A 122,428-nucleotide genomic window follows, 5' to 3' on the forward strand; every position below is an offset into this window, starting at 1 on the left:
TGGAGAGCAGGCATGTGATCAGCTGTGCCTCGTTCAGGCCCCTGCTGTCTGGGACCACCAGGCGGGTGGAATTAGGTTTGAGCCCACTCTGATCTCCATGGTGTGAAGGGTTAGCAAGAGGCAGGCAAAGGGGACTGACTCCTTGCCAAGACTGTACCCACGAGTAAATTCCCCAAAAGGGGCAGCTTTCAGACACAAGGGAGACGCCGGAAACCCAGTCCCACACATGTGCAGTCTGGCTGTTTGGTTTAAAAGTCATTTTGTTGTTCACCACTCAGCTCCTGCTGGCAGAGAGCGTGGATGGGGAAGCCTGGGCCTTTGGGTCAGTGAGATTGTCTGAAATCCTGGTGTTCAATCAGCATCACACTCGGTGTCCTGGCTCCACCTCGTCCCCTTCTGCTGAGTTCCAGGCTCCAGGGCTAAGCAGCACATCCTTGGCACTTGGTGAAGGCACGCTGCATGCAGAAGGCGAACAACACCCACCTTTCTCCCGGAACATTTAGACTCTGGGGGAGACGGCGCTTAGGCTGACCCTTTGGTACACCGCCTTCTTTCCATCCGCATAATGGGAATGAGACCCCTCGCTCATCGGCCACCGTGATGGTGTGGGGGGCCCACGCCATGTGCTCGGAACGTAATTGGAAAAGGCACGAGGGACAGTGAAGGTGTTATTACTATTATTATTGACCATAAAATACTCGACAAATGATTGCAGATCTGCAGGCGAGGAGGAGTCTTCCTTCCTGGGGAGAGATTTGAGGGCTGGTTTAAGATTCTTTTGGAGCCACAAGCCCCAGCAGAGGGAGCAGGCTCTGTGGAAGCCTTGAGGAGCAGAGCTGTTGGGGCTGGGAAGTCTTTGATTACCTACATCTGTTTTTATGGAAACTTCTGGGAGCCGTGGAGGGGAGAGGGAAGTATAAACAGCGCGGCGTCAGTGGCCTCCTCGCCAGATTGTTGATGGGGAATCGCCCGCGAAGGCCTGGCCTTCGATCTGCGGCAGGAGTTATTAAATGATACGAGCGCAGAGAGCCGGATGGAGCCGCAGGAGACGAATCAGGGCTTTATGCCCCTCGGTTCTGTGCAGCAAAAGAAAATAACCCCGTTAAGTGTGAATTAATTGGCTCCGGTAATTGGCGCGTGGCGCTGCCTCTGGCCTCCTGGTGGGCTGCGGGGGATCCGGGGCCCGTCCACGGCGGCGGAAGCCATAAGGCCCGCGAGCAGGGTGGGAGTCCACGCAGGTCCATGCCGCTGATGAACTGCTTCGGCCGCCCCGCGCCCAGGCTGCTTGGAGGGGCGCTCACTTCTGGCGGGCGTGCAGGTGAGTCCGCAGCCGCACCAGACCTGCCCGCCTGGCACTGGCCTTCTTGCCCCTCAGTTGGGGGCTTCCATCTTTGTTTTCACTGGCATCTGGTTGCTGCAAGAGGCTGGGTCCTAGGCAGGGCTGCAGGACGGACACACACACACACACCCACACACACACCCCACACTGTTCAGCTCCAGAGAGGCGATCTCGGGAGAGCTGATGGAGTCTGCCCAGTGTAGTCCTGATCTTCTAGTCATGGCTATTACACACAGTTGTCCATGTTGCGCACTGCACTCCCTTTGCTATGCCATGTGCCCTGGGACTGTACTCGCTCAGGGAGGCACCTTTCCCAAAGGGCACCATGCCAGCTATCAGAGACGCGCTTCTGGCCCTGACCATACTCCCCACCTAGCAGCCACACCCCGTTATAGCCCCTGCCCGGCACACACCACACTCCTTTCTGTGGTGTTCTTTGCCTCTCTGCACACCAGAGCAGTGTCCACCCTTTGAAGCCCCTACAAGCAGCACCTCCCTCCCAGCTTTTTCTGTTGTGTTTTCCTGTTGCTCCCTGCCTCCTTCTGGAAAGAGTACCTCCTCCCCTGCCCCCACCCCTGCTCACACACTTGCTCTTTAAGGGAACTGCTCCTCCCTCACTCCAGTCCCATGGGTCTGGCAGAGGCCACAACCACCTTCCCTGCCTGCACCTGATCCCTGCCTCAGCTGATTGGCCCCAGGTGGGCACACGACCAGAGCCAGAGCTCTTCCCCAGGCTGTTCTGAACCCTGCAGCTGGAAGGAGAGATTTGGTCCTTTTGTGAGTGGTAAGGATATAACAGCCTCCAGGGACCTTGCTTCCTTCCCTTGTGGAGAAGGCTGCCCTTGGAGAATTAAGGAAATGCAAAGACAGGCAGTCCTGGTCCCTCAGGCTGTGCCCTGGCCCAGAAATCTCTTCCTGCTGAGGGCCTGTCACTGGACACCTAAGGGGTTGCATTGCCCTCTCAGGCCTGGAACTCATGCCTATGTGAGGATGGTGGGCCTCCCAGGATCCTGAGAGGGGTGTGCTGGGAACGTGCGTCGAAGGTGTAGCAAAGCCCGTGCTCTCCCACCCAGACAGCCTGCTGTGCTCCAGCTCCCCTTCCTTCCCCTTCGGATGGGCACAGACAAAACACACCATTGAAAAGAGTGCATGGAATGTTCTAGAGAATTCCCAGGGCTGTTGGCAGCCCTTCTCACCCATGTATCCAAGGGCCCGGCTGGAGCACGCATGTGGGCAGGGCCTCTGGGCTGTGGACCTGTGAGGATTGTCCACGGGGTTGTGGCTCTGTGCCCCACACTTCCAACAAAGGGACCCCTTGGGGTCAGTGGGACCTCAGCCTCTCTGTTCTCTGATCTGTTTTCCAGGAGGGAGTGGCAGGAGCAGTGCTCTGGGCCCCGTGGACGTTGGCGATGTCCGTGCCGTAGGTGTCCAGGTAATGACCAAAAAGCCTGAGGTGCTGAGGCTCAGACCGCTAGAACTGGACCAAGGCGGGGTCAAGTGATGGTTCTGCCACTTGCGCCTCTAAGAGCTCGTGCAAGTCACTTACCCCTCGCAGCCTCAGGGTCCCTCTGACAACTGGGCTCAGTCAGGACAAAGCAAGCTAATGTGGGAGAAAGCCAGCCCCTGGTGCATGCTGTCATCTCCTTCAGGAGGCAGGCGCTGTTCTTGCGGCTCTTGGCCCATTCCCGACCAGGTGCACCCTCCACTTGCCCAACAAAATGCCTCGAGCCAGAGAGGTGGCAGCCTGAGGTACTGGCCAGACAGCCCCTCCCACGGGAAGTCCTCTGGGCACCCGCCCTTCACCTAGGAGCCACAGGAGGACAAGGGGACATCTGCCCTCCCTGCTTCTGCACTGGGAGGCAGCCCCCCAGCGACACCCCGCCCCCGCCCCGTGCAGGCAGAATTAGATGCAGCCTGCGGAAATTATAGGCTGAGCAATATGTTGAAAAGTGTCCAATTGTGTCTACAATGTAGCAGATGTCTGCATTGCCTCCCACAGAAGTAGTGTCAGAACTTTGCTCTGTGGCACCCGGAGCCTGTGAGGAGTCCCATGTGTTTAAAAAGCCAGCAAACCAGAGGGCTTCCCACCAGACACGCAGACACCCGCTCTCCCACTGCAGGGTCTTGGCACCTCAGAGCCTAAAGGGCTCTCTCCCCCAGCTGACCATCCTCCAACAGATTCTCGCAGCTCTTAGAATAAAATCCAACTCCTTTCCAGGGTTCCGGCTGCCTCTCCCTCCTGCTCCCCTGGACTCCCATACTCCAGCCACTCCAAACTTTTGCCTTCCAGAACCTACCACCCTAATCTCTACCAAAGGCCCTTTGCATTTGCTGTTTCCTGGCAGGAGAGCTTGTCCCCCAGGCATTGGCATGAATGTCTCTTTCTCCCTGTAAGAGCCCTTCCTGACCTTACCGCAGTCACTCTGTTGCCTGCCCTGCTTTGTTTTCACGAGCTCCCTTTTTTCCACCTTTATTTGTCCCATGCTTTATTTGTGTGTTGGCCACCTGTATCCTTGCAGCCAGACGTGGCCTCTGTGACAGCAGGGGGGCTGAGTGTGCCCTCAGACCCACAGCTCAGTAGCTGTCCCCTGAGTGGAGGGGGACCAAGCCTCAGCCACTCCCACTCTCAGACGGGGACATGTCTCTCGAACCTCTGATGGGGCAGCCTGTACCCTCTGCAGATTCTTTCCTGTACCGCCTGCTTGCTGACTCTTGGTAGAGCCCATGACATTGTTTTGCAGCTCTGATCTGAGCTGCTAAGATCAGCCGATCTCTGTCCCTACTACCAGCTGGCCCTGCAGGCTGCTCTCCTCTACCCTGAAAGAGACCCACAGCCCCGCAGAGACACAGACGCAAGGTAGGGCACCTTGGCCTTCACTAGGGGCGGAAGTTGTTTCTGCCCTGCTGTTCCTGGGTAATGTCCATTTGAGAAACCTCTTCCCACTTTTGGTCTAAGTGGTTCAGGTGGGGCTTTTCCCGTGGCCCTCCCTAGTTGCAAGGTGAGCCTGTGGGATAGTCCTTGCTAGTCAGAGATTTCCTTTCCCCTGGATGTAAGGTCAGCCCTGGAATGGCCATATGATGCAAGCTAAGACCAAGGAGGGCTTTTATTACACTATCAGTATGTAATTGCCATTGTCATACGTGTTGCTCTGGAGAAGGGTGGAGTTTTGATGACAGCCCTAAGGGGAGATCTGAGTGGCTGGGTGCAGGGGTATGGGGGTATGTAAGGGAAGGCTTCCTGTGGAGGTGAGCTTTGACCTGATACCTGAAGGATATGTAGGAATTGCCTAGGAGAAGTGGCAAGGGAGTGAAGAGAATCCAGACAACAGTGAGAACAGTGTGTGCAAAGGCCCTGTGGCAAGTGTGAGCATGTTCTAGAAACTAAAGGTGGGTATGGCTGGGGTGTGGAGCACAGGAGGTGAGAATAAGGAAAGGCTGAGGGTTCGGTGAGTCCAGACTCTGCAGAGCCTTGTAAGCTGGTCTCTGGAAAGGCCCTGAAGTTTAAAGTGCATGTGTTTGGAGGGGAGAGTCTGGGAGCTGTGTCTTGCTGGCTACTGTGTGTCTATAGCTGCTGTGTGAAGATTCTTCTAAACTTCAGCCCTCAAAGGGGTGGACCAAGTCTGTGGTGGCCCTGAGCGTTCTTCTAGATGCCCTGACTACCCTCTGAGACCACCGACCAAAAGGTTCCTCCTTTCCTCTTTGGCTCTACCCCATCCTGTAGTCTTTCAGTCCCCTCCCCTCATCCAGCCAGCAGAATCAAAGGTGCCAGCCGGCTGGGCTCTCCATTGAGGGCCTGGGAGCAGGGCCCGGGCAGAGCCGGGACAGCACTCCTTCCCACTGCACACACCTTCACCAGGCACACCCCACCCCAAACACACCTCTGGGGTGTGGCTTCCACGTCCATCGAATGGGGAAGTAATCCCACCCGGCCATCCTTACTCAGGCCTGGGAGGCCCAGGGGAACAACAAGGCTGAAAGGTATGTGTAGGTGCATTAAACTTCTCCTAAAGTAAGAGAAGGAGATGGGGAGGGGGAGATGTAGGGAATGGCAGTACTGAGGTTGTACTAACCAGGGGGCAAGCCTGGGCTGCCCCAAGGAGGAGGGCCCACAGGGTGCAGGCTGTGAGGGGGCAGGCCTGAGGGCTATCCCTGTGGGGCACCCTTTGGAAGCCTGAGCAGAGAGGCCACCCTTGTGAGCACGTTACTGAACCAGGGTCGCGTTGTTCTCATCCTTGATTCTGCGTTCTCATCTCATTTAGCCACTCGCTGGGGTCCTTGGGCTGAGAACTGCTTAGACTCTTTGGGAACAAGGGGATTTCATGTGGGAAAAGACAAGAAAGGCTCCAGCCCGTTCCCGCGGTGGTGGAGGGAGACATATGGTCTCTTCCTGACACATTCCGGGTATGAATTTCCTGGGACTGCTGTAACCAATTACCACAAACATGGTGGCCCGAGGACAACAGATCTGTTCTGTCATACTTGTGGAGGTTATCAGCCCGAAATCAAGGGGTCAGTGGGGCCACACTCCCTCTGAAGGCTCTTCGGGGGAAATCCTTCTTGCCTCTTCCAGCTTCTGTGGGCTCCCCCAAACCCTTGGCTCTCCTCGGCTTGTAGCTGCATTGTTTCAATTTCTGCCTCCACCTTCTTCCCCACGTGTGTCTCTGTGTCTCTCTCCCGTCTCCCCCTCCTTCTAGGGACACCAGTCATTGGATTTAGGACCCACCCTACTCCGGCATGACCTTGGCTTAACTTCATTACATCTGCAAAGACTCTACTTCCAAATAAGGTCGCATGCACAGATATTGGGGTAAGGACTTCAGCACATCTTTTTTTGGGGGGAACACAATTCAACCCACAATATCCCCCATCCAGAAGTCATCTGGGGAGAAGTGGGCTCAGCCTCAGTGTTGACTGAGTGGAGCCATTATTGCCCTTGAAACAGTTAAGCAGAATCTCCCAGAACTGGAGAAGCACTACCTGTGAGGCAGCATCCGCACCTTCTGATGCATGTGAGGAGGAGTCGTCTCCCAAGCATGCGAGCAGGTGCCAAAGTTGGGCACTGAGGCACGAACCCACGGACAGGGTGGCTCCAGGTAGACACACTCTGGGCCCCCAAGTGCAGGGTCAGAAGGAGCAGGCCCACGCCTCCTGACTGGAGAGCAGGAGGAGAACAGGGTGCAGGATTCAGTGTAAGTGTGAATCTGTTGCCTAGACACGTGTGCATGTGGGCACATGGAAATAGGGCTGGGATAGACATCCCCAAAGATGTCAGGATGATGGGGAGGGAGAGCAGGGCCTTTAGCCTTATCTGTGACATTGTTATTGTTTTGCCGGGAGACTATCTTTATAAATAATTTAAAAGAACAGCCATAACCTCCACTAGCCATAGGTGACTTCCAGATCAGGCCACGTCCTTCTTTTCTCCCTTGTACCCTGGGAGTCTGGAAATAGCCCTGAGGTCCAGGTCTTGGGCCCCAGATGCACGGAGGAGGGGTGTGGTGAGAAGGATTGGAAAGAGGGCCCAGCCAGCCATGGCACATATACATATCTGCCCTTGAGGCTGGGCCGCCATGTTCCTCACCTGAGCCATGTTCTAGCCCCTGACAGGGGCAGAAAGTGCAAGACCTATAGCTTGGTTTGGGAAAAGGGGGTCTACCACTCCTGGTTTCTGAGCTCACACAGCCTGGAAATAGCCTTCTAGGCCACTGCTCCGGAACATTCTAATCGTCCTCTATGGTGAGTGGGATGGCCAGCCTAGAAGGGACTTGGCCTGTTCTGGGCGACTGCCCTGAGGAAGTGCCCAGCCTGATCCCGAGGGAAGATCTGGAGACTATCAAACATGTCAGCGCAAAGTTCTGAGGACTTTGACACTTTTCCTCGCAAGCTACAGAAGATAAGAGAGTATGGATATCTGAATCCAGAATGCCTCGTCTTCAGACTTCACCTGGCTGATGTCTAGTTTAATCTAGTCGTATAAAAAACTGGGAAGGGAGCCCCTCTGACACTCGTGTAACTAGAACTCCCAATTAACCAGCCCTTCTGCATATCCACACCACAGTGAAAACATCCTTGTGGCCCCACGGATCTGCAGGCTCATGGAGCATCTGCTGAATTATCAACAAGACATTTAAAAAGTTCCATGTACATTCAATATGCTATTACTTACATAACTGCTTGGTTGGTTTGTTTTTGAAAATGGTCATGCGATCCAGAACCCCTAGTGGCTGTATTAACAAGGCAGCCGTGAGGGGCTCAGAGCTGCAGCTCGTTCTGGGAAACGCGTACAGAAAGGTGGTCATCGACCAGTGCTCTGGTATTACCAACACTCCAGGATTACAGGTCATGACTGTTTACTTGAAGGGACTTTAGGTTCCTATTTGACAAATGAAAACACACACTGATTATGCTGCAGTGAGCTAAGTGATCCAACCTCGGATAAGAATCGAGAGATGGCCTGAAACAGGCCCAGTCCCAACATCCAGTTAGAACGAAGAGGGGCTTGGGTGTGTGTAAGGGGTGTGTGTGTGTGTGTGTGTGTGTGTGTGCGCGCACGCATGTGCATGTGTGCCTTTGTATGTGTGGAAGGGCCAGTGGAAATCTGGGGTATCAGTGTGTGTGTAAGGGAGTGGTTGCTAGGGTTTGGTGCATGTATATGTGGTCTCTGTATCACTCAGCTCGGGCCACCATGACAAAATATACAGACTGAGTGGCTTAGACAACAGACATTTATTTCTCACAGTTCTGGCGGCTGGAAACTCGAGATCAGGCACGTGTTCTCTCTGGGTACGCACATCCATGGTGTCTCTCTATGTGACCTAATCTCATTTTATAAGGACACCAGTCAGATTGGATTAGGGCCCCCTAATGGCCTCAGTTTAACTTAATTACCTCTTCATTAAAGGCCCTGTCTCCAAAGGCAGTCGCATTCTGAGATACTGGGGGTAAGGTTTCAACATATGATTTTTTTGCAGGGGGGGGGGCGGGGCACAGTTCAGCTCATAGCACCTAGTTGTGTGCGTGTGTGGGGTTGGCGTGTGGGTGTGCATGGAGGTGGTCAGTGGGTGGCCTTCACCCCTCCTGCCCCCCACCCCGCCCCCATGCTACCTCTGGTTACAGGAGCTGCTCTGGAGAATCAGGGCAGGTGCTTTGATTATCAGCAGACAACACCCTATCGTCCCAACTGGGACATACATTGTATTATTTTCTGTAAATTTAAAATTTTGTGTAATGTGACTCTGGTGCCCATCCCACCTGCCTGTGAGAGACTTTCTTCCTTTTGGGTCTCTCCATCCTTCAGTATCACGCAAAGTGCTCAGTATCTTTACATGAACATTTGGGGGTACCTCCAGTCTTGGGGTTGCTCTGGTTACCTCGAGATGCCCCCTGCTGGCCTTGGGAGTCTCCACTGCTCCCCTGGGCATGGCGTTTTTAGAGCTCAGAGCCTCCAGGCCGAGGCCCAACTGCACCCTCTCCTCGATGAGGTCCTGACAGGTGCTGAGGTAGAAGCCAGTGGCTCTGGAATCTGAGCCCCTCTAACTTGGCCAGGCCTGGGAACATCCACCATCCCCTCCCTGCTCTTGGTTCTCTCCTCCATCGCCCCGGGATACCCAGGAACTCCTATACTGCTGTGCACAGGGCTGTGGCCAGGGAATGAGCAGCTGTGGGGGAAGCAGGGAGTGGTGGGGACTGGTGCCCACTGGACAGGCAGCTCTGCGGAGGCCCCTCAACAACCAAGTGCGACTGTGGTGGTGTGGATTCAGCAGGGGCCAACGCTATCAGAGCCTTTCATTTTCTCAGAGAAGCAGGGAATGTTTCATTTTTAATGTAATTTCTCCCAATTTTTGAACACCGGCAACTTGTGTGCTAATCAGATGTATCCCCTGGGAGAAGAGCCCCTGGGAGAAGAATTCGAGCACCAGGCCTGGGCACTGAAGGGGGTTTTTGGTGGTGGAAGGGCACAGGTGGCTTCTGAAAGGAGTTATGCAGAGCACAGGGAATAAGGGACTGAGACCCCAGCCTCGCTCTAAGGAACTTCCCTCCTATACCCAGGAGGGATCTCAGGTGGGAGAGGGGAGGTGGCTGGCTGGAGAGCACACTGGGGCTTGGTGACAGCTGGGACTGAACGTGTCACCTGATTCTCCCACCAGCCACCCAGTTCACCAGCAGCGGCTGTGTGAAGGTGAGGACAGGGGTCACTTTGGGGCCCTGAACGCAGATACCCTGTTGTATTTTCAGAGCAATAGCCTGGTGGATGGGAGACAGGGCTGGTGGAGGTGGGATGAGCCTGCCCTTCCTGGGCCCCATAGGGTCACCCCGGGACTGGGACACATCACACTCCCCCATCTGCTGCACCACTTGGGGCTGGAGGTGGAGCAGGCCCAGTGGATTCAGTACCCCAGAGGCGGCAGGAGGGCCCTGAAGAGGCAATGCTTGATGTTGTTGTCATCCCAGCATGGCTCCGGGTGTGGCTGCCACTGAGCACAGTGGGCACTGGGCTGTGTCCTCTCCCTCACCACACCTCAGCCTCCGAGCTTTTGTGCAGAGCACATCCCAGCCCCAGATCTTGCACTTGCCAGGTCACCCTTCCTCCAGACTGTCACAAGACTGGTCCCGTCTCCACATTGTGGAGGCATCACTCCCCAGACCATCCTTCCCTTGTCTCCCTCTCTTCCCTGTTATATCACTTGTTGTGTTATCTGCATAGGACATACTGCTCTGCAAATGTATCTTGTTTGTTGTGACCTTCCTGCCCCTGGAATATCAGCTCAGTGAATTCAGGGGTCTTGGACTATTTGTTTCACTGCTCTGTCCCCAGTGCCTAGAATAGTGTCCTGTACCTTGCAAGTACTCACTAATTATGTTTTCAGTGAATGATGTATAGTGGATTGATGGATTGGTGATGGATGGAGGGATGGAAAGGGACGGATGGATGGATAGGGATGGATGGAGGGATGGAAAGGGACGGATGGATGGATAGGGATGGATGGAGGGATGGATAGGGATGGATGGTGAACGGATAGATGGATGGTTGAATGGATAGATGGGGATGGATGAACAGATGGAAAGAGAGAGAGAGGGGAGGAGAGAAGGATGGGGTTGGTCCCGGGCAGTGGGGAGGTCAGCTATGTTGAGATAGCAGCCATGGCAGACTGGTTCAGGGGCCCCAGGCTTGGGCCTGTGGTGGATAGTAGGTGCTGTTGCTCAGAAGTAGTGCTCTGGCCCTGGTTGCTTTCCTAGGGCAGAGGAGGCAGCCAAATTTGGTGCCTGGGGCTTGGTCCAGTGCTACTTCTATCTCACTGGGCGACTTCAGGAAAGCCTCTGCTCCTCTGGGCTCGAGGACTTCCTTCATCATCCAGGAGTTACAGTCCCCAGGCTACCTTCCTCATAGGGTAGGGGAGGCTCAAAAAAGCTTCCATTTGCAGCTGCTCTGACAAGCTCAAAGACTGTCTTCCCAGAGGCACATGTGTCCAAGGAGGCAAGAATGAGTTTGTTCATGGTGGAATCATTTATGACAAACCATTGGAAATACCCTAAATGGTCAGCTACTCAAAGTGGGACCACACCCCCCCCCCCAACTTATTGTTGGGTACTGGGCGGCACTAACGTTCTGGCCAGCCCCTATGGTGCCTGTGTGGACCCCAGAAAGGAGCCTCCTCTGAGCAGGTGAGTTACAAAGAGTTGCCCCTGCCTCTGGGCTGACAGAGCCACATCTGGCCAGAGAGCAAGGCTGATTTCAGCCCCCAGCCTCAGGACAGCAGCAACAGGAAGACCTCCAAGGCACCAGTTGCAGGGGAAAAGGCAAGTTGAGGAACAGTATGGTGCCATTTATAGGGAAAAAGCCCCAGAAAAATCTGTCTCTCTCTTCCATCTCTCTCTCTCTCTCCCTGTCTCTCTACCTATGTCTCTGTCATCTATATCTACCTATATGTATAGCATCATTCGTATCTATCTACCTATGTATCTACCTGTATCTATTGGTCAATCATCTATATCTATGTATGTACATACATATGTATGTATGCATATATCTATGTGAACACATATAGGATAAAAGTCTAGTCGTGACTCCCCAAACTGGGAAACAGTGGAGAGGTCCTGGGTGCAATGGGGTCAAAGGGATCATAGTCTTACTGTAGTGTTTTCATTTGTTATGAGGAAGCCACATTCAGGCATCAAGGGGGTGCTTAAACAATAGGAGAACATCCTGGGCCCTCCTCAGCCCAGGTACCTGCTGGAATCAGAAGAGAAAGCCACGTCTATGCTCTGTGGTATTCAAATGGCACCACAAGCGTCACTCCTTCCCCGCCAGTTGTCAGGAGAATTCTTCAGAGACCCATGAGGATGGGGGCGCTTTGTAGCCATGCGCTGACGGTGCTTTTATGAAGTTGGTTTAGAAGCTGTAACAAATTTGCTGGTAATGGTGTTTTGGTGAATGAGGCTGTTTTTAAAAACACTTAGCAAAGTTGCTAAAAATCACATTCATTCTGGGTAATTGAAACCCTAATGTGTTGCTGGCGTGGCAGTCATGGCATTTCCTGGGCACGTCACTGCAGGGGAGGGGGCCTCTGGTGCCTGCTGCCTACCCCACACCAAGGCCCTTTGGACTGGAGTGTGACAGCAGCTGTGATCCAGTGAGCTTCTGGCACTCCTCCCGCCCCTCCTGTTCCTCTGCTGACCTGGACACATGGAAGGCCAGGCCAGGCCCAGGTCCACTGTGGTCCACTCTGACCCTCCCTCCCTCTTTCTCTCCCTGTGCTTTCATTTATGCAATAGTATACAAGTGTACCCTAGGAAATACAGTGAAGAACCCATAAGTTTTAAACCCATAGGGTTAAAGTTCTTTTTGACTAGCACCAAACTCCCAAGAGGCTACCTCTGTGATCAGTTTAACCTGTGTCTTTTTAGAGCAGGGTTTTTCAACATTGGCACTGCTCACATTTGGGGCTGGATGATTCTGTGTTATGGGAACTGTCCTGAGCTTTGTCAGATGTTTAGCCTCATAGCTGGCCTCCGCCTGCTGGGTGCCAGTCCCACCTCCTGCTGGTCGTGACAACCCAAAATACTCCAGACATTGCTACATGTCAGGGTGGGGTGGATATCACTTCCTGCTCTGAACCTCACCAGTTCTGCATCCAATTCCCAGCATGTGTTGGGGAGGCCCTGCCTCAACCAGCAAGCGATGTTCCAGCACCGGCCGGGAGCCCTGCCATTCAACTCAGTTCTCACAGTACCTCCTGGGATGCCAGTGTCAGATGTCACAGATCACGGGCTCAGTCCTACAAAGCTGGCCCCTGTCCCCCCACTTCAGACACCGATCACAAGCCCAGTTGTCTCCTGTGCTTCTGATCCACTGGCTACACATTGGAGGTTCCCACAACCTCCTCCTTGGCTTTGATCAGTTTGCTTGAGTGGTTCACAGAACTTGGAGAAGCATTTTATGTACTAGATCACTGATTTATTGTAACAGGATAGAATTCAGGAACAGCCAGATGGAAGAGACGCACAGGAAGAGGTACAGGGAAGGGGCTCAGAGTTCTCAAGTCTCTCCCCATGTGCCACACCCCCCAAATCTCCAGGGGCTCTCCTAACCCCATTCTTTGGGTTCTTATGGAGGCTTCATTACATCGCTCTGACCTATTAAGTCACTGGCCATTGGGACTGATTCAACCTCCAGTCTCTCTCCCCTCCCTGGAGGTTCGGCCGGTGGGGGGGGCTGAAAGTTGCCACCCTCAAAATACAAGATTGGCTCCCTTGGTAACTGGCTCCCATTCTAGAGGTCACCAAGGGGCTTTCCCAAGGTCACCCGATTAACACAACAAAAGACACCTTTAAAGCTCACACCACTTAGGAAATTCCAAGGGTTTTGGGAGCTCTGTGTGGAAAACCCAGACAGAGACAGAATATATATGTCTTATTATAAATCGCAGTATCACAGAAACACTGCGCAGCTGGTTGGTAATAATACTTTGTGGGGTGGTTTTGTTAAAACAAAACCCAAACCAAAATACAGTCCCGTAATATGCTTTTGTGTCATTCTTTATTCTCTAAGATTTCTCCAGAGTAGATCGGAAGAATGAGACTGCTGTATCGTAGAGCGTGTTTGTTTACCATGTTTACATACACCACAGAGTGCATCAGAGAGGCCCCAACTTCTACTCCCACCCTTGATATATGAGGGTATTTCCCACCACCCTCTCCAACACTTGGTGTTACCATACTTTTACCTTCTTGTCAATTTCGGGGGTGAAACATGGTGTCCCCTTACTCCACCCTCCTTTCCATTCACCGGTATTTGCACATTTGTCTGTGTACTCAGCACTAGTTAAGCCCCTCACGTATGTCAGGCTCTCTTCTGGGTTCTGGGGCCACGGTGTCAGGGATATAGAAGCAGCTCCTGTCCAATAGGAGGTGGGCATAGAGGCCAGGCTCAAGGTCAGGGCCTGCTGCCCAGAGGCAGCAAGGGTGGAGAGGAGAGAGTGTCCAGGCAGAGGGAGCAGAGGGCCAGGGCTGGTGGGCAGTGGAGCCTGTGACCAGCTGAGCAGGGTGACCACTTGTGGCCAGAGCCAGGGTCCTGTGGACCTGGCCACGGGAGCCCCTGAAGAGTCTGAGCCAAGGGGATCAGGCCCTCACAGAACCAGAGGAGCATGAATCTAGCATCTGGGCTGCTGGCCATGCCCATCTGAGTTTCCTGAGGCTGCCCTAACAAAGCGGCTGAAGATAACAGAAATGTATTCTCTCTCAGTTCTGGAGACCAGAAGTCCAAAAGCAAGGTGTCAGCAGGCCTGTGCTCCTTCTGTGCCTTGTCCAGGCCCTGGTGGCTCCCAGCTGGTGGCCGCATAACTCCAGTCTCCGTGTCTGGTCTGTCTCCATCCATGTCTTCCCTCTTGTCTTGTAAGCACACTTATCATTGATTTAAGGCCTGTCAGGGTAACCCAGGGTGAGCTCATCTGGAGAGCCTTAACATATCTGCCAAGACCCTTTTAACAAACAACGTCACATTTACAGCTTCCAGGACATGGCCTAGGTTTCTGGGGACCCACCAGTCACCCCACTACAGTGGCCATCTGGCCTTGCTGTGTGCCTGAAGCAGAGCAGAATGAGGCCGAGAGCACAGAGAAGCAGCAGGCCTAGTCCTTACCCCCATTTCCCTCACCCCAGGCCGGCCACCCCTGGGGAGGCAGGGCGGGAGCCCCTGCCCTGTCTGCCTTCACCTCCCTTGAAGCTTCAACTGCCTGTTTCCAGGTTGGAATCTGGCTTCGGGTTGCCAGAGTTTCTGAATGCGATTATCAAGACAACAAACACTCTGGATCTTTAAGTGAAAACTCTGGTTTTTATACATGGCCTCAAAACTTTTTTAAAACACCAGATAAACGATCATGGGCCAGCTCTGTCTCCATGGCCAGTTTGCCCTCTCTGTTCTAGATGGACCATTACACGGCAGTCCTTGCCCACTCGCTCCGGTCGGGCTCACCCCACACCGGGCCACGTTGAGAACTTTCTCCTCATCTCAGTTAGACCTCAACTCCTGTGGGAAGTTCTTATTCTCCTCTGAGACTAAGCAGTGAATGCTTAGAGGCGAGGTCACCTGTCCAAGGTCAGATTGGGTGGAGCTGGAATTTGAACTCTGGCTGCTTGCTTCCTGAGCTGGTGGGTTTAAGAGCAAACATCACAAGGCAGTTGAGAATTCCTTAGAACTTCCTTGCTGGATTATGGGCTCCGTCTGCAACCCTGATCCATTTCCTGGAGGCATTTTGATCTTGGCGGTCTGGTCACCGTATCTGAACCTCAGTTCTCTCATCTGCCATGTGGAGCTAATGCTCCCCACCCTGATTACCTCATAGGACTCCTTGGGGGCGCCCGGCGAAACCGGGCCTGAGAAAGCACCTTGAGAAACAACCAGCGCTGTGCACAGGGAGGGAGGCACCATTAACTATAGGGTAATTCTGTTCCCGAGGCTCCTGTTGCTAATCCAGACCTCTGAGGGCCACAGCGCTGATCTTTTCTCATCCTCCTTGGCTAATTTTCCCAAACATCAGGCAGCTAGGCGAAAAGCTGCATTTTCAGATGTAAATTTTTCTCTGAACCACGGAAGCTTTAAAACCACCAGATGAAGTATAGAAAGTACTTGACAATTTCTTGAAGCATCTCTCGTTCTCTGGGTTGGAATATCACGCATGAGTATATGTGTGTGTTGTGTGTTTTTTTTAATCCCGCTATCATGAGCAGCAGGTAGCAAAATGTTGATCTTTAATGTGTTAGTAAAACAGCATACATTTGAATATTGGCTTTTTCTGCCATCTGTACCAGTTGACACTGTTTCTCATACCAGCTTATTACATTTCTTGTACAAACATAACTTTTGGGTGTCTCTGTTGATTTATGCTATAGTTGCTCTGGTATTTGTGTTAAAATAGCATTTTAAAACTTATAAAATATTGCTATTTATTCCGTCCTTGATTCTTTGCCATTTGACAAGCGCTGGAACAGCGTGCGCTTCCCGAGGACTACATTTTCGGCTGTGGTTGTGTTGGAGGGGCAGCGGGCTGGGGGCAGGCAAGCCCACAGCTACACAGGTTCAGGGTCCAGCTGGGCCCTCCTATGGTGCTGAGCTCACAAACGCCCCTAGGCAGATTCTCCAGGGTTATTTTCAACTCCAAATGAGACAAAAACACCAAAGGGGGGGGTGGTGAGGGGAGGGAGTCTTCATAAAGCTGGATTTGCTCAGTTTGAAGAACTTTTTATTCCTTAATTCTGTCCTCTTTCCCTTCCTCATGTCAAAATGTCCTTTCTTAGGTGAATTGAAGAAGATTTTGGATGACAGCTTTTGGGTTGTTGTTGTTGTTGTTTTTTTTCCCTCTCCAATAGCTTTCCTTGGCAAAATCATGAGTTCTCTAGTTGGTTTGGGGGAGTAGCTTTAGCTATCTGCCAAGTCGACAGCTCTGGGGCCCACTTGTGCAAAGCTGGGTGGGGGCTGAGCCCTCTGCCAGATTCTATCGCCGTAGAGGCGGTGGATGGGGCTGAGGCTGGGGCTGGGCTGGGCTGGGTGTCCTCACCTTCCAGGGGGGAGGCTCTGTCGCAGCGGAGGGAGCCTGCAGCCGGCTGGCGCATAGATGAGGCATTCTGCCACTCTAAAAAAAAAATCTGTGCAAACTGCCACAGATGGAGGAAGAGCCAGTATCCAAATTGGAGGCTGTTTCGCTAACACGTTAAAGATTAACGTGTTTTTACTGGCTGCCGCATGCTATAGCAAGATGAGTTTTCTTTTTAAAAAGGAAGGAGAAGAAAAAGAAATAGGAAGAAAAGAAGAAGCAGGAGGAGCAGCAGCCTGTTTAGAACCAGTGCTGGGGTGGGGTTGCGGGGCAGCCCCTCCTGCCTTCTTCGGTGCCCTCCACCCGAGGGAGCCCAAGGGTTCCGAACACAGCCCCCATCTCCAGCTTGAACGCCCTTGCCCCTTTGTGCAGAGATATTCAGCCCACCTCCGTGCCCCTTATATAGGCTGTGCATCCTTCCTTCTGGCTGGCAGATTCCAGTTCCCTTTTGTTAAGGCTCAAGTTTTGAAGGCATGTTGAACCCAGTTTGAGGTGGTATAATGATATACCACCCAAGTATAATGATGACAACTAAAGTTTCTTGCGGTCTTGACATCCGTGCTCAGCACTCCCCTATGATGTCCTGCGGGATACCCGTGAGAGGCACTCCAATTGCCCTCATTTTATACAAGGGGAAATTGAGGCATAGACAGGTTAAGTGACTTGCCTAGGGCCACACAGCTGAAAAGTGAGGTTTGAGTCCAGGCAGAGGGGTCCAGAGTCAGTCTCTGACTCTTGCAGCAAAGGTTAGCTGCTCCCTCCTACCTCTCGCTCCTGGCCAACCAGACCCCCTCTTCCCTGGGCTTCACACCCAGTTCACATTCTTATCCCAGAGGCAGAAGGGTGCAACTCTTATTTCTTCCTTAATTCCCAGCCTGGCCTTAAGGACAGAGCAGAGGTTCTGTGGGTCTTCATGGGTTGAAGTGGGGCTTAATTTTAACTTTTGCAACAAGGGACACAAGGTGGGGAACTGGTCAGGGAGATCTAACATGTAATAGGTGTAATGGTAGAAAGCCTGATAAACAGAACTGACAGCTCCCATCAGGCCAGTGTGTGTGTGTGCGTGTGTGTGTGCGCGTGTGTGCGTGTGGATGGAGGCTGTCCGGAGGCCTGGGGTCCAGTCCTAGTTGTTTTCTTCTTACAGATGCTTTGGGCTGACTCCCCAGCATAAGGACGCTCCTGAGCCATCTCCTGATAGGTGCCCTCCGTAGGAGCCTCTGGGCCTGGCACCTTCCCATGATCAGTGGTAGTAATTCAGCTGACTTTACCCTGGGGCAGAAGGGTCCAGGAAAACTGGGATCCGGGGCTTGCAACGGCAAAGAAGTGCCTTCCGGTGGGGAGAGGAAGGTGGGGTGGCGAGGTGGGGGACATCCCCTTACTCATCGTCACCCTGGGGATGCCACTGAGGAGTAAGGCCCTTGACAAGCTCATCTCTGTGGGTTAGGGCCATCCATTACAGGGACAGTGGTGGCTCATCACACAGGCCAGGCTAGGACGGGGGGAACACTAATGGTTGCTCCTTAGTCTAGTGAAACAGAGTCAGGATCAGCCCTCAAAGATTCAAGAACACTGGTATTTGTGAAAGCTCTCTCCACCCAACCCCCAGGGGCAGCCCGGGTGGGAAGATTTCTGGCAGGCGGCCCCAAGACAGGCAGCAAGAATGCTATGGAAACTGGCTAATCTGGCTAAGCCAGGCCCTTGCCACTCCCTCTGTGCATGGCCTTGTACAAGCTGCAGCCTTGGTTTCTTTATCTCTTTAATGGGCACACTGGTGATCCCAGAGATTACTGCTTCGTGTGTCTGGACTCAGATTCCACTGAACACTTCTCCCTAGAGTGGTCCTGGCAGTGCCCAAGGATGGTTTGAAAAGGAGACACTCCAGCTATGGACACAAGAGGGTCATAGGAGGTAAGGACTCAGCAGGAGGAGCCTGGAAGCCCACTGTGCAGTTGCCCTAGAGCCTGGGCTCTCCAAGTGCCCCACTATCTCCTTCACATACCCCATGATGAACATCATTGGTGGTTTTTTATGAACACTGGCCTCTTGTCCTAGACTATAATCATCCCCTGCACCCAGAAGGTTTCCTGCACACAGCCGGGGTTGAATAAGTGTTTGCTGAATGAGCAATGGCTCTCAAGAGTCATGCCAACTGAGCCCCTGCACACAGGATCCCTGGGACCCCCATGCAGTCCACACCTCACTTGTCCCCAGGTCCCTGACCAAAAGGAGTCTGGGAACAAATACTTCCTGGGCCTGACCAGGAGCAAGAGAACAAGCAGAGGTTACATACCATGTGCCTGAGTGTTTGGTTTAGACCACGCTTAGAATATACCATCATAAAGACCTGGAAAGCCAGGTTCCATTGCTGAAATCTCATACTCTTTGGAGCTCTGTGCTGGATCATGGCAGCTGGGGGACCCACTCTGGCCCTACCTCCCACCCACACTCCTCCTCTCCCTACCCTGTGATCTGTGTTGTGCTTGTCCCACTATGCACAGAAACACCGCAGCCCGCACTGTCCCAGTGCTGACTCTCTTTCCCACAAACACTGCCCCTCAGCCGTCCCCCGGGGGCCTAGGGCAGACCTTCTCAATCTGGACGCTATCGACACTTTGCGCCCAATAATTCTCTGCTGTGGGGCCATCCGGTGCATTGCACAATGTAAACAGCCTACACCCTCAGCCTTTACCCACCAGATGCCAGGAGCACCCCTCCTCCAGTTCTGAAAACCAAAATGTCTCTAGACATTGCTAAATGTCCCCCAGGGAACAAAGTCACTCCCAGCATCCCCTTAAGAACTACTGGCCTAGAGGTACACAGTCCTGAGTTCTGCTCAGGCCCCAGAAATAGGCCTAGGGCTGTTTGGGCAGGGCATTCCAGGTTGCTAGGCACCCAGAGTGTGGTCAGGAAGGGGGCCCAGTCTTGGTGTGGGTGCATTCCCTTGGCCAGGTGGAATTCTCACCTGGTGTGGAGGGACTGGCCAGATGTAGGCTGTCTAAGGGCCGTGCCATCTGCTTGCACACCCCCAGTGACATGGGGCCCACGGAGGCAGCTGGTTCTCTCGTGCCCAGCTCTGACTGGTTCAACATGCCTTCAAAATAAAGCCGAAACCCTTCCCCTTTCCCCCAGCCCCCAGCAGCCAGCCCTGATCCTGGAGGATAAGTGGCTCTCTCCTCCCTGACTGCCTGTAGTCTTTGGGGCTCTGTGGCCCCTAGGTGACCCCTCGAGTAGGCTCCTTGTCCTCACTGAAGGCCCTGATTCCTTCAGTGTGCAGCCAGGGTGTTGTGTGGCCACTCCAGGTGCCCAGAATAAGTCTTGGCAGTGCATGGGTGAATGATGCTTATTTGAATAGTTCCAAGCGCCTTACATTATGTACTTAGAAAAAATAGCACATCAGGCCTAGGATGTCACTGGTGTCTTAAGGAAGGGTGGGAGTTTAGGGGCGCCTGGGTGGCTCAATCAGTTAAGCATTCAACTCTTGATTTTGGCTCAGGTCATGATCTCAGCATTGTGGGACTGGGCCCCACATCAGGCTCTGCACTGCTTGGGATTCTCTCTCTCTCTCTCTCTCTCTGCTTCTCCCCCACCCCCAATAAATAAATAAACATTTTTTAAAGAAAGGAAGGATGGGAACTTAGAAGCATTGCCTTCCTACTGGCCAAAGATAGCACAATTTGAGTATCAGGAATGATGGTTGCAGTGGATAGAAATGAATGAACAATGCTTAAATCTGTGACTTTATAATGACACTTAAAACAAAGGGAAACTTAACAGGTCCCCTTTGGAGAGGACGAGTGTGCATTAGGTTTGCCTTGAGTGTCCTAGTTTATGCCTGTTGCCCTTTCACTCAAAGAACTGTCCTACTTTTCATGATACGTTCACAGTGAATTATATCCTCACCCGTGCCTCTGCAGGATGCAGGCTAACTAAATTGTTATTTTGAAAACTGGTAAATAAAGCAAATGAATGCAGCATTATCCTACCTTTATTCTCCAAACTAGACCTCAGGGGGACCAAATAATTTTTGATGTAACAGGAGCAAGTCCAGCTTCACAGAGCAGATAAGCTCACGAGGAGAGAGCCCAGTGGTGAGGACACATCAGGGGGCTGGCCCCACATGGGGGTTGCTGGGGTTGAACAAGAGACCCTTGCTGAGACGGCAGATGCCAACCACGTTGTCAGAGACATGAGCTCAGGGCCTCCTAGTACCCATCACCCTATGCTGGAGCTTATAGCTGTGTTCACTCTTGAATGTAAGATCCCATGAACAGGCATAAAAAGGACAGATGTAAAGCCCAACATCTGGGCCCCATCCAGTGTATGATGCAGAGGGGGAACTTGCTCAATAAGGAGTTATGTGTAAAACTGAGTGCTGGGTATTCAGCCACAGGCAGCCAATGTGGGTCTACAGAACAAGAACTGACAAGAGAGCCAGTGCTCAATTTGGTTGCATGAACAGAAGCACGGTGTCTGAGACAAGGGAGGTGAAAGCTTTCTTCCTGCTAGGCTCCCCAAAGCACAGCTGAAGTCCTGGCCCTGTCTATGGAAGGATGCACAAAAGGTATCAAGGTTCTGATAGTGTTCAAATGACTTCAGGGACAAGGACTGAGGAAGCTAGAAGCCCACCCTGTCCACTGCCCAGAGGGGAGCAGAGTAAGTCAGACATGAGAAGTTTCTTTGCTGTTAGCTGAAACAGCCTGGGGCCCCTCATAGGGGGCACTCTGGCCTTGCTGCCAGGGACTGGGGGGAGGGGTGGGGAAGAGAAGGGAAGTGGGTGGGGAGGGACTGCATCCCTCCAGGCCTCCTTGGTGATATGAGTCTCTCTGAATTCATTTTCTAGGGCTGACATGATGAAGTGCCACAGGCTGGGTGACTTACACAACAGAAATTTATTTGCTCACACTTCGGCAGGAGAAAAGTCCAAGACTGGGTGTTGGCAGCCTTGGTTTCTACTGAGGTCTCTCTCCTTGGCGTGGAGATGACTAGTGTCTTCATACAGTCATCCCCTTGTCTGTGTCTGTGTCCTGATCTCTTCTCGTAAGGATGCTGGTCATACTGCATTCTGGCCCCGCAATGACCCCATTTATATGTAATTAGCTCTTACAAGACTCTATCCCCCAATACAGTCACGTTTTGAGGTCCTGGGGGCTAGGACTCCAGCACATGAATTTTGGAGAGGGTGCAACTCAGCCCATAGCACTCCCTAAGCTGGTCCAGGGTATGGACTTGTCCAGAGAGGGTGGTCCCTGCCACCAGGAACGCCCAGCCTGTGCGGTTAGTGTTCTTGTACAACCTCAGCCCGCTCTCAGCCATGTTACCCCATGCAGCTGCTCCCTCAACGTGTCCTTGTCAGTTGGAGGGACTGGGTCCTCTCCTAGTGAATCTGCAGTGCTCGTGTTTCTGTCCGCAGAGCACCAGGCAGCATCCTTGACTCCACCCTCTTCCCCACTCCCAGTCAGCCTCTGTGTCTGTGACGATGCCTTCTCTGTCCCATCAGGATCTGTCCTGGGCCCCTGACAGGCACTGCTCACTGCCAGCCCCGCCCTCTCTGCTGTTCAGTCCAGCACTGGGCACCCGGACTCGGGCTTGTGCCGGGCATTGTCTTCTCCCATGACTGTCTCCTCCTCTGCCTGCCAGCCCAGGATGCCCTGCTTCCAGGACCCCTGTGAACCAGGACCCCCTGTCAGGACCACAGCCCCAGGTCCACCTGGGGTGGGTGAGGGCCGGGTATCGGATCCCCAGGACAAAGGCCCCCACAGTCCCCACCAGTGACTGAGGGAGTCCCCACACTGAGCACTGTGGAAGGAGGGCTCTGCTTTGATGCAACATTTGTTGGCTTTTTAATTTTTTTTTTTTTTTTTTTTTTTTAGTGTTCAAGCTGTCAAAAAAGTATGTTTGCCGAGTCTGCATGTTTGTTTTGGATTGTTGTTCCCTAGAACAACATGGAAGGGGGTGGAAGTGCCTGTTCTGCACAAGCAGGAGGGTGGGCAGGGACGACTGCCCTGGCTGTGTTCCTGGAGGCAAGCACCTGGGCTTGAGGGACCGGGCAGCCCAAAGCTCGCTCCCCAGCCCTGCTGTCTGGGCCTCACGACCAGGGTGTGATGCGTGGGGGCAGAGTGGAGCCTGGCAGTGTCCCCCTGAAACCCACCGAGCCTCCCGCAGGCAGAGCTGGGTCTTGGTGGTGGCGCCTCCCCACTGCTCTTGCTTTCTGGCTGTTCTGCTTGCACCTACTCCCCTACTCTCTGTGGCAGCTGGGCTTAAGTGACACCTTGTGTCATCGGTTGTGAAACAGACCATTGCCGATACCAGATTTGAGAGAATAAAAGAAAGAAAACCAAGTGCACGTTGATCCTAAGATGCACTGTGATTCCAGCATGTTTGAGGGTGGGAGAAAGAAATCTGGTAACCATCTCTTTGCTCAACACACACTGGCTGCCGAGGGTCTTGTGGCCTCACCCACCCCCAGAAGCCCAGGAGGGGAACGAGAGGCAGACAGATAGTCCCAAACTGGGGAAACGGCCAGACCTGCAGAGGCCACAGCCCCCAGGCCCTGTGCCCATGCTGGAGGGGACTGAGCTGCTGGGAGGAGGGCAGGCCTTCTGGGATAGTGGCTCCACGCTGGGTCCTTCAGCTCCTGTGAGGTGCGGCAGCCCCGGGGTCCATGAGGTCTCTGCCTTCCGTTCCTGATCCTTTTGAATGGGAGGGGATTTTAACGTCGGGTCCCTGCAGCAGGACAGCTACGCTAGTGGGTGTGAGGATGGCCAGGCAAACAGAGGAAAGCCAGGACATGTGGGAAACATGGTGACAGGGTGGAGCTCTTGCCCCAGGCCTGCCTGAAGCCAGTACTTCCCCCTGCACTTTTTATTAACAGGAGCTAATATGTTTCTTTTATTGCTTTAATGTCAGTTTCACTTGGGCTTTCTAACTTGTAACAGAAAGCAATCCCACCCATGTACTGGAGTTGGATTCCCTTCTACCTTCCAGATGCCCTTCCTGAGTTTTACTGCAATCTTCTGCCTCAGTTTCCCCATCTGCGAAATGGGGATGACGGCAGTGCGTCTGCCATAAGGTTGTTGTGGTAATTTCATGAGTTAATACTTGGGAAGGGTCTGGAAGAGTGCCAGGGCATAGTAATTGCTGCATAAATGGGTGTGATTACTGCTGCTGGTATGATCCTTTCAGTGCCTCCAGGCTGCCTGTGACTCAGCCCCAGACAGCCTACGTCTGCCGACGTCTGCCGCGGGCCACACCTCCGGAACCACAATATAGAGAAACCTCTGAACTAGTGCTGGTTTAAATTTCCAATAATTTATCAAGAATCGAGAGCCAGATTTCCTCTGGGAAATATTGGTTCTTAGGTTTACAAAGTGTCTTGGTTGTAAATACCCATAAAAATGACACTTCGTTGGGCCATATTTATTCCTAAGCTGGTCAAAAGATATTAGCACATCTGACTGTGTAAATCTGCCAGCCCCTGAATTCCTGCATGGCTCTCAGCATGCCCTCCAATCAGGGCACGAGAGAGCAGGATGTCCCAGCCAGGGCTGAGGACCCTGTGTAATGCGGGCGGGGGGGGGGGGGGGGGGCGGGGAGGGGGGGAACTTGCCTGGTGGCTGAGTCACGCAGGCAGAAATAGGGCAAGCTATGGCCTGGTCAGGGCAGACCTTTGCATGGAGTGGTCCCTGGGGCCAGGAGAGCCACAGTGAGAGGCCAGCTGGGTCTGACTGCCTGAGGGGGACTGGAATCGGCTGGAAGGAGCCAGGCTTCTGATTGTGGCTGAGAATGAGCTCATGCGAACAGTTATAGGAGCACCTTTTGAGAAGCAGCCCGGAAGGTCCTAGTGTTCTGACCGTGACTGCCTTTCATTCCCCCACATGTTTTACCTCTAGAGACACTCTTTCTGTCTCTCAGATGCTGCCTCCATGGACAGTGCCCCTCCAGGCCTTTGCCTAGGCTGTGCCCAGTGCCTAGAATGCCCCCCTCTATCCTGACTGTATTTACAGGTGGGATTCAACCCACGCCCTCCTCTCTGATCTGCTGTAGCAATAATGACACCACCCAGCGATTTCTTCTTTCTTGTACACAAGAACAAACACAGTCTCCTCCGAGGCAGAGCCTGGGCTGGAAATCTCTTGGCCCTCTGAGCACCTAGGACAGAGCTGGCACACAGCCTGTCACCTGGTCAGCGTGTCCCTGATGGTGAAAACCAACACGACAGTAATTGTCACTATTTTCTGCCTGCCCCACATTGAACTGTTGCTGGCTACGGGGTGGTTATACTCATTTTGGAGATGCAGAAACTGAGGCTCAGAGAGACTAAGTGGCCAGCTAGCGACTAGCAGAGCTGGGACTGAAATGTGGGCCACAGTCCCGTCCAGCCTGGTATCTTCCTCTGTGGCTGTGTGCAAAGGGAAAAAACAGAGGAAATCGTTCCCGAAGTGACTCAGGTAATTCAGAGAGGGAGGGCTGCTGTTCAGGAAAACGGGGTTCGGCTGCTAACTTCAATCCTCTGTTTGAGTGTAGACATGGCTCCTGACATTGTGGCCAATTTCTAGATATTGATTTCTGCCTTGGGAAATACTGCGTTGTATGAAATGCAGAAATCTTACAGGCATCTGTAAGCAGCAACTGACACAGGTGAATGTACACAGTTGGCATTCAATAAAGACTTGTACATGGTATCGATTAGCGAATGACACCAAGGCCCACTGCTCCACGTGGCCTGCGTGAAAACAATTCTCAGCCTCGTATAAAGTGCCCTATAAGGGCATCCGTCTCTGGGAGGCAGCAGAGTTTTTAAGTGCAAGAAAGAGATCAAAACAAGAACGGTGTTAGGGGCAGCGTTTGGGTGGCCTGGGGAGAGGGCAGGGCTACTTGGACACGAGGTTTCATAGATAAGGAGCCCAGGGGGAGCCATCGAAAGAGCCTGGCCCTGCCCATTTCTGTGAAAGCCTCACCTTCCCAGGTAAGCACTGCCCACTCTCGTTTGCTAGATTGCTGATAAATCATGAGTTCTTCCTCACACATAGACACTCTCTGCGTTTTTATTCCAAACATTTAACTTGCAGAGTTGACAGAAAGGCTATAGATTTCCCCCCAAATATCCATTTGCCTTGCCATTTATCTACTTCGATCTGAAATACAGAACATGATGGGTGCCCTAGGTAAATCAAGCATTTCCTGTCTTCCGAAATGGGTTTGCAAACGCTTATTTCATGCCATTACCATTTTTCTGTTTCTAACAGTAAATCAAAAAAGTATCGCCCATTCATCCACTTTAAAAGTAATGCCTTTCTTATGCGTGATTACACATACCCAGTGGAGATCTGTGTGTGTGCACTGTAAATCTACTCCTTTAAAAGGTTTCCCCTAAGTACACTAGTGACATAAATTGGTGTAGAGCAAATTTATTTATTTAATGGGTTTATTCTTTTAACTGGTCTGATAACCATTACTGTTCACTGTTTGGTTTGGGGGGAGGAGGGAGTTCTTATTAATGTATCTGATTTATTTCCATGGCAGATATTTATGGAAAAGGGCTCCCCTGGAAATGAGGGTGAGTGTAATTTATTGGTTTAGGAGGGTTATTCTTAACTGGCCCTCAGGCAACCCACATGGTGTTCATAGAAATCAGGAGAGTCTCTTAAAGTAATTGAAGAAGGAGATGCTGCAGACCACTGGGAGAGAATTTCGGAAGGCTGTTTTCGGACAAAAGTTTTCCTAAATGCTAAAATAAAGGAGCACAAGTCAAAAAACCTGAGATGATTAAAAAAAAAAAAAAAAAAAAAGGAAGGAAGAAAAGAAGAGGAGAGAGAAAAACAGAGAGAGAGAGAGAGAAAAGAGAAGTGTCTCAATAATAACATCCCCAAAATGTTTTGGCAAATTGAAGAGAAAAGAGAATCTGCTAATCAGGCCCATGTAAACTTGCTCGCTTTTGTAAATCTTGTTTGTAGCTCCTGATGGTGTTGGAGTGAAAGCAGACAGGCCCAGCTGGTGGAGGCGAGGGAGAGAAAAGCTGAATTTTTAGCAGATCAGGTTTATTTTTAGGCATTTAAGAGTATCTTTAGCTTCCCAATAAATGAGTCCATCAGAAGGCCGTATATGAAATAATCAAAATGTAAAAGTATGGAACAAAAATCTGAGGGCCCCCTGACTACGATGTGTACTGCAGGACCTCTCCGGCCCGGCAGGGATGAGGACAGCCAGCTTCCTGTCCCCTAGCCAGGCTGCCCAACCTTGCCTGCAGGTGGCTGCAGGGGCTCACGGGCCCTAGGCATGCTGTCCTCTAACACCTGCTCTTTCTGCGTCCTTGCTCAAGGGCCAGTGAACCTGGACGGAAGGCCAGAGAACAGGGACCTTCTAGGAACTGAGAGCCTGGTTCGTGGGGGACGGGGCTGAGAGCTGCATGAGTGACCGTGGTCTAGAGCTTGCCTGGGAGGGAGCGGACAAGGCTGGGCCATCAGGAATGAGCCTTTCTGGATAGGGAAGAGGGGCGAGTCTCAGAGAATCTTTGGAATCCGAAAAGAATCTGAGGTCCTGAGGTCCTGCCCAGCAGAGGCCCTGAGGCTGATGATCAGAGGTAACCCATTTGCTGGGCCCACATATTGAGTCAGCCCATCTGTTCACGCAGAACTGGGAGGCATATCAGAGCCTCCATTTATTCTGGAACCTCCTAGGAACACAGCACGGTGCCAGACGCTGGGCAAAGCAAGCTGGCCTGGTCCTCACAGCTTTTTATCTGGTAACACTGACAATCCTTTATACGAGAAATCAATATGTAAGCACATGATGGGCCCTGTGCTGGCTTTGGCAGCAACACCTTTTTTAAACCATGCTTCGCTCCTGCCCCCAAAGCGGGCTCCATGTCTGGGGTAGACGAACAGCCCGACGGTGGCAAGGTGGGAACGTCTGTGACACAAGCCGGCCTCTGTCAAGTGCTGGGGAGGCCAGAACACTTCTTGGCAACATTCATCCAAACTTTTCTCTGTGACCTTGGGGCCGGGCACATGGTAGGTGTTTTTGTGACAGGCAGACCCAGTGAGGCGGGCAGGGCGCCGGGTGCCGAGGGTCATCCCTGCCCCACAGATGTGCAAAAAGGGACATGCTGAGAGCTATGTGGGTCCTCCTGCAGAGAGGCCTCGGCCCAGCCGTCCAGCCTCACCCCGGGGACCACAGCCACTGCTGGTGAGGCCAGGCTCCATGTTGCTTCCAGGTGGCCCCGGAGGAGACGTGGTGCCCTCGTCCATGCAGTTTGGGCCCTGGGTGTGCACTGCTGCTGAGCGAGTTACGTTCCGTAAACGTGTGCATCAAAACACCAGATGGGTTACAATTACCAGTAATAAAAAGGGAGACATTGTTAGGGTCCCCGTTCCTTCCCAGGGCCTGACCAGAAACTGCTTTCAAGCCTGCCGGCAAGCCCGGGATGGTCAAATTCTTTCCTAAAGTCAGAGACTTAACGAGATTCCCAGGGTCCTGCCCTGTCCTGCTGAGGATTTAAAGGGGATGTTCTGGGTAAGAAGTAACAAACTACCAACTGGATGACTCTGCAGTGGTTTATTGTTTGTTTGCTTTAAATTATCTACTTTCTTGTATGAGCAACAATGTTGAAAATGAGTGGTATTTGCTCTTTGGACAGTCTCAGAGGCGCCCTGCCCAGCCTCTGCCTCTGGTTCCCCACGGGTGACAGGTCTGGGCGCCCTGTCTGCTCCAGGAGCCCTCGTCAGGGGATCAGCAGAGGACCAGAGAGCCCTGCAAGAGAGACCCAATGGAGGTCCCAGGCCACCCCAGAATGCCCCAGAAGCTCCTCCATGCTCTGTGCCTCTGCTCTGGCTGTTCCCTCTGCCCAGCCCTCTTCCCCAGTCCTTGCGTGTCTCCTTGTCACAGATGTCACCTCTTCAGGGAGGTCTTGGACCGCCTGCTCCAAAGTGCCCTGCTTTCCAACCTCTCACCTTCTTTATTTTTCCTGTGCCTGTGCTGTTATCTGAATTGTCCTCTTTGTCATCCACCTCTGTCAATGAGAACGTGGGCTCTGTGACAGCAGTGACCTCTCTCTGTGTCTACTGCTCAGATCAATGGTGAGAACAGGGCCCGACGCCCACAGCAGGAGCCCTGGTAGGTGTCTGCAGAATGAAGAAGAATGAAGGAAAGACTTGCTGCAGACATCAGCCTTGCTGGGCACATGGCTGAGACAGGGAGCTGGGGCTCCTGGCCGCAGGACCCTGGACAGTTATGCAGCTGACTGCCCATACCGTGTCCTCACCCCTGCAGATGCTGATCTAGTTCACTGAGGTATAAGTGTCGGCTGGAGGGTGAGTTTTAAAACTTAGTGTTTTCATTGTGCTTGGCTTCATTCTCCAGTTTTCTGGGTCTCAGAGGCCAGGCCAGAGCTGTGCAGATCTCTCTCCTGCTCCGAGTCTTGGTGGTGGCTGCCAGCCCCTGCTTTCCTGGCCGGCCGCTGCTCGTCTTTCTTCTCTATCCCTTCCCCTAAGGGAGCGTGTTCCCTGCCCGGCATGGCTCGTTCGAGCACCCCAGTTTTCCTTTCTATCTTTCTCCACTTTCAGCCCCTGCCTTTTGTGTGCAGCCCACCCCCGGCCACAGCGGAGGCTTGGAGGGGGCAGGGGTCCCATCCACGAGAGGGGAGGACCCCATGATTTGAGCCGCAGCTGAGGCACCACGAGAACAGCTTCAGGGCAGAAGTGAGGCCCTGGATCGGGCTGGTCCTGCAACAAGCCTCCGCCATGGGCTGGCTTTTCGATTATCCTGGACGGGAAGTTTCCTTCCACGCTGACAGACGCGTGCCTCCCCACAGCCTGTGTTCTGTGCAGACATCTTTACCCGTGGACACAGAGCTCGGGTGGTCTTTGGCCATTCCTCAGGGAAGAGGAGCCCCTCCTCCACAGAAGTGTGGAGTCATTCAGTGCCCGCGAATTCTGGTGGCCTCGGTCACCCACTTTGGCCGATGGCCTTGATCACATACCCTCGGGGCTTCGCCACACTGTGTGCATGACAGTAACGATGTCCCTGAGAACCATGTGGGCAGCCAAGGAAAGAGGGTCCAGGGACCCCATGACAACAGAAGGGTGTGTGTGGGCCGGTGTGAGGAGGAGTTGGGGCCCACTGAGCCCTCTGGCCCGGGAGCCTTCCCCTGCTGCACCCCACTGCATTTGTCAGCCGGGTTATCAAAGTGGCCCCGGGGGAGGCAAGTGTGACAGAGATGCCAACAATTAGGTTTGTAAGCTCCCTGTGTCAATTTGCTCTGAAAGCAGTGAGTACATCTTTGTCAGGGTAGGCCTCATCTTCACACTCCGAAGCTGTGGAGGGTAAGCATTTTAAGCCGCAAATATCGTTATTCATAATAGGTTGGCAAATATTTTCAGATTAAGCTAAGTGCCAAACTCTGGAATTATGACAGTGAATCCTTCAGCTTTCCGTGATCATTCTTCTTGCCCTGGTCTTAGGCTGGGAGGCCCCCAGAGCAGGCGCTGTCCTTAGGGGCTGTGCAGTCTGACCTCCCCACCCCCGTAGCAGGAATCTCCTCACCCTCTTCCTCCCCTGGACGGCGTCTGTGTGTGCTCTCGGACACCTCTCGGGAAGGGCCATTCATACCTTCAAAGGCAGAATGCATTCCACAGCTGGCCTGTTCTAACTCTCAGAAGATGCTTCGGGTTACGTAACCCAACCTACAGATCTTGTGTTTAACTATACCGATGGCATGCGTCTGTGTGTCACCAAAACCCCTCCTCACGTGTTTGCCAGGATTCAGAAGAGAAGAAAGGGTGACCCCTGCTCATGAGAAGCTCATCTCCATTGTTGTGGAAGTAGACAGAGCACACACGGCTCTTGGGTCAGACAAAAGCGGGGAACAGAAGGGCTGAGAGAGTTCAGGGGAAAGAAGCGGGGACGCTGAGGCTGGCCACGAAGGATGGACACAGCATGGATCTGCAGAGTCGGGGGGATGGGGGGTGGCTTGCAACCGCAGGACCCTCCCCACAGAGGAGGACAGCCAGGGCAGAGTGTGCTTGCGCGGCAACATAGGTTGTGGGGAGACGGTTGGGGTAAACGTATTGAACTAAGAGCCCGTGAAGGCAAGGCCTTACCACAGTAATCCACTGCTGCTCTCTTCTGGGGGTGCCTCTGCGCAGCTCCCCACCGTCCCGCTGCCTTCCACCTCTTGGGCCTCTCCCTGACCAGACCTCCGATGTGGGGCATGCTCCAGGGCAGGAGCCTCCACAACAGAACGCCACCCCGACCTGCTACCCTCCATGGACCCCAGCCCAGAGCAGACTCTGTCTTCCCTAGGGCTCCAGCTGAGACCTGGGAGACATTCCTGATGCCCCTTCTCTTCTGTCCCCGCATGCAAACACTGTCATCAAGTGGGTCCATCGGTACAGCATGTGTCCCATACCCTGTCTGCCCCCCTCCCCACCTGGCTGTCACTCTGCTCCATCGTTCGTGGAGTTGGAACCCCAGTTAGCTTCCTGTCTTAGCTCAGGCTGCCATACAAACAGGCCACAGAGTGGCCGGCTTAAGCAACAGGCATGTATTTTCTCACGGTTCTGGAGGCTGGAAGCTGCAGACGAGGGTGCTAGCATGGTCGGGCTCTGCTGAGAGCTCTCTTCCTGGTTCACACTCTGCCTTCTCCCTGTCCTCAGACGGCAGAGGGAGGCAGAGGGAGGCAGAGGGAGGGCCAGCACAGTGGCGTTTCTTCTGATAAGGGCACTAATCCCATCATGAGGGGCCCAACCTTGTGACCTCATCGAATCCCAATCACCTCCCAAGGGCCCCACCTCCTAATACCATCACATTGGGCATTAGGGCTTCCACATATGAATTGGGGTGAGAGGAGGTACAGACAATCATTCAGGTCCTGACACCTCCCCCCAACCTCCTTTACTCCCCCAGTCCCTGCTCCTCACATGGGGCCCTGTTTCAAAGTCAATCTGATCAACTTTCTTGCAGGCCCCAACCTGCCCCCACAACCCGCCTAGTGGCCTGCTGTAGCATCTAGAACAAAGCCCCATGACCTAGTGGGCTCAGAAGGCCCTGCAGGCCCAGCCTGCCCCCTGCCCCACCCCAGCTGCTCCCGTCTCCCCTTTACCCTCAGGACGTGGAGGCACAGAGTGTTTAAGGGACTTGCCATAGTCATGCAGCTGCAGTAACAGAAATGCTGAAAACATGAATGTTGGGGCCCTGATTTTTCCTGCCCTCCCTTGTTCCCCGGTCCCTAACTCCCAAGCCATGACAGCCAGCCCTTGACCCCATTACTCACGCATGGCCTCTGCAGGCTTACTGCCCTGCCTGCCCAGCCAGCTTCTACTTCTTCTGGGCACTTCCCCTACCTCTTTCCCCACCATCGAAAGCTCTCTCCTGTGTCCACTTCCTTTAGGACCATATGACACAGGCACCTAATCAAATAAATAAACACTCTGGGCTAATGGGCTGTTAGGAGCGAGTGGGTGACTGGGCTACCCCACCAGGTCACTCTTGTCTTTAACTGGGACTGTGGGGTTACTTGGTCTTAGTGAAGGACTAGAACAATGGTGGGGTTTGGGGTAATTCATCAGACCCAACTGAGTGGTGGTATGTGATCAAAGGGTATTCCGCTGGCAAATCCTTGTAGTCTAAAGTCGATCTTGGTTACTTAAAGCAAAATAATGAAAGGAGACCTTCTTTGCCCTTAAATGAAAGTATATACTAGGAAAGATGGTCTAATGAGAGAGCTGGGCTTTGTCTCAATACACCCAAGTCCCCAGTGAGGCTCTGAGAGGCAGGGCCGAGCAGCAGAGCAGCCCCTCTGGCGGGACACCTTGAAGTCTAGACCTGGAGGGAATTGACTGCGTTGCAGGCAGGCACCTGTCGGGAGGGAACGGGTGGGGAAAACCAGGCAGGTGGGGGTAAAACTGGCCTAGTTAATGACTCAGCGCAGCAACTAGCTGTGTGACTGTGGGATGTCGTCTCCCCATCTCAGCTTCATTTTCACCTCTGACAAAGAGTGAGGGGTGGCTGCCGGAGGAGACTTCCTGTCCATGCTCAAGGACTCCCGAAGAGCGACCCCCAAGATCTTACAAACTAGCTAAGTAAGCCTGCCCTTGAGGGTGTTCTGTAACAGGTGCACAGTGGAACAGGAACCGCAGGGCTCTGGGTGAAAGGACTTTTCAGCCACTTGTTTGGCAGCACAGCATAAAAATGAAAGGGGAGGCCAGTTGGGAGGGGCATGGCTAGCCCTGGGGCACAGAGGAGGGCAGCCCCAGAGCCCATGTGGCTCTGTGAAGTCTGCAGTCACCTTAGCTCTCATGCCCAGGACTATTTCCAGTATCAGTGATGCCCATGGATGTGCATCAGAAGCAGTTAAACGTCCTGTTACCTGGAAGTCTCCTTGCTCGAAAAGCAAGGATGAAGGTCTGGCTTCTCAGGCAAGTCTGTGTCCAGAAGAAAGGATACTGGCCACACAGAGGAGAGGATCCTGGTTTGTGAGATGGTTATTTTCTTGCTACCCAAGGGGAACTTAACCCTGTGCAAATAAACCCTGGGCTCACATGTGGGGTGCTGAGTATGAGGGGGTTAGTCACATGGAATGACTGGGGTGCCTGCAGGAGGAGGAGCAAGCACCCCAATCCCACCTAGGTGCTGAGCTCAGAACCTGCAGGCGCAGCAGAGGAAGCCAGCCGGGGAGGAGCCAAGAGGACACAGCCATGGGTGCAATCTTGGGTCAAAAGGTGGAGGACACCAGAGTGTCCTGAGCACAGAAGCTGGCAGGGACTGCCATGGAGTGGGTGTGGGAAGAAAGATGGGGGCCTGTGACTACCTCAGTTCCCCGCAGTCCTCTCAGAGTGACGACCTCAGCAGGTGGCTAGGCTCCAGGAAAAGGAACATGGAGGATGGGGAGGGGCAGGGGGCCTGGGATGGAGGTATAGATAAGAAGGCAGCCATTGGTGGGGCTGAAGGGACCCTGGATTGCCCCTCAGAGGGGGTCTGTAGGTCCCCCTACAATGGGCCAAGGTGATGCCAACATACTATCCCCTAGAAAGAACCCCCAGCAGGTGGGAAAGGGAAGTTCAGCATCAAGTGGCTGAAGGCCGTACTTGGTAAAATGCAGTAATTTTACTTCTTACATCAGTGAAACGCAGTGCCACAGAGAAGTGCCCACAGACATAAAGCTCACAGCCCAGAGCTGGCAAAATCACAGTAAATGGTGGCCATGATTACTGTCTCCAATTTCAAGTACTGATTCAACTTAAAAAGAAATATTCCATTTTCTTAAGACTTATTTTTTTTTTAAGTTTACTTATTTTGAGACAGAGAGAGTGCACATGTGCAGGCACACACAAACAAGGGAGGGGCAGAGAGAGGGGAAGAGAGAGAATCCCAAGCAGGCTCCATGCTGTCAGCACAGAGCCAGACACGGGGCTCAGACTCACAAGCAGTAGATCATGACCTGAGCCGAGATCAAGAGTCAGACGCTCAACCGACTGAGCCACCCAGGCGCCCTGAGACTTATTTGTTTAGAGCAGTTCTAGGTTTACGACAAAAGTGAATGAAGGTGCAGAGATTTCCCATTTACCCCACCCCCACCCCCCCATCCCAACACTTGCACAGCCTCCCTCCTTATCAACACCCCCCACCAGAGTGGTGCATTTGATACTAGTAATGAACCTGCACTGACACATCATCATAGTTTCTGGCTCACTCTGGGTGCTGCACACTCAATAGGTTCTGACAAGCGTATAAGGACCTGCCTCTATTATTATGGTGTCTCACAAGGCATGTCTACTGTCCTCAAAATCCCCTGTGCTCCATGTAGTAATCCCTCCTTTACCTCCCTTTTAAAAATCACTTTTTGAAAGACCCCAACCTTCACTTAACACTCATGTTTTTTAAATGTTTAATTACTTGAGAGAGAGAGAAGAGAGAGAGGGAGAGAGAAAATGAGTGGGGGAGGGGCAGAGAGAGAGAGAGAGAGAGAGAGAAAGAGAGAGGGAGAGAGAGAATCACAAGCAGAATCACGTGGGGCTCAAACTCATGACCTGTGAGATCATAACCGGAGCCGAGATCAAGAGTAGGACGCTTAACCAACTGAGACACCCAGGTGCTCCTTAACATGCATTGTTTTGACTGTTAAGGATTGAGGAACTACCAGGAACCAGGTAGGAGGATTTTGAGTACATGGTTAGAACCATTTAATCAGAGAAGCTGCTGGTCTTTCACAAATGTCTCTCTCTCCCTCTGTCTCTCCTCCAGCAGACCTCACAGGGTCCCTGATTGCATAGAACTAGGAAACCTGGTGAATGGCAAGCTTCCTAGAAATTCCTCAGAAGAAAAGTCTCTGCTGCTCCACAACCCCGTGGCTCAGGCAGCTTAGAGAGCATGCAGGGGCCTCCTTAGCCCCGTAGCCACAGTGACACAGTGCAAGGGAAGCAGAGTCCACATACACACAAATCACTCAAACTTCGTTTTCTTGCCGACACCAGAATTTCTCTCTGCCCAGCGTGGCAGCATCTTGGTCTGACTCTAGCATGTTTTAAACTTCCATCAATAAAACGGAGATGGGATGCAAATCGTCTATGAAGTGGGGTTGAAAATCCTGACAGAGACCAAGGATTTCATGAAATTGATGAAAATAGTGTTGGAGAGTTTCTGGGATCATGTGGAAAGCCCTGCGCCTCTGGCCAAGTTAGATCAGATAAGGATCAAAAGAAAGAAAATCGACAAAAATGTTGACGTGATAGGAGTTCAAAGGAGGATGATTCGAATATCAAATACTTGGAGCCTCACATGGTTTTAGAAGAATGATATTTTTGTGATCACCCTGTGGAAGTTGTAAGTAAAGGATGCCAGAGCATGTCATGTACTTTTGGCAGAAAACCACTCTCCCCCTAAAAATAAGACAGTCATAAATAATATAAAAGTTATAAATGAAATGTTATGAAATAAATAAAATAAAATAAAATATAAAAGCTATAAATAAAAAAATAGTCGATCCATCCTTTGTCCTAAGATTTAGAGCATAGCGGTCATATTAACCTAGAATTTAGTTTAGTAAAATATTGAAAACAAACTTCTTGCCAATAGTTGATAGGTTCAATTTTGTAGACAATAACCAAATCATATTTGTACCCATTTTAAGTGGATTCTGTTTGGGGCTTTTTGTTCTAAGAGCACAAAGATGTCCTAAGGAGTCAAATGTATTGTTTGTTTTAGTTTTTGATTTTAATGAAACTGATAATTCATGACTGATAAGATTGGTAATTATAATTATTAATGTATTTATTTCTAACTTTTATTTTGAGATGATCTCAAACTTACATAAAAGTTGCAGAAATAGAAAGAAGATTCCTGTATATCTATCCCTCAGATTCTCCAAATGTTTCATGTTACTATACTTTGTCTTATCATTTTCTTAATTGACAGGTAGAAATATAGATGTATAATTTCTTTCCTGAAACACTTGGGAATAAGTTGCAGATGCACTTCCCTTTTTTTCTTAAGTATTTCTGTGTATATTTTCTAAAAACAAAAGCATTGTTTTATATAACCACAGTTGAATTATCAAAATCAGGAAATAACCACTGATATAATAGTGTTGTCTAATCTACAGATATTGTTCAAATTTCACCATAAGTTGCTCTTTTGACCCTGTGAGAACCTACTTCACACAGGCAACTTGGCTGATGTCTTGGGAGAAGTTCCAAGGAGATCGAAATCCATTCATGTATTCTCCCATCCAACCAACCAACCAACCAACATTTACTGACCCCTTGCCATGTGCCAGGGACTATGCAGGGGCTGGAAACCAGAAAGAAATCCTACATAGATGCTTAGAAATGACTTTATTAAACTAAGAATCTAAATGTCATGAATAAGATAGCACCTCAGTACCCTCTGTCACAATACAGCCTGAAAAGTACAATTGTGCTCCGTTATAACATTAGGCCAAATGGACCTGGTAAACAGCAAGTGGCAAGCATTGGATGTCCTAGCAAGAAAACACTTGCATGCCAAGGGTAGAAAGGGAACCCTAGAAATATTCAGGGGATGCCATGTTGATGAGGTTTTTAGAGGTCTCACTGGCCTGGGACATGGCAGGATTGTTGTATCATCTCCTACTAAGAAAGAAGCACAGTACTTGGTTTACCCCTGGGACTCTAGGAACAGCACACTTGGTAATATTTCTCCAGATTCATTACTCAGATGACTTGGAAGACTACCAGTTTTGAGGGAGTCCAGAGCAAGAGAGGGGTCTACAGCAATCTGCTCTTCTGCTCAGGTTGTATGACTGGAGGAACCAATGGTGATAGACTCAGTATCCTCTATGATGGAGAAGGGTTCCATGTTGAGTCTCTGGCAAGCCCCAGTGGGAGAGTCACAGTGTAGACCTTCAGCATTCTGGAGTAAGGCCATTCCTTCTGCTGCAGAGAACTACTCATACTTTAAGAACCAGCTCCTGTTGTGCAACTGGGTCTGGTAGAGACTTAGTGCCTACTAATCAGAGAGCAGTGACTGTGCTGTTGGACTAACCATAATGAGTTGGGCATTGTCAGACTCAACAAGTCATTGATTGGAAGGGCACAATAGTGATCCATCATGCAATGAATATTGTGTATTCAGGATCAGGTCCACTCAAGGAAGTCCAATAGAAACATGTAAATTATGTGAACAGGTGGCTTAGACCCTTAGATCATCTGTCTCTGATGCAATGACACTTCTCCTTTAGCTCACACTTAGAGCCAGTTATGGTCTGAATGCTTGTGTTCCCCCCAAGTTCATATATTGAATTCCTAACACTAAACGTGGTGGTATTAGTAATGGGGACTTTGGGAGGCCATGAGGATACAGCCCTCATAAGTGGGACTAGTCCTCTTATAAAAGAGACCCCAGAGAGCTCCCTAGCCCTTTCTACCACATAAGGACACAGGGAGAAGTTGGCACTCTGCAACCCAGAAGAAGACGGTCACAGGACACCGAACCTGCTGGTGCCATGATCTTGGACTTCCCAGACTCCAGAACTGTGAGAAATAGATGTTTATTGTTTATAAGCTACCTGGTTCCTTATGTTCTGTTATAGCAGCCCAAAAGGACTAAGATATGACCTTCTGGGCTTATGGTGGGGTGGTAAGAAGCCTTACGAATGACATATATAGTCGATTAACACATAATTTGTATGTTATATATAGTATATACTATGTTCTTACAATAAAGTAAGAACATATGTGCCTATGTCCCCCTGACTCAGGAGGAGAAAACTTGGATCTGGCTTACAGACAGACTGGTTCAACATGTGGATGTTAAGTAAAAAACTATTGCCCTCAGGCTGGGACAAGGATAGCCCTCACTTTGTGTGAAAAATGTATTGATAGTGAAGAAAAATGTTAACTATAATATTTAAAGGGTCAAAATTAATGTAAAAAAATCCATGATGAGTAAAATACCAAAAACCTTTTTTTTTTTTTTTTTTTTGAGAGACAGAGGGAGAGAAACAGCACATACGCTTGAGCGAGCACAGGAGGAACAGAGGGAGAGGGCGAGAGAGAAAATCTTAAGCAAGATCCATACCCAGGGCAGAGCCCAATGAGGGGCTCGATCTCACGACTATAAGATCATGACCTGAGCTGAAACTGAGAGTGGGACACTTAACTGACTGAGCCACCTAGGCGCCTCCCAAAATACCAAAATTTGAAATAAACAGAGGATCAGTAACAGTACTGTCCTGGGCTATATTGGAGCTTGAGGCAAAAGGAAAAATCAGTGATACTAATCTATGGAAATGGGCACCAGTGTACCAATCTTTGGCCTTATTTTAAGGCTCCACCCATCCCAGAAAGCATCTTGTGCAGAGGAAGCACTCAGCATCTAGGAAGATAAGGTGATTCACTCTATGGATCCATTATCAGCCAACCCACTGTTTGGACAATAAATAATTTCATGAATGGCATGGCCACGGTGGCAAAGATCAGGCTATATGTGGGCCTAACATCATGTGTTTCCTTTTAGTAAGGGTGATCTGGCTACTGCCACTGCTGACTCTTACCTGCCCGCAACATAAACCAATACTGGGTGCTCAGTATGACACGATTTGTTAAGGAGACCAGGACACTGGTGAGAAGTTAATTATGTCAGATTCTTTCTGCCCTAGGGGAGACAGTGATTAGTCCTTGCCAGAGTCAACACTTATTCTAGATATGGATTTCCTTCCCTGCCATAGTGTCTTCACCAGCATAACCATCCAAGGACTTACAGATGCCTGGTTTATTGGCATGGGATTCAAACATTGCCTCAAGCCTAGGGATCTGTTTTACAGTAAAGGGAGTAGACAATGGACTCATGACCAAAAGATTCATCCAGAAACAGTTGGCCTAATAGAAAGTCAGAATGGCCTATTGCAAGGCTGTGAAGGGGAAAACCTGGGACAGCACCCTGTGTAGGTGGGGTGCTATCCTTTAGCATATGTGCTAAACTCCATGTTGGTCCTATGTTCCCAATAGCTGAAATCCATGAGTCGGGAACCAAGGGGTGGGGTTAGAGTGGCTTCTCTTACCATCACTCTCAGTGACTGACTTGAGAAATCTGTGCTTCTTGTCCCCACAACCTTGGGTTGTGCTCTGGCAAATAAGCAGTCTTGGTTCTTGGTGAGGGAAGAGGGAGTGGAGGGCAGTCTCTCCCACTAGGGGACATTGCAAATGTCACTGAATTTAAAGCATAACTACCACCTGGTCACCCTGGGTTTCTCATGTAAGTGGGCCAGAGGCAAAAACAAAAGGGGTGGGCAGGCAGAAGCTAGGACAACTAGATTTCCACATGTAAAATACTGAAGAGGGACACTCTACGTCACACCATTCATAAAAATCAACTCAAAATGGATCAATGACCTGCATGTAAGAGCTAAAACCATAAACATCTCAAAAGAAAACATAGGGGTAAATCTTCATGACCTTGGATATGGCAATGGGTTCTTAGATTATGACACCAAAGCCATGAGCAGCACAAGGAAAAATAAATCGGACTTCATCAAAATTTAAAACGTGTGCATCAAAGGACATTCTCAAGAAAGTGAAAAAATAATCTAGGGAATGGAAAAGATATTTGCAAATCATACGTCTAATAAGAGTTTAATATCCAGAATATAGTGGGCTCTTGAACAATGCAGGACTTGGGGCGCTGACCTCCACACAGTGGAAAATCCATGTATAATTTGTGACTCCCCCAGAACTTAACTACTAGTAGCCTACTGTTGACGGGAAGCCTTACCAATGACATATACAGTCAATTAACACATAAATTGTATGTTATATATATTATATACTATGTTCTTACAAAAAAGTAGGCTAGAGAAAAGAAAACAATATTAAGAAAGTTATAAGGAAGAGAAACTACATTCATAGTACTGTCCTGTATTTATCAAAAACAAAAAAATCCACAAGGAAGTGGACCCACACAGTTCAAAAGTGTGTTTTCTTTGCTTTTTTTTTCAAGTTTATTTATTTTCAGGGAAAGCGTGTATACATGAGTGGGGGGAGGGGCAGAGAGAGGGAGAGTGAGGATCCCAAGCAGGCTCTGCACTGTCAGTGCAGAGCCCAACACAGGGCTTGACCTCACAAACAGTGAGATCATGACCTGAGCCAAAACCAAGACTCTGGCGCTTAATGGACTGAGCTTCCCAGGAAGCCCCAAAACTGTGTTCTCAAGGGTCAACTGTATATAAAGAACCCCTACAACTCAACAGAAAGACAACTCAGTTGAAAAATAGGCAAAGAACTTAATAGATATGTCTCTAAATGAGACCTACAAACGCCCAAAAAGCACACGAAAGTTGTCCAACACCACCAGTCATGAAAGAAATGCAAACCATAACAAGATACTGCTTGACCCCCATTGGAAACGCTACTAGAAAAGAAAAGAACAAGTGTTGGTGAGGATGTGGAGACTTTAGACCCCTTGTGGTGGGAATGTAGAATGACACAGTGGCTGTGGGAAACAGCAGTATGGTGGTTCCTCAAAAAATTAAAATTAGAGTCACCAGCGATTCCATTCCCAGGTATATATCCAAAAGAACTGAAAACAGGGACTCAAACAAATACTTGGAAGCCAATGTTCTCTGCAGCACAATTCACAATAGCCAAAAGGTGGGAACAACAGAAGGGTCCCTCAACAGATACATGAATAAACAAAATGTAGGGCAGACATACAATGGGATATTATTCAACCATAAAAGGGAATGAAATTCTAATACATGCTACCACATAGATGAACCTTGAAAGCACTATGCTGAGTAAAGTAAGCCAGGAAGTAGATTAGGCTACCAGGGGCTGGGAGAGGGGGAATAAGGAATTATTGCTTAATGGGTACAGAGTTTCTGTTTGGGCGATAAAAAAAAAGTTCTGGAAATAGAGAGTAGTGATGGTTGTACAATATTGTGAACATAATTAATACCACTGAATTGTATATTTAAAAATAAGTTTGGGGGGCACCTGGGTGGCTCGGTTCAGCATCTGACTCTTGATTATGGCTCAGGTCATGATACCAGGGTTGTGGGATCCAGCCCCGTGTAGGGCTTCTCGCTGGGAGTGGAACCTGCTTAAGAGTCTCTTTCTCCTTCTGTCCCTGTTGTGCATGTGCACTCTCTCTCTCAAAAAAAGCAAATGTTCTGCTGTATTTACTACCACAACAATAAAAGGTAGTGATTATGATGGATGGGAAGTCAAGTCCTGATTATTATGAAGGACAGAGGTGTTGCTTCACAGTGAGGGAGGGCCAGGTATGTCTCATCTCAGGGGATTCACATAGGCACCTCTTGGTGAATGTGTGTCCCGTAGTAAAGATAAATGGGCAATTGTAGCAACCATGGGCTAAAAAGAGCAACTAAGGACCTAGGATGCTCCGGGGTTGAGGTCTGGTCACCTCGCCTGGCATATAATTTAGACAAGTTCAAGTGCTGGCCAAGAGAGTGGAAATCTAGAATGGTTGGTATTAGTATGCGAGATGATGAATATCAACTGTGGCTCCAGGGCCATCTACAGGAGGGATTTCGGCTGGTCTCTGCCTTGAGGATGTGGCGACAGATTGGATTTAATGCGTGTGTGAGTGGACCTGAGGGGGACAAAGGTGGACAGTATCAGACATGCCTTATGCACTGCCTGTCCCATATCCCCTTGGCCTCAAGTCTGCAGCCAGCTGTGGTTGTGGTGAACGATTTCACGCAAGCCTCAGCTCACCTTGCCCTGATCGCACCTTGCCTTAAGTGCGTTTTTTGCTTGTGGCCCCAGGGTTTCTCTAATGCCGTGGCATGGGATGGCAGAAAGAGCCCTTTCAGCATGCACCATACACGATACACATGCAGCCTGGAAGTGCAGGAGATTAACATTCATGGGAACCCTGGGCAGGGGATGGAGTTTGGGAGGTGGGGGGAGGCAGAGAATTCTGGGAGGCCTTTTGCATGCTGCTCAGAAGTCTGCACAGGGCTGAGCCCTGGCCGCCTACAGCAATGACCCGCCAGCCTTGATAATGCATCCTTGCATCCACTTTCTCTCCTCCCCTTTTGCCACTTTCTCCCCTTCCTTTTCCCCATTCCTGGGATAGCTTCTCAAAGAAGCCATCCTTGTTTCAGGACTTTTCTCAGGCTCTGCTTTTAGGGAAGGACCTAGGTTAAGACAGTGTCTCCCAATTCCAACTTCCCCTGGAAAAGCACTAAAGTAGACAAGTGGAATTTCTGTCTGTGTCAGGCTAAAAAGGATATGAACACAAAGTACTTAAGATGCTTGTTTATCACACAGACCTGGGTTCTGTAGCCTGCAGCCAGTCAGGAAATTCTATGTAATCACAAGGTGTACAAATTTATCAAAATGGGCATATAGAGAGTAACTCCATCGTAGCAAAATGGTGAAGATATAAGTCGTTGTTGCTGTCACAGTTCCCACAAGTGAAAGGCTTCGTCCGTTGGATTAAAGTCCGGAGCTTCTTGAGCGGTCTGCAGCGCCAGTGGTTTCTGGATTTCCTGATCTCTAGCTCCCCCTCGTGGTATCTTCAATTCATGTTCTGAGCTTAGCTGTGAAGCCTAAAATTTGGCTTCCACAAAAACTATGATTAGTGGAAATTTGTTGCAGGAGAGACTTCTTTTATTGCTGTTTCTCCAAGGAGTTTGTTCTTCCAGCAAATAACTGTTGAGTGTCCATGTGGTCTGTAGAGCACGAGATATCAGTTGAAAATGTACCACCTTTCCACAGATGAACAGTGAAGGAGGGTGTTAAACCCGTGTCCAAACAGGTGTGTGCAGGGGAGACAGATGCCACTGTTTGCTTCAATCCCAAATCAGAATTCATCATCCAACCTGGCTCCAGAACAGATATGGGGAGCATATGCTCTCTTTATAGTTTGCCCACAATCTATTTTAGTGCATCAGTGCAGGGTGATGTGAACTGTCCTAAATGTCTTATAAAATAAAAAGACAACTTTGCCTTAATCGAGGCTTAGCAGCTTTAAATTTAGTTGGGTTAAGACTTTAGCACACTCCAGTGGGGCTGATTCTCATACACTTTGGGTAATTCGTATGCATGAGAAGACATTATCATTTTTGGTGCAGTTCTGAAAGGAAGTATTAAGGGCGAGAATTTGATTTTAAGTGATGGGAAGAAAAAAAAGGTGTGAATTTAGCTCCAGACTCTGCAGAGGATGAAAGATGTTATATTTCTGTTTGAGACATTGCAAATCATTCCAGAATGCCCTCTGAACTTCTCGCTCAGTCCACCTGTCCACAAAATGGCTGGGATTCATTCAATTGTGCTACCTCTCTGATAAACAGTCTTTTGATAATAGACAATCTTAAAAAAAAAAAAAACCCTAAAATCACTGCATGGACAGCAAATTGTTCTGCAAAGTGATGGTGTTTATATAATACACCAAAAGACCTTTTTAAAAAGTACTCAAGATTTGTCAATTTTCTCAAGATGATATTTTCTTTGTTTTAATAAGATCAGCGGTCTTGTGGGCATGTATGTATATTTATGTATAGCTAGAATTAAAAAATTGCCATTTAAAAACCCATAAAAATTGACTAGGATACTTGTGACTTCTAAGAGGAAGGGGGTGTTGCATATTTCATTATGGGAATACAATAAACTGTTACGTATAACAGCTGTCCTTCACTTAGAAGAAAGGTAGGCAGCAATACTAAAAATGTGACCATGTGAAAGGCAAGGTGTTAGTTTGGAGCTTTAGACCCCCAACTGCTGATACATGGCATGGATCTACATGGCTATGGACAGGGTAGTCCAGGAAGAGAGTGGGAACACACTGAGGCCGGTCCATCGGGAAGAGGGCAGCAAGATGGGGAGAGCCTGGCTGGGCCCCAGAAACTTTCAAGAACCGGGGTGTCTCGGTATTCTCTCTCAGGCTATTTGATGGCTGATGCTGTCACATCTATCCCTCTCTGGTTACTATAAACCTTAAAGTCTGGGACACCAACATTTTGTGTTGGAGACACTTTGAGAAGGTCCTGGGAAGATCTGAAGTTCCCATTCATTCAGGCCAGGCAGGCTGAGTAGAGAGAGTCTTCTGAAGCAGAAGCTGAGACAGAGGGCTGAAAGAGGAACCAGAAAGACACAGGCTCCTGGGGCTCCCCCTCTGTTTTCCCCACCTCTCTCTGGCAATCTTTAGGATTCTGTGTTGACATTCCACTGTAAGTGGACTGACAACTTCAATAACTTTTGTTTATTAACATGAATAATGACTTCCATTAAACCTGAAATACTTGGAGACACCAACAAGGCTGATAACTATGAAATAATAATTATTTTAAAAATTTTCTTTAATGTTTATTTTTGAGAGAGTGAGACAGAGTGTGAGTGAGGGAGGGGCAGAGACACAAAATCCGAAGCAGGCTCCAGGCTCTGAACTGTCAGCACAGAGCCTGATGCAGGGCTTGAACTCACGGACTGCGAGACCATGACTTGAGCTTAACTGACTGAGCCACCCAGGCGCCCCTAAACAATAATTATTAGTGACAATCACTAGTGATGCCAAGTACATACTAGTCATCTTTTAGGTGGCGAAGAAACAGGGGTAAATAAGGCATAGTAAGTTCCTCTCCTGTGGATCTCACATTCCAGAAGGGAGAGTGTCGGGCAAATGAGGGGTGCCCCATGCTCTCAAGAGTCTATCTTATCCAGGCTGGTTTTTTTTTTTTCCAACGTTTTTTAATTTATTTTTGGGACAGAGAGAGACATAGCATGAACGGGGGAGGGGCAGAGAGAGAGGGAGACACAGAATCGGAAACAGGCTCCAGGCTCCGAGCCATCAGCCCAGAGCCTGACGCGGGGCTCGAACTCACGGACCACGAGATCGTGACCTGGCTGAAGTCGGACGCTTAACCGACTGCGCCACCCAGGCGCCCCCCTCCAGGCTGTTTTTCTACTGAAAGGTTTGGCTTGCAGTCACCTCATTCCAAAGCATGGGTCATTGCAGATTTCTGATTCCCGACCAAGGTGGACAGACTCCTCTAGCTCAGGCCTTGGTGTCCTTCCTGGATCCCCTGACAGCACTACCTACAGTCCCCTCTATAGCATCGCAACACTAAGTGCCATCCATTTGTCTCCTTGTGTCTTCCCTCTCCAGGACCTCAGGGACCCATGATGAAGAATCGCATCTCTCTTGACTACTGCTCTATTCCCCCATCTGGAAAGGGGGCTGGCACCGACAGAGCGCTGAGTCCATGTTGGCAGATGGTTGGTTTGGCTGCGACATGGGATACCATTAACAGTAACTGGCCACTGAATTTGCATTGACTAGAAAGAACATAAGAAATGGTGGCTTTAGCCATGTAGTACTCTCCTCCGGACCTTAAAAAAAAACCTGCCAAATAATATTAATGGTAACCATTTGTGATAACCGGTCTCCAAGACAGTTCTCAATGACCCTCATGTATTGTAGTCACACCTTTGCGGAGCTCCCTGCCGTGCTGACAAATGCTGGGCTGCACCCACGCACAGGAAATTGAGGAAGTGACGGTGTGTAACTTTCAAAGCTAGATCATAAAGATAGGTGGCTCCTGCTTCGTGTCTTGGATCATTTGCTCTGGAAGAAGTCCACTGCTTAGCGGTGAGGATGCTCAGGCAGCCCTGTGGAGCAGCCGAGGTGTCAAGGAACTGAGGCCCCCTTGCCGAGAGCCATGTAAATGTGTTCTGGTGGAAGCCCATCCTCCAGCCCCAGTCAAGCCTTCAAATGACTGCAGTCTCAGGACAGAGCCTAGGCTAGAACTGCCCAGCTAAAGCATGTCCAAATTCTTGACCCACAGAAACCGTGAGATGTATTAGACCTTCACTGTTGTCTGAGGCCACTAAGTTTTGAAGTAACCTGTTATGCAGCAATAATCACAGACAAGGCGAAGTTGGAGCTGTTCCTTAATCCAACTGCTGACATTTCCTTGGTCTGATACACATTTTAGAAAAGGAGCTTCGGAAAATGTTACATTGTTAAAAGTTGCAACCTTAGGGGTGTGCTCACTTTGCAAATGCAACTTGAGAGATGCCCCTTAACCTCTAGCTCCTTGCCAGGACATTGCTACCCCTGAGCCCCTCCTACATAGATTCTGGAGCTTTCACTGCAAGAAAAGCAGGCTAACAAAGTGAGAGCCTTGACCGTCTAGTTTATTCCCACAACCAAGGTGGACAGCAAGAGTTGGCTATCTGGCTCAGAGGAAGCGAAGCTGGGATCTGGCTGGGAGGAGACCTTTCCTTTGCACACAGTGCGTCCTGCTCGGGGCTGAATTACCTCAATAATAAAGGAAAGGAAGACTTCATGCTATGTAAATAAACCCCAAATTCGCCATTATTCATTTTTATTGAAATGGCATGCAAATTACTTAAACTTAGCAGAAAGCAGCCCGGTGAAAACAAGGGGCATCGGGGGCCGGTCACATTCGTTGCAAATCCACACACGACGTTCCACTAGCCCTTAATTACTTGCCCGTGCACACCAGCGGGGCTGCGCCCTTTGTCTCGCTCGCTTTGCTGGCGGTGCTAGCGACTGGGACTCCCTCCCCCGCCCGGAGCAGATGGGCCCAGGGCCTTTGTTTTCCGGGTGAAGCAACGCGGCCGCCCCGCAAGCCTGGCCTCCGGGGCTGCCTGAGCAGGGGTCCCCGCAAGCCTGGCCCCCGGGACTGCCGAGCCGGGGTCCCCGCTGAGGTCTCTGCGCTCTCTGCGCTCCCTGCGCCGTGGCCTTCCCCTGATTGTCTGCCGCATTATTGGAAGCCTCTTTGCTCCCATTGTGTGGGCGCTGTAATCTCTGAGGTTCCTGGAGTTATTTTGAGGAGCTTACTTGAGAGCAATCCCTTGGCTCGCTCAGATCACTCTCCACGCTGCGGGCTCTGGCAGAGCGGCCACCATGCGCGGGCCTCTGATCCCCAGGACTGGCCTGGTGTGCCGCAGGCCCTGCTGCCCACCGACCTGGGCTGGCTCCTGCCTGGGGCTCCGCTAGCAAAGCTGATGGTGACTGAAAAAGAAAATCCTGCAGTGAGGATTTCGACCAAGGAAGGGGCAGCAAGTACTTAAGCCCAGACACCTGCTGGAAGCTGGGAGGTGGCCGAAGGAGGGGGCCCCTGGTAGAAAGGGCTATTGGGGGGTAGTGGGTGTCCTCTCCGCATCACTGAATTCCTGACCCACGGAAATTGCCAGAGATGATACAGGTTTATCTCCCCCGACCTTCACCCAGAAGTCCCCGTTATCAGGGCCTGAGTACTGAGGTGAACAGAACATCATTAACTGCGCTCCTCCTCCCTCACCCCCCTCCAGTGGATAAGCATCCATGGGATCAGAGGGTATCTGCTTTCATAGCAGAGAAGCCGCTTGCGGAAAGGAATGTATGCCAATGGGATCCCTTTTTCCACTGGTTTCCATCCTGAAGTCAGGCACATGCTCCCCCAAGGCAACTGAAATTTTGCAGTGGATGGCCAGCTGTGGGTTAGGAATGGGGATAGGGAGAAGCTGAGACCCCAGGTAGTGCCAATGCTGCTGTGAATTCCAAGGCACCCCTCTTTTGGGAGCTCCAGCTATGGGATTATTTTCGTGTTGGAGAATTCCAGGGCCATTCTCCTCTCTTACTTTCTCCATATTCATAACTTCTCTGTTTTACCCCCCTCAGCCTCTCCCTGCCTTCCAAGGCACTCAGCACCTTCCACAGCAGTAGCCTCCATCCTGTCCCTGCCATGAGAACAGAGGCCTAGAGGCCAGGAAGTTTGGGGTTTTGTGCTGATTCTGTGACTAACAGTGTAACCATGGAGAGTCCTTTCCCCTCTCTATTTCTTGGGGAGCCTAAGAAATCATCTGGAGACCAGGGCGCCTAGAAGATTTGAACTCTCTCTAAAGGCTGTGACTGGGGGGCCTCCACTTTTCCCAGGGCCCAGGAGATGTCCCCCACATCAGTAGTTCTGGACTCTAAGCTGAGAGTGTGTTTCACCAGGGACGTGTGGAAATGGTGGCTAGTCTCAGAGCTGGTTCTCACAGGGCTGGAGTGCTGTGGGTAGGTATTTGGGAACTTTTCATGGTCCTTAAATCCTTTCATTGTGGAGAGGTCCACTGGGCTTAAAGTTAGATTTAATGTCCAAGATTTGAGGACCATCCTTTTCCTGGAGGCTGTGACTTCCTGGCAGCTAAGATCATTGTGGTGGAATCAATGAACATGCTTCCAGATCCCGGCCTGGCCTCCAAACAGCTGGGGGTCTGAGGCCAGTGAAGTAACCAGGAAAAAGTCCTGCCTCCCCCTCCCCTCCGCTCTTCTCCCCTCTGGGCTGCCATCCGAAATAGGATATTACTTAACTGAACTGTGCTTGAAGCTTCAAGGTCTCTATTGTATTCTAACATTATTTACTCCTTCTCAAAATATTGTTTATTGGGTTCATTTAATTCAAGGGCTCTAGGTATTTCTTCAGCAGTAATAAAAAAAAATCAGTGCTAGGCACTGAATGGTGTGCCTACCCCCACCCCCGCCCCCAATTCATGTTGAAGCCTGAAACCCCAGTGTGACTGTCTTCGGGGAGGAGCCTATAAGGAGGTAATTAAGGTTCAGTGAGGTCTTAAGGGTGGAGCCCTGATGTGATAGGATTAGTGTTCTCATAAGAAGAGACACCAGAGACTTGGATCCCCGCTCCCTACCACAAACACAAAGAAGAGGCCATCGCCAAGGTGGAAGGCCTGCAAACCAAAAGATCTCTGAATGAAACCTGCCTTCCCAGCACCCTGATCTTGGGCTCACAGGCTCCAGAACTGTGGGGCATGTCGTGTAAATCCCCCAGTCTTTGGTAACTTGTTACGGCAGTCTGAGCAGACTAAAGCATGTGTGGATACGACAATGTATCTGACATGTTGAAGAAACTCTGTGTACCAGAAACTGACAACAGACACACAAACGCCAGGGGTCACTTAGTCACAGTCTGTACTGCAGCAAAACAACCTCCCCAAACCCTCCAAACCATCCACATTCTGCCACGGAACAAAAGCCCAAACACATCAACGTTTAAAACAAAACCCAAAAAACAACAAAAGCAGCATTAAAGTAAAAACTACTTGGGAGAAAGAATTTCCATCCTATGAGCAATTTGAAATAAAAACTTCAGACTCATAATAGTGACTCTACCATCATTTTCTGTAATAAAACATCTATTATAACAGATATGGCAATACAATAAAAGTCCTCTTGTTCCGGAAACTGTATTATAACTGAAACAGGATAATTATAGAAATACTTGCATGAGAATTGCATGTTCAACAGAACCATTGAAAATCACTCTTCTCACACTGAAAATAAGTCTTCCAGGTACAGAGAACTCTTCAGTGAGATCTGAAATAGAAGGCAAGGTGGCCTTTTTTTTTTTTTTTTCAAATCTTTTATAGCAGCATAACCTTCCAAAGCCCCCTCAGGGCCATCTGTAACATGTCTCCAAGGGCCCACCTGGCTCTGAGTTCCATACTTTATTTGGAAAACTAAAATCTAATGGTAGATTTTGAAGTAGGGCATCTCTCTATTCTTTCCACAGACAGATTTTAGGGTGAATCTCAGTTCTATCAAGTTCATTTTGTAAATTCTAACTTAGAATTTCTAGCTTCTAGAGCAGCGGACCCCTGGAACATTCTGCAGAGATCCAATCGTTTTTTGAAGGCATTGCTGGCACTGCGGCTCTCCCAGCCTTGTGGTTGACACGGGGGCTCTTGGCTCTGTTCCTCCTGAAGTCCTCACAGCAGCCCTTCGGTGTTGAGAGCAAGGATTCTTCTCATTTAGTAGCTGAGGAACCTGGGAACTGTCTGGATGGGAGCAGGGGCAGGGGATTTGTCTGGAAACTGCATTTGCACCGTAAGCACGCTGTTTTTCCTTAGCTTGCCTATTTATTTGATGTGGCTTTGGGGAAACTGACAAAAATTACAGAGGAGTAGGAGGCCAGAGGGCCTGTGAGCCATCCCTTGTCACCTGACTGCTGACTTCTGATGCTCCCTCCCCATAACTTGGCACTTGCAGGGCTGGAAACTGGAGGAAATTCACAGAACCATGATGGTGGCTGAGGGACCAAGGGAGTGTGCAGGGAGGAAATAACAACAACAACAACAACAACAATAACAACAATAAACATACTCAGCACCATGGCAAATAAGTAGACAGGTGCTGAGTGATGACTGAAGGGACATGATAGCCATCTACAGATATCTGAAGGATGTAAACACCAAGGAAGAAGATGAATTAATTATTTAGAGGCACAGTGATGAAGCTCCAGACCAGCTCCGTTACCAGCCCCCAAACCACCTTGCCCACAACAGTCCTTTCAGAATTAAGCTCCCCCAAGACCAAAGACAGGCAGCTTGATGGTCCCTCTGCACACAACAACTGTGATACAAGGCATGGGCCGAGCCTCCTACTTTCATTGTGCCAGCATGTACCATGTGTGTACTCAGATGCTTATCATCACGGCTGCCATTTGTTGAATACCTGGTGTTTTGCGTTGAATTGTGTCACCCCGAAGACTTTGTAGTCCTACCCCCGAAACTTGTAAATGTGACCTTATTTGAAAATAGAGTCTTTGAAGATGTCATCAAGTTCAGATGAGATCTTTAGGGTGGGCCTTTAATCCAATATGAAGAGGGAAGTTGGGACACAGGCACAGACACACAGGGAGAATGCCACGTGATGACAGATGCAGGGCACAGCTGCAAACCCACGAATGCCGAGGGCTGACAGCCACACCAGAAGCTGGGAAGAGGCCAGGAGTGATGTCCCCCACAGACTTCAGAGGGAGCTTGGACCTGCCCATACGTTGGACTGCTCTCCGAAACGGAGCCAATAAATTTCTGTTTTAAGACACCCACTTTGTGGTGCTTTGTTATAGGGCCCTACCTGCTACAGCAGTGTGATGAATATTTCCCATATGAAAGGAATGGCTTGCATCTTAGGGAGAAGGCTGGGGGCAAGGGATACCCCCTCCATCCCAAGGGCCAAGGAAGGAAGGGTGTCCTAGGCCCACCATATGGGGTTGGAATCCCTCCTGACCCAAAACCCTGGCTCTATGGTTGCAAGTCTGGATCAAGATCCCTGGGAATCCCTAAGCACAAGACTATGGAGCCTCCTTAGAGGTAATCTAAAATAGAAAGAAGGATCAGTTGGTGGAGCATGTGACTCTTGATCTCGGGGTTGAGTTCAAGCTCCATGTTGGGTGTAGAGATCACTTAAAAAACATAAGAAATAAAAATTAAAAATGAATAAAAAACAAAACACTGTAAGATTTTAGTGTTCAAAATGACATCAAGTTTACTCATATGCTTTGATTAAGAGGTTGCAGGGGTTTGTGTGTGTGTGACCTGTATATGGAATTGTCCAGCTCTGGGTCTGGGTTTTTTTTATCCTGAAAAAGCCATAAAAGGTAGGAGCTAGCTAACTCGAACTCTAGAAAAGTTGGGGTGGGGGGAAAGGTGCTGACTTCAGGGGGCCCCATGGCCTTCAGGCTGCACTCCTTCACATCCATCCCTTGCCCTCTACCCCATTTTAGATGGACCTTGCACCTTGCACCTTCCTCAAGCCCAGAGAGTCCTCCTGGGGATCGTGTCTCCCTTTGGCCCCTGATTCAGGATCTCTGACTCTCTGGCTTAGGGACATTTCTCCCTCCCCTCAGTGGTCATGGAGACAGCCCAGCAACCTTGGGGAGCCAAAGATGCTAAGTTAACATTTGGTGAATGTGTGGATCATAGTCTGAAGCTGGCTTTATGAATGCAGACCAGCATGCTTTGGGATTCTTGCACCCTTCTGGAAAATGGTGGATTGTGAAGGCATGGGGTGGAATCAGATTTCCTGCCTCTCTGGGCACATGAGGCTCACATTTGGGACTCTGGAGATGTTTTTCGCGAGAATAATCTTGATCCCTATACATTTCCTCCTTTACTCTTCAGTAGTATCCTATGGGACAGGGACTATCATTGTTGTCATTTCCCAAATGAGGAAACTGAGGCATAGAGAAGTTGAATGACTTTCCCAAGGTCACCCAGCCAGATCTTAGGACTGTAAGCATTATGAGAGCACTATCTGTATGCTGGGCCAGGGCACAGTCACCATGATGGCGACCCTGCTGTGCACCTCCTTCACAGGACCGACTCTACAGGAGGCCCAGCTGACACTATGAGACTGTGGAATCATCTGTTACATTTATGGGCTTATGTGTATGCACCCACTCATACCAGAATGAAGGTGCCAGGTTGCTGATAGGTGCAATGTTTGCGAGACTTCTCACAGTTCACCTTCTCTTCTCAAGAGGGTCCTGACCTTGAAGTTTCTTTCCCTTCCAGCATCTTTCCTGCCTACCAGTACTCCCCTTACCACCTCTGGGGAAGGAGTCAGCAGCCCAATTCTTTAATGAGCCACCAGAGGGTGCTGCCTGCAGAGAAACTAGAGAATCTCCCCCAGGTAGGGGCCTGGAGATGATTGAGCTATTCTTAGCCTCAGTTAACTTTCATTGTTGAATGTCACCCAAACTCAACAAAAGCTCCTACTCAGAAATGGATGGATTTCACTGTGGCCAGGGAACCCTGGTTAGTGCTCAAGGCCCTTTCTCACAGGAGGACAGAAGGGAAACGGAAGTAACAAAAATGATGATAGTTATAGAGTATAAAGTTTCAATTCTGCAAGATAAATACATGCTAGGAATCCATGCAGCATACTGCCTACAGCTGATAATACTGTATCATACACTAAATGTATACTAAAGAGGGTAAATCTCAGGTTAAGTGTTCTCAACTCTCTCTCTCTCTCTCTCTCTCTCTCTCTCTTTCACACACACACACACACACACGATAATAGTAATAATAAAGAGAGTGGGAAAAAACTTCTGAAGTGATTGATATGTTTATGGTATAGATTGTGATGATGGTCTCACAGGTATATGCTTATCCCCCAACTCGCTGGCTTATATACCTTAATACGTACAGCTTTTTTAAGTCAGCAAATATATATACCTTTTTTTTTAAACATCTTATTGGGGCATGTATATACTATAGTATATATGTCTGTTTAAATATATGGTATATATATATGCATATGGGTTTATATCTGTGTGTGTACATACATGGTATTTATATGTGTATATATGCGTGTATATATGTGGTATATACATATGTGTGTACTTTCCCACTCAAAAGAGGAAAAAGAAGAAAAGGAAACAAGATGACTGGTGGTGTAAAAGAGGCCCATCCTCCGGGTGTCTACAGTACCCTGGAAAGCCAGGCTAAGTGCTGGGTTCAGCAAGGTCTTCGAGCCAGGTGGACCCAGGTTAGAGTCTGAACCCTGACACACCCTACCTGGGTGGCCTTGGGCAGACCCACCTCTCCATGCCTGGCTTCTCCTATCTGTAATATGGCAGTGGCAACCATGCCTCGGTGACAGGACTACTGCCAGGATTAAGTGGTATAGTCCACGGAAAGCCACCAGAGCCTTTTTCAGATTTGAAATGGTTCAAGGCCAGCCCTTGTGAGCGCGTGTGTAGGAGCACGGGGGTGGGGGAGGGGGTGGGGGGACTCTCCTCCATACTCTCTCGAAAGTATCCCCTGCACCCCCTCCCCACCTCTGCCCCCTCCCAACAGTCTCCCCAACCTCAGCTTTGTCCTGGAAGCTGGAGTCCCCTTCCCTTGGAACCCTGGGAGTAAATCGAGCGCTTAGCCTTTCAACCCCCCAGACCCAGAGGCGTCTGGTGCCAGCACCGGCTTCCAGCTTATGTTGGACTTTGGCCCATACATTCACCGAACATTAATTTAGTACCTTTGGCTTCCCGTGGTTGCTGGGCTTCCCGTGGTTCCCATGATCGCTGAGGGGAGGGAGGATAGTCCCTAGGCCTGAGGGTCAGAGATCCTGAATCAAAGGTCAAAGGGAAAGAGGATCCCAGGAGGCCTTTCCGGGCTTGAGGGAGTTGCAAGGTGCCAAGCGCATCTAAAACGTGTGCGGGCTGGGGTAGAGGACAGGGGATGGACGCGCTGGAGCGCAGCTTGGGGACCACGGTGACTTCAGCCTGCACGGCCCAGCCTGTCGGAGGCCTGGGCCCGGAGGAGGAGGAGGGGCGCCGCCTGCGCCCTCGGGCTCCGCGGCGAGCCTGGGCCCGGCCGGCTGCGGGAGCGCGGCGCTACGCGGCGCCGGGGTGAGTGGCGGCCGGAAGGCCCCCCTTGCGGGCGAGCCGGAAGGCGGGAGGGCGGAGCCCGGGCCGCCGCGGGTGCCGGGGGACGCTCGGCGGCGCGGGACTCGGGTCGCGCGGGTCTGGGGCTCCCGGCGGCGACGCGGGCGGCGGGCCGCCTCCCAGCGGGGGGAAGGGCCTCCGTGCGCCGGCGTCGCGCGGGGTGAGGCCGGGCGCCCAGGAGGTGGGGCCGGGAGGCCTGCGGGCTGCCGGGCCTAGCCTGTCACGTTGCTAGGGTATTCATTTTCCATATGAAGACACTGAGGCACGGAGAGGCTGACGTCACATCAGAAGTAAGCAGTAGCAGCCGAGCTGGGTTTAGAACCCGGGCTGCCAGACTTGGGGGTGGGGGCTCGTACGCAGCGGTGCGCCACGCAGTGACCCGGGTTTGTGTGTTTGTGTGACCTCCTCAGTTACCCACGTGTATGTGTCCTCCTCAGTAACCCGGTGGGTGGGTATCACCCTCCTCAGTGTCCCAGGTGCGTGGGCGGGGGGGCGGGGGGGGGGGGCAGGATGGAGTCCTAGTTAGGATACCGGGTGAGTCAGCACCCCTGGACTCGCCCTATGGGGAATGTTTAGAGATGACCCGAATGGATGTCAATGATTTAGGAGGGGCGAATTAGTTTGGTGAGGACAGGTGGCTTCTTTAGCCTTGAAAAAAGGAAACAGACTTTGAGAGGCTGCACAGCGGCCTGTTCATGGGCCAGGTAGGTAGGTAGGTAGGTAGGTAAGGTCACTCTGCCCGGGCCTGTGACAGAGAGAAGGCAGTACCTGCTTTGCTTTGGCCTCCTTGGTACAAGAAGATAGGCCAGGGCGGCTTGCTCTCTTGATGTTTTTTTTTCTTTTTTTTTTTTTTTTTAAGTTTATTTATTTATTTTGAAAGAGAAAGAGCATGAGCGGTGGAGGGGAAGAGGGAAAGGGCGCGTCAGAGAATCCCAAGCAGGCTCCGCACTGACAGTGTGAAGCCCCACTGGGGGCTGGAACTCAGGAACCGCCAGATCATGACCCGAGCCGAAGTCAAGAGCTGGACGCTTGCCCACAGAGCCACCCAGGCGCCCTGCTCTTTCGATTTTTTACAAGAAATCTGAAATCAGATGTATGTGAAATCAGATCTCTTAATACTGGCAACCAGCTGAGTTTTTAAAAAGTCTATGGGCGGGGCGCCTGGGTGGCTCAGTCAGTTAAGCAGCCGACTTCGGCTCAGGTCTGGATCTCGCGGTCCGTGAGTTCGAGCCCCGCGTCGGGCTCTGTGCTGACAGCTCAGAGCCTGGAGCCTGTTTCGGATTCTGTGTCTCCCTCTCTCTGACCCTCCCCCGTTCATGCTCTGTCTTTCTCTGTCTCAAAAATAAATAAACGTTAAAAAAAAAAATTTAAAAAAAAAGTCTATGAGCTAATCTGACAATGCTGCTGGGATCCAGGAGTAACCCTGGCCCCAGGGCATACAGAGGTGGGAAGACCAGGTTTACAGGAGCCAGTGCACACAGTGGAAGTTGATGACTTCCAACAGACGAGTAGAAAGTACTGAAGATTGCAGGTGAGCAAGATCTCTGTCTGAGTCCTTAGGGGCTTGCTTTTCTAATTTTTTGTTTTTTGTTTTTTAAACAGGGTGCATGGAGGTCTGTGTTAGCGCTGAAGCCCCCCTCTCTCTCCTGTCTCACAATCTGGTCCGTCTCAAAAAGCCGCGCTGCAGTCTCAGGGATGGGCTCATCTCCCTCTTTCCCAGAACCTTGCTGTAATCAGCAGACCAGCCTGGTGCGTGGAGAAAACCAGGGCTGCAAGTTGGCATTTGCCTTCCCTGTGGCTGGCAGATGGGCTTTCTGTGACCAGAACCTGTTTTGTGGACAAATCTGATTCTGAAATAGGTGTGATATGGGAGGGGAGGCCCCATTCCCACTCTCTGAGGTCTGTCCCCATCAGAGTACTCTTCCTCCCTCCTCCCTCCTTCCTCGCTTCCCTGTTGCTTACAGACAAAGGCAAGCTTGGAGTGGGAGAAGGAGCAGGACTGCTTCCTCCCTCAATCTGGCAAGCCTGGAGAAGTCAGGAGGCTGAGCTTTTTAGCAAGGAGTCAGGAGATGGGGTTACAAACCTTTCTTCCACAAGAGTCTATTGATGCTCTAGCTTCTAAAATGATTCCTGCAAGGAAATTAAGCCAGCTTTCTCTTGGATTGAGGCAGCCACAGTGCCACTGCTTTCTGTGGTGTAGAGCTATTGAGCCCAGCCAGAGTTGGGCCACTTCTTCCCCTGCCCTCCCACACACCGTGACACCTGCTGGTCCTCCAGTTCTGCAGAGCCCTGGGCCTGTGCCTTGTGCTGGTCTGCCTGGGCAAAGTGGAGGTTGAGAACAGCACTTGCACAACGATGCCTTATGAGCCCCTGTGGGTTTATGTAAAGTCAATCAGAGCAGGTCGGAAGCTAGGGTTTTTTTGATGGACAATAGAGCGTGATGTGGCTGTTTCCTGCCTCGTTTACATGTGTTTTCTTGCTGTGCAGAAACGGTTTCGAGAGTGCAGATCATAATGCTGCAGAAAACCTGTTTTAGGAGTGGTGTCTGGGCAGAGTGCACTGGCCAGGAGGCCAGCCTTGCAGACCACCCTTGGGGTCTTCATGTGCCCGGAAATGGGAAGCTCACTGCAGCTTCCAGAGGGGCTTTCCTAGGACGGGAGCTTTGTCTCCCTTTCCCTAGCATAATTGACTGATAAAAAGCTAGATATAAACCAGATATAAAGTATACAATGATTAGACGTTCTACAGGAGGGTTTTTAGCTTTTTGAAAGGCTTGACCATGAAATTAAATGCCTTTGGTTATCAATATTTGAAATAAATGAGCATTTGAAATAAAACTCATTTTGTTTTCATAGCTTCACAGGACCATGGCTACTGGGTGAATCAAGTCCCACCCTCCATCCCCTCATGTTGTAGTGACTTCTGCTGTGTGCAGTCCCTTAGCTCTTGTAATGCTATTTTACTCTTGTGACACTTGTGAGTGGACAAGTCTTGACCCGCAAGTGGGCTGCCTTCCAGGGAGGAGAAGGCAGCATGTACTCTGCGAGAGGCTGCCAGTAGTGAGCAAAGGTGCCTGGAAGCCGGGAGGTGCCTTGATGGGTCCAGGACACACGCAGCCAAAGCAGGAACAGGCATCCTGACTTCTCCTCCAGTCCCTCGAGCGGCCCTTCAGGGCCTGCCCCTCATTGCCTCTATACCCCACTTGGTCAAACAGACGCATTCGGGGGATGCTTGTTTGCAGTTTCTGAACTTGAGGACTAAGTAAGAGATGTCAGATGTCCCGGGTCACGCTCTCTTAGGGTCTTGCTGTCCAAAGTGGGGTTAGAAGACCAGCTGGAGGCTTGTTCGAAATGCACAATCTCAGCCCACTCCTACTGGCTGTACTTAGCAAGGTCGTCAGTGGTTCCTGTGCACTGTGGAGAATCACTGATCTCAAGAATATTGCAGGGACCAGAGCACAGGAGACTTCTTACCTCTCTGGGGACTGCACAGAAGTTCTGAAACCTGACTGTGGTGATCCAGCAGGCCCACACACTTCGTTCTAAGGGCTCAAATTGCTCTCCCAGGATTGGGAGGGTAATTTTACATTAGAGGCTGGTTCTGGATTATCCTTGGGTCAAAAAGAAGATGTAACCAAAAGATATTGAGCAACAGGGTCTGCCCCAAACTTTGCAAGTTCCTTTAGCAACATTCCTTTAGCAAATGTGTCAGCCCTGAGTGAAAACGGGAGCGATGGAAAGGAAGTGCCCACTGAGTCTTGCGTTCAGCTGAAGCAGGAAGGAGAAGCACCAGCTCGGGCCGCTTTGATTTTAGCCCCCAGCCCAGGCAGGTGGCCCATCAGTGTAGTGGCTCTCCATTCACGCCCACCCTGGGTCAGAGCCCACCCTGCCCTTGCCCTGCCTGCCTGCCAGTTTCCCCCAGTATGGCAAACGATTTCCTGACCTCAGAGAAGTTTTCTAAGGTCATTGTTCCAAAGGCCCATCTGTCTCTGTCCAAACATATGCAACCCCCTGGAATTCTTTGGTTTATTTTATTCTCCGATTGTTTCATATTACCATGTCATCCTGTCTCTGTCTTTGATACCCCACATGCAGAACTGGTTTGGGTTTAGGAGTGGTGTGTGTCAGTAACAGAATGTCCATTTATTTATTTTTTACATTATATTTATTTATAAGAGAGAAAGAGAGAGAGAGGCACAGCACAAGTGGGGGAGGGGCAGAGAGAGAGGGAGACACAGAATGGGAAGCAGGCTCCAGGCTCTGAGCTGTCAGCACAGAGCCTGATGCGGGGCTCGAACTCACAAACCGTGAGATCATAACCTGAGCCCAAGTCAGACGCTTAACCAACTGAGCCACCCAGGCGCCCCCAGAATGTCCATTTAGAGCCATCATGTCTCAGGGCCTGCAGTATTCCAGACTCACACTGGCCACTTTGCATCCATTCTACTTATACCTTTCAAGAATCCAGCTTGTAGGTGGTTTGTCTCCATATTACAGGTGAGGAATGTGACGGTCTGCTCAGGGTCATGCAGCGGGCAAGTGCGGGCACAAGTCCGTGTGGTCTCACAGCCCAACACTTTCCCCTTTACTGGCTTGGCGTGAGCTCAGTTGCACTGTCACACAAAAGAGGACTCGAGGCCAGGACTTTCTGCACCCTGCCAGGCTTTGCACACTGGGGATGCCTGAGCCAGCAGGACGGTCGCTGATGCAAGAGAGGTCAGTCTTGCCTCACTTGTGGTGAACCGGTAGAGCCTGCAGTTGGGGTTGCTCCTTAATCTGTCCTAAGTCAGAAGTTAAGCAGAGAGAAAAGAAGACCTTTCACCCATTCTGCTGATTCTGTTTGCTTGTTAACTAAATGCTACCCTGCTTTGTCTGTGACAACTTTTCACGTGACGGAGTGCTGTCGGTCGTGCGTATGGTGGAGCTACTGTTCTCTACTGAAAAATGAGGACTCTTCCTCAAAACTCTAGGGAGAGTAACATTTGGGTGGAAATACACTGACACCCATTGAAAGTCTCCCTCTGAAATGCTTCCTTTGAGGCTTGCCGAGATGCCCGTCGTGGTAGGAGACATCATGAAGCTGCTCTGCTCCATTTCCGAGGAGAGGAAAATGAAGGCGGCCGTCAAGCACTCTGGGAGGGGCGCCCTGGTCACAGGGGCCGTGGCCTTCGTCGGGGGCCTGGTTGGAGGCCCACCCGGACTAGCTGTTGGTAAGCGTGAATCCCTTGCAGGGGCGGCCAGCCTGGTGGGTGTTGTGAAAAAGGCCTTTGAGACCACGGAGACCTCATAAAGGTCTCTGTCCCGTGTGAGATGTTCAGTCAAGTTGCTTCTGTGAAATGATCTCTGTGTACATAATGTATCCTATTGAAAACGCAGCTTCTGAGTGTGAATGTCTCAGAAGTGCAGGGCGTTCTTGGAAATGGCATGTGTCATGCAGACCTGGGGGATGCCTCTCCCCGCAGGGGTGTGTCCTAGAGTCCAAAGATATCGGAGTGTCCTGGGTCCCTTGGATAGTCTCCTAACCCCGTCACCATTGCATATCACTGCAGAAGGGAACCAGGGAGGAGGCTGGGATTTGCTGAGCACCTGCTAGGAGCACATGCTGTCTGGCCATTTTACATAAGCCCATTCAGAGAGACTGCCCCATTCTGAAAGCAAACAATCTAATGCAGAAACAGCAATAAACTATGCTAGAGTGGCCATCCCTGCCCCTTTCTTTTGCCACCTGCTTCTATTTGAGAGCCAGTTTCTGGCAATGAATGGAGGTTTGGCTGATTTTCCCATCATTCCTTGGAGATAGGATGAGGTTGCTTCCTTTGGCTTAGGAATAGGAAGGAAGAATTCCTGTGTGGCCTGAACTGTGGGCTAGGGTGGCATTAGTGAGCTGGCTGCTGTGTGGGCCTGACTTGAGGAGGGGCTGGATTATGCCTCCCTTGAGGTGCCTCAGATGGACCCTGAAACATAGGAGCATTGGCTAAAGACATGGTCTGCTGCATTGGGCTCAGTGAATCCTTAACTGAATGCCTGCCTTGTGCTGGGGAGGCTGTGCTGGGGACATCGGAGAGCTCAGAGTCTGGTGGAAATCCTGTCTGTACACGAGTATAGGCTGGAGAGGTGACTGTGTGTCTGCCAGGTTGGCTTCTGTTTCCCAGCTCCCCAGCATGGCTTCCTGCTCTGTTCTGCCTTTCTATAGCAGGATGGGCATATCCGAGGACATTTCATGAAGCTGAGATCACACTGGGGAGTAAATCAGCATGTGGGTGGCCCCAGACCTTCCACATGTACATTTCCCTTTCCAAACTGTGAATTAGTGAGTCCTGACTTCAGCTTCTCACCATCCAACAAGCAGCCAGTGAGGGCGGAGACCAGGCCATTGCCTCTTTCCTCAGCGACATTCTGTATCTTTGTCCCACCCCATCTAGTGCACTCAGGGGCGGTCTTGATAGGATCGTTTATCATATAGCTGTTCTCAGATGCCATTGTGGGAGCATATATTTTATTCGGATTATGTAAAAGCTGGTGGAGAACAGGATGTCTGCAAAGAGAACCCGGGGGATTCGCTACTTGCAGCCCCTGCTCGTGGGCGGGAGTATCATTTTACCCAGAAAACAAAGGAATTTTCTCTTCTCCAAAGAGTTAGTAATTTGCTGGTCGATATTCCTGGCGACTTTTTGCATTAAGTGCTGCTCTAAATCAAATATTGATGTTCTCATAAAGGTTTAGTGCAGATGTGTGCAACTCTTGTCGACTCTAAGCACTTCACGGGTGTCATGGGGAAAAGTTCAGTAAAACTTGTAAATTACTGATTTTCCCTCCCCAGAATCCTCCCTGCCTTAGGAGCAGAAGGGGAGCCTGTCCAGGGGCAGTGCTGAGGCTCCAGGACTCTATGTTGGCCTGGTCTCTGTCTCAGGGGAGGGTGTGCTTCTTGAGAGGGTGCAGGTTTACGGCGTGTGTGTAGGGTCCAGCCTACATACGGGTCCTCCCTGGCCCGGGGCTGTATTCTTTCAGATAAACCTCTTATTTGGGAGCCGTAGTAGATGTACAGAGAAGTTGGCAGGACCATGCAGAGAATTCCTGTATATCCCTCACCCGGTTTGTGTTCCCCTAACATTAACGTCTTGTATTACAATGGTACGTTTGTCAAAACTAAGAAGCCAACACTGATACCTGACTATTAGCTATTCTCCAGACTTTATTTGGATTTTGGCAGTTTTTGCATTAATGAACTTTTCCTGTCCCCAAATCCAGCTCAAGATATCACACTGCATTTAATCCTCATGTCTCCTTAGCCTCCCCTGGTCTGTGACGGTTTATCAGACTTTGCTTGTCTTTCACAGCCTGGGTAGCTTTGAGGAATATTGGTCAGGTATTTGTAGAATGCCTCTCCGTTTGGGTCTGCCTGATGAGTTTCTCGTGATTAGCCTGGGGTTATGGACCATGGAAGGAGGTGGTGTGCCTATTTCATAGTGCCATTTCAGGGACACGTGACACCCACAGGGCCTCCCTGGTGACACCCACCTTGCTCACCTGGTTAAGGTGGTATTTGCCAGGTTTCTCCACTGTGAAGTTACCGTTTCCCATTTCCATGCTCTGCTCTACTCGTTGGAAGAGAGTTGTCATGTCCAGCTAGCTGGGCTGCATATTTTAAATACCTGATCATTGATATTTGAAAATCATGGGACCTTTTGAAGATACAAATCTAGCATTCTGTGCAGTACCAATGGGTTGGCAAGGGGTGGCCACGGCCCATTTAGACAGGGAAACAGCTCCCTGTCACCCACAGGCTCACCCAGCCTTCCTCATTCCTCTCAGCCCCCTGCCTGGCCCCTGAAGGCACTAGGGTTTGAGACCTCTGCCCCAGGGTGCCTTTCTGTAACAAGCCTGCATCCCACTTGATTAGACAGGACTTTCCGTTGACATAAGGGCATCAAGTCCCCAAATCGTGCGCCTTAAATTTGATCATAAATTTACATTTAAAAACACTGATTATGCCCTTTTGGGGCTGCTGAAAAAGAAATAGTTGAGTAAGTTAAATCTGATATTTATCATCATACAGCTCTGGAGGGGTTGCATTAAAAATAGTTGTTTCAAGAGTAAAGGTCTCCTTATCTGTCCCCAGGGTCCTTTAAGCACATGATTTCACTAGAAATTTCCAAAGTGCAGGGGCAAAGAGCATATTAGACACTCAATGGAGAAAACTCTGCCTCACCACTGAGATAATTCTCCTTGAAAATGCACTTGATCCCAGCTCTCTCCTTTCAGATGAGGGAGATTTTTGTGGGAAGCATGGGAGCCTTTGGCCCCTGGAAAAGATTGTAGTTAGCACAGCTATGAGGTGGGAGACGCTTCGTGCAGAGCTTAAGGAAGGGCATGCTTGGGTGTCAATTATACGGACCCAAATGGACTAAAGACCACATAAACCTCTGCCCCCCGCACTGTGGGGTAGAGCGGGCACAGAGCCGAGCCCGTTCTGGCCCTCCCTGAATGTGCCTACTCGTCATGGTGGTGGACGTGCTCTCTGCAAGAACCTGAGACCGTCATTTACGATTACGGCCCAACTAATTAAGCCTTCCCTTGTTTTCTAGGGGGGGCCGTCGGGGGTCTATTAGGTGCATGGATGACAAGCGGACAGTTTAAGCCAATTCCTCAGATCCTAATGGAGCTGCCACCCGCTGAGCAGCAAAAGCTCTTTAATCAAGCCACCGCCATCGTCAGGCACCTGGAGTGGATGGACGCCGTGCAGCTGACCACGCTGGTCATGGGCAGTGAGGCCCTGCAGCAGCAGCTGCTGGCGATGCTGGTGAACTATGTCACCAAGGAGCTCCAGGCCGAAGTTCAGTACGATGACTAGGTCGTTCCTCCTGGGACGCAGGGGTCTCGTGTACGTGATTCAGACCCACAGAAGGGGACAGGGGGTTTGGGAAAGCCCCACATCATCAGTGTGTTACCTTGCGTGGAATGAAAGCTGCTGGAGAGGTTACTGCGGCGCGGTATCATGCTCTGGAGATTATTTATGAAGATGTCGTGTTTTGGGGTCGCGCGCACTAATATGCACTGACCACCCTGTGGCTGGAAGGCTGGTGAAGAGCGACATCAGTGACAGCTTTCCGGGTCCACTGTTACTCACAAGGCAGTGTGGCGGAAGGCCCTTGTGTTCCACCTCCCCACCTGTGAAGGAGTCCTGTCCTAAGCACCTGTTAGAGGACGCCTGTCCTAAGCACCTGTTACGGGACCTGTTCCTCCCCTGGGGCCCTGGGTCTCAGGACCTGGGAGCTGGCCCATGAGGGAATCACATTTCCCTCATGTGCCCCTTCCCTGGCCAGTGACTTCCAAGTGTCCCTTCCACGGAGGGGCGGTCGGCATGTTGAGTGAAGCCACAACATCAAGGCCCCCAGCCCTTCTCCCACGTGGCATACCTGGGCTCTCACCGTCCCAGGGGCTTACTCTCCCCATCTGAAAAGTCATGGTAGTTCTTGAGGTTTGCTTTTCAAATTAAGTACTTTCAGTAAAAAGTGTTGCTCTTTCTGAATTGATAGAATCTAGGAAATGCGTCCACCCTAAATTCTCCCTTAATACTATATTCACTTTGTTTTCGGAACCGTAACTTGACTAGGTGTTATCAAATTGCAATAAATGTTTTCTGAACAGGCCTCTTCTCACATATTTTGTGTAAAGCATTTCTAACACCTGGAGTGCAAGGGAATGCTGGATTTGTGGCTCTAAAGGATGACAGAAGCCTCCCAAGTCCAGTGCTTGAGACCCAGTTTTCCAGGTTTCCTGCTTCAGCCTCCCTGTGCTGCCATGTGTGCACCCTGCCCTGAGCCTCCCCTACTCCCCTGGCACCTGCAGAATGCCTCTTAGGTCTCCAGGCCCTGGGCAGGACAGCAACTTGGGGCTCTCTCTGATGGGAAACGGCACGGGCCTCCCTGGGGGTACGGAGGAGGCCCTCCTAAGGAGAACCAGTGTTCCAGCTCTTCCATTGGTGTAAAGGAAACTTCAGGGTGAATTAGAACCCATGCTGATTAAGGAAGGATTGAGCCTTTATCTCACAGAAAAGGTGCTCTTTAGCTGGCCTCAGCTAACACAAGTTAGGTGCCCTGGCACAGGCCACACCCCTGGAACTGATTAAGCCACTGGTCATTGATGTGCTGTTTGAGTTAATGGGGTGCAGGTAGGGGGCCATTTGGATGGCTCTTCTAACTCATAGAGGGTGATTGGGAAGTTTGGGGAAGCCTCACCCATGCATTACTTCTGTGTTGGGTGGGCCTGACTCTCCCAGGCCCAGGGGACACAGGGGTCCTAGGTAAGAAGCCCTAGTGAAGCCCACTGAAGTGCCCCTCTGGCCTGCCTGCCTTGATTCCTTGGAAAAACACTGGCCCAAGTGTTGGGTGACCAATTATGGGTCAGATGGAGCAGGCCTTGCTGAATGAATTCACCCTTGACTAGCCGGGTCCTGGAGTGACCCATACTGGACTTTGGGCCCAAGAGGGCAGACCAGACCTTGAGTCCTGTCTTCCATAGGAAGTAAAAGCACTTTCCCTTCAGAATTTCCTTTCGGCTCCTATGGTTTTAGTATTCTTATTTCTGTGTCTTCTATGAAAAAATCTTCATTTATTTATTTTTCAATAGGTAACACCAGCCTGGTACAAAACTTAGAAGATGTCAGACAGTACAAATGTAAAAGCAAGCCTTCCTCTTGCAGGGACCCCTGTTCCAGTCCTCTCCCCAGAGTATTCCTTAACTCTGTTTAAACAGTCTTTTAAAACCATTCATTTCCTTTTATTTGTTAGTGTTTGCTGATGAAAGCTTAGAAAAATCCAGAAAAGGATGATGTTTTACCGCCTAGATTATCACTCTTTGTTTTTTAATGTTTGTTTATTTTGAGAGAGAGAGAGAGAGAGAGAGAGAGAGAGAGAGAGAATCCCAAGCAGGCTCTGAGGTGTCAGCACAGAGCCTGATACCGGGCTCAATCGCAGGAACCCATGAGATCATGACCTGAGCTAAAATTAAGAGTCAGATGCTCATGGGGCGCCTGGGTGGCCAGTTAGTTAAGCGTTCAACTTCAGCTCAGGTCATGATCTCACAGCCTGTGAGTTTGAGCCTCGTGTTGGGCTCTGTGCTGATGGCTCAGAGCCTGGAGCTTCTTCAGATTCTGTGTCTCGCTCTCTATCTGACCCTCCCCTGCTCACGCTCTGACTCTCTCTCCTGCAAAAATAAATAAACATTAAAAAAAAATTCAGACACTCAACTGACTGAGCCACCCAGGCACCCCTCAGAATATCACCCTTAACAAATTTGGTGTGTTTCATGCAAACCTTTTAATGCTATCTGTGCATATTTCCACCATATTTGCGTTCTTACTGTTTAGGCCTCTTTGAACACTTTTACCAATTAACATTAAGTAACATTTGTGATATAATTTAAAATTCCTTGTAAATATGTAATGGCTGTATAACATTCCATCACACTTAACCATATCCCTGGTATGGTTTCCATTGCTGCAGTGAACATTTTTGTGTTAACATTCGTTTCATATTTTACATTACGATAGTCTTTCAGATATATTCCTCAAAGTGAAATTAGTGTATTAAGAAGTATGCAATAGGGGTGCCTAAGTGGCTCTGGCAGTTGAGTGTCCAACTCTTGATTTTGGCTCAGGTTGTGATCCTAGGGTTGTGGGACTGAGCTCTGCATCTGGCTCTGCGCGGAGCATGGAGCCTGCTTGGGATTCTCTCTCTCTCTCTCTCTCTCTCTCTCTCTGCCCCTCCCCTGCTTGTTCATCCACACTCTCTCTCTGTCTCTCTCTCCAAAAAAACAATTTTAAGTATGCAATATATTTTTTTACATTTTAAATTTTATTTATTTTTGAGACAGAGAGACAGAGACAGAGTACTAGCAGGGGAGGGGCAGAGAGAGAGGGAGACACAGAATCCGAAGCAGGCTCCAGGCCCTGAGCTGCCAGCACACAGCCTGACGCGGGGCTCAAACTCGTGGACCGTGATATCATGACCTGAGCCAAAGTCAGACACTCAACAGACTGAACCACCCAGGCACCCCAGTATGCAATATTTTTTAAAGCTGTTATATCCTGTCAAAATTCTTTCTAGATAGTGTTAATAATCTGCTTTCCCCACAACAGGGTTTGGGGGTGCACATCTCACTGTATCCTCACCCAGAAATAGGATGGTAAGTGTCTTAAACTTTATTTGTTGAGTGATTACTGACATCTTGGCTTGATTAGTTTTTCTTTGATAGTGGGGTTGACAAGGCTGGGGTGACCTCCTGGTGGCCGTCTTCCCAGGTGGTGTTGAAAGCCCCCGGGTCCTACGGCCTGAGCAGAGGGCTGGCAATGGGCTGGCCCCCTGCGGCTGGCAGGGCAGTAGCTGGCTGGGCGGTGGCAGCGGGGTGGCCAGGAAACACTAGGGGGCTGCCAGCAGGGTAAGGAGGCAGCTGAGGAAGAAGCCTTGCTGGTGGTGGGGGGGACCCAGTAATTATAAAAAGAAACCATCTGTTCTGGGCCGGTTATTAACCTGCTTTGGGTGTTGACATGACAGCGCCGGGCAAGATTTTTCACAGGCAGATGGTGTATTTTTAGCTAGAATGAACTTTTTTATTTTTCTGTTTTTTTATTTTATTTATTTATTTTTTTGAGATGTCTGGCTTGGAAGTAAACACGACTGGGGTGTGTTGCAACGCATGGTGGGGAGGCTGTCAGGAATGGGGCTGGAGGTTTGGAAGGAAGCAATTCTCTCCCCATTAGTTATTGAGAGGTGCCATCTAGTGGTCAAGTATGCACATCCTCTGTCAGTTTCCCTCCCAGCCTTCTTGGGTTACCTGACCGGCCAGGACGTGGCTCCACCAGGATGCCTGTTATTGAGTTCCCCTTGGGAGGGCGGCTAGGGTCTTCCTGAGGTTTTAATAAGCCATGAACAGAACATCAGCCATATCTCCTGCAATCTTTTTGCATAGAAACCAGAATGTGTCTCAATCCTGAACAATCAACATATGGCAATTAAGAAATGCCAGGATTCATCTAAACCACACAGGGAAAGGGGGCTGACTGATGCGTTTTCAGTTTGTTGGGAGGAGGTAAATGGCTTTATTAACCAGAGGAGGCTTCTTGGACTATTTGATAACGGTGGGTCAGGAGGTGAAGCTCGAGCCGGCCAGCTGGATTGTAGCCTCAGGGCAGCTGTGGGTATCCCAAGTGCTGGCACACAGAAGGAGCCAGAGGTGATGGCTACTTACTTAATTTGTATGAGTTTTAAGGGAAGGACTTCACTCATTCTCATTTGCAAAGCAAATGCCAGGATAATAGCTTCTGTTTCATAACAATTAATTGGTAACAATAAATACAAATGATCAAACCCAGAACTGGCAGGGCTGCAGGAAGACACACACACACACACACACACACACACACACACACAGAGTGCTGGAGAAAATACTTGGTGATACAGTCTTTTGGGAGAGTGATTTGAAGAAAAAAAGTCACAGGAACCATAAAATTGTATACACTTTCCAGCCAACAAATTTCACTTCAGGGAAAACATTACAATAAAATAATTCAAATGGAAAAAGGATAAAGATATTCATAGCACTGCTGTTTATGGCAGCAGGAGAAAAGGGAACCAGCCCCAGTGCTGAGCAACAGGGACATAGTCAAACTGCATATGTGGGCAATATAATGGAATACTAATAGCCAATTTTAATAAGTAGTAAATGGGGATGGGTATATGAAATTCGGTAGAACTTCTCCATACACATTGTTTACCTTACAGCCGTTTCACCCTTCCATGCTTGGGGGGAATAAAGAAAAAGACAAATTCTAACAGGTGCTGGTGACCCTCCAGGCTTCCAAAGCGGTGAAGGCATGGTTCAGAAGAAGCAGTGTGCAGCAGACAAGAGGCCCTGCGTTGTGGGCATCTTGTGCCCCGAGGCGTTCTAGTGTTACGAAGTGTGAGTGCTTTACCTGTCCCTAAACCACACAAGGACCAGCCTGGTCCCCAGCTCCCTGGGGCTGCCTCCTGGGCTGGACTCGAGGCTGAGTCTTCACGAGCGTGCTCCGGGGGCCCTACCTCCTCAGAGGCATGGCCCCACTGTAACATGAACTCCTTGAGCTCCACCCCAGGCACGTGGCACTTGTACCCACGGACTCTGGCAGGAAGGTCAGCCATGCCGGGAACCATTTTGGATGTGGGATCTTCTCTCTAGTGTCTCACCAACAGAATCTAACACAAGCCACAAATGTGAGCCACATTTCTAAAAAGCAAGAAGAAACAGATGACATTCACTTAATAATGTAACTTAACCAAATAGACCAAATATTATCAACTTGTAATTGATATAAATGATTATTGAGATCTTTTCCTTCCTTTAAAATATTAAGTCTTTAAACCTGGTGTATAGTTTTTATACTTATAGCACATTTCCTTTCTTACTAGCCACATGTCAAGCCACATGTGGCCAGTGGCTACTGTATCAGGCGTCACAACTCTCTAAAATACATAATAGAAAATGTAAAGATGAAAGATTTTTCTTTTCCACTTTCTGTCCCTTCTTTGTTCTGAAGGGACCTCTTTCTGTCCCTTCTTTGTTCTGAAGTTCAGGATCTGGGCTTGTTTGAGGTCCTTGTTAGAGGTCAAGAGCAGGTTGGATGGTGTTGTGGGCTCAATTGTGTGCTCCCCAAATTCATAGGCTGGAGCCCTAACCCCCAATGTGATAGCATTTAGAGGTGGGGCCTTTGGGAGGTAATCAGGGTTAGATGAGACCATGGCCGGGACACCCATGATGGGATTAGTGCCCTTATGAGAAGAGACATCAGAGACCTCACTCACTATCTCTCTGTGAAGACACAGTGGAAAGACTGCAAACCAAGAGTTCTCACCAGAATGCAGCCACACTGGCACTGTCATCTTGGGCTTCCAGCTTCTGGACAGTGAGCAATAAATGTCCATTGTTTACATTAAGTACAAGCCCATTGTTGATGAGTACCCAGTCTTTGCTACTTTGTTGTGGCAGCCCAAGGCCACTGAGACAGATGGGGCACTGGAAGGTTGAGGACTTGCTGGTAACTCCCTCCTCACCCTCTCTAACTAGATTTAGGGGCAAGGGCATTTTCTCTCTGTATCTTGGGATAACAAGCTGGTCTGGTGTGTGGCTAAAGACCTTCTCCCTGGATGAACCTGACCATCCTCAGCAAGAGGGCTGCTTGCTGCAGCCACTAACAACCAGCCTTGTCCAGGGGCACCTGGGTGGCTCAGTCACTTAAGTGTGCAATTCTCAATGTTGGCTCAGATCATGATCTCATGGGTGTGGGATCAAGCCCCACATTAGGTTCTGCACTGCTTCGGATTCTCTTTGGATTCTCTCTCTTGCCCTCTGCCGTCTGCTCACTCTCAAAATAAATAAATAAAACTTAAAAAAAAAAAAAAAAAAGAACCAGACTTGTCCTTCCACCCTGGTACAGGCAGCCCACAGAGGCCTTCGATCCCTCCACTCTTCCCACACCCCTCCCAACCCCTGCCCCCGCACCTGCCTAAAGAACACCTGAACACAGACTGGTCTTACTTTTGGTTCATCATCGCTAAGCTCAGGGAGGTGGCAGTGTTGCAGGCAAGTATCCTGTATTCTCCCAGACCACTTCCGCTCCTGCTAACCTCTTCTCCCAGCTCCCACCCCTCCCCCTCTGCCTTCTCTGCAGTGTGGCATGGTGCCTGTTTCACTATAGAAAGGGAAGTGTTTGGGAGAGAACGTTCATTGCCCACACATCTCCTTGCCCTTGACTTGTGCCAGCCCCTCCTCTGGGCACCCCTCTCCCTCTGGAGGCTGCTGCTCCAGTCTTTCTTCTCCTTCCCCTTCATCACCATTTCCCACTCTGTGCAGGGTTTCGCCCATAAGCATGTACACATGCATTTCTTCCATACTAAAAAACAACAAAAATTTCAACAAGGGTACCAGGACAATTCCATGCGGAATAACTGTCTTTTCAACAGATGGTTCTGGGACAACTGTATAAAAAATGAAGGCGGGCAACCCCCCATCTGATACCATATAAAAAATTAACTCAAAATAGATCATTTCTTAAATAAAAACATGGGAATAACTCTTTATGATCTTGTATGAGTCAATGGTTTCTTAGACATGACACAAAAACACAAATGACAAAAAGAAATTGATAAATGGGACTTCATCAAGATTAAAAACTTTTGTATTTCAAAGGACACCATCAAGAAAGTGAAAAAAAATAACACAGGATGGGAGAAAATAATTACAAATCATGTATCTGATAAGGGACTAGTATCTAGAATATATAAAGAGCTCTTGGAACTTGAAAATAAAGAGACAAACAACCCAATTAAAAAATGTGCAAAGGATTTGAATAGACATTTCTCCAAAAAAGATATCCAGATGGCCAATAAGCACATGAGAGGGTGCTCAACATCATTAGTCATCGAAACAACAATGAGATGCCACTTCTCCCCTACTCTGATGGCTAAAATAAAAAAGGCAATAACAAGTGTTGATGAGGTCGGGAAGAAATTGGAACATTTATATATTGCTAGTGGGAACATAAAATGGTGCAGCCACTTTGGACAACAGTTTGGCAGTTCCCCAAAATATTAAACATAGAGTTACCATATGACCCAGCAATTCTACTCCTAGGTATATACCCCAGAGAACTGAAAACATGTCCACACAAAAACCTGTATGTGAATGTCCATTAGCAGCATTTTTCATAAGAATCAAAAAGGGTTAACAACCTAGGTGTCTGTCAGCTGATGAATGGATACACAAAATGCGGTATGTACATTGTCTGAAACATGCGATGGGATGTTATTCAGCAATAAAAAGGAATTATATACCGATACATGCTACAACAGGGATGAACGTGGGAAGATGCTAAGTGGGAGAAGCCAGTTGCAAAAGACAACATATTGTACGATTCCACTTGTGTGGAATGTCCAGAATAGAGACTGAAGGCAAATGGGTGGTTGTTAGGGGCCGGGGGAGGGGAGAACGGGCAGTGAGCACTCATGGGTGTGGGGTTCCACTCTGGCATGGTGAAAATCTCCTGGAATTAGATAGTGGGAACGGGTGCACAATCTTGTGAATGTACTAGCAATCACTGAACGGCAAACTTTAAAGGGCAGATAGATTTTATGGGATGTGAATTATATCCCAATAAAGCTGTTTAAAAAGCACCTCTGGGAGCGGCTGGGTGGCTCAGTCGGTTAAGCAACCAAATTCGGCTCAGGTCATGATCTCACGGTTTGTGGGTTCGAGCCCCGCGTCGGGCCCTGTGCCGACAGCTCGGAGCCTGGAGCCTGCTTCGGATTCTGTGTCTCCCCCCCTCTCTCTCTGCCCCTCCCCCACTTGCGCTCTAGCTCTCAAAAATGAATAAACATGAACATATATATATATATATACACACACATACATAAAGCACCTCTTCCATCTCTAGCCACTGCTGCGTTTCTCTTCCCCTTTGCAATGGAATTCTTCAGATGACTTCACCAGTTTGGGTCTGTTCTCCGGGTGCTTTCCAGCGGGCCTCTGCTCCTACCACCCCACTAAATGTTCTCCTGTCACAGCAGCCACATTGTAGGCGACCACTTCACGTGACATCCACGTTACTGAACACAGGCTGGCTCTTGGTCCTCATGCCACCCGATGACCCCCGTGGGCAGCGTCTGGCACGGCTGGGCCCCCTGCCGGCTGCCGCGCTCTCCAGGCCCTCCTCCGGCCTGGCCGGCTGCTCCCCAATCTCCACCTCCACCTCCGCGGCTCTGGCCTCCGGTCTGTCCTGTGGGGTTGTCCACGTGTGCAACAGCGTTTGTCAGCCTGGACTCTCGCCTGCGCTCTAGTCCTTCCCGTACAACTTTGCATTCAGTCTCCAACTTTACATGCCGAAACTGAGCTCCTGATACCCACACTCTCCGCTCAGAAACCATGACAGACAACCACCACTGGTTGGTGGCTGGCCCCCAGCCTTCTCTGTCTCACAAACCAGGAGCTTCACGCTTGCAGCTGCACTGACCTCTTTCTCTCACACCCTGTATCCAATGCACTGGCAGATTCTGTTGGTCCCACCTGCAAATATATCGGCGTTTAATGTCTTAGCACCTCTGCACGGAGCCTGGTGCCAGCCATCATCACCTCCCACCTCCTTAGCGGCTCCCAGGTTGCCCTCCCGGCCCCCGTGAGTCCAGTCCATGGCAGCCAGTGGTCCTGCTAAAAGGTGAGTCAGGCGTGCTTCTCTGCTGAAACACCTCCCATGACTCCTGTTACCTCGCTCCACGCAAAGCCAAAGTCCTTATGATGCCTCCAGGGCCCTGCTCCGTCTCCCCAGCCTTGGACATCTCCAGCAGCTCTCCCCTTCTCTCACTCTGCCAGCCACACCGGCTTCCTCCGTGCTCCTCCACCAGCCTGGGGACATCTCCACCCCAGGGTGTTTGCACTTGTTGCTTCCTCTGCCCGGGATGTTCTTCCCCCAAATATCTGCCTCACTTCCTTCAGGTCTTGACCCAAGTACACCTTTTCAGTGATGCCTTGTCTGGCCACTCGATCTGAAATTGTAGCCACCCAGCTCTCACCGTCCCCCTCTCTGTGTTGTTGTTATCTGTACACTCAATCCTTCTCAGATACTCCATTATTACAGGATCTACATCAAGGAGAAGGGTGTTGAGATTATCTCTTCAGAAACCAAATGAAAAAAGGCTCGTCAACAGAGCTGAACTAACAAGGGGCAGGCCGAGTGCCTCCATAGCGCACCCCTCTTGGTTGGGAATATTCCTAGTGCTGGAAAAGACCCCAGAGGTATGAAAGAGTATATTTTCCAGTTGTGCTTGTGGTCTGTCTCTCTCTCTCACACTGTGGTCTGTCTCTGTCTCTCACACTTTTACGAGTGTGAGCTCTGCAAGCGGAAGGATACAGCTCCACAGCTGTATCCCCAGTGCTATAGGTACTCAAGGGGCTCTTGTTGAATGAATGAATAAAAATAACACCGATGGGCTTCCTTGGGGTTTCATTTTCCATCTCACGTGCAGGCCCAACACCAGCACCACCTCAGTCTCCCACACCGGCTTCTCTTGAGCACAAGGAAAGGCCACATCCCACGAGCCCGCCGAGGTGAGCTCCGGAGTCAGGCTGCGTTCCAGGTGACTCCCCAGAGTCGCTGCAGTGAGAGAGCCCTACGGAACGCAGTGCTGGTGAGGCTGGTGAGGTGTGGAGCGTCTGCAGCCCACATCTGCTGGGGGGTGCAAACCGGCTCAACCACTGCAGGGGACAGCCGGGCAGCATGTGCTAAAGCTGCACATATGTATGTCCCGTGGCCCAGCACTGCCACCCCAATCATACCCTTGACAGAAATGAGAGCTTCGTCCACCAAAGACGTCTACGGAATGGTCATGGCCCCTTTTTTCGTGACGACCTGGAACTGCAAACAACCCAAATGCCCATCCACAGTAGAGAGGACATATGGTTGTGGAGGGCCCACCAAATAGAATATTCCACCACAATGCAAAACACCAAGTACACACAGATGCTTACAACAACACGGAGAGTCCTACAGACAGAATTTGAGCAAAGAAGTCTGAACAACAACAAAATCTTAGACTATGATTCTATCTATATGAAGTTAAAAAAAAAAAAAAACAGAGGAAAACTTACGTGAACACCAGTCCCTCGGAGGCAGGGACCCTTGGAAGAATCTGAGGGAGGCTTCTGGGTGCTGGAGATGCTCTGTATCTTGACCTTGGTGCTGCTCCTGTGGGCCACCTGTGTGTGTGTGTGTGTGTGTATGTGTGGAGTCTGAGCTGAACACTTAAGATCTGCGCACTTTACTGGATGTAGCTTAGACTTCGATAAAAAACCCAAAGGTCCCAGTGGGTACCCAAGGTGGCCAACTGCCCCCACTTCTGAACTTCATGTCCCGCCCCATGCTAATTTCCTCCTTGTACTGCTCTGAAGACATATCGATTTTCCTAACTGCTTACTCCTTGACCTTTGGAGAGGAGATCGATGTTCAACATACCCTGGACTGAACAGTGGAGGACATGGTACTCTCAGAAAGTACATCCTTGCTGAGCTCAGTGTCTCTGCGTCATTGTTGTCCTAACTTGATGGGGACTGGACGGGCTTTGTTTCCTCAAATCAGGTTTGCATCAGAATTATGTTTGTTCCTCAGAGTTTTGACTCATGTGATAATCAGCTTGTGAGACATTGAGGCTGCCTGAGTGAGATGTCGCTTTGTCTGTGACTTGAATAAAGGAAACAATCACTGTGTCCATTGTGCTTTTGAATGCTCTGTTTTCATATCTCGGAGCTGTTCATCATTGGGTGGGTTTCTCCCTAATTGAATTGAAATCTGCACACTGTCTTTGCCACAGCCTCATTGTGGGATGAATATGGGCCCCATTCCCTTTCCCTGGGCCCTCCTGAGAGCCAGGCTGCCACTCCCTGCCACGTGACTCAGGGCCACTCCTCTCTGTGCAGGTGGGAGACGTGGATATGGACCCTCACACCCCTCAGTATGTCCCCTCAGGCCTCCCAATTGTGCTGGTTGTCCAGACCCGGGTCCTGTGCCCACTCCTAGAGCCAGGATGTGGATGGCTCAGCTGTACTAAAGCCCGTGGCCAAAAGTAAGGAAGAGGGCTTCCCCAGGGGTGTGTGAGAAACACGCCTGTGACCGCCTTTATTCTCATGGCCCTATCACACTCACAACACTTCTGACAGCACATGTGGGGATTCTCCCCCACACCGAGCGATTCCCCACAACCAGCTGGGTGTCCTACAATTCAATTCAGTTCTGACCTTGTCCCCCTGGAGTTAGTGCAAATGCCACGGACAAGACTGCCCCCACTTCCGACGTCGATCGCAAGTCCCAGGGTGTCACCTGGGTCAGGGTTCCCATGACCCCCCTCCTTGGGTTTGATAATTTGCCAAAATAGCTCACAGGACTCGGTGAAAAACATTTACTGGTTTACTATAAAGGATATGATAAAGGACACAGATGACCAGCCAGGTGAAGAGATGTGTAGGGCAATACGTGGGAAGGGGTGTGGACCTTCCCCCTTCCCCAGCGCACCTCCCGTCCAGCAGTTCTACGTGTTCAACAGCCCAGAGTCTCTCTGAACCCATACTTCCGGGTGTTTTATGGAACCATCATCGTGACTGATCATTAACTCAGTTTCTGGTCCTTCTCCCCTTCCTGGAGAATGAGGAGTGGGACCGAAAGTTCCAAGCTTCTAATCATGGCTTGGTCTTGTCCACTAAGTACTGCATTAGGACATAAGGCACTCCTGTCACCTGGGAAATTCCAAGGTATTCAGGAGCTCTGTGCCAGGAATTGGGAGTAGAGACCAATATATACAAGTGTATTACTTCACTCCAGGAAACACCAGTGTGTGAGCACCCGAAGGAGAAATGTGTGCACAGATGAGCCATGGGCGCCCACCACCCCATGAACCCACTGCAGCAGCAGGGGGCAAGGAGCTGTGAGCAGGCCAGTGTTTCTTTTTTTTTTTTTTTTTTTTTTTTTTTTTTTTCAACGTTTATTTATTTTTGGGACAGAGAGAGACAGAGCATGAACGGGGGAGGGACAGAGAGAGAGGGAGACACAGAATCGGAAACAGGCTCCAGGCTCTGAGCCATCAGCCCAGAGCCTGACGCGGGGCTCGAACTCACGGACCGTGAGATCGTGACCTGGCTGAAGTCGGACGCTTAACCGACTGCGCCACCCAGGCGCCCCAACAGGCCAGTGTTTCAAGGTGAGGACACAAGTGCAGAACAGAAGATGTGGGGAGCCTGGGCCTGTCTTGGGGGTGATGACTGCATCCCAGCCCCTGCCCAGACTCCCTCTCACTGAGCTCCTTTGCCTTGACTCCACTCTTTTAGACCAGCTCCAGCCCAAGCCTGGGGAAAGAGATTAGCAAGTGGCTGGCTTGGGCCAAGGCTGAGAGGGTTCATCTACTTCCTGGGTGGGGGTGGGGACCCCAGGAGGCTTGGTTGGAATACAAAGGAAGGCATTTTGGCATTTTAAGAATGTTGGCAATTTGCAAACCGCATAAAGTTTCCTTTTGTACACACAAAGGAAGACTTGTGGGGTGTGTGTGTGTGTGGTTCCAGAATCCTGGAACCCTGGGTTTCTACAGCCCTGGGTGTTGCTGTGGGCACCCAGGGGTCCTGTTAAGCCCAGCTGTGCAGAGAAAGAATGGGCAGCACCAGCACTGGCTTCAGGCACCCGACTCCTCTCCCTCCCAACTTGGAGCCACAGTGGGCAGAAACCGTTCTCCGGAAAGTCTGTTATTTGGGGTCAAAATATTTGGCTGGACCCCCTGAAGTGACACTCCAGGGATTGAAATTTCCCCTTGTTTTTGCCCAGAAATATCTGGCTTGGTCTTTGCCCACCCCTCTTCTCTTCCTCCCTGCCTGCCCGCCTGCCTTTCTGTTTTCTGCATTGGAACATTTCAGTCAGAGCTGGGCTCTGTGGTGGTGAAGGGAGCTGGCAGGAGACAGGACTCTGGGAGGGACATGGGATAATGCTCTGGCCACAGCCTCTTATCTGGCACTGACTCTGACTCGTGTCAGGGGTGCACCTGCCCCTGGGGCCTCAGATTCCCTGCCCCAACAGTGAAGGAAACATGAGCTGCTCCTGAGAGCCTCCCTGGGTTTTCACTCTCCTTGTGTGACACCCTCCCCGCAACCGTCCTTACTCCCTATTCCTCCCTTGCACACTGCTCCAAAAGCTAGTCTGAGGCTTTGACATGGGGAGTCTGGGAAACTAGGAGGGAGGCTGAGAGGAGCGGAAGGTGTGTGTGTGTGCACGTGTGTGCACAGGGCTCCCTCTCTGCTGGGATAAAGACTATCTTGTGGGGTCTGGCCCATGCCCCTCTGTGGTCTTGCCTGAACTACTCCCCCCAGGGCCCTAAGGGAGCTCCTTCTGTGCCCGCTGTGCACCACAGGCTCCCTCAGTTTGGGCCCGGCTTGCCTGGAAAGGTACAAGAGTGGGGGGACAGGAAAGGGAAGGGTCAGGAGACCCCCCAGTGTCTGTCTCAAAGGCCTGGGTGCGGGCACCAGTGGAGACAGGATTAGCTGGTTAGGGGAAGCCGGTGGAGTCAGTTTCAGACACAGGGGCTCTGAGGCCCCAGTGACCCCAGCATCTTGCCATCATCCTCCATGAGCTAGGGGAAGTCTCAAGGCCACCTTCAAAGAAAGGCATCTGCAGAACTCTGCCGAGAATGTGAGGGCTGTAGGTGAATGGTGAATGGTGAATGAGTGGTCCCCCTGCCCTCAAGCAGCCTGGACTCCAAGGCCAGCTTTGGTGGGCACAGGTCTACTCAGACACCTCGTGACAGGTGGAGGGTGGGAGCCACAGCAGAGGCTGCAGGTGTTCTGGGAGCACGGATGGGACAGTCAATGCTGCCCTGGGACAACCAGGAAGGCTGCAGAGCAGAGGTGGCAGCAGCACTGGGGTCCACAGGGAGGCCCAAATTCATGGACAAAGGCAGATGCTGGGTTCAGAGTCGGCAAAGTCAGAGAAGAGAAGCCTGGGGTCTGGCTCTGTTGGGTTTGGTGACGCAGAATTCCTCCTGTGGCTCGTGGACCCAGCCCCAACATCTGAAATCCTGGCACAGGTCTCTGAACCTGCTCAGGGCTAAGGCAGAGCATATGCGTCGAGGGGGTGGGCCCCTTCGTGGGCTCCCTCCCCTCAGACATGGGAGCCTGGGTGCAGAAACAGGCAGGAAGACAGCCCAGAGCCTCCTGGTGCCAGGTGTGAAAAGCCCGACTCAGAGGCGGCCTCTCCCCTGCCCACAGCCCTCAGGAGGGTTACTTCCTGCAAGGCCGGGTCAGAGGCAGGCCAGCAGAAGTGGCTGCCTCAGTTTGCAAGAATGGCATACGAGCTCCAGGATCCTGGCTGAGAACTGGGTCAGCCTTGCAGTCACTCCTAGTCTGCCCGGTAGCCGAGTCCAGCAGTGGCCCTGATGTCCCCTGCATCCTCTTTCTAGCTGAGTCCTCAAGAACAGGCTGAGGCAGGGGAGAGGCTCAGCCAGCTGAAATCCTCTGATATCAGCCTGAATGATGTCCCCCTGCAAACTGGTCTTAACATCACGTCTGCAGAAAGCTCTGCCTGGAAGGGGGTGGAAAGGAACTTCCTGCCCCTGCTGACAGGGCAAAGGTCAGTGTTTGGGGCGAAGTGCTGGTCCCTAACCCTCCAGAAAGAGGCCAGGGCCAACAATTCTCATCCAGCACCTTGACTGGAGGCTCCAGAGGTGAGGCTCAATGAGCATTTCATTATCATCCCTTCTGCCCTGCCTTCAACCCCATCTCTTACTTGATTCATTTATTTAACCAACAAATGTTCAGTGCCAGGGACAGGAGGGCAGTTAATAAAACGACCCAGAGTTCCAGTCCTAATGGAGATTACCATCCTTTCTGATAAAGTCATGACTTCCTTGAGGCTCAACCAAACACCACCTTCTCCAGGAAGCCCTCCCTGATCACACAGCTGTTCTGGGAGCTCTGGCTCCTGGCTTTGTCTATCCTTCTCTCAGGACTCAGGCCACATCCCCTTCAGACTCAGGATGGCCTTATGTAACCTGGCTCTGCCTTCCTGAGACTGATGCTGATAGATGGCTTACTGAGAGAGGGCTCTCAGAAAGTGGCACGTGCTGTCACCACCAGCACCAGTACCACTGCCTCCACCATCATCAAGGAGGGATAAGATTCCTCCGGTCCTGTCAACCCCCTGCCTGACTCCCTGCTTCTGGCAATTGCGCCCAGCACCCATACAGGTGGGCCCTATTTAAGAAGACTCAGCACCTAAAAATCCCAATAGTCAAAACTTCCAGGGAGGGGTCACTGGCTTACTGCCCGCAGAGGCCGCCCTCAGTATCCTCAGAGTCCTTCGGGAGCGCCGCATCCCTGCCCAGGGGCAGGTCAAACTCTAAAGGGCCTGCCTGTCAGTCAGTCCCCAAATGCCATGAGGTCACTGCTGAGACTCCACTTTCCACCTGGAGCGACTTCTGTCGGGGCTGATGCCACAAGGGCGCTTCGGGCAATGCTGAGGTGGTGGGGGGCTCCAGTGCCCTTCATAGGCGTGGGCCTGGTCCTCAGAACCTCCCCTGGCCCATCTCCATCTCCCAGGAGGAGGGGCAAGAGAGGCCCCTCCCCGGGCTGAAGGATCAGCCTCTGGCAGGCAGGAGTCCACGCGCAGCTGGGAGGAAGGATTCCCAGGCGGTAGACGGGAGCACTTGGCTGGCAGGACAGCCGGTTCCCGTGCCCTTGCCAGGCCTTGTAAGCGAAGCCCAGGAGACAGTGAAGGCTAGGATATAGGCCCAGCAGACCCAGTCCTGCAGCCAGACCTCAAGCTTCATTCTGGGGAAAGGGAACATTGTGAAGAGCAGAGGCATCGATTCAGCCTGAGGACTCCTGACCTCCTGCATGTGTGGGGGTGGAGTGGTAGCCAAGGGCGAGGGTCAGTTGTGCGGCCTTGGCTTGGGGCAACTCCAGAGCTTTTCAGGACCACACCTGTTGGGGAGGCAGGTGAGAGAACGCAGAACCCAGCAGCCTGGTGGACAGCGAGCCCCTTTTCAGAACAGCCTGGGGCGGGGGTGGCTGGAGGCAGGGCCTGGCCTGACCCTTGACCCAAGCCAGGCTGACAAGGTTGTCTCTGGAGGGGAGCAGACGTAAAAGAGTGAGAGATGGGGTCTCTTGAGGCATCCCCTTCTCTTCTTGGGCCCAGATCTTCTTTTCTGAGAGGCCCTGCTTCCTCCCAACACATTCCCCTTTGTGCTTTAGTGGCCAGGGGCACTGGTCATCACTCGACCTCACACACTGGCCCAGGGCAAAGTTCAGCCCATGGCATTTATTTAGCTTCCTGGTGCACCATCTGCAGTCATCTAGAACATCCTGTAGAACAGGGGAGGGGCCAGCTCTTTAGGAAGAGATGGAGACAGCCAAGGCCAGCCGTCTGCCACCCACCACCACAGGCAGATGAGGCCTCAGTGGAGCCTAGTTCCTTGTCTCAGGGATCCTAGGGGCCTGGGGGGCTATACAGCCCCTCTCTCTGCCTCAGCCATCTGCACACAGCTATCAGGGCAAGCTCTTGAAAGTCAAGAGCAGACGTGCTGCCCTGCTGAAGGTCCCAGTGGCTCTCGGCACATCTGAGCTGGTCCCGCCACCTCTCTGGCCTCAATCCAGCCATGCTGATCCAGAACACATGGACTCCTCTCCTCCTCAGGGCCTTTGCACTTGTCATTCCCTCTGACTGGAACACCATCTCCCCAGATGGCATTGCTGACTCTCTCACCAATCACAGGGAGCTTGCCTCTGTGGCGTGCTGCCCTCCACCTGCCCACTATGTCATACCTCAGTCCCTGTCCCATCACAGCACATACTAGGACCTACAGCACCAGCTTCTGTGCCTGTCTCCTCCGCTGGAGGAGAAACCTTAAGAGTGGGGACCTTGTGTTACTCACAGCTGTGTCCTCAGCACCTGGCATGGCACAGAGCAATGAATCTGCATGAATGAAAGCCCTCCAAAGGTTGCTGGCCACTCGAGCCTTTGGGTCCTTACAGGCTGTACCTAACACCTTGGGGCTCAAGGAAGCAGCCACCCTCTCCCAGTCCTGGGTGGGGGGAGGTACAAGGAGAGCAGGTCTAAGGGTCCCAGGTTGAGGGACAAGGCACCACTTGCCCAGCCCTGGTGAGGAAGTCATGGACCTTGGTTACCTGCCCTGCATGCCTGGGTCTTGTGCTCTGTGCCCCCATGTCAGGCATCTGTAGAGAAGGCTGGCAGTGCCCAGGATCCATTGCAGGCATCCTTCCTGTCCAAGTGAATGCTGCCCCTGCTGCTTCTACTCCCCTCTACCAGGCAAGGGAGGCTCCAGGAGAGTGCGGCTGTGATCGAGAGGCCAGTGGCTGGAGCTGGGCACTCCCCACCCCCCCCAGCACCAGCTCTGGGGTGAAGGGATGGGGCTGCCTGGCCTGGCTGTGAGAGGGTATCTGATCTGTCTTCAGGAAGTTGTCTCTCATCCTGTGATGTGTCCTGCCCTGAGCCCTCCGCCCAGGCAGAACCAACCTGGACCAGTTTGTGTGGCTCAGGGAGACCAAGGGCTTGAAAACCAACACGTTCTCGGAAGTACCTCTGACCCTCTCCCACCTGCTCCCTCTGCCTGCACAGAAAGGCCATAGGCAGGCCCCGGTGCCTCACACTTTACCTCTTCTATCCTCCCTCACTGGGCTGGAGGCTTGCCGTCCCTGGGATCCAGCGACCTGCCAAATCAGAGGTGGCATTCTAACCAGACCCTCAGGATTCTATTTGCATGTGAGGATTTGAGAACTGGCAGAGGGCAATTCTTCACCTAGGGCCTGGAGCCCAGATAATGGGGTTGAGACCTCCGATCCTGGCCAGAGCCCACTGTGCCATGAGGGTAGGGGATGCTTTCCTTCCCCCAGAGTCACTACTTCTAGCTGACAGTGATCTTCCCCTCTTCTGCCACAGGGCAGAAGCAAATGCAGGAGACCATCAAAGGACCCATGACCCTATGGCCAGCTGCAGGCCAGGCATCAGGAGGCTGGCCTTCAAGCTCCAGTCCCAACACACTCGCTCTGAGTAAGGCCAGTCGCTGCACTTGGGGCTCTCCCACTCAGTGACACGACCCCCAGGAGCAGGCCAGGCAGGAGGCCGCATGGGAAAGCTTTGAGCCTGGAAGGCCCAGGCAGAGCTGGACAAGTGGCTCCGTGTTTACTCGCTGTCCATCCACTTAGATGACTCACACCAAGTGAGCAGGGCTACAGGTGCTGGGCCATGGTTAGAGTACCCAGATGGATGGCGAGGTTTCCTTGGGAACCAGCCAAGAACACATCCACGTGGTGTGAATGTCTGACCCCACTATGCTGCCAGTGTTCCCAGGAACACCCAGCGTGGTATACAATTGTTGACATTTGCCACCCAGCATGGTTTCAGCCCCTCACGAGCCATGTCTGAAGCAAAATCCTCCTGAACTTTTTGACCACGCAAGTCCATAAATGTTCTTTTTATTGTTAAATCAGTCTAGGTAGGGTTTCTGTCACTTGCAGTGAAGAGTCCTAACAGAAAACGCTGCCTTCCCCAGCCACAGGGAGAGAGGAGGGCTGGACTGAGAGGCATCAGACTCTTGGACAGCTGGACAGAGGTGAGATGGGGCCAAAGGCCTGGGCAGACTGCCCTGGACCCCCAGGAGTCAGGCTGCACCAAGCCTGGTGGGTACTCAGAGCGTGGCTCTCTTGCCTGGCTCAAGGTGAGCCCACATGCCTGGCCTGACAAGGCCCAGCCACCCAGGCCAGTGGGCCTCAGCAAGATGCACGGGCAGACGGTGGTTTCTAGGGCTCCCGGTCTTCCCTGGGGGTGTGCTTGTCCCAGGGCCAGGTGCTGTGGTGCACGTCCTCAGAGAACAGGGGACCTCGCGCCAGTCCTACCTTCCCTCTGGTCCTGACAGGTACCCGGGGTTGTCTAGTTCAAGGGGTCATCTGGGGCTACAGCTCATAGGGCTGAGAAATAAATTTGTTCCCAAGAGGCCGAAGTGTTTGGGTTTGCTAACTGGAAAGAGAATTACCTGAAGTGGAGCAGAAGGCTGCCAACGTCCAGCCCAAAGGCACTGGGGGCCGAGAGAGAAAGAGCCATTCCCACTGCGCCTGCCACCCACGGGGCAGGGTCCTGGGGGCTGCTGGGCAGTCTGGGAACTCTGTTCTCTCAGGAGCACGGGCAATGGAGTCTGACTGGGTGCAGAAGGGACCCGGGAGGCCCTCCCGCACAGCTGCAGATTCGGGTCAGCTGTGGAAGGACGACCAGGAGACGCCGGAGGCGTAGAACTCCACGCGGCTGGGCCAGTCGCCGTCCCCACTGCCCTCCTTGTCCTCGTCAGAGTCATCATCGTCCCCGCTGGATGCTCCGCAGATGGCCCCGGCCAGGTAGGCCGGCTGCCGGGGGGACCCCACGCTCTGCTCCTCCTCCTCCTCCTCCTCCTTCCGCTTCTGGGCGGCCAGCTCGCGGTAGCAGAGGCTGCAGACGCGCAGGGGCTTGGGCGACAGGCGCGGCAGGAGGAAGCGCTCTCGGGAGCACTCGGCACAGACCACGAAGCCGCACTTGCGGCAGTGGTGGCGCCGCGTGAGGGCCGAGAAGCGCGTCTGCGTGCAGCGCATGCAGATGTCCGTGGCCTTGTCGGGGATCCAGGGCGCCGCGTGCTCCGTGCTGGGCTGGCGGCCCGTGGCCAGCAGCTGCCGCCGCACGCACTCCTCGATGTGGCTGATCCACTCCTGGCGCTCCGTGGTGGAGGCGGCTGACACCACGAAGGACTTCTTGGCCGTCTTGATCATCCAGCGGTTCTTGGCCTGCAGGGTCTCGGGCAGCGGCTCCAGCGTCACCTCCTCCAGCGGAATGATGTGCTGGCTGCGGTACTTGCGCTTGTTGAGCACGATGCTGCCGTACACCAGGATGTCATTGAAGAGGAAGAAGATGCGCGGTTTGGCCTTCTTGCGGCACTCCTTGGTCAGCACGCCCTCGCCCAGCAGCACCCGGCCTGGCAGGGCCAGGGGCTGCCCGGATGCCCCGAAGCAGCTCTCGACCGCGGCGATGCGCTGGCTGTTGATCTCCGTGTTGGCCAGGTAATCCACCATCTTCTCTGGCAGCCTGGCTGTGGGAGGAGCAGCAGGTGAGGGAGGCATCAGCTTGCCTGGCACAGCTGGGGGTAGGCAGGGAGCGGGAGGTGGGGGGAGGGGGGAGTGGTGGTGGGACCACACTGCCCACCCCACCAACTCACTGAACCTACCCAGCCAGACAAGCCACTCATTACCCTACTGAGACCCAGAGGGCCTAGACAGCCACCCAACCAAACAAAGCCGGTGTCCCAGAAGCCAACTCTTAGCTATGGAGAGATGAAGGGGGATTCCCCCGTGAGGGGCATGAGGAAGTCGGCTGGGGATGGGACGTGTGGCTGCGCCAGGCTACCACTGTGGGCAGTAGGGGCTCGATTCCCTGGGGAGCCTTGGGATACAGGGTAGAACGCGTCTCAGCGCTGACCACCCCAGTTGAGCCCCAACTCCCATCAGGGGCTTCCAGGGGCACCGAGGACCTGGCACGTTGGGCCTGCCCCAGGTGGAAGGGCACAGGTGCATGTACCAGGACACCAAGTGCCAGGCCACGGGGGTCTGCATACCTAACCCACCACTGACTCCCCCATCCATCAAGCCAAACCATCACAGACCTGCAACCCACTCACTCAGCCTGTGAGCTCAGTGGTCACCACTGCCATCATCGCAGGTACCATGTGCTGAGTGCTTTCTGCACGTCAAGCGTGAATATCTTATTTAATCCTCACACCAATCCTAGGAGGTAGAATCCCGCATTGACAGGAGGGAAAGTGAGGCTCTGTGAGTAAGTAGGGGGCCCAGAGCTTGTACCCCGGGAGACAGTGCCTTCCTCCGTGGAGGGTGAGGCCCACTCTGTCCTCCCCTGCCAAGCACAAAATGTCAGTGGCCCAGGTCTCATGCAGGCCCCCTGTGCTCTGTCTACACATATTCCCCTGAGCCTGCAGACTCATGGCTTTGAAGACCACCCAAACACTACTGACTCCCCAGGTCAAGCCTCCGGTCCTGGTTTCTCTCTGAGCTGTGGGTGTCCACCTGCTCACGTGATTTCTCACCCGCTCATCTGAGAAAAGGTCCTCGAATTCAACATGCCCAACACAAACCCAGCTTTTTCCTCCAGCTTTTCTTCTTTTGCATAAACAGAACCATTCACCCAAATCTAGGACTCATCCTTGAATTTCCTCTTTCCTGTACCTCCAACATTCAGCCCATAAGCAAGCTCCGCCATTTTTCTCTCTCACACTGAGCCAGAGGCTGCCTGCTTCTCACCACACAGCTACCCCGTTGAATCTGCAGCAAGGCGCTATCATGCCTGCCTGAGATAGGCTCTCCCATGCTGGCTCCCTCCTGTGACCTCTCAGCTCTTATTTCCCTTCAGAAAGGGTCTCTGACAACCCCAGCTCAGGTAGCTTCTCCCCAGACCCAGGACAAGGTTGGCAAACTATGGCCTAAGGGCCAAGTCTGGCCCATGGCCTGTTTTTGTACATAAAGTTTTATTGGAACATGGTCACTCTCATTCATTTACAATTGTCTGTGGCTGCTGTCATGCTGCAAAGGCAGGCATGACTAGTGGTGACAGAGACTATAGGCCGTAAGGCCTAAAATATTTACTCTCTGGCCCTTTACAGAAAAAGTTTGCTGACCCTTTCTCGAAGATGTTACCCTGTTTTGTTTTGTTTTGTTTTGTTTTGTTTTGTTTTACAGGATTTATTAGGACTTTATATTTTCCTGTCTATCTATCACTTGCTTATGTGTTTTCTATTTTCCTCACTCAGTTGTAAGCTGCATGAGAGTAGGAGCCTTTTCTTGTTTGCTACAGTATCCCCAGTGCTTGGAACAGTGCTAAGTGTTTTGTAAGTCGCTAGTGAACGAAGGGACCTTTCCGAAGCTCCCAGACACCCACCGTGCATGAGTTAGCTCTTACTTCTGAAGAGGAAGCAGGTAACAGCTGATGTCACTGCCAGCACCATGTGTACAGGCACACACAGCATGACCCTGGCCAAGCTGATCACACATGTGGTATTTCTGGGTCACCACAGTGTAGTTCTATATGTCAGACCGCTCGTGGGAAGCTAGAGCAGGGCCCCGTATGGGGGTCGGACACACTGCACAAGAGGGGTGCTCGGCCCCCTGAGTCACATACCACGTGCCCCCTTCAGACCACAAGGCATCCTGAGAAGCTCTGCCCACACCACCTTACGAAAGAACAACTATTTTTAGGTTGCTAATCTTGGCTGTGTGTTGCAAACCTAGCTGATTATTGGTGACAGCCTGGGGCTCTCCTGCCAGGACTGATTACTGGGTCCCTGCTGTGGATAGCCTGGCAAAATTCCAGAGGCCACCCTCCAGCCCTTGGGCTGCATGCTGGGACCCTGGGATGGGCTGGATGATGGCTGCACCGGAAGAGCTCAGAGCTCAGTAGAAAGAGACCACCAAATGCAGTGAATGTAGTGCCTGTGGTGGAGACAAGAGAGATGTCTAGCAGCAGGGGAACAGCAGCAGGGGAACGGGTCCAATAGCCAGGTCCGCTCGTACAAGGGAATACTGTCGGCTGTAACTATGACCCAGCCAATCTATGTGGGTCAACATCAAACGGTGAGTGGAAAAAGCAACCTGCTGACTGGTGTGTGACACTATATAGGCAGACATCACACAGCATTTCAAAAGTGTTCAAGATCTAGATCTCTGAATAAAGATGGACAGGATGGAACTTCACACTCATGAGGGTGGCTTCTATTTAAAAAAAAAAAAAAGCCCCGAAACCCCAGGCAATAACAAGTGTTGGCAAGGATGCAGAGAAGTTGAAACCCTGGCACACTGTTGCTGGAAATATAAGTTGGTGGAGCACTAAGGAAAAGAGGATGGAGGTTCTTTGAGAAATTAAAAATAGAAATACCATATGATCCAGGAATCCCATTCCTGGGTGTATAGCAGAACAACTGAAAGCAGGGTCTCCAAGTGGTATTCACAATAGTCAAGAGGTAGAAGTGTCCATCGATGGGTGGACAAAATGTGCAACAGAAGACTGTTCTGCCACAGAAAGGAAGGAAATCCTGCTATAACATGGATGAACCTTGGAGACATTTATGCTCAGTGAAATAAGCCAGTCACAAATATACAGCATGGCTCCACTTACACGAGGCACTTCCAAGTAGTAAAATTCATAGAGACGCAAAGTAGAAAAGTGGTTGCCCAGAGTTGTTATTTAATGGGTGTAGAGTTTGTTTTGCAAGATGAAAAGAATCCTGGAGATGTTTCACAACAATGGAAATGCACTTAATTCCACTGAACTGTACACTTAAAAATGTCGAGGTTTAAAAAAAAAAATGATAAACCCAAACCAAAGTCAGCAGAAAGTGGCCTGGGGAAGGGTGACCTGGATGTGACCAGGAATGGGGGGGATCAAGTCGGACTGCACCTTAATCTATGATATTTTCTTTCTTTTATTTAGAAAAAGCAGCAGCAATGTGATAAAATCACAATACCAGCCAGTTCTGAGAAGTGGGAAGATGAGCTTCTTTTTCTTTCTCTAAATGTAAGGTCCTCAAAAAGAAAAGAGGTCAGGACAGTGTCTGCTTCAGGAGCTCTGAGCTTACTGGCTGGGAGCTCTGGCCTGCAGTGCATGCAGTGGGTCACCAGGTGGGGCCTCCCCTGACCACACAGCGTCAGCGTCCAGGGACACAGGGATGCCAGGAGCCCTGAGCAAAGAGTGCTACCTGTTTCCTCCAAGCACACCTGTGTGTCAGGCTGCCTGGCAGAACTGGATGAAAACCCAATCTTACCACCACAGACTGAGGCTTAACACGTTTGGCAGCTGAAGCAGACAGACTTTGTGCCGGGACAGAAGACAGCAGATGGCCCCCACCTGGCTCTGTGGGGTTTGGTGAGCTCTAAGGGGCCAGCCTGCCCAGGTCCCCACTCTGACCTGGCGCTACCCAGGTGGGAGGCATGGAGGAAGTGAAGGGCAGCACCCAGGGAGGGGAGAGGTTCAGGCAGGGGAGGGCCTACAACTCTGTCTCCTTGTCCCTTGTAGGGGCACCAGGATGCCCCATGCAAGACTCCCATACTGCTTGTCCCCAGCCGATGATCTATAGACCCTCTCCAGGCCCTCGTGGCCCCTGTTCAGCTGCTGGCAGCAAAATGTGGCCCAGGAAGTGTGGGGGTGTTTGTGAAAGGGATTTGGGCCCTGAGCTGATCCCACACACTGACTGGGGCATCCAGAAGGCTCACATGCCCTTCTCCTCCATGAGCCTATAGTGGGTCCCAGGTTGGGTGAGGGGCTGGGCAGACAACATTCTCCTGGGGTTCTCTCCATATCTGCCCTCCCTTCCCACAACTGTAATATCACACCTTGGTTTGACATGGCCTGGACATTTTTCTTGGTAAATATGGCAGCTCTTCACCCAAGCAGATGGGGAATCCTTCTTTTTACCGTTCTCACCAAAGAAGTGAATCTCTCTCCTTTAGGACAGGGGAGGGGAGAGCTGACCCCATTCCTCTTGGGACTAGCCTGCCTCCGGACAGCCTCTGGCATTGGGATAGTGCCTGTGCGGCCTCCGCTGTGGTACCCAGCACCCAGGGTGCTGACAGAGGGGGGACATTCCTGGAGGGTTGGTCAGTATCTGACAGCAGGGAAATTAATAGACCTGGTTTTGTTGTTGTTGTTTGCTTGTTTGTTTGTTTGTTTTTGGAAGGTTTGGGAGGGTGCCAGGCTCCTGGGCTGGCCCTCTTGAACACAAGTGATCCCACCACCTGAGCTGGGCTGAAGGTGCTCAGTGAGCACCGGGGTCTGGGGAACCATGCTCCAAGTGTTGCTGGATGGCCAGGGTTCTGTGCATGACGGACGAGGTGTCTGTCAAACCTACCTCAAGTCTGACCCATTGCCGGCTTTTCTAAATAAAAGTCATTGGAACATGACAACAGAGGCTGGTTGCAAAGCCTAAAATATTTACATTTGGCCCTTTATAGAAAAAGTTTGCAGACCCCTGATCTATACTACCCCATACTATCAAATGCATAATACCACTCCTCCAGGGATGCACCTGACACGGGGCTGTGTCCTGAGGGAACTTGTTCTCTCCTCTCTTCCACTCAGAAACAGCCTTTGTGTTTTGAGAGAGATGTCTGGGGCCCCATCCTGGGAACCCTGGAAAACAGGACCTAGGAGGGACACCAGCTCCACCCTTCTGTTAGAGTTACAGTTGGGGACACTGCTTATAAGAGAGGGAGGAACCTGGCCAAGATCACAGAGAGGGGGAATAAGGATACTAGCCCCTTGGACTATCCTTTGGCTTCTGACTGGGGCCAGGCTGATTCATCACCAGCTCCTCTTCCCTCCAGCCCCAACCAGGCCCATTGGGCTTCCACACCTGCTTGATTTCACCTTCCAAATATTTACTGTAAGTCTGACCATGTGCCAGACACAGTCCTACTGTGTTTTGCACCAGGTTTCAGCAAGGAACTAGGGACAAGTCCTCCAGTAACAGACTTCCTGGTGGGGCAGCCAGACTAGTAAGTAAATCAACAGGTAATTTCTGACTGTGAGTGCTAAGTGCCATGAAGAAAAAGACAGAGGATCTGCCTGGCACAGCAGGGGTGGGGGTGGGGGTGAGGCAAGGTCTGGTGAGGAAGTAACCTGGCACCAACCTTAATACTGTGAAAGAGTCAGTCATGCAAAGTTTAAGGAAAGAATGTTCTGGGCCTTGGGAATAGCTCGAGAATCTGACCCATGGAGGCCGTAGAGGACGGAGAGAGAGGTAAGACATAAGGTCAAAGGGACGAGCAGAAGCCAGTCCTGAAGGTCCAGAGGCCAAAATGAGGGTCTGAATTTTTCTCCAAGTACACTGAGGAGAGTGCCATGATCCAAATGTCCTCTCCTTCCAGAGGGGGCCACCCCTCAGCCTTGTCCAGCCCTGTGCTTCCCCGAGGCCCTTCTCCATGAAAAAAATAGTAATAAGGAAAATAAACCAGAGGCACCATTAACTAAGAGCTTACAGCTCACCACGTACAAAAGTAAGCACATTATAAGTATTATCTCACTTAATCCTCACAAAAGCCCCACTGGGGAAAGTATCACCTCCATCATCAAAATTACTGCTCAACGGCTCAGCTCCAAAAATAACCATGAGCTGCGGAAGGCTGTTGTTGTTGACCGAAGACAGAACCAGAAATCCTGAAGTCCAGAGCGCAGGGCTCCTCTCCAAATGCCTGATCCCCTGCGTACACTCCGGCTCCAACCCAGGGATCCCTTGGGGGTGGTGTAGGCAGGTCCCTTAAGCTCAGCTGGACTGCCTCACCTCCTGTCTTGGGGCTGACGGGTGCAGGGACACAGGCTGAAGTTAGAGTCATCTCTTGGCCAGCACAGACCCCAGTGGAAATTATGTGCCCAGGAACACCCCAGTACTAAGTGGAAACTGTGTGCCAAGAATGACCCCAGCAAGGATAGTCCCCTCCTTGTTGGCTTTTGACCCTCTGGGGTGAGATAACAGCTTTGCTCAAATTGCAAATGATATTTTCCTTGGACTGTGGAGATAAAGTTTCAACGTGACTCTGAACCTTGGAACCTTTAGAACCTTCATTTTCCCACCTGCAAAGAGGGCTGATGACACCACTCCCCTGCCTAACTCTTCCGTGTTCAGGGAGAGAGAGAGAGGGAAAGAGATTCCAGTTCATTCCAGGTTGGGACTATCTCTATGGGCCTGCCTCGGTGACTTCCTCTGTGAAATGGGAGATTAAGCCCCGCCATTTCCTTTGACAACTCCTGCCAAAAGTCACAAATTCCAACGCTTCGGGGTTCAGATTGTTCCTCAGTGAGAGAGGCCAGAAAGGACCTAGGCCACTTGGAAAACACTGCCACCTCCCCCACCCCCACCTCCCCAGTCCACTGGGGCAGTTGTCTTGGTCCACTTGTGCAGACCCCGAAAACCGGGACCAAGAAGTGAGACCACGACGATGGCGTCAGGCCAGGTCTCTCAGAACCATCACGGGAAAACTGGCGTGCAGAGATCCCTGTCACCCAGGGGGCAGATCCGGGGGCGCCTCCGTCGCCCGTCGTGCATTCCCGGGGATCTTGCTTTGATTGCACAGCTCTCTTACCTGCGCTCACCCGTCTCTCCCTGGAGCCCCTGGAGCCTCCACCCCGCGTCCAGCACCCCCAACCAGCAGTAAGCGCCCTTCTCCGCTCCTCTGCTCGGCTCAGTGTCCGAGATGGCCCTGGCTGCGCTCCCGCCCGGCCAGAGCCCCGGAGCCACCTGGACAGGGTGGCCCGGGGAGACTGGAGGCGGCGGGCACACTGCTCGCCTGCTCCGCGCGCCCCGGCCAACCCGGGGGCACTTACCTCCTCCGTCTGGTCCCTGCGCGCCTGCACCCTACCCAGCGCCCGTCTGCGAGCCCGCTCCCCGGCGCTGCTTTCCGCTCCGGGTCTGGGTGCCCCTGCCCCCTCCCGCGGCCTGCGCTACGGCCGGCCCACTCCAGTCAGACACGCCCCCCACCGCGGCTCCGCCAATCGGAGCCCGGGCGCGCGGGCGGGGGCGGAGCCTGGACGCCCCACACTCAGAGCCCAAGTGCGGAGGAAGTGTGCGCGGGCGGGGCGTCCCAAGTTAGAATCGGCCGGACCTGCATGAAATTACTTTTCGGAATCTCTCAGGGCTGGTTCTCCAGTCTAAATCCCCCAGTCGCCTGCCACCAGTTTCCCCTGCCGAACGCAACACCGCAGCTCCGCACCCTAGCTGCTCGCATCCCGCTGTGGACGCGTCTTCGCTGCGGGCCCCCGAACAGTGGGGGGAGGAAGGGAGGCGGTGGAATTATTGTGCCGTGTGCTGCCTCTGGCTGGCTTCCCTGCTGCTAGCTGACACAGTCATCTGCTCTCAGCCACCGGAAATTAATAATCATAATATTAAAAATCAGCAGCATTTAATCTGTTTTAAATTTTAAACTTTTTTTATAGTGGAAACTTGCAAACATACATTGATTGAGTCCAGTTTAATGGGATCCAGGTACTCACCACCCGCTCCATTTCCAGCAGGGACCTCCCCACCCAGGCCATCGCGTGCCTTCTAGGACCCTGGACTGAAATTCCCAGCCTCACCACTCCAGGAGGTCCGTCTCAGACTTCCTCTGGTACCCTCCCTGCACTTCCATCTCACACTGGCTTCTTCCTGTTCCTCAAAACCCCAAGACTGTTCCCACCGCCAAGGCTGTTAGACCACTTCTGGGCCTTTGCGCTTCCCTTGCCTCCAGATATTCCCATGGCTGCATTTTTGGCATTCAAGTCTCAGCTCAAACTGCCATGTCCTCAGAGGCTTCCCTGGCGGCCCAGAGCAGCTTCCTGCCTCCACTCCATCACCCTCAACTACCTCACCCAGTTTTATTACTTTGTAAAGTATTTCTCCAGCCCGAAGGCATCTTATTAGATCACTTGTTTACGTGTTCATGGCTGGTCTCCCTCACCTAGGCTGAGCCTCATGGGCTGGACTATACTCCTCTCATTCATTCCTTTGTCTCCAGAGCTGAGATCAGAATTCAGCACTTAGTAGAAACAGTAAATGTCTGTGGGTCAGATGCAGTTTGTCTTGCCAAATAGGGCAGACCCTGGGCACTTGGGAGAGGAGCTGGCTCAGGCCCATGCAGGATCTGCGGGCCAGGACCGAGGCAAGAGACAGCAGCAGGAGCCAGAGTGGCTCTCTGCCTGGAGGCTGGAGCTCGGAGGCAGGAGCTGAGTGGCTGTGACCTGGTGACCTGCTCTCCTGGGTGGTGTGGGCGGAGCCTGTGAGGTGAGAATGTGCCTCTCCAAGCCCAAGAGGAGTGAGGCCAGGACTTGGACTAAGAAAGGAAGGGGATGAGGCAGGGGAGGAGAAGGGACGGAGAGGCCTGGAGAAAGAAGAGGGTGGAGGTGGTAGGCAAGTGAGGGGGCCACCGATTGTGGCCTTGGAGAGCCCACATCCCCACCTCTATCACCTTCTCTGCTATTACCTCCTCAGCAAAGACAGTGTTTACTGAGCATCTGACAGAAGCTATGGCCTCATAAACGTACTCAAACATTATAAAATGCATTGCCAACATTTCATATTGAGAGATTTCATATAAAAATCAGGATTTTGACCTTCTAAATCAGAGGATTTGAAAACACTGGTCCCCCATCTCACTGTGGAACTGTCCCCTTTAGATTGCGCACATGACCCCATTCACTACAGTCCCCACCTCTCTCTGTGGTTCCCCTCTTGCCCTACTTTACCCATTTATGTGCCTCCGGTTGAATAAGCACTTGAACTGATGAGTTCTGGTGGTATAGCCAGGCCTCCATACAGTACAGAGGAGGAGACAAGGCCCACCCACCAGAGGCTGACTTATAACCAGAGAGGTCGGTTGGGACTTTGAGACACTGGAAAATGCCATCCCAAATGTATGCACTGCTGGTTGCCAGGGGGTAGTGGTGCTGGAGGGGGACTTCGAGCAGAACCTTCAAGGCCAGGTTCCATGGGTGCTTCAGCACCAGGTCCCCCACATCCTAGCAAGAGGGGCCTCTTGGGGAAGATAGGCCCTGCCTGGCGTGAGGTAGCCATGGGAAGGGAGCTGGATAGCCTTTGAAGGCAGGGCTTTCTGGCTTGAGACAGCGCCCTGGCACCCAGCACTATGCCTGGCATGGAGCACGTGTCCAGGAAGGGATGCCTTTCCCTGGTTCTACAAAACCGGAGGGAGGAGGCATACCCCGTAGGTCCTGCGGCTGGGAGACCCCAGCTAGCCTTGTCACAGTGCTGGTCCAGGGCCCACTGGGGCCTCAGTCTCCTGGTCTGTCCTTCCTTCCAGCATTGACATTGTGTGGATTTGGGTGGAGCTCTGGGAAATCCCCTGGAGGCGGCACAGACTCTGACCAGCTAGTCGTCCACCCCTTCCCAACTGGGACCAGCTGTGGGTGGAGAGGACCTGGGTGGAGGGCTGTGCTCCTCCAAATACGAGGAAAAACTCGTGACTCAGGGAAAGGCAGAAGTTGACTCAGCCAAGCCACAAGCTGTGGAAAAAATGAGGTCTCCCTGAGGCTTTTTTTGCTCCTCGGGTAAGAAGCCCTTTCTGAGGGAAAGCTGGCTTCCAGACTTCAGGAACCAGGCCTTCAGGAAACTGCCAAGGCTTATGATTTTCAAGCTAGCAGTTCCGGCAATCACCTCAGTGGAAAACACCAGGCATTTATCTTGGATCTTCTTCTCAAGTTTGTCTAAGTGCCAAGCACTGTGTGCTAAATACTTCATACTTCATATTCTCTTATCTGTCCTTAGGCTGGACCTGTCATTCCCCACTTTGAGCCTAAGAAAGTGAGGCAGACACAAAGCATTTAGGGCAAAGTATCAAGACCAACAGAAATGCTGCAGCAAGAGAGGGAAGCAAATGGGGCTAAGTATTAACAGGTGGGGTCTCTAAGTCAGAGGTCGGCAGGCTTTTTCTGTACAGTCAAATAGTAAATATTTTAGTCTCTGTGAGCCAGGATCCCTGGCTGCCGTTCAGCTCTGCTGTTGCACAGTGAGAGCAGCCCTGGACGGTGCTCAGGCCCGTGGGCAAACTTGACCTAGGGACCCTAACGTTTGCTGTCCTATCAGGTTATGAAACATTATTCTCCTTTTGATTTTCTTTAAAAAAACTTTTTTAATGTTTATTTTTGAGAGAGAGAGTGCTAGCAAGCACAAGCTGGAGAGGGGCAGAGAGAGAGAGGGAGACAGAGGATCTGAAGCGGGCGCTGTGCTGAGAGTAGAGAGCCCATGTGGGGCTCGAACTCAAGAACCGGAGATCATGACCCGAGCTGAGGTGGATGCTCAAGCTACTGAGCCATGCAGGTGCCCTTCTCTTTTTGATTTTCTTTTTAGCTACTTAAAAATATAAAAGCTCACAGGTCATGCAAAAACAGGCCACAGACTGGAGTTTGCTGACCCCTGACTTACAGATGTTCATCATACCTTTCTTCTTATGGTTTGAAAATATTCAAACCAGTGGGGCACCTGGGTGGCTCAGTCTGTTCAGCTCAGGTCATAATCTCACAGTTCGTGGGTTTGAGCCTCACATCAGGCTCTGGGCTGATAGCTGGGAACCTGGAGACTGCTTTGGGTTCTGTGTCTCCCTCTCACTCTCCCTCTCTCTCTCTCTCTCTCTCAATCTCTGCCCCCCCCCCAACTTGTGCTCTCCCTCTGTCTCAAAAACAAAGAAAGAAACATTAAAAAAAAAGAAAATATTCAAAACCATAAGTTGAGAAAACAAGAAAAAAAAGGAAACAGTGGTTGTCCTACTTACAATGGGCAGGTCATGAACTCGACTTCAAATTGGTTTGATTCCCATGATTCTGCATGCTGCTTTCTTTATCAGTAATACACATAATGCACCCAAGGCAGAGTCTCAAAGCCGTGGAAATGTGGGACATTTGGGAAAGATTTCTATTTGAATGGTTATGGAGATTGATTTTAAAGGAGGTGATCTTGAGAGGTTTGGAGACTGATTTCACAAGAAAATCTCTCCAGATTGCTGGATTTAGGATTGCTGAAGTATTGGATTTGAAACCACAAAAGAGCGGTGGCTTCCCGTCCGCCACACCCCTGCCTCTGCAGCGTCAATATTTATCCCTTTCTGTGTGTGTGTTTGCCCAGGTTTGACAAGTCTGCACGTCCTTATGTTTGCGAGCATTATTGTGCCTGCTTCCCATCCTGTGTGTTCCCATGAGGCTCTGACCAGGCCAAAGGGGAAAACGAGAAAAATGAGAAGAGAAACATAATCCCTTGAAAAATGCTTCAGGTGGATAAAATAAACGCTGCATCTAAAGACAACATTCAGAATGATCTAGACACACCTAGTTCCTAGAATAGGGTAAAGCAAGAGGCCTCTGACAGCACTAGTTTGACAAAGTTACCTCTGGGTCATTTATTCATTCAGCAAACAGCCATTGGACACTGTGCCATTGCCAAGCAGTGGAGCCAGAGATGGACGCAGCACTGCCTTTGCCCTTGGGAGACTCAGAGCTGAGCAGGGGGCAGACTTGTGAAAACATCTATCCATGAGGAGCGAGAACACTCACCCAGGGCAGAGGACAGAGGTCATCTCAGGTGAGAACTGTCATAGTTGGATAACACAGCTTGGAGCACAGTTTTGGCACCAAAAAGTCAGCCTTTGGGGCCTTACTGGCAAAGAACTCTTCATCTGCTGCATTTAAGGCAAGAATGGGAATTTTAGGGAAGGAACTTGCAAGCTAGAGAGAGACAAGGGCCCAGCATGTGGTGTGGGGGAGGGCCAGGGGAGGCTTTCCAGCTGAGAAGTGGGGCTGGGGCAACCAGGAAAGGCTTCAAAGGATGGGGATGGCTGATATTGAACTTGAATTACTTGCTGAGCTGTCTGAGATGCCCCACATTTTTGGCCATTCCCCTTTGAAGCTTCATGAAATCCATAACTTTGCTGCCGGGAATGCAAATCGTTATATCCAACTTGTATGGTGGGCAATGTGGCGACATCTATCACACTGAGAAAGGCACAGATCCTTTTGTCCAGCTGATCCACTCCCAGAAATTTATTCTTACACATTATTGTGTGTTTGCAGAAGGATATATGCTCATATTTATTCATTGCAGCTTTGCTTATGGTAGGGAAATAATGGGCCGGCCCAAATATCCATCAACAGGGGGCTAGTTAAGTAAATTATGGCACATCCATACAATGGCAGGGCTTACCACAGGCAAAGGGAAGAAGGCAGGTCCGTATGTCCTGATGTGGAAGAATTTCCAAGATCTGTTGAGCAAAAAAAAGTAAGGTGCAAAAAAGTGTGTGTGTGTGTGTGTGTGTGTGTGTGTGTGTGTGTGTGTGTGAGACCTCCTGCGTGTGTGTGAAAATTATTGCTGGCAGAATTCACGAGAAACTGGTCAGAGTGGTTGCCTCTGGAAGGGCAAATGGGTGGCATGGACCCATGGGAGGGGGACTCACATTTTATACCCTTGTTTGGTTCCCTCCCACATTGGAAAGATGCACCTGTGTAACCAGCAGATATTGTGGAAATGACAGTGTGTGACTTGCTCTCTTGGATCACTCGCTGTCCCTAGTCATGAGGATGGCCAAGCAGTCATGTGGAGAAGCCGTGCCGTGAGAGACTGAGGCCTTCCTGCCAACACCAGCACCAGCTTGCCAGCCACGTGAGGGATTGTCCAGTCCCTGGGAAGCCCTGAGGTGGCTGCAGCCTAGAATGACACTTTAACTGCAACCTTCTGAATGACCTTGGGGCATAACCATCCAGGGAAGCCCCTCCCCAACTCCTGACCCGCAGAAACTACATGAGATACTAAACGTTTATTATTTCAAGCCACCCAATTTTGAGATAATTTGTTATGCAGCAACAGATCACTTATACATCTTTTTATTTCTTCTAGACTTTGTACCTTTTGCATTTGTGCATTTCCAAATAGTGGTGATTGATGATAATAATCATAATCATAACCTAGTACACACCATGGACTGTGCGTGCAATAATTCAGGAACGTTACCACTGGTGGATATGGGGTGAAGCGGCGGAAAGCAGTGCAGGGCAATGATCCCTGGACTAAGTAGTGCTCCCCATGAGTGGTCAAAGAAGAAGATGAGGAGCCTGACTTCCACGTGTGTGTGTGCGGTGGGGGAGGGTGGTACCTGTGCAGGGCACAAACAGCCCTTAGGTGCAAAGGTTTCATACTAGCTGCCTGCAGGTTCACAGGCCCTTTCCGTTTGGTCAGCACACTGAATGTTAAAATCTGAACTTGATACCTACCAGAATTGCTAAAATTATAGATGGTGACAATGTCAAGTGTCGGCAAAGATATAGAGCAAGTGTGTTCTGGAGGGAGTATAAATTGATATAACCACTTTGGAAAACCATCTGGCAGAGTCTACTGAGCTCAACATAGGCCGTCCCATGGCCTAGAAATGCTGCTCCTAAGTGTATATCCAAGAGAAATGAGGGCATGTGTCCACCAAAGTAAATGTGTAAGAATGTTAGAAAAAATGTTATTTATAATAGCAAATTAAACGAAGCCAAGGAGGGGTTCATTGAAACCTCTGATCTCTAACCAATCAGCCAGGAGCACAGGGGACAGCCTGTACTTGTGCCTGATGTCTGCAGTGGGAGGGGTGGTCTTGTGGGACTGAGCTCTCACACTGTGGGATCTGATGCTGAAGGGTCATGGTGGACTGCTTTTCTCAACTCACTCCTTCCGTGCCAAGGCCCTACTTCCTGTGGGCTCTTCCCAGCCAATGTCTGTGTGTGCAGGGTGCTCGTACTGGTCCGTGCCTGTGAGATGTGGGACCCTGGGCAATGTCTTAGTTGGGGCTGACCTAACGGGTTATAGACAGGGGAGCTTAAACAGTAAAAATTGATTTCTGACCCTCCTGGAGGCTGGAAGTCTGAGATTGGGCACCAGCACAGTTAGCCTCTGGTGAGGCTTCTAAGTTGTAGACGGTCTTTTCCTTGTGTCCTCACACGAGAGAGAGAGAGAAAGCTCGCTCGCTTTCTGGCCTCTTCTCATAAGGGCCGGAAGCCCATTCCCAAGGGCCCCGCCCTTGTGGCCTGTGTACCTCCCGGAGGGCCAAATCCCATCCCACTGGGATTAGGTTGCCACATAGGAATTTTAGAGGGGACACACTCAGTTCCCCACAGGCGGCCTTGGCTCAGAGATTCCCCACTGGCCTGGCCCACGCTCTCCTGGAACTGCTCTGCGGTTTGACACTCTCTACCCAGCTCTTCCCACTCCCTCTCTTTCCAGGTGTCCCAGGGCAGAGTAGCCCACAGGCTCTCCCCACCTTTTCTGGAAACCTCTTCTTTATCCTTCACCGGTCTTCTCTCCAGTTCATGTGCTTGCATGTCTGCTCTTGCCCCCCTGTCTGCTTCCTGGAAGGATGTACGGGTGGTACTCCCAGCACCTGAGACCCCAGCCTCCAGAGGTCCTGCCTCTGCTCTGCCCTCCCTTTACCCCCTGTTTCCCAAACCCTCAGCTCTCTCCTCCTTTCCTGCTGAGGTGACTGAAGAGCTTTGATTCATCCACTCTTCACATCTTAGGGAAGTTTTCTATTTCTTGTTTTAATTAAAAACTAAGAAAAAAATTTTTTTTTAGTTTTTAATTAATTTATTTCTTAATGTTTATTTTTGAGAGAGAGAGAGAGGCAGAAAGAGAGGGAGACACAGAATCTGAATCAGGCTCCAGGCTCTGAGCTGTCAGCCCAGAGCCCAATGCAGGGCTTGAGCCCATGAGCCATGAGATCATGACCTGAGCTGAAGTTGGACACTCAACCAACTGAGCCACCCAGGTGCCTCTTTATTTATTTACTTTTTAGTTTTAATATTATTTTTAATTGAGATATTGTTGACATTGAACATTAGTTTAATTTCAGGTATACAATAGAGTGATCCCATATTTGTATATATTGTGATCACCACAATAAGTCCTGCTTGTTTATTTTTGCTTTTGTTGCCTTTGCTTTTCGTGTCAGAAACAAAAAATCATCAGTAAGACTGATGTCAAGGAACTTAGCACCTGTGTCCTTCTGGAACTTTGGTGGTTTTAGGTCTCATGTTCAAGTCCTTAAGGCATTTTGAGTTAATTTTTATACATAGTGTAAGGTAGTGGTCCAGCTTCATTCTTTTGCATGTGGCTGTCTGGTTTGCCTACGTCATTTATTAAAGAGACTGTCTTTTCCTCATTGCGTGTTCGCAGCTCCTTTGTTGTAAATTAATTGGTCATATATGTGTGGGTTTATTGCTGCACTCTCAATTCTGTTCCACTTACCTATGTGTCTGTTTTTATGCCAATACCATACTCCTTTGATGACTATAGTATTGTATAGTTTGAGATGCGGGAGTGTGATGCCCAGGCTTTGTTCTTCTTTCTCGAGATTGCGTTGGCCAATGGAAGTTTTCTTGAAACAGAAAACTCATCATCTCTTCCATGATGCATTCTACTCCTGTTTCTTGAGACAAACTCCAGCAGCATCTTCAAAAAATGCTTCATCAAACCTCCCTGCTTAGACTCCATAAAGAGGATGAGGAAGGACAGTGTTTTTAACAAATGGTGCTGGAATAACTAGATGTCCATATGTAAAAAAATGAACCTCCAGGTAGATCTCATGTTTTATACAAAAATGTACTAACGATGGATTGGTGACCTAAATGTAAGACGTCCAAGTATAATAGTTTTAGAAGAAAACATTGGGAAAAACCTTTGGGCTTGGGTCAAGCAAAGAGTCCTTAGATAGACACCAAAAGCATGATCCAGAAAGGAAAAAAAAAAAGGAAAAATTGGACTTTATCAAAATTAAGCTTTTGTTCTGTGAGATACACTTTTAGAAGAAAAAAGCCACAGGCTAGGGGCATATATTTGCAAATCACATACCCGACAAACAGATATATATTCAGAATATGTAAAGAATTCCCAAAACTGAACAAAAAGGAAATAAACTGTTCAATTTAAAAATGGTCAAAATATTCCAGTAGGTGATCTACCAAAGAAGATATATGGATGGCAAGTAAGCACGTAGGAAACAATCAATATCATTAGACATTAGGGAAATGCAAATTAAAATTATAATGAGATACCACTGCACACCTATTTGAATGGCTATAGAAACCAAACCAAAACAAAAAGTGATAATACCAGGTGCTGGTGAGGATGTAGATCAACTGAGACTCTCACACACTGCAAAATGGTACAACCATTTGAGAAATGGTTGGACAATGTCTGAAGAAGCTGAACATACTCTCACCATATGGCCCAGAAACCTCACTTGTACTTACTCAGGGGAAATAAAGACTTTTGTTCACACCAAACCTGTTCACAAATGCATATAACAGCTTTATTCATAAAAACCAAAAATTGGAAACGGTCCAAATGTCCTTCAAGCGCTGAATGGATGAACAAAGTGCGGTATATTCATACAGTGAAATGAAAAGGAACTCAGTCCTAATAAGGAACAAACCACTACAGACCCAGTAACAAGGATGGAGCTCAAATGCGTTAAGTTAGAAGAATCCCAGACTCAGAAGTTCCATACTGAATGTTCCAATTTAAATGGCATTCTGAAAAGGTGAAACTGTAAGATGGAAAACATACCAGCATCGTTTCAGGTCAAGTGTGGGGTTACTACACAGGAGCAAAATGAGGGTAATTTTGGGGTGATGGAAATGCTGGTGTATTCTGCTCGTGCTAATGGTTCCACAGCACACATTCGCCAAAACACGTGGAACTGTACACTAAAAGAATGTGGATTTTACAAGTGAAAACAGATACATAGTTACATAGTCTGTAATTTAGAATCTCCTAGCACTTAGAGTATTTCCTACATTTGTTCTTCACATGGTTGTCAATTACACTGGAATTTGTGTGTGTTTCAAAAGCTTAATGTATTAGATTTAAGAAAAATGGCAAAGTCTGGGAGTTGGGGTTTGGTGGCTATCTAGGTAGGAAAGAAAATCATGCTGGAATAGACACTTGTCCAAAGAAGACATCCAGATGGCTAACAGACACGTGAAAAAATGCTCCACATCATGCATCATCAGGGACATAAATATCAAAACCACAATGAGATACCACCTCACGCCTGTCAGAATGGCTAACATTAACAACTCAGGCAACAACAGATACTGGTAAGGATGTGGAGAAAGAGGAACCCTTTTGCGCTGCTGGTGGGAATGCAAACTGGTGCAGCCACTCTGGAAAACAGTATGGAGGTTCCTCAAAAACTTAAAAATACAACTACCCTATGACCCAGCAACTGTACTACTAGGTATTTATCCAAGGGATACAGGTGTGCTGTTTCAAAGGGGCACATGCACCCCAATGTTTATAGCAGCACTATCAACACTAACCAAAGTATGGAAAGAACCCCAATGTCCACCGATGGATGAATGGATAAAGAAGATGTGGCGTATATATATACAATGGAGTATTACTCAGCAATAAAAAAGAATGAGATCTTGCCATTTGCAACTACGTGGATGGAACTAGAGAGTATTAGGCTAAGTGAAATTAGAGAAAGACAAATATATGACTTCAGTCATACGTAGAATTTAAGATACAAAGCAGATGAACATAAGGGAAGGGAAGCAAAAATAATATAAAAACAGGGAGGGGGACAAAACAGAAGAAGCTCTTAAATATAGAGAACAAACTGAGGGGTTCTGGAGGGGTTGTGGGTCGACAGATGAGCTAAATGAGCAAGAGGCATTAAGGAAGACACTTGTTCGGATGAGCCCTGGGTGTTATATGTGGAGATGAATCACTGCTTTCTATTCTGAAATCATTATTGCACTGTATGCTGACTAACTTGGATGTAGATTTAAAAAATAAAATAAAAAATAATTACTTTAAACTAAAAAAAAAAAAAGAAGAAAATCATGCTGGAAAACTTGCAAGTTACCTATTGTTAGAGAGCAGTAAAAAAAAAAAAAATAAGAAAGCACGCTCAATTTTCCATTGTCAGGAACTCTTTCCCTAAATGCATTAGGTAAAGGTCTTTCTTGCATTCTGCTAGGAATTCTTTAGCTATTTCCTGACTGGGAGGCCAAGGTCAGAACTTCCCCTCCCCTTTCCAAAGCCAACAAGAGGGAATTTCCCAAGAGTCCCAGTTTCCCTCACCCACACCTTAATAAGCAGAGCTCTGAATAAATAAAATAAATCAGCAAAATCAAAGACATAACAACAATAACAACAACAAAACGCAAAACCTCTCACACCAAATGAAATAAAATACAGCTAGAAAGAAACAAACAAAACAAAACCAATCTAGGCATCAAAACAGCCTTACAAAGGCCCTGGGGAAAATATCATGCCAAAAATCTTTCTAAAGGGGCAACTGGAGTTAAGAGAAACAATATTTCTGAAATGAGCCTAGTTCTTACTGTTGCCCTGACCCCTAACTCCACCCCTGACGCTGCAGGGGGCAGAAAGGGGAGCTGAGGACAGAATCCTATGGGGACAGCTCAGTAACACCTTCCAATCAGAGACAAATAGATGGAGGTCAGGAGTGGCCTTGGGAAGAGACGTGGAAATTATTAGTGGTTTCCATGTCCCCATGGTCTCCAGGGTCTTATGGAGGCAGGTCAAACCACCTGGCCTTTGTTTTGATTTTTGCTGGCTGGGGAGCACAGCTAGACACAGGAGACAGAACAATCATGTCACCATTTCTCTAATTTGTCGAACCACAAATTCCAAAGGGATTCAGGAAATGGATGGCTTCTTCTGGGTTTGACAAAATGTAGGAATGTCTTCTCACCTAGAGTCGAACTGTTCTTTGAATTCCTTTGATTGCGATGAAAAAAACAACTCTAGACGCCAGAGGCAAAAAACCGTTCCTATTTCCCATCAAAGTCACTACTAAGCTGTACCTGGGACCCACGTGCCCTTCTCCTGCCCGTGTATTGATGGGGGGGGGTATCTCATCATCCCAACTGCTTTGTGATCCAGAGTAGGCATTGTCTATTTGGTACCCAGGGGGTTTGTCTGGAGCCTATGGCCAGGTGCCTGCAGGAACTATGGGGCAACCAAATGTCTACTGACCCCTCCCCTAAACCCCCTCTCGCCAGGCTGTCAGCTCACAGGGCTGTCCTGAAAGTCTGGTATTAATAGAAGAAAGTACAGAGAACTTGAAACAGCCAGCACGTAAGGGCCCTTTAAAGAGTGCATGTGAGTGTACGTGTGTGTTAACAAAACTTTAAAATACTTACTGTAAAATGAACAACATCTCCTCCCCCCTCCAAATTGCAACAAAAACTCCCAAATGCTTCATCAAATTAAGTCTCAAGGTTTAAAAAAGCAAACAAAACAGCACTCAAAGGCTTACCTTGAATCCTTCCCTCCTCCTATCCTCCTCCAGCCAGCCACTTTGATCTCTTTTGGCTGATTTGTCTCCACCATGCAGGCTTTTCAAAGCGTTATAGTTAGTCTCAGTCGGGGGGCTGGGGGTTCCTCAGCACCATGAGCCCAGGTACTGTGTGTGTGAGGTCAAAGACTGAATCTGCAGCTTCTCCGTGGGAGAGAACAACCAGCTCAGAGCATGTGGATTAGTGCATCAGAGGCGTTCCAAGGCAAGCACATAGCAGCTCTCTGCGCTGTGACCAGGGAGTGGTTTTGGAGTATCTATTTCCTGTTTAAGAAAGTGGGTCCCTTCTGGTTTTCATTCTCTGGTATTAAGACTGCCCTGAACCCCCTGTACCCTTCCCCCACCCCTCCCTAAAAGGAGCACTGGTCACATGGGCCTCTGGCTACCGTCAGTGTCAATTAGGGACAGGGTTTCACCTGGCCAGAGTGTTTGTCTGGAGTCCAAACTTTCTTGCTCAATTTACATTTTTTCCTGAATTCATCATGTAAAGCATAGAGCAGACTTTCCCAATGGGCAGTACTGCATCTAACTAAAACCCGGAATGTATTTATTTGCCTTTGGTTTGGAATATTTCCCAGTTCTGAGCCCAGAAGGCAGTTTTCCTCACAAGGTCATTGCATACAGTTGAGCAGGTTGTTCACTGCACAAAGTGGTCAGCAGAGATGAAAGAGAGCCAAAATCTAACCTTCACTCCACTTGCCAAGCTGTGCCCAGTCCAGAGGGGGCCCTTCTTTAAGTTGTCAGTCTAGAAAGGGAACTTGGAGATGATGGAGATTCTTTTTCGATCCACTAACGACAATACACCCCCGTTGAATTATTATAGGATCTCTCATCACATAAACCAACCCTTGATGCTTCTTTGGGAAGGTCAGTCTCCTGGGTCTCTTGGAGAACTGGGAGATGTTCTCCATGAGATTCATGCTTAAAATCCATGGTTCTCAATTGTGGGCAATTTTGCTCCCCAGGGAGATTGCACAATGTCTGGAGACATTTTTGGTTCCACAACTTGGGGTACTCCTGGCTTCTAGTGGGTGGTGACCAGGGATGCTGCTAAATGGCCTACAATGCACAGGACAGCCCCCATAACAAAAAATCCTACAGCCCAAACGTCAACAGTGCCACTGTTGAGAAACTCTATCCGAAATGAACATAGCAAAACCACCAACTCAAGCAGATTGTCCCGTTGCAGTTCTGTCGAGTGCCTGGCTCATTGCCAGCCCCAGACACGATGGCAACCTGGCAACCATCATGATGACTGCGTCTATGTTTCTTGTTTGTTCCTGCCCAGCTCTTGGGAAGGCCTCACCTCACTGTCGGGGCCTTGGCCTGCGTCCTTTCTCAGGTTAGAGTACAGCGGATGAGTCTGGCCCTTCCTTACTTCCATCCCCGCAGGGGTCAGTGAGGCCCTCCAGGGAACGGGAGCCCCGGGGCAGGGGCTGCAGGGTTCAGGGGCCTCCGCCCTGCTGGGCTCCTCCCCCTGTATCCAGGTTTGGGCAGTCAGGGAAAGCTGTGGTTTCTACACATACTTGTGGCCCCCAAAGCTGCTCCTCCCTGAGCCCTCAGAGGCTTTGAAGCTCAAAGGTCGGATTCTGGATTGGGGAGTGGTTCTTTGCCATTAGCGTCAGCATCCGTTCTTTCTCAATGCGCAGGCTTCCGGCTTCCTGCCTACAGGTGGTCTGTCTTTCGTGTCTGCATTTTTGCTGTTTCCTGGAACACTCTTCCCTGTGACTGTCACCTGGGAAATCCAGTCTTCAGGCCTCAGGCTGAGTGTCCCCCCAACTGCAAGGCGCCCCTGGCCCCCAGATAGAGGCGGAGGAACGGCTACTCTTCGTTTATACCCCACAGCGCCCCCTGCTGGGCCCTGTTCCTGTTCTGTCGCTCAGCATCCTGAGTCCTTCTGTGACTCTGCCTCCCTAGAGACTAAGGGCCTGAGGACAAGGGCCTTGGGCTCAGTGCCCATGTGCACACGCACAGTGGTTGCTCAATACTTGCTTTGTTGATTTAAGTTTCCCCTTAGAAGCACAGCTAGAGTTAGGTTCTGAGGCCAACTGCCTCCGATTTCAGCCACACTTGCTACATGCAGAAGCTGTTCTCTGTAAGAGGGGTCTCTTTGGACTCTGGCATCACAGTTGCATTTGTAAGGGCTTGTGTGTGTCTGCTGTTTATGACCAGTTTCCCTTTAGGTTTTCTGATGGAGAAAGAAACCTAACATCCATACCTCAGTTCATTACACGTGCAGGGGGTCCTTGTTAACTGAGGACAACGACTCTCAAAAATCCCTGAAAGCAAATCAACTCAATCAGAAAATAAAAAAGGAAAAAAAAGTGACTTGACCTTCAAAAATGAAATAAAGTTGTGAGAGTGTTTATCTTCCATTTAACAAAACATAGGATACCCTTGCAACTGCCTGAACATTCTCAGAGTGAACAAAGCTTGAATCATGTTGGTTTGGAGAAGTATATGCTTTCAGACACAATGTCTGATCACTCAGTAAGATATCCTTCACTTAATGTTTGACTCTTCCTTCTTGGTCATAAGAATCAGTTCTGTGAAAACATTTAATTATTTTATCAATTTTCTTAACCCATCGAAATTCAAATCATTCTCTTTTGAAGCACCTGTTATTAGCCTAACTGATGTTCTCCAAATGTTATCTATTACGTTTTTTCTTGACGAATTGTTCATTTTATCAAAATGAGAAGTTAAAAAAAAATTTTTTAAATGCTTGTTTACTTATTTTGAGAAAGAGAGATCACCAGCATTGGAGGGCAGAGAGAGGGAGAGAGAATCCCAAGCAGGTTCTGAGCTGTCAGCACAGAGCCTGATGTGAGGCTCTAACTCATGAACTGTAAGATCATAACCTGAGCTGAGATCAAAGGTCAGGTGCTTAACCTACTGAGCCACCAGGTGCCTCAAGACATTTTTTAAAAAAGAATTTTGCCTTGAATTTTATTTTTTAAGTTTATTTATTTATTTTGAGGAAGAGAGAGAGAGAACAGTGAGGGGAAGAGAGAGAGAGGGAGAGAGAGAATCCCAAGGAGGCTCAGTACTGGCAGCGCAGAGCCTGATTCGGGGCTCAAACTCACAAACCATGGGATCATGACTGAACTGAAATCAAGATTCAGATGTTTAATCTACTGAGTCACTCAGGAGCCCCTTGAATTCTGTTTTTTAATGATAATATCATTACATCCACCCCTCATATCATTAGTATTTGCTACACAATCTTTAGGCACACAAATATTGCCAAAACAATCTTTTTCCATTGCTTTAATTTAATTTTTTTTCCTAGCATGAAAAGATACGGTGAATTTCTCATCTAAAATCCACCTTCTCTGTCCCCAGTCTCTGCCCTGGTACCACAGCGCACAGTATCAAGGAGAAAAGACTCTTCCTAAATCCATCCATCTTCAGGGGAGTCCTGAACAGATCTTGTGGCCTTAGAGGTCACATAAGTGACCTCTGACTTGCACTTCTGAGTTTGGGGCTCCTTAAAAATGCTATTTCAGTGGGATCATTGTAAGGCATGGGCAGCTTTCAGTTAACAATAGTAATGCCTGTGAACACTTGCTGGGCATTTTCTACATGCTCAGCAGTGTGCTCAGCGCTCTTGTCCATAGTTCACTCGAGCCTGGAAATATCCCAAGAAAGTTAGTTCCACTATCAACCTCATATTCAGTCTCATTTTGCACGTGAGATAAGTGAGGCTCAGAGAGTTCAAAGGACTTTCCCAAGCCACCCTCCTGGAAAGTGGCAGAACTGACACTCTAATCCAGGGCTGTCTAGCTCCAAAGCTCTTGCTCTTGGCTATTTATGTGTATATGTGTATGAATGAGCCCTTGCCTTACCTGGGTCTGCCTCTGTTTCCTTCTGGCTGCATCCTGTATTAGCATTCATGTCCCTTTGTACAGAAGCTGGTCCTAGGGATTCCTGTGTTTGACTCTCTAATCCCTAGGTCTTCCAATTTGCCTTCAACCTTGTTAGTGTAACCCAGATGTAACTGGGGTCCCACGTGGCTCAGTCTGTGTGTGTGTGTGTGTGTGTGTGTGTGTGTGTGTGTGTGTGTGGCAGTCAAAGAAAGATGGAACCACATCCACAAAGTACTTAAGAGAACTTCTAAATCTGGGGTCAGACTCTTGAGGACATGTCGCAAGAGAAAACACATTCTTACGGTTCAGCAAATGTTCAAAACTCCTCTCCATCACCGCTCATTTCCACCTCCTAGTAGACAGTGGCAGCTCTCCAAGATTCCTTTCCTTCCCCACTCTGGTCTCCCGGCCCTCCCAATTCTCCCTGACACGCAGCCAGGCAGCTGTCTGTTCCTTTTCTTCCTCATCTTTTCCCATCTCAGCTTTTTATTATGTGGACCAGCTTCACTTCTCTGGTGTCTTTAGTTTTCTGTTTTCCTTTGTCTATTGTCCAGGTCCAGCACATCCAGTCGTAGGTCAGCGTATGACTCAGAAAGCGAGAATCCTTTCCCCTGGGAAGCTACAGAGAGAGAGAAAGGGGAGAAAGAGAGAGAGATTTAGGAGGCCGAAAATGTGTTTAGTCTCTGTAGCGTGCATGAGATGCAGTGAGCTGCCCTGGGGGTGAGGACGATGGCATGTAGCTTCTGGCAGGAGAAGAGAAAGTATCTCAAAGCCACATTTCCTTGCATCTTGCCCCCTGGCTTCTCCGTTGAAACATTCCCTTCCCTGTGCACAGGGACCCATTTATTTTGAAAGATGCTAGCGTCCGCCCAGCCTGGTGGGCCAGCCAAGGCCTCTACCGTTGGAGCAGGTGTGTGTGGGGGACGGGCGCTCAGCCCCGATGGCTGTCCTGACAGCTAGAATCGGCGTTTTCATCTTCTCCAAGCAGCAAAGCTCCCCTCCTGCCTGCAGACTTTTTATAATGGCAATAAGACAACTCTGGGGAAGATCATCTTGTATTAACTCCGGGGAGTAATCATCTAATCACATTCCAGGCTGATTTGAGGCACTCATCTGGACCAAATGCCTCCCCACACCCCGGGAGCGGCTTTATGAGGCAGCAGCCAGGCCCCATCGAGCCTTATTGCTTAATTAAAAACAAATTCCTGAGTAATTTATTTTTTTGTTTTTTATTATTTTTTTATTTTTTGTCTTCCCATAAAACTGCCAGCCACACAAAGGGTGAGGGAGAAGCCCAGGAGTTGGGAGAGGAAGCTGAGATTTATGGCTTGGCTGCTGTGCTGGCCACCTTGCCACTTGCTCGGGGTTCACATTAAGTGAGAAACCATCTTGTGTGGCTGGACGCTGGCGGGTTCTTAGAGAGTGAGAGGGTACAGCACACAGGCCCACGGGCAGGACACCTGGGGTTTTTAAGTGATGTCAACCCTCAACCCCCGACCTGGGGTGTTGGTACAGCTTCTCTGGGCTGTGCCAGACCCTCCAAAAGGCCACCACCTAATTGGGGCCTTAATCTACCTGTCTAGGGCTATTGGAGAGGCCAAGTAGTGCAACCTGGCCCCTGCTTTGGACCCTGTGAAGAAACGTACAATCTGCACCCTAGGATTCCCACTATTCCCAAGAGGAGTGTGGTCTTGGTTTCCTCACCTGAACTTGAGGGACAGATCTCTCCTGCATCACAAGGTGATGAGGGGATCAGAGCGGATAGTGGCGTCAGAGAAGCTGACAGTTCCCTCTCGCTTGCAGGGGATGGGAACGTGGTATTGGTGCACTTTCAGCTTCAGACCAGGAGACAAGAGTCCCAGCTTCCCAGGAGAGGCTGCAAGAAGGGAGGCATCCTCTGCCCCTTTGTATCAGGATTCACAGCGGGGGCAGAGCCTCGGGGAGAGCCAGCAAAAAGGAATGTGTGTGCTCGTGCGTGCGAGAGTGCAGTTGGCAGGTGTGTGGGGGGGGGGGGGGCGGGGGACGGCATCAGTGTGTGTCTGCAGAGGCCCAAGGGTCTCCTGTGCCAGCGTATTTGTCACATACCCTCGGGCCAAGCTGCGGTTCAAATCCCAGCTTCACTCGGGCAAGTGGCTTAACCTCTCTTGGCCTCAATTTTCTTATCTGCAGCATGGAATGATAGCATTGATCTAATCAGGTTGTTGTGAGGATGAAATTACTTAATATGTGCAAAGCGCTCAAAATAGTGCCTGGCAAAGGCTTCCTAAGCATTCGTACACCTGTGAGCACGTACACGTGACTTCTTAAAAATTTCATACATATAAACTTCTTCAACTCAGTTCACGTTTTCCCATAGACTTTAACTTCAAAAATTAGGGGTGAGCCTTCTAGAAATAATTTTGTGCCTATGATAAACCCAGATCACCAAGAAACAGTGGCCAATCTTTACATGACAAGTCATGATTTCTGCGGGAATGGGTGTGGCTTATATTAGGGTACAAACCGGGGGTAAATTGGGCTTAGAACTGAAAAGAAAACAGAGTTCTTTTGCCTATTACAATTCTGATCACCTAAACACTGCCTCTGAAGTCACAGCTTCTACAGGGGAGCTGAGCCTCAAATGCGCTTCTTCTCACTTTCCTCTCCTCCCACATCCATCAACACCTCAGAAATAAGAGCCAAGTGGCCAAAATGAGCTCTGGGAAGATTGCAATTAGGAGTGGAGATCTTGAGCCACTTCAAATGAGGGAGGCTTTCCTGGGAAATGTAAGGGTCATCCATTAGCATCTGCAGAAAAACATTCCTGAGAAGACAGTCTGCAAGAAGCTGTTGCCTCAGAAGGGAAGGCGTGCCTGTTGACCACAGTGGGCACCCAAGGGGCCCACAATGGGGGCCCCAGAGAGTGACCATCACCAAAGGCGGGCCGCTGGAGGCTCTCCAAAGTGGCCTCTTGCTTTCCTTCTCTGAGAAGCTGCGGGGCTTGGCAGTGGCCCAGAATACCCTGATGGATTTGTGGGGGTTTGTGGGGAAAGCAGTGGCCCCAGAGCCAGTCTTCTGGGGTCCAAATCCCTGCCCTTTCATCTTGCCAGCTGTAGGCCTCTTCTCAGGGCTCCTTGGTGAATTTGGAGGTTGAGCGTTGCCTCAAGGGGGTTTTGCTAGGATTCGAGGTTACTCGTAGAGCACACGGTAGAGGCCTAATCATGTGAGTTCCGCAGCAGACGCCATTGATACGCTGCCCACATCAGGCAGGTCAAAGCCCAACAGCCAGTCTCTGCATCTGTTTACCTGGGGGCTTTCTCCAAAGCTCCAGAACTCACCTGTGTCCACCAAAGAGCAGTCCAGCCATGCCAGAGAATCAACTTGCTGGGATGGGCCCTCACCAGCCGGCCTTGGTGGATAAATGCCCCTACTTCCTTTCCCTTCAGAGGGCTACTCCGAGATGGGCTCCCCTCTCTTCCTCTGGTGAGAGATCCAGCTCAGTGCCCTGCAGCTGCAGCTTGCCTGGCAGCACACCCTTTGTTGGCTCCCTTCCCTTTTGTCTCACCCCATTTCGCCCCCTTCCCCCCATCCTGCCCCATTGCCAGTGTTTATCTTCACCTCCCAAATAAACTACTTGCATTGTTTCTGGCCTTTACTTGGATGAACCTAAATGCAGACAGTTCCTCCCCCTGGCCTTACCCCTCTCCTCCTAGCTGCTGGACTGGCAAAAACTTGACATAGCAGTAATGTCATCACCCCAAGCCCAGCCTTCTCACTGAAGCCAAGTACACCTTGTATACTTGTATACACCAAGTATACCTTGTATACACCAAGTACACCTTGTATACACCAAGTATAGCCAAGACTGCCTATGTTTACACAGCTTTACCTATGATTTTTGCCTGCCTGGAAATCTTTTTCCCTTCTGGCAGAAATACCTGTTTTCTTGGGGAACTATACCCTTCTCTCTTTCCATCCCTTTGATTCAGGGGGGACTGAGCCCAGTCTTGGCTCCCAAGATAGACATGAGATGTGAGTCTGGCCGGTCAGAGCACAATGTTCTCTAGTCATAGTGGTTTGGGGATGTACGCACGATCCAGGCTAGGCCAATGAGAACCCAACTCATGTCCTTTGCTTTGCTAATGGGAAAGAGATATCCATGCACTGGGAAGCTCAGGCTGGTCACACGTGAACCAAATACTTCCCACCCATCAGTTGGCAGGAGGCTGAGTGACAGCAAGGCTGACACAGAAGAGAATATAACTGAGGAGGAGAAAGGTCAGATTTCTGACAATGCCTTTTGGATCCTTGAAACCAGCCATGTCTGAAGTTACAATTGCCTCCATCCTTTCCAGTCATATTCCAGGGTATTGGGCACAAACCAATACATGCCCCCACCCCCACACACCATTTTTTATTAGGCCAATTTTGAGTTTGGTTTCTGCACTTCCAACTGATTAATACAGTTGACGCTTGAGCAATGCAGAAATTAGGGGCACTGACCACATGCAGTTGAAAATCTGTATGTAGCTTTTGATTTCTCCAAAACTTAACTACCAATAGCCTGTTGACTGAAAGTCTTATAGATAACATAGTTGATTGACACCTATTTTGCATGGTATATGTATGATACACTGTATTCTGACAATAAAGTAAGCTAGGGAAAAGTACACATTATTAAGGAAACATGAGGAAGAGAAAATACATTTATAGCACAATGCCATGTTTATGGGAAAAAAAATCCAAATGTAAATGGATCCATACCAGTCAAACCCATGTTGGTCAAGGGTCAATCGTACAGAATTCAATCCTGCTTAGCTTTCTGATTGGGAGGAGAGAATGTGACACCTTGATTGAGACTGTGTATCTATATCTGTGGGATGTAGGTTCTTCATGGGCAAAGTTGGTTTAAAACCATCCAAGGGTTGCCTGAAGAAGAAGTGTGTCCACAACATTTATCAGTTAAGATGTTTTCATCCCTAAGCAGCAGAAACTCAAACCTAAATTGACTTACCAAGAAGGAATTTTATCTCATATAGCAGGAAGTCAAGAAGTAAAAAAATTAGCAGGGTTCTTCACTCAAGAATGTGGCCATACCCTCAAGGATCCTGGTTATCTCCATTCCTCTGCCATGGGTTCTTCAGGGTGGGATCTTTCCCTCAGACTGGCTTCTGGTCTCAAGATGGCAGCTGAGTTCCAGGCTTCCCATCTCCGAATAACACCATCTAGAGAAAGAAAAGGGATTTATGGGCTGTCTTTCTATTCTTGCCTAGAAACAAAGAAACTGCTCCCTTACCACCAGTAAAATTGGGTAACAGGATAAATTAGATCACACCACTGTAAGAAGAAGGTCTCAATGTCTCTCAGTGACTTTTTAAAAAAATGTTTATTTATTTTTTAGAGAGAGACAGAGCATGAGCAGGGGAGGGCACAGAGAGAGAGAGAGGGAGACACAGAATCCAAAGCAGGCTTCAGGCTCTGGGCTGTCAGCACAGAGCCTGATGTGGGGTTTGAACCCACAGACGATGAGATCATGACCTAAGCCAAAGTCAGATGCTTAACCAACTGAGCCACCCAGGCGCCCCTTTATATCTCAGTGACTTTAAAGGACAAAAGTTTATTTTTCATGTATGCTACACGCCTTAGCAGGTCAGTAAAGGGGCTCTTGCTAAACTCACTCAGGAACCTAGGCTGAGGCATCAGCTGTCATCTTGGATGTTGTAGGTGATTGTGCCAAAGGGAAGGAGGTCTGGAGGGTCTCATACCCGCAGGTAAACACTCTAGCTTAGAAGTGACACACATGACTTCCGCTTATAACTCATCGGCTAGGGTTGGTTTTATGGCCTCACTTGACCACAAGGAGACCAGGAAATAAATATTTCCCTGCCCAAAGTGGGGAGAACTGGAAATACTGGGCAGACGGCTCTAATAATCACAACAAATGCTCTCATGGGCTAGGGTGAGACCACATGTCCATTTCTTTTTTTTTTTTTTTTTTTTTTAAATTTTTTTTTTAACGTTTATTTATTTTTGAGACAGAGAGAGACAAAGCATGAACGGGGGAGGGTCAGAGAGAGGGAGACACAGAATCTGAAACAGGCTCCAGGCTCTGAGCTGTTAGCACAGAGCCCGACACGGGGCTCGAACTCACGGACCACAAGATCATGACCTGGGCCGAAGTCGGCCGCTTAACCGACTGAGCCACCCAGGCGCCCCTCACATGTCCATTTCTACACCAACGCCTGGCCAGCAGAGCAGGATGACCATGGTTGGCTTAAACCAGTTGTTTAGGTGGGTCATGGATGCTGGCCAGTCAACACAAAGGCCTCTACAACCTGTGACTGCTGCTGTAACTAGTGAGATACACATCGTGAGCGCATTTTCATTGGCATTAGATGGGGGAAGGGGCTGTAGGGAAGATGGCTGTAGCCCACATGATCTGTGTCCTGATGGGGCTGAGTCTAGTCCAGGCTTTCTACAAGGGCTAAAGCTACTTCCAAAATGCACTCGGGTGCCTGGCTTCAGTTTCCCGCTGATGGTGCCTGGGGTGACTGTGGGAGTCCCCACCAGCAGGGGGTACAAGGCTGTTCCTGACACAGGTCCTAAGTGTCATGCCTGAGCTCACCAGGATGTTCCAGAGCAGGCAGCTCAGGGGTCGCTTCTGTCAGGGATCCATCAGGGGAGCAGAGCCACTAGGAGATTATATGTCCTAAAGGATTTGTTACAGGGATTTGACCTTATCCCATCGTGGGAGCCAGTTAAACAGTCTACATGAAACTATTACTTCTGTGTCTGGTCCTGGGACCCACAGCCTGAGGGGCAGGTGATTAGGAAGGAATGGATGTGATGGGGAGGACACGAGGACAACCTGGCTCTGTGTGAGCCTCTCCCTGTCTCCCAGCCTCTGATTTCACCCATGAGGAGGGACCGACACCCTTCGTCATGGTCCAGAGCCAGAAAAGTTGAAGGAGGACCCAGCAGGGGCTGGAGGTGCTGTGGGCCTGGCCGCTTGGCTGCTGCCCACACCAGTCAGATGAGCCAGGAGGTCTGCTCAATGTGAGCAGCAACCACACCCTAAACCCTGCCTGACCTCCAGAGCCCCGAGAAGGAGCCAGCCGCCACTGCACTTCCACCTCCCAAATCTCAGGCAGTGTCCGTGGGGCCCACCCTTGCTAACTGGGAACTGTGCATGGAAGGGAATGCTGTGAAGTGTAGTTCCAGCTCATGCAAGTTGCCATGACACCAATCCATCCTAAGAACCCTTTGCTGCCTTGCAACTCTTCCCTCCTTCAAGAGCTCAATGAAGTGGACATTTATTATTATTATTATTATTATCATTATTATTGCCACTAACATTCATCCTCCCTTCTTTTATTTTTATTTTTTATTTATTTTTGAGGGAGGGAGAGAGGGAAAGAAAGAGAGAGAGAGACAAAGGGAGAGAGAGAAAGAATCCCAAGTAGGCTCCATGCTGGGCTCCATTTCACAAACCGAGAGATCATGACATGACCTGAAATCAAGAGTCAAGTGCTTAACTGACTAAGCCACCCGGGCGCCCCCATCCATCCTCCTTCTTTTAAAAGTAACACCTTGGTGTCTTTGGAGGAACAATCTCTTTCCCACAGTCCATCCACGTGTTGCTAGGGCAGGAGGATTTGACCCAGGCTTGGCCAATCAGCCCCTTGGATGCTTTAGCCACAGTCTGATCAAGTGGACAATTGAGGGTGAAGGAATTCTAGGTGCAGAAAGAAACATTTCTTTCTTTCCAGAAAGACTTCAGCTATACTGAGAGAGTGTGAGGCTTGTGCAACCACCTTCTTGCTGTAACAGGGAAGCCTGTCTGAGGAAGGAGGCAACACAGAGCAAAGATATAACAAGAGAAAAGGGGTCCTGAAGACATTGTTTCATCCTCTGGATCAAGCCATTCCTGAAGGCAGTTCTACTCTGACTCTTCAATTGTGAGGGCCAATAAATCCACCCCTGCTTTAACCAGTTTGCTTTGGGTTTTCTATTATTTATAACAAAAATAGTCTCAACAGATATACTTAATAGCCATAAGCAAACTCAGTGTCTCTTGGAGTGACAGCTCAGAGCCTTGTCTACATGGGACCACAATGGAGAAGAAATACCCACCACAGTGCTCCTGAGCCAGAGAAGATCATGGGCTTCTGCAGAGGGGTGGATGAAGCAGGGTAATGGAGCAAGAAACTAGGCTGGAGTCCAGCTCCAAGCCTGACACTCTGTAGCACCTGGGGCATGCCCCCTCACTCTTCTGAGCATCATTTCCTTACTTATACCCTTGTCATCATGTCTTATGTCAGGTGTTCATACAGAGCTCCCTAGAATAGACCCAATCTCATGCTCCATGCATCTACACAGCCCCATTTTTACAGCTAGCTGAAAAAAAAAAAAAAACCCACAAGGAAATAAAATGATCTGACATATGTGTGATTTGCTTTGGTATTTTATTTTATTGGTTTTTTGACATCACTTTAAAAAAAAAAATGATGATCACCACCTGCTATATTGACTGCAAGACTCATTAAAGTTGTTTGCAAATGACTTTTTGAAAATAGTCCCATGCACCTTTGGCAAGGCACGCTGAGACATGCTCCAGGCTGCGGATGGGTGACCAGTTAGGGATGTCAAGAGAAACCTCTTAGAAGCACAGTCCACAGAGGTGGCCCCGAAATGACCATACCAGCCATGGGCACATTCACTGATTCACTTACTCATTCTCTAGACACCTACATTGAGCTGGCCTTTGTGCTGAGCCTGGGACTCAGGGGGATTTCTCTGAGATCATGGTCAAGGAGACAGGTGTGTGTTTATAACACCGTATAGAAGGGGTGTGACAAACCTTGGCACCCAGTATCTGGGCTTGGCTGAGGGGCACCTGGCCCAGCCTTAGAGACAGGGGCCACGTGTTTGGGATGGCAGGGCACTGTGTTGGCAAAGCCCAAGCTCTCAGACTGGTTTGGAGCTAATGAACTATCCATTCAGTAACAGAAAGAGTCAGGACAGAGCACATCTTAAATGAGACTTACTGTGTGCCTGGCCCTCTACATTTCTTACAACATGGCATAGATAGTCCTGTTTTACAGAAAGGAAGCTCAGACTCCCAGAGGCCAACCGACTTGCCCAGGGCCATGCAGCTTGGAAGTGTCTGAGCTGGGATTTGAACCCAGATTTTCCTACCACTGATTAAACATATACAGATACCTGGGTCCCATCCCCAGGGATTCTGGTGTAATTTTAGGAGGTGAAGTCTGGGCTTTGGTACTATTTGGAAAGCGCACTATGTGGTTCTACTATGCAACCAGGATTGAGCAGCAAGAAGGGGGACCAACTGAGATAGGGTGGTCTGGGAAGGCCTCTCTGAGAAGGTGGTGTTTGGTTTGCTCCTCACCTCTGCAGGAGCTAAAAGAGCTGGGTATTAGACAAGAAAGACTTCCCTGGTTTACCTGGGACTGTGCTAAAACCTGGCGGCCCCAGGGAAACCCCACCTGGAGCTCTAGGACAGGAGGGAGCTTGGAGATGGGCTGGAGGGAGGGCTCTGCAGGCCTCATAGGATTTTATAATGTGCAGGAGGCTGGGAGAAACATTCCTTGGTCTCCCTGAGGGAAGGCCTAGGATATGTCACCCACTTGAGTTTCAGGGAGCAGTTGAGCCTTTGGGTCTGAGAAAAGAAGCTTCAAGAGAATGCCTCTGATTCGGGGACTGGAGTCTGAGCTGCCTGACTTCTGGGGGCCCATTAGCACTCTGTCTTCATTATTTAGGGCCATGACTTACCTGTTACTCAACCAAGCCAGAATGGGGCTGCCACCATAAACACCCCTGGAATGGGGCCCGGGCGGCTGGCAGGGCCTCCTCCGAGAAGCATCAGCCTCGGTGAGCGGACGGTAACTATCATTTACATTAATTAGGCAGCCAGATAATAGGGTGTTCAATAGTTATTGCAGTGTTTAAATTCTGCAGCAAACACCGCTAGGAGCCAGGAGCTGGCAGGGGTTCCTGCCTTGCAAAAGAGAGACCTGTCCTCACCCTGGCAGACAATGGGGCTTGAAATTCAGGGGGAAAGGGAACCTCCCTCAATCCTGATTTGGGGAGAGGGGCCCAGCCACAAGATCCAGCCCCAGCTGTGTGAGCCGTGGTGAGTTGATCTCAGTGTCCTCGGCCAGCAAACTAGGGCTGACTTCTTGGGGATAGTCCAAGATTCTACCAAGACTGTGGCCATGGAGGGGATAGCTTTGACAAGTGACAGGTCCCATGTGTTTGGAAGATGAGACCATACACCACTGGAACTCTGAGTTTTCTGGTGATAGCACACAGTAAACCTTGTCCATTGTGCTTTGTTCAGGACGGTTATTTACAGATGAGGACACTGAGGCACTGCGAGGTGGCTTGCCTAAGGTCACAGAGCCAAGCCAGGTAAGGACATCAGAGATGTGCCCACACCACTCTCCATCCCTGGCCTAGCTTTGCCATCTTCCTCCTCATTTCTGACTACCCCAGGCTTCCTTCTTCCTCCCCCACCTGCCTGTTTGCCCACATGCCCCCTCTGCTTTTCTCTGAGAAGACCTCAGCTGTTGTGCCCACCACCTTGGCCCTGTCAGCCTTTCCCCCAGCCCCGCCCTTTAAGAGGTGGGCCAAGCTCCGCTCATCCAGCTGGGCTGCAACCTTATGGGTCACTTGGCTGTAAGTGTAAGCTCTGGCGGAGACCTGGGGGTCGGCTTGTGAACCCAAGATCTTGTTGATGGGGTGGCATGTGCACCCCTCAAACCTGTTCCCGTGTATTCCTGAGGCCGACACCCTGGTCCAGGCCACAGATGTTCCTCATGGGCCACGGCCTCCTTGCTGGTCTCTAGCCCTCACTCTGGCCCTTCCCTGGGCTGGCTTCCCATTGCCCTGCCCAGTGCCTCAGGTGCTAGCTGCTCATCCTTACTCTCCCCTCCCAGCCCTACTTCCCACCTCCAGTTCCTCTGCCGGAGGTCCCTTCCTGCCTAAAGCCAGCTCAGCTCTCTGGCCTCGTCTTAAGGTCAGGTCCCAAGAGAAGCCTGTTCCATCTCCAGACCTCTCAGGTGTCCCTGGCATGGACCCTGTGTCCCTCCCCCACCCCAACCCCCGCACTTGTGAGGCAGCCCTCAGCCCATGGGCACCAAGGGCGTTGGGCCCAGGTGGCATGTTTGGTCTCCCATGGGAAGGGAGCTGCGAGGACAGACCCTGCCCTCTCTGGAGGCCCCGCTCACTGGGCTCGATGGTGCTCATTGCCTCTCCTGAACAGGGGGAGCTGGTTTGAGTTCAGGGTGGTGGTGTGCTAGTAACTGTTGAACGAGCCCTGATGCGTAGCATGGTGTGAATACTCCCACAACGGCCTGTTTCGAGCTGCCAGCATGAGCGGGGAGGAAGGCAGAGATACACACACTGGCTCTCTTGAGCCCCTCCAGCACACCACTGGTTTAGGTCCTGTGTTATTAGGAACACCATCGCGGTCACACACGTTTTGGGGAGACGAAGAGCGACTAAGGACGCTTTTCCACCTCAGCCACTGCAAGGCAAATGTCCACCGAATGGAGGGGCAGGGCACTGGTAGCTCTATCCCCGCCGCTCCCCCGGCTTCTGGCAGGGGGTACAGCTTAATTCACATAGATTAAATGAATCTACCACAAGCACCACACTCCCTTATTCATGTCATTTGTGTTTGTAAATTAAGGTCAAGGGTAAGTTGGATCTTGAACTTGGGTTTTCTGACTGTACACCAGGCTCTCCAGGCCGGGTTGCCCAGCACCAGCCACACCTGCCTCTACCTACACCCTAGGTCTGATGGGCACAGCTGGAAATGACAGAGAAAGTGCCTGCCCCACACAACGCATGTCACGGCTGTTCAGGGAGCGAAAGCCCATCTGGCTGGGCAGCTGGGAAGGGCAGGGCTCTGTGGCACCTGGGCACGGCCGCTGTCTGGGTGCCTGCTGGCACAAACTGGTGGGGTGGCCTCTGGGTCTCAGGACGCAATGCCGCTCTGCTGTGGAAAGCCACAGAGGAGGAGGCATCCGTCTGGGCCAGATGGAGGTGTGGGGAGGCCTTCTGACACAGAAGGGCTGCTGTGTGCACCAGCCCTTACCCACCATTAGGGCCCCACCCTTGGTTCACTGTGTGTGTTTGGCCAGACAAGTATTTAACTGAACACTAATTATGAGGAAGGCAGCATTCTAGATTGCACACAGGTTACAATGGATATAATGGTGTACAAGACAGGCCAAGTCCTGGTGCTCATGGAGCTTACATTCTAGTGGAAGAAAACGACAATAAACAAGCAGGAAAGGTTACTGGGAGGTGCTGCATGCAGTGGGAGATGAGGTCACACTGCTAAGCGACGGGTGTGGGGGCCTCTGAGAGGGAGGCCAGCCGGCTGTGGAGAGCTGAATGTGGAGGAGGGAGCTGCCTTGTGGTTGCGGGCCCAGGGGAGGAGTCCCAGGCAGGAGGTACCAACGTTCTGAGTGGGACAGAGGTAGGTAGAAAAGGCACAGGGGCGGGACACTGTGGAGGTGAGAGAGGCAGGCTGGCTTAGCTCTTGGGGGGCCCCTCGACGACCCTGGTCAGAAGCTGGCTTTAACGCTAAGTGTACTGGGAAGTCACCTGTGGGCTCTGAGCAGAAGAGGCAGCCCCACTTCACAAAGGGCGCCTGGACTGTGGTGGGGCCACACGTGGAGGCAGGGAGGCTGCGAGGGGCTGTGGCTGTGAAGTGGTGGGTGGGTGGCTGAGAGCAGGAGCAGGTGGAGGGAGAGCCATCAGGACATCAAGACAGATCAGAGAGGGGGCAGGTGTGAACACAAGGGAGGGGTCAAGGATTGCTCCTGGGTTTCTGGCTTAAGTAACTGGAGACAGAGCCCATTCGCCGAGGTGGGACTGAAGGGGGAGTGCCCTTGGAGAAAGTCGATGATTCTTGTGCAGCCACGTCAGGTCAGGATGCCATTGCATATCCAGGTCAATGAGTGGTGGCTTCCGTTCCCTCAACAACTGTTCACTGAGTACCCATTCCAGGTCAGCAAGTGCTCCTAGATCACTGGGGATACACCAGCCATCAAAACAGTCATTGTGAGTTCAAAGGAGCTCACACTCAAATTAGGGGAGGCAGACAATAAAGTTCTGGATTCCGGTCGAGGGTTGGGGGAAGCTAGGCTGCTGATAGGATCTTCTAAGCCGAGTGTGTTGGGAGATGTGGGTGAGACCGGCTATGGGGAAAGGTGGGAGGGAGTCCAAGGATGGAGTTCAGGGCGTTCCAACATTTAGAAGCTTGGAAGAGGAGGAGGATCCATGAAAGGGCAGAGAGGGAGTGGCCAGGAGGCAGGGGACCAGGGAGTGTGGGGACACAGAAGGGCTTCAGGAGGGAGGGATTGGTTAACCCAGTCAGGTGCCCTGAGAGGCCACGTGAGATGTGGAGAGGGGGACCGCACTCTGAACAATGTAGTTCACCTGAGTGAGACTGCTCAGTGGAGAAGTGGGGGCACAATGGGCACGCTCCCCGTTTCATCCTGTCTCACCCCACTCTACCCACCCAGCACAGCCTGTTGTACCCTGCCCTCGGCTGTCTGTCCCCTCTCATGTGATCCATGCAGTTACCTGGCATTTAGGTCCATCTTCCTCCCCGCCTCGCGCCCCCCAATCCCAACCAGGACTCACTCTAAAGGACCAGGCCAGCAAGCTTTGCCTGTGGAAGGTGCATGAAGGGCAGGCCAGGACACAGAACGATTGATTCCCACCTGGGGCCTTGCAGGTTCTGGGTCCCTGCTGGGGACGCCAGCTTTGCCACTCCTCTGTGCCGCCCGTCTCTGTGTCTGTCTACTTAGCAATGCTCGTCCTTCACAGCTCAGGAAAAATTACCAAGAATGTTATTGACTCTAATTTTAATTTGTCTAGCACTCTTGTTAATGATGTCTATTTAAGACATCCATTAAAGGCCCATGAGGTTAATTAAATGGACAATTCCAATACAGTTCTATTAGAACCCCCCCTATTAAATTAATATTATAGGCATTTAACAGATGTCTTAATTAGGCATTATAGCTAAGAAATGCAAACTAAATTAAAACGAAAGCCATTGTCCAGAAAGAAAGCTTTTTACCATAATTTATGGCTTTTTTGGGGAATGTTCATGTTTACTCTTCAGAACCTGAGAGATCAGTCATTTGACAATCTTTTCCAGCATCCAGGAAACACCATCCTGAGAGTCCCAAATCTTAAATCACAGTCCAGACGCCACAACTGGAAGAGACTTTAGACACCATCTGGAGTCCACGATCCTCAAACTTCAATGACTAGAGGAGCCGGCTGCGGTGTGGGAGAAACACGAAGCTGGAGTCTGCAGCCCAGGGGCTGGCTGCTTTAACAGGTGTCCTGCTGACCCTCACGCAGAAGTTCTAGGACCCCACCTCAGGAAATGCTGGTCCAGTCTCATGGCCCCATTTGCCAGGGGCTGACAGGGAGGCCCCCAGAGACTTCTGGACTGGGCGCATGGGTCAGTGGGATTCCACACCTTGCCCTGTGGATTAGAACTTCCCTAGTATCTCTCTCCTCCACTGAATTGGACAGAACCTGAGGCACCTCCTAGGGTTTGGGGCTGGTAGCCATAGCCCCGCGACCCCTTCCCGCCTTTCTTCCTGCTGGCCCGGAGCCTCGCGGGGAGGTGATTTCCTCGGTCCTCCATGACTGTCTGCAGTCCTATGTTCCCACTCTCCACATCCCACAGCTGCCTGGATCAAGCCTCCCCCTCCAGGGGTCCTCCCTGTCCACCCTGCCACCTGTGCACATATGTCCTCCCCCACCAGACTGTGCCTGGCCCTGGTGGCAGGGTGAGGGAATCTGGCAACGGAGAGGCAGCTGGACCTAAGTTCCTGTACGAGCCAGTCACGGGACCCAGTGGTGATGGGCTGGCTGGATGAGCTAGTGGTGCAAGTACCCTGAACAGGGGTGTGGCAGGCCGGGCCAGTGTGGGGGTTGGA

At 50.6% G+C, this 122,428-nt stretch overlaps 2 protein-coding genes across 10 annotated transcripts; one reads left to right on the forward strand and one right to left on the reverse strand.

The window, feature by feature from the left end:
* Positions 1–53,765: 53,765 nt before the first annotated feature.
* Positions 53,766–63,748, forward strand: CE2H19orf12 (chromosome E2 C19orf12 homolog). Of its 6 annotated transcripts, none has more exons than XM_078438539.2 (4): positions 53,952–54,064; positions 55,703–55,959; positions 59,140–59,309; positions 62,685–63,748. In XM_078438539.2, the coding sequence occupies exons 3-4, from the start codon at positions 59,150–59,152 to the stop codon at positions 62,948–62,950; spliced, it is 426 nt and encodes a 141-aa protein (XP_078294665.1). In that variant the 5' UTR covers positions 53,952–54,064; positions 55,703–55,959; positions 59,140–59,149; the 3' UTR covers positions 62,951–63,748. The 6 variants fall into 6 exon arrangements, with proteins under 6 accessions (XP_060506838.1, XP_078294665.1, XP_060506839.1 ...); XM_060650856.3 differs by lacking the exon at positions 53,952–54,064 and adding an exon at positions 54,097–54,390; XM_060650858.3 differs by lacking the exon at positions 53,952–54,064 and adding an exon at positions 54,097–54,390 and having other exon boundaries at positions 55,703–55,849.
* Positions 63,749–64,999: 1,251 nt separating this feature from the next.
* PLEKHF1 (pleckstrin homology and FYVE domain containing 1) lies at positions 65,000–103,795 on the reverse strand. Of its 4 annotated transcripts, XR_009615398.3 has the most exons (3): positions 91,064–91,195; positions 82,698–83,774; positions 65,000–68,361 (listed from the first exon to the last, which is right to left on the reverse strand). XR_009615398.3 is itself a non-coding variant. In XM_060650852.3 (2 exons), the coding sequence occupies exon 2, from the start codon at positions 83,755–83,757 to the stop codon at positions 82,912–82,914; it is 846 nt and encodes a 281-aa protein (XP_060506835.3). In that variant the 5' UTR covers positions 83,758–83,774; positions 103,543–103,795; the 3' UTR covers positions 82,125–82,911. The 4 variants fall into 4 exon arrangements, 3 of the variants coding, with proteins under 3 accessions (XP_060506835.3, XP_060506836.3, XP_060506833.3); XM_060650852.3 differs by lacking the exons at positions 65,000–68,361; positions 91,064–91,195 and adding an exon at positions 103,543–103,795 and having other exon boundaries at positions 82,125–83,774; XM_060650853.3 differs by lacking the exons at positions 65,000–68,361; positions 91,064–91,195 and adding an exon at positions 91,342–91,486 and having other exon boundaries at positions 82,125–83,774.
* Between the last annotated feature and the right edge of the window lie 18,633 nt (positions 103,796–122,428).

Source organism: Panthera onca, chromosome E2, assembly GCF_046562875.1.
Source record: "Panthera onca isolate mPanOnc1 chromosome E2, mPanOnc1 haplotype 2, whole genome shotgun sequence".
NCBI classification, from domain to species: Eukaryota; Metazoa; Chordata; class Mammalia; order Carnivora; family Felidae; genus Panthera; species Panthera onca.

Coding starts and splice junctions, on each gene's coding strand:
- PLEKHF1 (XM_060650852.3), bottom strand. CDS start 83,757: ATGGTGGATTACCTGGCCAACACGGAGATCAACAGCCAGCGCATCGCC.
- CE2H19orf12 (XM_060650855.3), top strand. CDS start 53,895: ATGGACGCGCTGGAGCGCAGCTTGGGGACCACGGTGACTTCAGCCTGC. Junction 54,065..59,139: donor CGGCGCTACGCGGCGCCGGG/GTGAGTGGCGGC, acceptor GCTTCCTTTGAG/GCTTGCCGAGATGCCCGTCG. Junction 59,310..62,684: donor CCCACCCGGACTAGCTGTTG/GTAAGCGTGAAT, acceptor CTTGTTTTCTAG/GGGGGGCCGTCGGGGGTCTA.